The sequence below is a fragment of the Notothenia rossii genome (assembly GCF_949606895.1).
Source record: "Notothenia rossii genome assembly, chromosome: 3".
Taxonomy (NCBI): Eukaryota; Metazoa; Chordata; class Actinopteri; order Perciformes; family Nototheniidae; genus Notothenia; species Notothenia rossii.
The window spans coordinates 48,210,286-48,348,942 of NC_136901.1; the positions used below are offsets into that span (position 1 = coordinate 48,210,286).

The 138,657-nt window shown below is 40.6% G+C and overlaps 8 protein-coding genes and 1 long non-coding RNA gene across 10 annotated transcripts in view; 6 read left to right on the forward strand and 3 right to left on the reverse strand.

Moving 5' to 3' along the window:
* The window catches only part of LOC307032471 (uncharacterized protein), a 7,630-nt gene extending 6,723 nt beyond the window's left edge, over positions 1-907 (forward strand). The window contains exon 8 of the mRNA XM_079670454.1: positions 1-907. This exon is cut by the window's left edge and continues 1,130 nt beyond it. The gene's annotated coding sequence lies outside the window, so the exon portion shown is untranslated.
* Positions 908-5,213: 4,306 nt separating this feature from the next.
* Positions 5,214-14,461, reverse strand: LOC307032943 (uncharacterized protein; the record flags this gene model as incomplete). The annotated part of the gene is made up of 7 exons (XM_079671217.1): positions 5,214-5,276; positions 5,661-5,704; positions 5,836-5,903; positions 6,433-6,495; positions 11,385-11,654; positions 12,963-13,128; positions 14,372-14,461. 7 exons carry the CDS (start codon positions 14,459-14,461, stop codon positions 5,252-5,254), a joined length of 726 nt encoding a protein of 241 aa, XP_079527343.1. The 3' UTR covers positions 5,214-5,251.
* Positions 8,434-10,691, reverse strand: LOC307034524 (piggyBac transposable element-derived protein 3-like; the record flags this gene model as incomplete). The annotated part of the gene is made up of 2 exons (XM_079673350.1): positions 8,904-10,691; positions 8,434-8,750 (listed from the first exon to the last, which is right to left on the reverse strand). Exons 1-2 carry the CDS (start codon positions 9,955-9,957, stop codon positions 8,434-8,436), a joined length of 1,371 nt encoding a protein of 456 aa, XP_079529476.1. The 5' UTR covers positions 9,958-10,691.
* A 28,206-nt stretch (positions 14,462-42,667) lies between the features above and the next one.
* LOC307034221 lies at positions 42,668-44,870 on the reverse strand. The gene is made up of 3 exons (XR_013806830.1): positions 44,782-44,870; positions 44,015-44,341; positions 42,668-43,435 (listed from the first exon to the last, which is right to left on the reverse strand). It is a non-coding gene; the product is annotated as an uncharacterized lncRNA (long non-coding RNA).
* Positions 44,871-55,900: 11,030 nt separating this feature from the next.
* On the forward strand, positions 55,901-62,465 carry LOC307032473 (uncharacterized protein). The gene is made up of 2 exons (XM_079670456.1): positions 55,901-57,562; positions 57,608-62,465. The coding sequence occupies exons 1-2, from the start codon at positions 57,332-57,334 to the stop codon at positions 59,189-59,191; spliced, it is 1,815 nt and encodes a 604-aa protein (XP_079526582.1). The 5' UTR covers positions 55,901-57,331; the 3' UTR covers positions 59,192-62,465.
* Positions 62,466-89,012: 26,547 nt separating this feature from the next.
* LOC307034162 (sterile alpha motif domain-containing protein 3-like) lies at positions 89,013-92,316 on the forward strand. 2 transcript variants are annotated; one of them, XM_079672933.1, is made up of 4 exons: positions 89,013-89,348; positions 90,404-90,556; positions 90,892-90,981; positions 91,537-92,316. In XM_079672933.1, exons 1-4 carry the CDS (start codon positions 89,190-89,192, stop codon positions 91,840-91,842), a joined length of 708 nt encoding a protein of 235 aa, XP_079529059.1. In that variant the 5' UTR covers positions 89,013-89,189; the 3' UTR covers positions 91,843-92,316. The 2 variants fall into 2 exon arrangements, with proteins under 2 accessions (XP_079529059.1, XP_079529058.1); XM_079672932.1 differs by having other exon boundaries at positions 89,020-90,206.
* Positions 92,317-97,747: 5,431 nt separating this feature from the next.
* Positions 97,748-102,052, forward strand: LOC307032469 (uncharacterized protein). Its single transcript, XM_079670449.1, has 3 exons — positions 97,748-98,447; positions 99,398-100,650; positions 100,920-102,052. The coding sequence occupies exons 1-3, from the start codon at positions 98,103-98,105 to the stop codon at positions 101,320-101,322; spliced, it is 2,001 nt and encodes a 666-aa protein (XP_079526575.1). The 5' UTR covers positions 97,748-98,102; the 3' UTR covers positions 101,323-102,052.
* Positions 102,053-111,051: 8,999 nt separating this feature from the next.
* Positions 111,052-113,789, forward strand: LOC307032944 (sterile alpha motif domain-containing protein 3-like; the record flags this gene model as incomplete). Its single annotated transcript, XM_079671218.1, has 4 exons — positions 111,052-112,237; positions 112,435-112,587; positions 112,923-113,012; positions 113,568-113,789. Exons 1-4 carry the CDS (start codon positions 111,221-111,223, stop codon positions 113,787-113,789), a joined length of 1,482 nt encoding a protein of 493 aa, XP_079527344.1. The 5' UTR covers positions 111,052-111,220.
* A 2,591-nt stretch (positions 113,790-116,380) lies between these two features.
* Positions 116,381-118,290, forward strand: LOC307031466 (uncharacterized protein). Its single transcript, XM_079668594.1, has 2 exons — positions 116,381-116,947; positions 117,217-118,290. The coding sequence occupies exons 1-2, from the start codon at positions 116,601-116,603 to the stop codon at positions 117,617-117,619; spliced, it is 750 nt and encodes a 249-aa protein (XP_079524720.1). The 5' UTR covers positions 116,381-116,600; the 3' UTR covers positions 117,620-118,290.
* Positions 118,291-138,657: the final 20,367 nt, after the last annotated feature.

The following is a 138,657-nucleotide window of genomic DNA, read 5'->3' on the forward strand; positions in this document are numbered from 1 at the left end:
GACGGCAGGAGTGTAATTTCCCGTGTTCAGTGAACGCAACAGAGGCAACACACCAGACCAATCAGAGAGTTGCATGGAAATACATGTGTGCTTGTGTCATTCAAGCTCGGCTCTGTGTGTTTGTGGCGATAGCGCATTTAGTGTGAAAGAGAGGGAGTGAGGGAGAGAGAGGGACCGGTGCTAGCGGGGACCGTGATGTTAGCATCTGGTTAGCTAGCTGCACTAACGGACATAAGGAGCTGTTTCCACAACAAGCTGGAGGAGAGTCCTCTCCTGTCAGACTGAGGAGCTCAGGTGAGCTAAAGGACTCTTGAGTGTTTTGAACAGTTTTGTCACAAATTATTCAAAAGATTATTTCCGCGGCACACCTTCATATGATCATTATAGTTATACAAACAATAAGAGAATAAACGAAAAACAGGTATGAAATAACCTACTATATGGCAGTAAAACAAGAATACAGTTTAATGTGATTTGTAAAATATCCATAAAGAAAAAGAAAATCTGTTTACAGTTCTGTTTCATATGGGTGCTGAGAGATGTATCCATAGATCTCTTCATGTTGCTCTCAAAGTGCACCAGATTGATGCTTTCAACTTCAATATTTAAAAAAAAATCTTCCCGGGGGAGCATCGCCCCGGACCCCCCTTGAGGAGGTGAGGTCCGCCCCCCAATAGCACTTTACCCCTTCCTATATGCCGTGAGCGATTATGGAGCCTTCATTGTAAGAGTAATTCAGATGCAATTAGCCTATATAAAAGGCCTCAAATTGGAAGCATTGTCTTGGCTGTCTTTTCCACTCAATTCTGCAATAGGTAGATCTCGCCTTTCACCTAGGCCGAGGTCGGTGATCTTGGGCTTAAAAAGGTTAGTGACCACTGCTCTAGAGTCAAGACATACATCCTTATGGTGGCCTTTTACTTGTATTGTGGTGAAAGTAAACCATTGCCAGAGAGCACCATTTTATTGTTTTAAAAACAATGTTATTGATGTGGTTGGTTGATGAATAAATATAAATTAAGCATACGTCTGTGGTACTTTTTGTTGTTTACATCACATCATGACCGAAAGAACGAGATCGCGGGTACAAGCGGCCGAGACGGGTTTTCTCCGCAGGGTGGCTGGTGTCTCCCTTAGGGATAAGGTGAGAAGTTCGGTCATCCGGGAGGGACTCCTTCGCGTAGAAAGGAGCCAGTTGAGGTGGTTCGGGCACCTAGTTAGGATGCCACCTGGGCGCCTCCCTAGGGAGGTGTTCCAGACACGTCCAGCTGGGAAGAGACCAAGGGGTAGACCTAGAACCAGATGGAGGGATTATATATCTTCGCTGGCCTGGGAGCGCCTTGGGATCCCCCAGTCAGAGCTGGTTGATGTGGCCAGGGAAAAGAACGTTTGGGGCTCTCTGCTGGAACTGCTACCTCCGCGACCCGACCACGGATAAGCGGGAGAAGATGGATGGATGGACATCACACTGCATTATAATGCGTTTGGAAATAAATTCATTTCGAAGTAACAATATGGGTTAGCACTTGAATATTTTTGTAAAGAGATGATCCTCATCCGGAACACTGGTTGTTGGTTTAAGATAAGATAGAACTTTATTGATCCCAATTTGGGAAATCTTTGCGTTGCAGCAGCATTAAAACACATGGCATTATACAATACAAATAAAAAGACAAGAAATAAAGAAGAAAATAGACATACAAATGAGCAATAATAAGATATGCAAGGTATTATATTTACATAACTATGTGACAGATGGAATATTAAATATTACACTGAATATGTCAAATGTACAGTGAAGAGAGAAACTATAGAGCAGAGAGTTCTCTTCCAGCCAGAGGTGATTTGTTGTACAGCAACACGTTCTCACTCCCAACCCGTCACATGTTGACGGATGGTCAGGGCCCCTCCCCGTCACCGACTTGCATAGAGCTCCCTGAACGTTGGTAATAGACACGTTGGGATCGCGGCGAAATGCTCTCCGCAGATCCATTCTCACGGCGTTTATCAACCTTTTTCTTACTCAATATCAAGCCACACTTATTGTTTTTACTTCTTTATTTTAATTGAATAATGTAGGACTTTTGTTGCCGTCAGTTATGGGGAGAGTAGGGGCTCAGAATACAGAAATCTGTATTGTTTCATAGTTTTTTCCATCTAATTTTCTATTCTTTTCTAAACCACACACTGTTATTTACTCAACAACACATAAGTATCCTTGTGTGTATGTATTTGTTTGATTAATAAACACAAGTTGGAGTCTGTCAGGACCGAGGGTCGGAGCAGGTCATTTACTTTAGAGAATTTTACACCCGGAAGTAAGTATTCTCTCCGCTTCGCTTGACAAACCTATCCATGGAGAAACCCTGTGATAGTCCTCAAGCTTTGATTGGATGTTTGAGTGTGCGCCGAGCGTCGAACAGAACTTTGAAATGGGATGGAACCACGGCAGACTGTCCAAAACTTGATTTGAACGGGTCCGCCCCCTCCCCCACCCCGTCCCCAGAACTACAAATGTAGTAACTTTGTAGTAACTACACACTATTGTGTGTTTCGCAACATGTTCTATGGCACGTCTCTGCTGGGAATTGTAGTTTTAAAAGACGTTTTCATATTTCCCATAATAAGAAGTTGCCAGTATTAAACTGTGTACATCCCTGGAGGTTTAGGGGATAGGAAAGACTCACATTTAAAACATATAATTAATAAATGGGGGAAAATTGCTTGTGCCCATTATGGGCAGCATTAATAAAAAATAAAATAATATATATAAATATAATATATATAATATAATATAAATAATATATATATATATATATATATATATATATAATATAATATAAATAATAAAGCTCTTCTGACCTTAGAGTCAGAAGAGCTTTATTTAACAGCTCGTCTTATGTCTGTGACCCCTCCTGTTGTAAATTGATAAGCCTGAAACATGCACTTGTCAAGGTTCAGAGGCAAATTTTGCAAATATGGCAGTAGCCATCGATCATCTTAAGATAAGATATACTTTATTGATCCCAAGTTGGAAACATTTGTGTTACATCAGCATGTGTAACAGGTGTTTATTTGTAAATCATTTAGTATAATCACACAAATTCTGTGTTTTATATTTAATAATTCTGTGTTCTTTATTTATTGAATGTTCAATACCTGACAAGGTCGGAGATGAACAACTTGGGTCGCAGGTTCCTCAACAGTGCATTACAAGACATCTATCAATATGTGTGTATACCTCCACCATTAAACTGTCACATTCTGCACATGTCTTATACTATCTACATACATCTTATAAGAGTATAATACATATGTATAATATCAGTTAAAATAAGTGCTTAAACATACAGTAGTTAACATTGCAGGAAAGCAATATATTAGTACTTTGTCAGGCTTAATATTTATACCCCCAAAGCTTCTTTCTTATTCAAAATAAGACCTTAAATTAAAGTATTCTTTAATGTTTAAATAAAGCCTTATTAGTTTGTCTGTCTGTGTCTCCTATTAATATCTAATAATAAAAATAATAAATGTCAATAACGTGCTTTAACCACTAGGTGTCCCTTTCTATCAGCTGTGCACCGTTATGGTGTAAATATACCAATATACCGATTGGATCAAATATAAAAGTCAGCTGAATTAGTATTGATACTGCAAGGAGTTGACCGTCCGTCAACATGTGACCGGTTGGGAGTGAGAACGTGTTGTGTACAGAGTTATTGCAGTGGGCAGGAATGTTTTCCTGTATCGGTTTCTGTGACAGCGGAGCTGCAGCAATCTGTTGGAGAAGGAGCTCCTGTCTGTCCGGGTGTGTGTGTGGGGGGGGGTGTTATCTGTCTGTCCAGCTGCAGGTGGAGAGGACGGGTGGGGTTACCCATGATGGAACCAGAATACGTTTTTTTTGGCTTACACGCCTTTCATCATAGTGGAAAATGTTGTCATATGCAATATGTTTGGATAGTTTCACCATTGAAATGCGTTTGATAACACTAGGTGCTCTAGTGCCAAAGTTGTAGCCCTTAAAAAATATCAACTATTCATTTGTATGGCATCCAGAGCTTCCACATTTTAGGGAATATGTTTTTTGATTTAAAATATCATCAATGTCATAAGCAATGGTTACATTAAAACCCTCCTATTGTATTCGTTTCCCCCCCTTAATTTGGTGTTCGCGGTCAAATTTGACCGGTCCTGTTTTAACTGCTATTACATTAACACAAAAACCATGAATCATCATCAAATTTCATTCATTTCATCAACATTGTATGTTGAGTTGGCACCTCAGCTCAAAACATACAAAAACACAGAAGAATAGAAAGTTACCCCATTGAAATGATATGAGAGCAGTGCTACAAATTACAATTCCCATTAGATACGCGCCCAACAATCGTTACGAAGTACACAGAGCTGACATATTTGTGGTTCTTCCAGCGTGTGTGCGTGGACTCGTTCGACTTGTCTTGCGTTGATGGCCGTATAGGCTCCATTCCCTTTCCGAAATCCGTCAATCGGGCGCGATCCGAAACCAAACCCTGTGTTTAAAAAAATATAAAATACACATTTGCACTTTTGCCTCCTTAGCAACGGCAGTATCGTTTGGGTGGCGATCTGAGTTCGGGTACCGTATCTCTGACGTGACAAAGGGTCGCCGTGACAACGTGGTGATGAGATGTGGATAACTTTCCAGATAAAGACCATCCTGATACTCGAGTTGTGGTTTTCAATAAGTGAAAAAGAAAATTCAAAGTAATTACTACCATTTTAATATCTCAAGCATTTGTCCCCAAAAGCTTTCAAATGTAGTAGCAAAACCAGTGATCCAGATCAGGATCATTTTAATTAGGCCTATAACTAAATGATATAATAATAATACATTTTATTTTTAGAGCGCTTTTCTGAAACCCAAAGACGCTTTATATGCAAGCCTACCTCCAAAGCATTATACTTCGGAAGTTAAACAAATTAGATAAGGCAGTGGATGGCAAAGTACCAGATTTCACACATGAATATGCTTAAAATAGGTTATGGTGTTCCTATTACTGACAATGAAATCATGTAGTATTTCAACTGTAATTTCCTAAAAAGTCAAATGCATTTTGGTCGAGGTTTTCATCTTATTTCTAATAGAAACATATTAAATATGACTCAAATGGAGCATATAAACAAGAGAACAAACGTGCAAAAACAAAACTGGTGTTCAAATAACAGATTTTATTTTTATGCATTATCCCGGAGAATTCTTCGGCTGCTAGGAATGAGCCCACTCCTTGCCACTGAAAACAGAATGGAATAATGTTAGTTACAGTTACTGGTTTCGTCTTTCCGAAAAGCATAAACCATGTGTGAAACAAACATCTTATAACTCAATTTATATAAGTAAATGTTTAATTTACCATTTAGAAAAAGTGAACATAGAAATGAAAACAAATGTTCTGACAAACAATAAAAACAAACAAAAACACATACATTAACAACAATGAAGTTAAACAATAATTTGTTCCTACACTACTTCAGCTGCTTCAGAATAACAGCAGTGAAAAATATAAGAAGACTGGTGGTAGATTTGGATGTTTTGCATTTGTTAAATATCATGTGTTTGTTCTCCAACATGGGACTACATCAGATGACATGAAGCCAAGTAACTGGAAGATATATACCATACTGGACAGGGCTCCCACTCCACCAACATTTCTGCTTTTCCCTATCAAGAGAAGAAAACAAATCTCTAATTTCGGAAAGACCAAACGCATATTAGCTATTTAGCAAACAATTGTGTTGGAAGTTTGTAAATCATAAAGCACACCCTATGCATTACTTTTATTCCCGTCTAACCTTTCTCATTCTTTCTTTTATTACACTCCTGATGGGGAAAGTTTCTAGGCGAGTGTGGTAGGAGCAATCTGTGAACATCAAAGCAGGTTCCACATACAGTATTAGTCATATTAGAAATAAAATAAATACAACTATGAACACTTAAGTAGCAACCAGACTTGCACGATGAAAAGTGACCACACTGTTATCACTGGTCAAAAGTTACTGTAAACATCATTGAAATGGAACCAAGCTGCTCTCAGTCCTAACATGGGATGCTTGTTTGAATGGCCATACCACTGCTGAGCCTGAGATGACCAAAGAAAATACTGCACTGCTGCTTCCTTTACTGCCTAGCATTTTCATCACCACCTTATCAACTATGACTGTATGTATGTTAGTCTAATTAGACAATTAAAGCCCTTTGGATGTTTGGTAAATGTATCACTTATAGTTATTAGTCACAATATAGCATTGTTAACTCACTGAAGAAGCATCAATCACTGCGTTTACATGCACTTTGCTAAAGTACATGTCGATAGATTTGTTAGAATACCAATCAATTCGACTCATGCAAATGTTTATAATCAGTCAAAATACTTAAAACTGTTAATATACCTGACTTTTTCTTTTTGCGTCTAGGACCAAGTACTGTGTCCCTCACGGACCCTGTCCTGACAGCTGTGGGTTGAAGAAGAAATATTACTATATACATACAGTACACCAAGTTAAGCTTAAACTCAAGTTTCAAAATACATCCCACAAATGCAGCATCACATGATGCAATAGGTGTTAGGTACAGATATTTTTTTGTTATTGCGATTTAATTGAGGTTGATCTATGAAGTCTAGGTGTTTTGTTGTCTTGCCTATATAATTGACTCCATACTTTATGTGTAAGGAATAGTTTGATAAATAACATGTAAATATTAACATGTTGTGCTGTAACGTTAAATGAATTTAACTTTGATTCAAAAACCTAAGTTTAAGTTTATGTATGTTCATTATGGGACAGTGTCGTATCTAAATGCAGTTCTTGAGTATAAAGTATAAGAACCTGGACCAATTTCTGGCTCAATAAAAATTAGTGGGAGCATAACACAGGTTGAATAGAGCACATAGAACACATGTCTAAAAAAAAAATCTAAATTCCACCACCAGATGACAGAGATCTGAAAAGTGACATCAGTGTCACTGCAGTCTTATTTGATTGTTAAATTAAATTATTAAATGTACAGTGTTTTCTGACATTTCTGACATTCCTGAGCACATTCCATTAACTCTGAAGCTTCCAAAGATGTTACCATAGGCATATTATGTATGGTTGGAAAGCTGAGAAGGAATGGAATCCATTTCAGATGACTTAGTCATGGTCAAACCATCTCAGAAAGAGCACAGAGAGAGAAAGGAGTATTTGCATTTTCCGATTGCCCCCAAAAGGGCCCGCATGCCATTATTGGCCCCAAAAGTGCCCCCACCAAACATCTCTACACCTAGGCATGCCATATGTTTTTTAACATCTACATTTCCCAAGGAACAATTATATCAAGTCCATTCCCCAAGGTCCATAAGACCTTCCCAGAAGGAGTTATCATCAAATAAAGGTCAAGTGTTGTCGCCAGAGCACCACACCTGCAGCAAGGGACTGATCATTAGTGCTCACCTGACTCACCTGTGTTGATAACGCAATTGCACTCTATTCAAAGACCATGTCCATGTCCCACACTGTCCTCAAGAGACAATACAATATGTATTATATCTATTATATGTAATATGCCATGTATTACTAGTGTAGAACAAGTGCCATTCATTCATTTTTCACACCAGGTGTCTGACATTTCAAACTGGACCAGGTGAGAGGTGGATCTTTGTCTGTTAAGTCAATGTCAATCTTTATTTGTCTAAAATTAATCAGACTAAGAATGTAGCTGACTTTTTATTTTTATCAACATCCAATGCCACTTGAATAATAAAAAAAACAATGTCCGGCTAGAAATTATTTCAGATCAACAGCAGGAAAAGTACAATCTGAACAATAGAAAACATGTTGCCTGGTAGATTTGGAACCATTTGGAACACGTGAAACAGAGTGTCAATAATCACCAGGAATATTTTTAATTCCACAACACCTAAATCTCAACAACTTCCCGTTCCTCTTCTCCTCCCAGTCATCCTACACTATCCTTTCCAAGCCTACTGCTGGCTGTTTAGAAATGGTAGCCTTTGAAGCAGTTTCTCTCTTCTGTGAAGCAGAGACGCACGTCGCATTTCTCACACAGGGTGGTGGTTGCATTTGTTTTGCAGACTGTGCAGCGGCCACGCTTGGTAGATTTCACGGGCCAGTGTCCAAAGTGGTCCTTACGGACATCATCAGGAACTCCAACACGGACTCTCTTTCTCGTGGGAGGTGCTGAAGGAGATGGAGTGTTCATGTCAAGTGATGGGCGCCCCCTTCTTGCCTGGATGAGGATGAGGCAAGTTGCCACCTCTGCCTGGAATCTTCTTAGATTCAGTGCTCTCTCACCGATCAGCTTGCAGTCGTTCTTGTAGATCAGCCACGCGTTGACCAGGGCTACCATGATGGTGTGCCAGAAGAGGTAGATGTACCATCTCCGTGATCTCATATGGTATTTGTACCGGAGAAGGCATCTATCCATGAGATCCACCCCCCCATGAAGGTGTTGTACTCTTTCACGACATTGGGCCGGATGACGTCAAGGAATGCCTTCTGGGGTTTGCTCCAGCGCCTAGCTTTGTCGTGTGGTTCCACTGCTGTTTGAGAGGAGATCAAGGTGACAGGTCTGTTGTCATGCCACTTTACTATGGCCATGGACCCCTCTTTCTCCACCCGGCAATCGAAAGATCCTCTGCCTCTCTTGGCAAGACTCTTGTCATCCTCAAGCTGACATCCAGCCAGGCGATTGCTGCGGACTGTTCCTGTAATACATAAAGAATAAGACAAGATGAGTCAAAACTAGAAACAAAGGAGAATGAGACCATAGGTATGTTGTTATTACCTGTGTGTGTGTGTGTGTGTGTGTTTGTGTGTGTGTGCGTGTATGTATGTGTGTGTGTGTGTGTGTGTGTTACCTGTGTAGAAGATCTGCCGCTGACGAAGCTCTCGCACCAGTGCGGCTGAAGAGAAGAGGTTGTCGGCGAACACTTTGTAGTTCTGGCCTGATGGAAGAGTTTCACACAACTTGACGACCACATCTCCTCCCATTCCAAGTGTGGTTCTTTTCCCAGTGCCACCTTCATAGACCTGGAAATCACATAGGTTTCCGTCGGATGAGCAACGGGCCCAGATCTTGAATCCCCAGGGGTGGGGTTTGCCCTTCACATATTGCCTGATGGGGCAGCGCGTTCCTCTGAACGAGACCATCTGTTCATCGATGGAGTTGTGCTCCATCGGGGTGATCTGGAGACATTGTTTGCGGAACATGTCAAGCCATGGACGGATCTTCCAGCACTTATCCCCTTTTTGCCTGTTGGATGGAGCCTCGTTGTCGGTGAAGTGGAGAGATGTGAGGAGGGTCTGGAAACGGTCGCGTGACATGTTGTCAGCGACCATGCCAATCCTTGTGTCGTTTTCCCAGTAGACACGGTTCCCTGGAAGCTGGCAAAGTCCCATGCGCAGGTACATGCCGATTAGGATTTCCAGCTCCTTTACTGTGGTCTGCACGTTCTTGTGGGTGGCAGAGGTTTGAACGCTGTAGAGGTTGGTTTGCTCCATCATTGCCACAAGCATCTCATCTGTAATGAACCTCCTGAAGTACTGCAGGGGAGTGGGGAGCTCATCTGGAGGTTGGACCCTCTCTCCTTTGAAGGTGTGGTCTGGTGTTTCAAAAGCTTTTTTTCGCCATAAGAATCTTTCTTGGCCAGTAGAACGGTGGGATGCTGCAGTCGGAGGTTCTTCATTAGGAGGTTCTTCTCCCTCTGGTTGAGGTGGTTCCTCTTCCCCTATGTCGCTTTCCGACTCATATGGCTCCTCCTGATAATCAGGATCTAAGACAGGATCATCAAATTCATCCTCATCTTCATCCTCACCACCTAATCCCTCCACCTCACTTTCGTTTCCATCCAGGATTATTTCCAGGATCTTCTGGATGTCCTTGTCTCCATCCCACCTATTTTTCCTGTTCATCTAGAGAAGAAAATATGGAAAATAATCATGACTTTCAGCTGATGTTATCATGTAACGTTGGTAGCACTTTACCCTACAGCACGGTAATTATCATTTCCAGCTGTGAGGTAAAGTGCCACATGACGTTAGTCCTAAACCTGCCATGTTGTAGGTAGCTAGCTAGATAGTAGTATAAGTAACTAGTTATTACTAGTTATAGCTAGCTATATATATATAATATAATAACAATATATTACTGAGTATAATTGAATTAAGTAAACTGATCAGATAATGACAAGTTTTCTAATTGTGACATATAGGTCACAACACTTATTTTTTTTACCAGTTTAGTCTAAATGCCTGCAGTGACGTCTATGTCACACACATATTTACTTGCTCTTTTACCACAGAATAAAAAATAAAAAGTCTAAACAATGATTTATATTCGACAAACAACATGTTATCCAATATTTCAACCATAGGATTTGATGGATCTTACCTTTTATCCTCAGGATGGGCAGAGGGGCAAATTAGCTGGCAGACTGAAGTTAGCTTGTGGAGAAAACAGTCAGGAAAGGTGGCTGCTAATTGAACATGAGGTCATCCCAATGGTCACATGACCTTTCAGAAATGTGACTTGGGTGTCGCTTCAGGACTATATGAGTTGAAATTAAGGGTATACTTGAAGTGACACCCCTGCTACACCCTAAAATTGTGTGTGACATGCGCGTCACCTCAGGTTCTTATGGGTTAAATATGCTGCATGACGTTATTGCATGAGTTGCTTCGAAGTTTACCCCTATGGTCAGGGATTGCTTTAGGTAGACCACAATATTAATGATATCAACCTCTCGTACAATATATGGACATGAGCCAAATCATTTTGATGTAATCGACCTACTGCCCAACGCTACAATGTAAGACCCTTTCTGTGTGTAAACCAAATCACATAGGAGTTTTATTTTGTGATTTATCAAATGTAAAGTAAGCCTGCTGTTGCTTTGCATTTTTGTGTGAAAAAGGTATAACCATATAGTAACCACATGTCTGTTCAGGAATGAAAGACTGTATTTTTCTAAACGTTTAATATTTATTTATATCCGAGTACCTAAGGATATACACATACCCAAGTATCCCATTTTCCTTTCATATTTATGAAGTTGTAGGTGAAATTTTTATTTAGATTAAGCTATTGTTGTTATGATTATTTACCTATTGGAACAATCATTATTCCCAAAAATGCAAGAAGTGCAATTAGGTGTTTTGAGATATTGTCGAAGTTACCTACAATAATCTTTTAGGAAAATATCGGAAAACACTCTTGACTTTTATAAATATAAAAACTGCAAATCTCAGAGAACAAATGTCACTGTGTGTGCTATGTGCTCTGCATGTGTGACCATTAAAGAGGGTTTCATCCCTCCGATTCTATCTATCTATTTTATTACCTGGCCCCTCCGTGGTGGTAGCCTGTCTCACATCATCCCGCTGGGGCTGCTCCTCCTGCCCCACCTCTATGATGGTGCACTGCTTCACGGGGGGGGTCTTCAGCACCTCCACCTGCACGGTGCTTGTCTCTGGCACCTGGCTCTCTGTGGTCCCTGCCTCCTGCCAGTTGTTTTCTGGTTCAGATGGGTCACAGGATGTGAGGTTCAGCGTGACTGTCTCTTCCTCAGGATCTTCCGCAACCCCCTGGCCAGTGGAGTCCTGTGTCCAACCTGTGCAAGTTAAACAAATGTTGGTCTTGACTTGCTTAAGACAAAGAGGTTAACTCATATATCTAGAAAAAAGAAATACAGCGTGCTTAAGGTATGTTTCCAGAAAGGGTCAAAAATATACTCGTCATGTCATAGGACTTTGTGCAGTCAAAGTTAATAGCAGAGAAATAGTGGTATTTATCCAGTCAACCATTTATAGTTTTGTTTTTGCGATATTATTCTTCCGATTTGTGTCTACATTCCATGTGATGTGACATGTCAATTTGTCGGTAGACAACATATAGACGTGTGGATGTATGTTCCCTTACATTATTTACATCCACACATTTTGTTCAGAATTTATGAGACTAACGCAAACGTGTTTTGCAAAAGTGCAATCAAATAAGTAGCAAGTCGCTTTGGATAAAAACATAAATGTAATGTAAAGGGACCTCTGGATGCACTGGATAACTGCTTTTGTTTACAACCCGAGAAACATGACCTTAATACAGAACTGCCAAACTGAATATGTGGTCAACTGGGATCGTCTTCATGTATTGTGCTCTTACCATTAACCTCAAAATATTGTTCCCTTTTGGGCGTTGATAAAGGAAACCGTTTAGGAACGGTTTGCTAAAAGTAAATTGCTTAAGGGATGGCTCAAGCCTAAACATACATTTCAGTCATCAAACCTAACTACCTTGACATTAACAACTTTACAACTTTCAATTTGTATACAATGAATGCGCAAGTGGTAGCACAATACCCCAAAATGTGTTTTCAAATTCACGGAAACTTGCCTAATTATTTCCTGATAAATAACAGTTACATTTCCACAAGTCCCCTCTGCAGAGTAAGCCATGTCTCATTAGGCTACATACTCAGTGTTTAAAAATGTATTTATTGTATGTAGTTTGCTAAAATAATAAACAGTCAAACGTTGTCCATATCCCTAAATATTTTGCAATTACTTTCAACTTTTGTAATACTTTGCAGCTAAAAATAGTGACAGTTAACAGGTTGAAAGGATGTGTGTTAGATTTCTCACAAAAATATAGTTTGCCAAACCCAAATAAATGGCTCGAATGACTGCTTTCTGGCTGTATCAAAGGATAAATACTGGATCAAGTTGTTGTCCCACGAGATTTGGATGGATTGAAAACAGTCGCTGTAAGTTGTTGTTAACTTAACTGACTTTATTAAATGAGTTGATCCAAACTCATTCCATATAACTGTGTTGGTTATAAGGAAATGTTAAGCTCTCCATTGATACAAACATTTTGTGTACACAATACTGTGAACTGTGAAGATATAGTGCAAGCATCTCACCTTCACAAAGGTACTCATAAAAAGTGCCTATCTTGTCAAGATAATCCTGGGCATAGGCGGCCAGCGTGCAGCGAGGGGTTAGGATTTCACATTTGACGTCCTTCTTCCTGGTCTCCTTGCCAAGAAGCAGCACTGGTTTAAAGCCAATGGCATGGAGTTTCTCAAGCTGTAATGACAAAATAATATATTTACTGTTTAAAGAAATGGAAAGGAAACATCAACAACAACTATATAACTACAACTATAACGTTACTGATGACAGCATCTAGTTGTATGCCATTCATAAACCTAGATGCTGAGTTAAGCTTTAGCAGAATCATGTATTTACCAGGAAGGGTTACACAGTAGAAGCAGAAAATATTTTATAGACAAACACAAAATACAAATAAATCAGTATCCTGAGTCCCAGTTCAAACCCTGATAATCTTAAAGTTAAAGTACAATAAGATACAAATGTGTGACCACTCAACAATTAACAGTTAACACTTACAATGACTATTGCATAATTAAAAATGTAACAAAATCCAAGCATAGCTTGAAACTGTTGAAATTGAAATTGCGTGCTACGATGTAAAACGTTCCCGTATGTTGTGGCTGCAGTCGTAAGAGTAATATAGAGAAGTAACATACAATTATGTAGTCTTATTAAAGGTGGGGTAGGTAAGTTTGAAAAACCGGCTCGAGATACACTTTTTGTTATATTTCATGGAATGCTCTTAACTTCCCGTTAGCAATGAATATCTTAAGTGCTTTGACAAAAAATCCATAAAAAAATGTCATCTGTGGAAGCCGTAATACTGTAAAAAGCACGACCAATCATCTGAGCCTGCCCGGCTAAAGTAACTGGATGGCCTACCTACCTGTCAGCCTTCCATCTGTGCACAAACTTATCTCGTCTCCTCATTGGTCATGAGCGCGTTCGTGTGTGTTGGTGGAGGGGCTCTATAAGGAAGTGGCAGATTTTCTCCGGTTGTGTATTTTCAAATTCTAGCGATCTCGAGCCGGTTTCTCAAACTTACATACCCTAACTTTAAGGTCTAAAAGTGTGTACATAAGCAAGAATGGAACACAACATGGAAGTGAAGGAAGTGCTCTGTTTATTTAAATGTGTAGTTAAATTAAAATAGTGTCCCTTGGCTGTGAAAGTTAAGATAAGAGTAGTTTTAAAATTGAAAGAAAAGAGAATATTAAATAATATCTTTGCAATAATATCTATATTTGAAGTTGATATCAAAGTGTATATTGGTTAATAAGATACAAACATCATTAAGAAATAAATGTATATAAAAACAACATTCAACTTGATCCTGGCCCAATATATTGGCAAACAGTCAGGGTCCGTCTGTGTCAGTTCTTTGGTGTCAGCTTGGTGTGTCCGGGCCTTAACATACAGTAAAAAGTGTACATACCAAGACGATGGCTTCATCCTTGATGGAAGCAATGTTGTGGTTCTTCTTCCGCCCTGAAACCCAACCCCCTCGCTTCTCATCAAACCTCATGAGCTTCTTCTCAAGGCGCGGCTTTTTTGGCTGCTCCTTAAGGCAATGTCCACAGATCTTCTGTGCACAAAATAAAATGTTCTGACAGAAGGGACATGTCTTTTTTGTAGACCCACCTGGCATGATTAACACGGGATTACAAACAAACAGACATACAGACTGACAAACACAGGAAAGTAGAGAAGTACACAGCATAGATAGAAGGGTGAATAAAGAAATAGATGATAGATATAAGAGAGCTAGATAGGGAGATAGGGAGATAGGTTGAGTTTGGCTCTTAAAAGTGCCGTTGGTTTTATGATGGTGTAGATCAGTGTATGGGTTTGTGGTGTGGGTACAGGAGCTGCAGGAGAGAACAGAAAAAGTGAATTATGTAGTGAAACTAGCTTTCTAAATGCACATTGTGACGGTTTAACTACTTTAGACAGACTTAGTTCATTTACGTGTTTCCTGTTTCATACGCGTAACAAGCACATGGACGTAGACTATGACCCTCCTCCCCAAACATATATTGAAATGTCGGCCAGCGTTAGTAGCCTACTGTCATGTGTAAAACAAAAGCGATTAAGATAACGTATAACTCACACTTTAACACCGACGTATGTAGCCGTAATTAAGACAAATATTTTTCACACACCACTTATGAGCTGATATAAATGTAGCTAAACTAGTTTAAGCTTATGTTGAACGTGAGCTAGCTAGCTAGCCGCCCGCAATAATAATTTCACATTAATGTTGCTTTGCCGATTATGGCGAAAGCATTTCTCGGACTTAGAACAGTTCAGTATGTATGATGAACCATGCGAGTAAAGGCTTAAAAAAAAGCCCCAATTATTCAATCTAAGCAAAACATGTATCAGACTTTAGTGACCCAACTTACTTTGTCAGAGGATGGATCGCAATGCCGGTGGCTGCGTCTTTGGCCAATAGGTGGTGCTCTGAATGATGTAATTTCCTATACCGATTATACAATAAAATATTAATACATTTCCTATATTTTGACACGATAGCTCTTTAATAACCTAAGTAGCCTACGGACAAAAACAAAAAAGTATATATTGCCTTATAAAATGCAGAAAAGTTTAAACATCTAACATGATAATAATAAATAAAAAATAATGATATCTTAAACCAAAATAAATAAAATGGAAAATTAACCGACAACAACAATTTAACATAAATAAAACAAGGATTAAAACAAGGATAAGTTTGACTCAATGTTGTGTAAAGTATGGTTAAAAAAAATATTTTTTTATTTTTTGAAAATAATACAGCTTCCAGCTTCCCGAGACACGAAGAGGAGACACGAACAATTCTTCCACTTGAAATGCGTTTAAACTGTGTCAGAGAGATGTTTAATCGGTTCATTTTAATTGGGGATTATGGGTAGTGTAGTGTCTTCGGCCATCCTAAACTCGATGATGCTCGAAATGTCCCTTATAGGCCTACGTCTGTTTCCGGTTATTTTTATTTTGAAATTCAGTTCCTGAAGGATGGCAAAAAAGCCCGAGATTATAGAATTAAACAAATGAATAAAAACAACGATAATTGTGTGTTATTGTTGACTAAATAACAGTGTGTTATTTTGAAAAGAATAACAAATTAGAAGGAAAAATGAGCCCCATTTATTTTCCTCACAGACAGCAACAAAAGTCCGAAATGATACGATTTTAAATAAAAGCAATAATCGTGGCTTGATATTGAGTAAGAACATGTTTTTATGAACCACACAGCTTCCGGTCTTCCTATAACAAGTAATGCCGTGAGACTACCAACAGAAATACATTGCTTTTAAAATTGTGCTGTGCAATACGAAAAAAAAGGGGAAAGACTACCAATAGAAATACATTGCTTTTAAAATCGTGCTGTGCAACACAAAAAAAAGGGGGAAATCGTGTTGGTGAACACGAATCAATAGATTAAAAATCGTGTTGGTGAACACGAAATGCCGTGAGACTGGGTTGGACCACCAGACTCTGAGACAGTTTCATCCGACAGGCCATAAGACTGTTAAACACCTGAACTAAGAAAATCCATAACATTCATCTGTGTGCAACTTACAAATTACGTATCACTTGTATACTCTTATGGCACTATTTTATTGTATTTAGTTGCTCTATTTTATCTGTTTTATTGTGTTGCTCTGTTGGAGGAGCCTGTGACCTAAGATTTGTATCGACATAACTACCCTGTAGCTATGTACTCATGACAATAAAAGCCTTGAATCTTGAATAGACCTTAAAGGCTTTTATTTCCGATTAATACAATGACAACTAATATAACTGTGTAACATAAGTATTTTTTTCTTCACACTCTTTTAAATTCCATGGACAATGACAAGTATGCTACTGTAATATTGAGCTACAACTTGATGAACTAACATTACTAAATGTTGGATGAATGTTACATTTACATATTTTTAACTATCACGCTATTATGTTTTGCTTGCTATGCTGTTGATTAGTCCCCAATCTTTTTAAGGTGGGGAATGTGAAATAATTTCCTTTGCAAGCCGACAGCTAGTCAGGCATACATATTGATGAACTTAATCTTGCTAGAAGAGGTTAATCAAAGTCTATGTTATGTATGGGTCAATATCTAAAGCATTACAGAGCAGGTGAGGACACATGGCTGACACACTTCTGTATTGTAAGTTAAGAAGATAATTAATGTATTACTTCCAGCTCCGTCTAGTTTTGTCTTTCAGTAGAAAGACAACACTTTATTTATGATATATGATATATCGCTTTGAGCACCAGGAAAAGCGCTTTATAAATGTAATGTATTATTATTATTATCTTTAATGAATATAAAGTAAAATATCTGCTTTGTTTTGTAGGGCCAAAACAGTTTATCATGAGACTTTCAACAAAGACATCATCCTTCTTCCGTGACCATCCAGCACTGCCGTCATAAAGCATCGGACAAAGCAACAGTTGCATGAACAAGGACATATATTGAATGGATTTGAATTCCAGAAATCCTGGGACCACAGGACTGTCACTGATCAAATTAGGGATGCCTTTGGAGAAAAACTCTCAGCTGATGTGAGGTAAGCCCTTTAATGTAATCATCCAGTCCCAGTCCAAACTGTGGTATAGTGATTCTATTCAAATGAAAAAAGGACCTAACCTATTAACACTAGAACCGCCAACGGGTACATTTTACCTGCAGCTGTTTTTTTATTGCATGTAACTTTTTTTCAATAAAATATTAACGTCTCCCAGTCCGTGACTTTTCCTGAAAGTGTGTTATGTAACACCCTGTGTTGTTAAAAATTGTCAATATGAAGTCAGATTAAAAAAATCGCCCAAAAAACGGCTATTTATACCTATTTCCGCCAGCGGGTAATATTTACCTCATAGAAATGCAGCGCTCCTTGCGCTATTGATTTCACGCGTAAACATAAACATGACGTGTTGCTATAGCAACGCCTTTTGTCTACTGCTGTAGATAGAGAGAGAGATTGAGAGATATATAGATTGAGAGAGAGATAGATAGATATATTGATAGAGAGATAGAGAGATAGATAGATATATAGATTCATAGATAGATAGATAGATAGATAGATAGATAGATAGATAGATAGATAGATAGATAGATAGATAGATAGAGAGAGCCGGTTATATTTCCAAAATGGACAAAAGAAAGAGACTCATGAACGTACAGGAGGCACTAGCGTTGCTAAACCGTCTGAGCGAAGCAGAGTCTGATGGTGGGGAAGTATCAGGACTGAGTGATGTGTCCTGGGTTTGTTCTGCCTCTGATGGGTCATCTGACAGCGATCCTGAGCCTCCGCGGAACGTGACGCCGTCCCATCCTGATCCCCCGCTTGTAGATGGGCCTACTGTACAAGCCCATGCAGAAGGTATGATGATTCTTGTTTTTTATTTCCTACTTTTCTACAAATCGTAGGCTATAAGATATCAAGGCATATAGATAATGCCTTTTCTTTTTACAAATTATCTTTGCATTGCCTTTCGAGGATGTAATATTATCAAATAAACTTTTATGAAATATACTTTAGTCTAAAGTAGTGTTTTCCTCTCTCCTATTTAGTGTGTGCCACTGAGCCGTCACCAGCCCAAGAGATCGGGAAAGATGGCACAGTGTGGACGGTCATGGAGCCTTGCGGAGGCGCAGGGAGACGGCAGGTACAGAACATCCTCACGGAGTCTGCTGGCCCCAAACCACACGCACGTCACAACATTACTGACAAACTCACAGCATTTATGCCAGCTGGAAAATATGCCAGCAGGCCAGCAACACAACGGCTAGGAGAGAACGTGGTGCTGAGGCTGGTGGAGCCCTTTGTCGGTAAGGGAAGAAATATAACCACAGACAATTTCTTTACCTCCCTCCCTCTCGCCAAAGCGCTTCTCGCCAAAAATACCAGCCTAGTGGGAACCATCAAGCGCAACAAGCGGGAGCTCCCACCCTCTGCGCAAGGGAGATCTGAGCTGTTCAGCACCAAGGTGCTGAAGAGCGACAAAATGGTGCTCTCAGTCTACCAGTGCAAGCCGAGGAGAAACGTGAAAATACTCAGCACGCAACACCAGCATGTGGCCATCTCCACAGAAAGAAAGAAAAAGCCAGAGACTGTGGAATACTACAACCACTCAAAAGTAGGGGTTGACGTGCTCGATCAAATGGCTCGCCAATATTCGGTGAAAGGTAGGCTATTATTGTTATTGTTATTATTATTATTATTATTATTATTATTATTATTATTATTATTATTATTATTATTTTAGGCCTATAGAAAACACTGCATTGGTCAATCGTTTTTACTAAATCCTATGTTTCTCTCAGGTGGCACGCGTAGATGGCCCGTTGCTGTCTTTTATAATTTGCTGGATCTCGCTGCCATCAATGCCTGGGTGCTGTACAGGAGCTGCATGAGCCAGGAGAACATACCGAGAAGGCACTTCATGCTCCAGCTGGCACACGAGCTGCGCGCTGAGTGGATGGCATCAAAAGCGCCACCACTTGCGGACCTGCCCTTCAGCGGTGCTGCTGCAGAACAAAGACCGCAGGAGAATGACCTGCATGGTGAAGGTGTACTCATACTGCATGCAGAATAAAACGTTCTGCAAATGTGTCAAGTGTGGGGATGCTGTGTGTGGCAAATGCACAGCCAAGGTGCTCAGTGTTTGCAACAATTGTGTTTGAGTGTTTGTGAAGCGTTGTGATCAATGTGTTCGTTCTTATTGTTCTTCTTCTCTGATGTTTTTTGTTATTTGTATACGTTCTGTGTTATCTGCTGTTCAATTATATAACAAATACATTATTATATTAATTTATATTATTGTCATGTTGTTGTTTTTTTATGAGTAGAAGGCTATCAGACGATATGAAGCATTTTTACCTTTACGAAACACAAGCATAACATCAAGCGTTTATTAGCGAGAGTGGGTAATATTTCTACCATAGAATATGCAGCGATCCTCGTACTGTTGATTTCGCGCGTAAACATAAACATGACGTGTTGCAATAGCAACGCCTTTTGTCTACTGATGTTCCTATAGATAGATAGATAGATAGATAGATGGATAGATATATATATATATAGATAGATATATATATATATAGATAGAGAGATATACAGATAGATAGTTATAGATAGATAGAGAGAGAGAGATAGAGATATATACCTAAACAAAACACAAGTCTAACACCAAGCATTTAAATCAGCACTGTAGCGATATTTTATACTTCATGCTATCTGTACAAACTATATAATATGAAAAGCTGAAAGTCCACAGATTATATTGGTATACATTTCATTCCTATGCAATCAAAGCTCACTGTTCTGTATGGTACATTGTACCTTGGAAATCAATAGCGGGTAAACTTTACCCGTTGGCGGTTTTAGGTATACAGCGACCTCTGGCGGTTCTAGTGTTAATAAAGCAAACTTGTTTTTAAGCTACTAGCATGGAGGACAAGGATGTTTTTTACTCGGATGAGGAAAAGTTGGACGTTATAAAAATGTGTGCTGTGTGTATTTTCAAAGGAAAAACACCCCCTGTTGTAATGCCTCCGTAAAGTTGCTCACAGCTCGTCTTCTTCACCCCTTTACAAGCGTCAACGCAAAAAGTAGCATCTTCTGGTTGGGTATTCTAAAGACCCAATGATAAATGGAATTAAAGGTATACTTTATCCCTACATTTATAATTTTGTTATCAATTACATACCCCTTTTGATGAATTAAATTAACCTGTTTAGCCCTGAACCTGTTTTTCAGGTCTCAGGCTCGAAAATGACATTCCCAGAACAAATGACCATATCTTCCCTTCTAAAAGGGTTACATTAATAATATTTGTTCTCAAAGCAATGATAAACCTGTGAGTTGAATGTAGAAGAGTCAGAATCAATATAGATGTTTTTATTTTAAAGTAAATTCAGATTGAACATAGTGAAAAACTGTAAATTATAGTGTCCTTCCAAAAAAAAAACATTACTTATCGTGAAAACCACCTTGAATGATGGGATAGTAGACTAAAAGCTTTAGAAATCCAAACTATTAGTATTTCTACTGTGATTTCTGTGCTAAGTGCAGCTAAAAATAATGTTAGCTGTTTTAATCTTAAAAACGATGTGGTCTGATATCAATTCATATCAATTTAGTTTAAATAAAGAAACTAATAAAATCTGTTCCTAGACTACCCAAAACAGCTATAAGCTTTAAAGATGCCAACAAAGTAAAATTGCAAATTAAGTAAAACAACAGAACCAATATAATAGTCACAAAACAAAGAATGAATTAAATAAAACTACGCAATTAACGCATGTGTTTTTTCTGTCATTGGCCGCCCCGTAGTTTCAGAGCGCAAAGCATTGTTGTTGTTAGTTTGATGGCGGGGGATTCTATGAGCAGAGATATTCAAATTATGGATTCAAGAAAAGGTATTTTAAACGGCAAGTTCAGCTTCAAATACCTACCAGATGGTTATGTCTACCAGACCAAAGTCATTTGTAATTACTGTCGATGTGAATTGAGTTACCATAGGAGTACATCGAGTTTAAAATACCATCTACTAGCCAAACACACAGCCGTCTACGAGCAGCAAGCTGTCTACAGCGATCTTTAAATGGGTGGCAACAGCTTGAAGGCCAATTAACAGTGTGGAGGACGTGGGGCTGCGTGATATAATTTGGGTCGCATCCAACGACTGCACATGAATTGCCTTCCAGAGCCACAACTGTGTCGAAAATAGTCAACTTGTATGAAGTCAAAAAAGCGAAAGTCGAGGAGGATTTAAGAAAGACTCACCGGAGACTATTGGACTTCGCTCAGTAATAACAGTTACCTCGGGGTCACAGCGCATTATTTTGACCCACAGTTGGAACTTCAGTCTCATGCTTTGACAGTTATGAAACTGCGCCGAGCACTTTATGCAGGTAGCCAGACAGTGGGACATTGTACCAAAAGTCAGCACACTCAGCACGGATAGTGCGTGCAACATGATTGCAGTGTCCAGGCAGCTCCCGTTCGAGCATATGCCTTGCGCTGCACATAGCCTCCAACGATCCATCACAGTGTCTCTCCAGGACAGTCCGTTTAACGCCGCATTGGCAAAATGCAGAAAGGTAGTGGGTCATTTTAAGCATAGCCCGCCAAACGCAGCAGAGCTCGAACAAAAGCAAATTGCAAGTGGTCAAAAGAAAGAGTCACTCACACAGGACGTGACAACCAGATGGAACAGTACACTGGAGATGATCAGACGCATTCTGATAAAATCAACAACCTCTGAGAGATGTGCTGGCCCTACAAACAACCAATGTTACCATGCCAACAATAGCTGAGCTGGCTAAACTGCATGTTGTGTCTCGGCAGATTTGTTAATATTATTTCTCTGTTTAGTTTAAGTCTGTGTCTGCTACCCTTTTTGTTGTCTGTCATTTCCTGTTTTACTTTGCCATTTCCTTTCTCATTTTCAGGTAGTTCGACTCCTACCTTGTCACTATGCTCATGGACCTGATTACCTGCCCCGCCCTTATTGTTTGCAACTGTAGAGTCCCTTGTTTGTGTATATATTCTGTGTGTTCCCTGCAGGCACGTGCACACATAGACATCAAAGTGGGCTTGAGCCCCTGCCCTTTTTCTTCCTCCAGAGAAAGTGCCCTTTTTATGGGGTGCTTTTCTTTCAATAAATGAATATATATATATATATATATAGGCTACTGCTGTTTGCGCACAGTTTCCCTTTCCAAACATATATTGATTGAATACAAAATAAATATATCAGGTCTGGAGATTAGACTGTGGAGTTCCGATGCTCTCTACCCTCCCTCCACGTCTGGCGCACAGCGGTGCGGACAGTCATCTTCAGTCACTCACTTCAGACAGACAGGTAGCAGCACCTCCCACCTTTCAGTCCGATGTTATGCTGGCTTCTCTTTGCTTGTTTGACGGTGAGTGGTGATGAACAAATGACTAAGCTGCCAGTACCTTGAGTTTACAGCTAATTAGCCAAAACACAAAAAGAAATATAGTTAGGCTAACTAAGGTAGGCTACTAGCTAATGGATAAGTTTTATCATGGTCATACAGGCTAATGTACTGTACTTAAGAGGAGACACTACAGGTGAATGCAGTAAAATGTATATCTAATAATGTCATCACAATCGTCACATTGATATGCAAATTAGGCGTTAACTAGGCCTAATTAAAATGTGCAAATGTGCATGCAGTTACCAAGGCATTGCAGGTGAAAAGGATCAACAGAAAAAAAAAACATAGCACCTCACAACTTCCCCAGATAATAATAATAATAATGGGTTTAATTGATAAAGCACATATTTGAATTCAAATCCTGAAGTGCTACAAGCAGTGAGCATGAACAGTATACAAACATTACACAACACGGTAGAATTAATAAAAAGCGATAAAAAACAAAAACAATAAAAAAAATAAAAAATGGTGGTAATAATTAAAAGGTCTAGGGAAAGGCTCTATTGAACAGATGGGTTTTGAGGCCTTTTTTAAAAGCCTCCACGGTGTGGTGCTCTCATGTGGTCGGGGAGAGCGTTCCACAGACTGGGAGCAGCCGAGCAGAAGGCCCGGTCTCCCATAGTACGGAGCTTGTTTCTGGGGGGTCTGAGGAGGTTGGAGTTGCTGGAGCGGGTGGTCCACAAGGAGGTATGGGGGGTGAGGAGTTCCTTGAGGTAGGGAGGGGCAGTTCCATGGACACTGGTGGGTGAGGACGGAGACCTTGAATTAGATCCTCAGCTCCACAGGGAGCCAGTGTAGTGCTTTAATGATGGGGGTGATGTGATCATATTTGCGCACCCTCATCAGGATCCTAGCAGCGCTGTTCTGACCTCAAAGGTCAGATTGGCGTCCATTTTCACACCCAGGTTGGTGACTATTGAGGAGAGGGTAATGTCCTGGCCGGTGATGGTGGTGATGGTGGATGACCGAACCTGATGTGGGGTGCCAACTATAATGGCTTCGGTCTTGGAGCTGTTGAGTTTCAGGAAGTTTTGCTTCATCCACGCCTGTGTCTCCTCCAGGCAGGCAGTGAGTGTGGGTGAAGGCAGGGCTGCAGAGGAGGTAGGGTTGATCCTGAGGTACAGTTGGGTGTCATCAGCGTAACAATGGAATGATACTCCATGTCGGCTGATGATAGAGCCAAGGGGGAGCATGTAGAGTGTGAAAAGGTTGGGGCCGAGAACTGATCCTTGAGGGACACGATGGTGACGTCGTGGGAGATAGTTACTAACCAAAAATACTAAATAAGTCCATTGTCTCTGTGTTAGCTGATTATCTGATAACCTACAATACGCTATGGAGGGTTATATCCACAGTATAAACATTAGAAAAGAGGGAGGCACAACATCTATAGAGGCACTTGCATACAGGTCACAGTGCAAGAGTGAAAAACCACATGAGCTGTTTGTCAAATTCGACGAGCACATTATTGTGGACCAGGCTTGTTCGTGTACTGCTGGGTATGTTCTGCTTTTGTAATATCGAGTTGTCATTGCTATTGAAATCGTACATGTAGTTATTTTTTAGGGCTAACGTTAATGACAGCTTTAGCTAGCTTGGATGATGTTGATCATCCTATCAAGCTAGCTAATGTTTGCAAGTGTAGCTGTACAATAAAGGAGTCGAGTGAAACATGAAATAAACATGCCACCAAGCTAATCTGTTAAAATAATTTACAGTATGCCAGGTTACTGTTCACATACTGTGGGCTTGATGCACACACTGGACATTTGGCGTGCAAAAACAGAACAGATCTCCTCCACAAGCCAACTTCAACAATGGCACAAAGCCAGAGGGAAAAAAATAACTGGCCAAGCTATTTTCAATGTGGTGGTAGCCAAGGCCAAAGTCAACCGTAAGTGGAAGCCTATAACATCCAACTATACCCACAACAAGTAAGTTATTCCATTCTGTGTACTGCATATTACCATACTTACCATATTTACCATCAGTCATGCTCTTGCTAATAATGCTATTTCTGTGTCTAGGCAAACACTAGGAACAAATACACACAAGCTCATGAAAGAGATGACAGATGCGCCTATAAGCTACCTTGCAGCAGAAGACACACCTGAGGTAGAAGTTTGCGGCAGGACATATGCTGTGGGATTGTATATAAATACAATGTACAGGTGGTTAAACTGGGTACAAATATACAAATTAATAATGTAGTGTTAATCAGATGTATGTGTACAGAGTTGTATTATATAAATAGAGACAGTATGACAACTACAGCATAACTAGTAAGAGGGTAATAGTATAAATATATAAATATAGGCATTTGAATCTAACAATATGAGAGAAATCAACAGTGTAAACAAGTGTGAGGGTCTGTATGCCCTATTGGTTATATTGATGATGCAAATTAGAAAGTTTGACATTAGTTGAATACAGAATAGAAGTACTTTATTACATTTTGGTAGTAAACAAATTAAATACAGAATAGAAATACTATAATAAAAAAAAACTGGATTACACTTACAGCATATTAATGACTGTCATATTAAACATGTCCCACTAAACACAAATGTCACCAAGCCAAACATTTGATAACATCTATCTGTAGCTTTGTTCAATAGATGCAATGTTGTACTTTACTTGAGTATTTCCATTTTTAGAGAACTTACTTGCACTACATTTCAAAGGAAATATTGTACTTTTTAACCCATTACATTTATCTGAACCCTGCAGTTACTAGTCACTTTGATGTACATACATTCTGAAATATACAGTAAAATGTACAGGAAGATATACAAGGATTTATAGAGTCCGGTGCCCTCACTGTTTGAGAATGTGTGGCTGGAAGTTTGAGAGCACGCTCACCACATACCAGATCTGACTTATATTCCCCAACCTAGTATTGGGAGTTCGGTCTGACACCATTTTGAATTTCTTTATTTTAGCGATGGCCCTTTCAACATGCTTTGCGATGCGCTTAGTTGTGAGCACATCTCCAGATGGCATTTGCCTCTTAGACCTCGCAAAGGGTGGCAGGTTTAACTGCAGTCCGACAGACTTGATATCGTCCTCTATCAAAAAGCCCTTATCGGCCATTAGGCCATCACCTCTTTGCAGATAGCCAATTTCTATATGTTTTCTCCAGTAGTGGGATGAGTAGTCTCTCTGACTATCTCCTTGTCAAACATAGAGCCTGTGAGAAGTGCAGAAGAGAAGATCACAGCACCACGGGGGTCACAGGCAACTAACGATGTCAGAGTGTTTGTGCTTTTGTAACTCGAATAGCTCTGACTTTGCAACACCAGTGAGGTAGGCCGTTCCATTTTTAGTTCAGTGCAATCCAATATTGCAAATGTTGATGGATAATCCGTTTTGTAGGTGTCTGGCATATTTTCCATAATGACATCTCTGTGAGGCCAAATTGGTATTGCACCCAATACGTCGAACATATAATGAAACCAGGAGTTGAAAAGATTATTTGCACTTTGCACGGTTATGCTGAATCTAAAGGCAAGGTTTTTCAACTCTTCATTGTTGCGTAGTTTCATTAAAACAAATAACAGCTGGCTACGCAGGGGCATCTCAACCACTTGCCAATCATTCCGCTGGTATTTTAAGAGGACATTTATTTGAGTGGCACATGGATCATTTGGAATGCCAAATATTGTGCACAGGTGGTTGAATCGTTCATATGTGAACCCAGTACTATATGCAAACATTTGGGGGATGGCACTGTTTTGGAGGAGTTCAGGTGTGAGAGTTCCTTTTCTAAGTGTGCCAATGTCTGCTTTCAGCCTTTCTACCTCTGTTTCCTTTAAAGCCAGCATCTCTTTCAGGTTACCATTTTCTAATTCTAATTTCTTCTCTTTTTCTGTGGACTGCTCCTCTTCTGGTCCCCCTTCCAGTTGACCTTGTTCAGAAAGGAGGGGTGGCTCCACAGTCTCTGGAAAGACACATATTTACATGTTAATGATAGCATTTTGATCCCATCTTTTCTTTTTTACAGCTTCCCCTATTAAACAAGGGAGCCTCTTCTGCTGATGCTGAAGTGCCGCCTGTTTGTCAACCAGATGACTTCCCCAGCTTTCCTCTACCATCCCAACCGACAAGTTTATGCACAGTCCTGGATGAAAATGGCACGCGTAGTTACAACAGAGTGACCATTTCCCTACCCGAATCTATAGCCCTAGAATGTGACACCAGACAACAAAACACAAACAACCTGTGGTTTAATGCAAGATCTGATCGCTTAACATCAAGCACCTTTAAAAGAATCTGCTCCAGGAGAGCAGACCATGACACACTTGCTGTAAGCCTCAAGTATAAAGGATCAGTACAAACCAAGGCCATGAAAAGGGGTACAGAACTAGAGCCCATAGCAGCAACACAATATACAAAGCAAACAGGAAACCAAGTGTATCCATGTGGTTTTGTTGTGAATCCGCAGGCACCACACCTCGGTACATCACCTGACCGTAAGGTCTTAGAAATAGGAGAGAGTGAAAGTCCAAGCTATGGGCTTTTAGAAATTAAGTGTCCATCCAAGGAAAGCTTCACTGAGTGTGCTTACCTCTTAAAGCAGGCACATGGCAGCTACAAGCTAAAAGAGTGTCACGATTATCACTACCAGATAACAGGGCAGCTCGGGCTCACTTGTATGTCATGGTGTGATTTCTATGTTCACTGTGCAGAAGACTACTACCTACAAAGAATATACTTTAATGTAGCAAAATGGGAGCAGATGAAGAGCAAGCTTGATGCTTTTTACTTTGATTTTTACAATCCAGCGTAAAATGTAAATGACACTATGTAATAACCCATCATCTACACTCACTGCACACACATCCACATGTACACACTCACTTTAAACAAACACTCACCTTATCACTCACTTTAGACACTTTATATGTATCTATTATTAAAGAGATTTGCACTACATTCATACTGTTAACTGTGTTCGTTATTCTCCCGTCCAGGAGAGAAGCTTTAAAATAGGAGACTAAATGGAGTCTCTGTGAAAGTTCAATTGGGTACTTTAATTAAAAAAGGCGCGGTAGTGTTACAGACAGAATATTGTTCAGTCAGACAAACAGCTGTGATCCGCTCCTCGATAGGGAAGCCAAGAGAGTGGATCTCTCCTCCGGTGGTTTATATATGGTGTGCTGGCTCCTCCCCGCCAGCCGGCTCGCCTCGTCTCGAATGTCCGTTATTGCATTTAAACAGAGGATAGGTTCTTTTCACATTCAATATATGCTTAACACACCGTTTCTCCTCATATTCTCTTTCATCACTTTTCATTTAACACATTCTAAACGCTGTAATCAATACTCTAAACAATACTTCTCGGCTCGTTTGGTTTCCGGTCATTCCGGATGTTGTCACATGCTACTCTCGTCTGTAAACAATGTATTCAAATAAACTGTACCTTCATTTAATATTCAGCATGGTAGTATCTCGACATCTATAGTTGTAGTGTTAAATCAGTAGGCTTCGGTTTGCACCACTCCATATCATTTCGCTACTAAATTCACCTCTTCAGGAAATCGTATATTAGCCACATGCTAAATGCTAACCGGAGATGAAGGATTTTCAGAATAAAAGCTTAACTGCTTGTGCACAAGAATTTCTGGTTTTTCAGTATAAAAGAGCATTAAAACTGACGGCATGTTTAAACTACATTTCCCCATTAAAACATTGATTTTAATTTCTAACAGTCCCTCCTTACACACCTAAAAGGTGTGTATAATACTGAAATCAATGAGTTCTTCATCTGAACTTTTCATATTACATATCTCATATTAACAAACATACAATCAAATGGAATGGTTTTACAGCCGGCTTTACAAAAATACAAAATAAATTCTTGTCTGTGTTCAAACATAAAAGTTTTCCCTTGTGCATAACTTCTAGTGTTTACATTCAATATCATTCTTCAAAATAGCAGCAATGGCTTGGTATCAGAACATTTCTTCCTCCCTCCTTTCACAGAAACCGTTCTCATACCACGCTCAGTGTTAAGGCACTTGTTTTTACAAAGTGAAAAGAAATAAACCATTCTAGAATAGCAATAAAATAGACCATCATGGTATAGTATAAAATAAATTGAAAATAAAAATATACTATCTTGGAATAGTATAAAATAAATTGAAATAAAAATATACTATCTTGGAATAGTATAAAATAAATTGAAATAAAAATATACTATCTTGGAATAGTATAAAATAAATTGAAATAAAAATACACTATCTTGGAATAGTATAATATAAATTGAAATAAAAATACACTATCTTGGAATAGTATAATATAAATTGAAATAAAAATACACTATCTTGGAATAGTATAATATAAATTGAAATAAAAATATACTATCTTGGAATAGTATAAAATAAATTGAAATGGATTGGTTCCATGGTTCCATTTTGCTCACTTCTTCTTATGATATCATTTAAAGAATCTCATCGGCTGGACATTCATCGAACAATCTCATCTCTGAACATCCATATAATTTAACATCATTCAAACTAACTCGTCATTTTCATCAACATCTGTATATGGGGGTGGATTGTCCTGTTCTACTAACATTGGAAACTGTCCCCCCATTTGATATTGACCCCTAGCATATTCCTGGTTGAGGGCCCCATTAATCAGTCGGTTTACACAAGCGCGGATGCAGGTTGAGAAACAACAACTACCCAGTGCCAATGTCCCGATCACACCTGAGACAGAGATCAGTCCATTTAGTAAAAAACCCTTGTACTTCCCCAGCCAGCCATCCAAGAAATCCTCGAGGGGGTTCTTCTCTATCCCACTGTTGTCTGCTAACTCCATGCTCAGAGTAGTGAGTCCTTTCAGAGCCTTGGTTACCGATCCATCAGGTGAGGTATTGTTTGGGATGAAAGTACAACATAATGTTCCAAACATTTTGCATACTCCCCCTTTTTCTGCCAACAACATATCTAGGGCCACTCTGTTCTGCAAAGACATCTGGCTGGTCTTGTCCAGTTGTTCACTTAGTCCCTTCATCGCATCCTTGGAGTCATTTATGAACCTCTGCTGATTGTAGTAGATATAGTTAATCCAGTCCACGTTCTTATTTATGGTGGGCCAAAGAAAGATGGATTCCAACCCTGCTAAGATCTGGTTTCTAGCTTTAAACTCATCTGGGACTCCCCTGGGCACCCCTATGTTGTCAATGTACACAGTGGAATCAAAACTCCCTCTTCCGACTGACCTTTTGGCTCTAGTTGCTTTGGGTTGGACCGCCATGTTTATCAGTTGCTCGGCCGTCATTGGTACTGCATAAAAAGGCATCACTAGCTGTACCAGAGCACAGGTCCCTGTCCAATCTCGTGGTAAAACTGAGAACAGGGTTTTAGTACCACAATACCACCACACATCTGTTCTGGGATACTGCCTGATGGGCATGGCTATACCTGGGAGAAAATCCTGCTGGCTTAAAATCGTTGTAGAATTGCACCACTTAAGAGTACCTACTTCTATACCTTTTAGGTAGTCCCTTGTGATGCAATCATAAAGTCCCTCGTAAGATGTGAAATCAGGTGGAATGTCATTCATTTTTACCACTGGATATTTTTGTGCAATGTCGACACAATCTGCTGGGGATTTTTTTCCATAGAGTTTGTACATACAGAGCTGTTCTCTTGGGTTATTGTGGGCGTTAAATGGAAATGGCACTGTTCCCAAACTTGGTCGGGCAGCCGCACAAGCCAGACAGTCCGCCATCTTGCTCTGCTTAACAGAATAAACAACCCAGTCTAACCAGGAATTTGTGTCCTCGTATCCTGTTTCTACTGCTATGACTTTCTGTATAGAGGTGGTACTCAGATAGGTGACCAATGGATTGTTCACAGATTTAGCAGGGAGTATTTCTGGTTCTCGTTTAAAAGGGGATTCAGTATATATTGGGGCGAGATCAGGAATTATATCAGCTGGTGGGTCAATTATTTTCACTAAAATTGATCCCATTGGGTCATTTCCTGGAACTTCTATCCCCATCAATAAATGGAATGCAGTGACGTCTCCCTTTTTCTTGAAATGGGGAGTGAGTGCGCTTTTAAAAGCAATTATTATTGTATTGTGTTTGTTCATGCCTCCACTATGGCGACCTTTGGAAAAAGATAGCTGAGACCTAAACGTCAACCCAGGGGGATTGTTATTTCCTTCTGCCCTAGCACTCCAATATACCTTCTCTGAACTGGGACACCATGAATTATCATCTGGCCGTCCCCAAGCATGAATGCACCCATAAACGTCATGGCCTGTTTTGTCTTGCAGCTCTCCACATACAACCACATCACACACATCAAGACTGACCGTAACCGCTTCACCTCTGGGGATGAGTATTTCTAACCCTTCCTCCTGTCTCTCCGCTGTTCTTTTGGCTCTGGGGATAAATGGAAGTCTCTCAAACACAGTTGAAGGTTCATTAGTGACAGTGGCATTTTCTACGAGTGCACGAATGGATTCGGGTTCTTCATGATGCTGTATCCCCTTCCCAACCAGGAAAATGCCAATTGTGATGAACAGAGCTAACAATGATATTACGATTCTTATCCCTTTGGTGCCCCTTAATTGTTCTGACTTCTTGAATGGCACTTCATCAATTTTACCCATGGTTATATCAGTTCCAAATAATGAAAGCAAAAATAAATATATAGAAAATAATAAAACAAAAATATTGGACTCTTTTTTGAATAGTAAAATAAATAGGTCTCAGATCTAAAACAAGAATGGTTATTCCGTTTTAGTATTCAATCTACAAAACCTAAAGACAATTCGTCTTTTGAGCTGTTTCTATCTTAATATCTCTTGATTTGTTATTTGTTTTGTTCCAGCTCTGCCAAATCAGTACTAACTTCCGAGAGCTTTCTGGAAGGTGCCGGTGCAGGGCGACAATGTGTCAGGTGGTGCCAATTTGCTCCTTTTTTACCTTTTATCCGGAGAGCGTGTGAAGTTCTTTCAACTACTTCCCACGGACCCGTCCACCTGGGTTCAGCCCACTTTCTTTTGTGAACTTTCAACCTCACCCAGTCCCCCGGCCGTACAGGAGTCTCTTCTGGTGTCTCGTCTGGTGTTTCTGCAGTTCTCTGAACCTGTGTAGACAAGACTTGGATAATATTACTCAGAGCCCTGACATATTCATCCACTTCTATTTGTCTGATGTCTAAAACTGGGCCAGTCCCTCCTTCTCTAGGAGGCCCAGGCATTGGCCGACCAGTTAACAACTCATGGGGTGAACGATGTGTTTTAGCACCCTCAGAAGATCTCATTGACATGAGTGCCAGAGGCAAAGCATCTACCCATTTCATGTTTGTGCCAAAAATGACTTTTGCTATTTTCCCCTTTAATGTTCTATTTGCTCTTTCTACTATACCCTGAGATTGTGGGTGGTATGCTGACCCAAACTTATGAATTATACCGAAATATAACTCAACTTCCTCCAAATGTTTGCTTGTAAAATGTGAACCATTGTCTGATCTTATTATCCTTGGCACTCCATAACGGGGTACGAGTTCTGTTTTGAGCCATTTTATGACTGTCTTTGCGTCTTCTTTTTTGCAGGGAATGGCTTCAATCCATCTCGTATAACGATCTATCATTACTAACATATATCTAAACCCTCTGACCACATTGTCTGCTCCCATGTCTGTATAATCAATACAAATGTCTTTGAATGGGGCTTCTGGGACTGGATATCTTCCCATTGGGCACTTATATGGCTTTTTTACATTGAATGCATTGCACGTGTCAGTCATTAACGAAGTTTTCAACCATGTCCTTCATGTAGGGATGCCACCACTGTTGTTCAATGTCTTTTGTTGTTCTTGCTTTGCCTACATGAGTGGGACCATGTGATTGTTCTATTAGCAGGTGGCATAACTTTGCAGGTGCGACTAAACGGCCGTCGTGGGCTCTCCACAGGCCATCTACTTCCTTTGCTCCCTTCTGACTCCATTGATTCTGTTCATGCACTCCAGCATATTTTTGCATGTCTTTGATGTGTTCAGTGGTTAACTCCTCTTGACTATTAGCCTTTGTACACATCATTTGCTTGCTGTACCCTCCTGCCTTCTTTGCTGCTTTGTCTGCTGCATCATTTCCTCTGGATATTGCATTGTTCAATATTTGATGTCCTTTGCATTTCATTACTGCCACTTTTGCGGGCAACAGCAAAGATGTCAGCAGTAGTTTTAGAGCTTCGGCATGTTTTACTGGTGTCTTAGCAGATGTTAGGAACCCTCTTCTGATCCACTGTGGTCCGTCTATATGCACTGCTCCATAGGCATATGCTGAATCTGTATAGATGTTGACTCGTCGTCCCTCTGCATGCTCCAAGGCTTTGGTGAGTGCCACTACTTCTGCCAGTTGGGCCGAAGCAGGTTGGGGGATGATTTCTGCTTCTATGGTTTGTACATTTTCTCCCTCCTGCCGGACTACTGCATAGGAGGCCACATTCCCGTCATCTCCCTTGTAACAGCAGCCGTCACTGTAGAGAGTGAAGTCTGGTTGGTCCAGAGAATCTGTTTCTAAATCTGATCTTATCTTGAGATCCTTTTGGGAGACGAACTGACAGTCATGGGGTGTGTGCTCTTCCGTGCTCAGTCCTGTAGACATGTTTGTTAAACCACTTTGGTATGTTATGTGTGGTTTCAACAGACTGGTCTGAATCTTGATTTTCCTGATTGGGGAAAATGTGAATGCCTGTGAATTTATGAATGCTACTACTCCATGGGCTGTGTTTACTTTCAATGGGTGGCACATTACCACATGTGCAGTTTTCTCAATGACTTTTGCTAGTGCAGCTAGGTGTCTTGCACATCCTGTCTGGCCCAGTTCTATATTGTCTAGCTTTGAGCTATGGTACATCAGTACCTGTCTCACTCCCCCTTTTTTCTGAAACAGGACTCCATTGACTACTCCACCTGATTCAGAAACATCAAGGCAACAATCATCGTCATAATCCGGAGTGGAAAGGTGTGCCGCTTGACTCAGGGCTTGCTTCGTCTTCGTGAAAGCTTCTTCGGCCAACAATGTCCACTCGAGAGTGGCTTTTAGATTTCTGTTTCCTGCTTCTGCAATTATGTGTCTCAGTGGTTGTGTCAAATCCACATGGTCAGGTATGTACGTCCTACTGTAACCTGTCAGGCCCAGGAACGCAAGCATTTGTTGCACTGTTTTGGGCTTTGGTTGGGAGAGGATGGAAGTCCGTTGTGCTGGTGTCAGAGTTAGACTGTTTGAGGAAATCATCCTTCCCAGGAATGTAACTGTTCTCCTTGCGATCTGTGTTTTTTCTCTCTTCACCTTATAGCCCACATTGGCCAGTAGGATTAGCAATTGTTGTGTCACAGTCAGACATGTTGCTGCATCTGGCCCGGCTAGCAGCAAATCATCAACATATTGTATCAAAATTACTCCCTCCGGTAGGTGCAATGCACTGAGGTCTTGTTTCAAAGCACTGTTAAATAGTCCTGGGCTATCCTTGTAACCCTGTGGCATCCGATTATAGGTATATCGCTGTCCTTGGTACGTAAAAGCAAATATATCCTGGACTTTTGGATCTAATGGTAAGCAAAAGAATGCATTAGCTAGATCTATCACTGTGAAATATTTGTGACCTGGGTTAAGATTTTGTAATGCTACATGTGGATCGGGAACAGGAATATTAGCAGTTTTAGTCACATTGTTGACTTCTCTCAGATCATGGACCATTCTCCATCCCTTGTTTCCAGCTTTTGGTACCGGCAAGATGGGAGTATTCCAATTCGAGCCGGTGTGCCTGATTACTCCAGCCTGCAACAATCCTTGAATGGTGTTTCCTATCCCATCTATTTGTTCTTGCTTCAACTTGTATTGCGGCCGCCAACATGGTTTGTAATCTTCCACCAGCTCCACTGAGACTTCATGATTCACTAATCCAACATCGTAGTCTCCGGTGGTCCAAAGATGTGTAGGCACCTGAATTAGCATTTCTTCTGTGTCCGGATGGTTTGTGTGTTCTCGGCCATGATCTCTGTCCAATTCTTGCTTCTCCAATAGTCCTCGTTCCTGGCTGTTGTTCCCAATCCTCCACATTGTCTGGTCTATCGATTGCCACAGAAAAGGTGATTCTGTCGCCATCCATTCAGTGTTCAATGCAGTCTTTATCATTGGACCCAATGATCTGGACTCAGCTCCTATGGTCATGGCGAGTGTGACATGAGGAACAGCTTCTTCAGATAGATTGTACCATTGTTTTTGTTCTGGTGTGAGTTTTACCGCTGCTGCTACACCCTGCGGTCCTACGTAGATGTCTGCCACAGTCAAATCTTCCATCCTTCCCTCTTTATCTTCCATCCATGCATCTTGATATTCTTCATCTGGTCGCCTAAGATAATTGTACGTACAATGTAGAGGATCTTGCGGGGGCCCATAGGGTCCTAGTGTATTTATCCATGGTTTCCAGGCCATGTATGTTCTTTGGACATGTGGAGTATCGATTTCAGTGGTGATCAGGCGGCTCCAGTACACAGTGGTTGTGTCATTTTCTTCGCCGTTTTCTGGATTTGCTGCCATCATCATGATTCTCTGTTGTCCGTCGTATGTCTGGTGGAGTGGTATCTGGCCTGGAAACTGGATTATCAGCCCATCTGGTGTGCATAGTATTCTCGCTCCTGATTTTACGAGCAGGTCTCTCCCCATCAGATTTATGGGACAGTTTGGGGCATAGAGGAAAGGATGTTGCAGGAGCTGCTTCCCAATTTTTGTGACCAATGGTAATGTATATCTCTGTACATCAATTTTTCCCGAGTATCCAACTGTTTTGAGGGTATGATTTGAGAGTGGTGGTGGTTTTCCCTTCAATCTTGTCAAACAGGAAGCTGTGGCTCCTGTGTCCACCATCATTTCCACCTTCTCCCCCTCAATCTCACAGGTGACCATTGGTTCATCTTGGGCTGGAATTACATCACCTGTGATTGGATCCTCTGGGCCTCCTCATACATATGGACCACTCCAAGCTGTCAGAGGCATCTGGTTCATGTTTGGCACCCCTCCTCCTCCTGGTTGTCCCTGAACTCCTCTGCCTCCACTAGGCCCTCCCCTCTGTTGATACTGTGAAGGCATGTACATGGGTGCTTGTGGCTGTAGTTGGACAGGGGTATACACAGGCGGTTGCTGTGCTTGGGGATGATACTGTTGTGTCTGGGGCTGTTGAAATTGCGTAGGGTTGTATTGTAAAGATGGTGGTGGGTATTGTGTTTGTTGATTTGGACAATCTCTAGCCCAATGGCCCGGCTGACCGCATAAGTAGCATCCCTCAAACCGGAAAACTCTTCCTCTGCCTCTTCCTTGGAAACCTCCTCTACCTCTTTGTTGGTTCTGCATCTGATTTTCTGGCACTATCTGAGTTTGAACTGTTTGAGGCGTCTGCACTTCTTTCTCTGTTAGTATGACTTTTGCTGTTACAGCTGGCATCTGCCTTGTCAATTTCTTGTTTGTATTAGCTTCGTTATCTTTCTCAGCTACCTGCATCTTCAATAGTCTTTTCGCCAGTTTCTTTGTGTCTTCATCGTCTTCCACCATTGTTTCCTGGTATTTCATGTCGTGGTGTATGAGATTTAATCTCCATTCTTCTGGGAGTTTAGCTTCCAATCCCACGACATCTCCCAGGCTTGCCTGCACTGATTTGGGAAGGGCTTTTATGACTGCGTTCTTCCACAACATTATGACAGCTGGCGATGTGTCATGTCGTTCTCCAGTGCAGTCCTCCCACACTCCTTCACATTTCTTCAGGAAGGCATGCATGTCTTCCCCAGGCTCTTTTCTCAGGCTGTTGAGGGCATGTAAACTGCGTGTTGTTGGGTAAATGTGACGAATGGCAGCCCAATACCTCGACCGGATTTTGTTGAATGAAATATCATCTGGAGAGTTGGTGCATTTAGCCTTGGAATCCACTGTTCTTGCCTCTAGTCTTCCCTCTATCCTTCCAAGCAATGCCCTCATGTCTCCCAAGCACAGGTGGTCTTGGACTGTGTATTTCTCCAGATCATTCACCCACTTCTGTCCTCCTTGGGTGAGTGGAGGTAGTTTGGCCACTAAAGATTCCATGTCCCTGTGAGTCCATGGTTGGTAATCAAATCCTCTTCCAGCCGCTATCAATGGCATGGAGGTATGTACTCCTGTCCTGGTTCTTTGAGAGGTCTTGTTTTTTTTTGTTTTTGGGCATGTCCCAGAGTAATGTTGCTCATTTTCGTCACTACTAGTATTCTCAGGAGGAGATGCAAAACCGCGTTGTTGCTGTGACTGTTCATGATATGGGGAGTGTACACTGGTCTCCGACTGTGCACCGTCGTCATCTTCCTGTCCTTTGGAATAGTCAGGAGAGTAGTTTGTTCGGCGTGTTGTTTGTGATTTTCCCCATGTTTCTGTTATTTGTAGTTTTCTTTCTTCCTTTTCTTTGTCCTGTCCATGTTTTTCTACCATCATCTCCCGGAATTTCTCCTCTTCTTGTTGCTTTTGTTTGTCCTGTTGCACTCTGGACTTTTCCTGATCATCCATCCCTGTGTTTTTTGGTGGTAGCAGAGAGAAAATCGGCATGTCCGAACCTGCCATAGATGATGCCTCAGCACTGGGAGGTTTCTTGTTGGGCTGGAATGACATAGGTGTTCGTAATGTGTTTTGCGGAAGTTGATGCTGTCTAGTCATGTCCTTCAATTCTTGCATTTCGTGTTTGAAAATCTCCCGCAGCTGGTCAGATTTACTCTGAAGCATTCTTACTTCATAGTCCAATTCTTTAACACTTCTTTCTGTGGGGACATCGTCGAACTTCAATATTCCTCCTGAAACATTAAAAGTTGGGGCTTGTACTGAGGCTTGAGAGAACAGTTCTGATTCCGTTATGTAAGGAGGAGGTTTCTGAGGCAGGTCTGGATAGAGCTTTGGAGTTTGGATTATTGGAACATCTTCTATTTTTTCCGCTGTGCGTTCCTGTTCTAGCGGATTTGGTTTTTTAACGACGTGCATGTTTGCCGTCACTGTTACAGAACACTTTAAATGGAGCATCAGACTTGTAACATGTACTTTTCTTATCTCCGCTTTGTTCATAGCAATCTTTGCAGGTCCATACCAGGAGGGTTGTCCGGCTTTGATCCATGCTTGTTGCTCTCGCAGGTATTCTCCATTCTCATGGTCAATTACAGATTGTCTATGGGCTTTCGTTGGTTCAGGCTGATTATCTGCTGGAAGCAGTCCTCTCGTTTGCCACTGTTCCAACAGTTTCTTATATTGGGTCCATGTCTTCCATCTAAGATTTGGAACTGTTGTAGCATCTGATCTGATTTTTACCCTTTCCTTAATATCTGCAGTTGTGCATGGTCCTGCGTCTGGTCTCAACTTAGTGTCTTTAAGTGACATGTTCTCTTCTTATTCGAATGAAATTATGAAGTTTATCAAGGATTGAAGCACGAATCCTCCGACTAGCACCTTTGTTCCTGATTTTAATATCCTATGTCATCCGATCTTAACTTTAAATCAGGTTTTTTATTTTTTTTTTAATTTTTTTTTTTTTTTTTTTTAAATATTATTAAAGTAAATTAAAATATAAAAATTGTGCAAATTCTAAATTGTTTAAAAAATAAAAAAATTTGCAAATTTTAAATTGTTAAAAAAAAAAATTGTACAGTGTACAGTATAGTTTTGACTTTGAAATATGAATTTGGTTCAAATTCACAATGTTATGGTGTTTCTGCTATTTGGGTAATAATTCTGTACTACCACCAGAGTGCGCTATTTTAAATTCCAGCTTAATCCACTAGGGAATAGCTGTTTCAAAACTGACTCGTTTTTAACAAGGAGAAACTTAGTTTCCTCAAAAATATCTTTAAAATAGGAATTCACACTATGGTTAAACAACACAACACATAACCGCCAAAACACATTTGCAAAGAAGAATATTCACAATGTTATGGTGTTTCCGCTATTTGGGTAATAATTCTGTACTACCACCAGAGTGCGCTATTTTAAATTCCAGCTTAATCCACTAGGGAATAGCTGTTTCAAAACTGACTCGTTTTTAACAAGGAGAAACTTAGTTTCCTCAAAAATATCTTTAAAATAGGAATTTACACTAAGGTTAAACAACACAACACATAACCGCCAAAACACATTTGCAAAGAAGAATATTTCAAAAACCGCCAAAACACATTTGCCAGCAGCAATATTTCAAAAACCGCCAAAACACATTTGCCAGCAGGAATATTTCAAAAACCGCCAAAACACATTTGCCAGCAGCAATACTTCAAATCTTTGGAAATACAACAATCCTTCCCTCTAATATCCAAAAATTGATTCAGCCTTCTAGTTTCAACTGTGACAAGAAGTATTATTCGTTCTTCACAAGATGGAGGTCAGGAAAATGCCTCATTGGAGTGAAACCAGCTGCATAAGAACAAAGAAAGGAGTGCTTTGAATTAGCATTTCACGAAATGGCGATTGCCCTGTCTTTGTTTTTCCACATGTGGGGTGTAAACAAGATGGCACCCGATTATTTCGCACTCTGACCTGTAGACAAAGAGATTTGTCCATGCGGCTCTCAGGTGGGAGTTTAAACAATGGCTAGGTGATCTTTAAACGAACAGTAACAAAGTAAACCACTGGTGTGGTATCATAAACCCTGAAATACAAGCCAAAACAACACTTAGTTTAAAATAACAACATTTCTATCTAGTTTACTATGAAAAAATGGGCTTTATCTTATTGATATCATCACTTAAAGTTAGGAACCCTTACGCACTAGCTATAAACCTGTTCACGTAATATTTGACTTTATAGTCGACTATGGGCTTTATCTTATTGATATCATCACTTAAAGTTAGGAACCCTTACGCACTAGCTATAAACCTGTTCACGTAATATTTGACTTTATAGTCGACTATGGTTAACTGTTGCTATTTGGACACGCCAAACTGGGACTAATATGGAGACCTATCAGCCACTGATAATAGACCGTCGTCTTATTACTGCACTGCTGCTGTAACTCCGATTACCGTAACCCACCCGCAATATCTTTTTTTAAACAGAACAGTTTTAACCACTGATAAAGGCCTAGACCTTAACCAAGCCTTTCTTGAAAAGGACTTTCTTCACTGACTTCGGTCTTAGCCCTTAACTGATTCACTATGCCCCGCTGGTTTTCACTTTCTCGGCCCTTAACCGATTCGCTATGTCTCTAGATCTTAACAAAAAGTCGTCAAATGGGCTATATACCCTTACGTCATAGGCTAACTAACTATTAATCGTAACAAGAGACACCCATGTGAAAGCAGCAAGGCACCTATCCGAAGTACAATGTCCACACACTATATATTTAAAATTCAACACCCACACGTGGTTAATAGCATGCAGGGTTAATGGAACAAAAGAAAATGTGAACTCACCCTGCCTGTGACAAAACAACGCCTCGTGGTTTTAGAGTGATTATTTTATCAATTTGGGTTGTTTTAACATTAAAATGCACAGCTATTTTCAGGATCAGCCGGCTGCCATCAAACACACAAATCTAACTTTGCCTAGTTTAACTAGTGAAGAATCTTTGTCATAACAGGCATCTTCTTACCGATTGATTTGAGCTCTTGTGTGTCGAATGGCTGCAAGCGTCTCCAGGAAAAAGCCGGTTGGTTTTCTCTCCTCGGTCAGCGAGATCACGTCAGGGAAGTCACCAGATTGTTAACTGTGTTCGTTATTCTCCCGTCCAGGAGAGAAGCTTTAAAATAGGAGACTAAATGGAGTCTCTGTGAAAGTTCAATTGGGTACTTTAATTAAAAAAGGCGCGGTAGTGTTACAGACAGAATATTGTTCAGTCAGACAAACAGCTGTGATCCGCTCCTCGATAGGGAAGCCAAGAGAGTGGATCTCTCCTCCGGTGGTTTATATATGGTGTGCTGGCTCCTCCCCGCCAGCCGGCTCGCCTCGTCTCCAATGTCCGTTATTGCATTTAAACAGAGGATAGGTTCTTTTCACATTCAATATATGCTTAACACACCGTTTCTCCTCATATTCTCTTTCATCACTTTTCATTTAACACATTCTAAACGCTGTAATCAATACTCTAAACAATACTTCTCGGCTCGTTTGGTTTCCGGTCATTCCGGATGTTGTCACATGCTACTCTCGTCTGTAAACAATGTATTCAAATAAACTGTACCTTCATTTAATATTCAGCATGGTAGTATCTCGACATCTATAGTTGTAGTGTTAAATCAGTAGGCTTCGGTTTGCACCACTCCATATCATTTCGCTACTAAATTCACCTCTTCAGGAAATCGTATATTAGCCACATGCTAAATGCTAACCGGAGATGAAGGATTTTCAGAATAAAAGCTTAACTGCTTGTGCACAAGAATTTCTGGTTTTTCAGTATAAAAGAGCATTAAAACTGACGGCATGTTTAAACTACATTTCCCCATTAAAACATTGATTTTAATTTCTAACAATACCTATTTGCACCTTAACTATACAGTACAGTTCTCGGCTACTTGTTTTGTTACAATGACTTGCTTTATCATTTTGTTTGGAATTTAGTTGGTATGTATGTGACAAATAAACCTCTTGAATCTCATTCACTCTGTATTGTATGTATGTATATAACAACAATGCATTAACAAAATGCTACAAAGATTAAAGCAAAATATAAATGAATGATTGCCTGTTGGCTTTCTTGTTTGTACTTTTACCACAGGTAGACTAATAACGGAGCTCAGCTGTTCAGACATTATTATGCATCAAGTGATATACATGGTCAAAACGACCTAGAAGCACACAGCTTACAGCTGTAGTCGTGTGACTTTAGCTAACGTTAGTTAGTGAAATTAATTAATTAAATTAGTTAGTTAATTTGTGAATGTAATCTTTGCTAGCTAGCTAGCTACGTTAGCACGTATTTACCTTGGAGCAAACGTATTTGTGTTTGTTGATATTCAACATATTCAGCTGGGCATGGGGCCTGCCGCATTTCTTTATCCACTGGCGGCATCTCTCCTCTCGGGTTTTGGGTTTAGGAAACGGGTAAAATAACACCCCCCCCTCTAAGCTTATGGGATATCTGCTATCCGATTTGCAAAGACCATAAGCACAACGCTTCACCATTTTCGCAATGAACTTGAACGCTAAGCTTGTCGGACTTCCACAGGGAGCCGTGCACTTGATCGAATATGATTGGACAACGGGCATTTAGGGGCGTGGCTTTGCGAAAGGTCAATTGCTGAAAAGGCTGAATAGTTTAATAGTTGAATGGTTTCTGTAGCTGAAAGTAAGCTGAAGTTATGGAGAGCCAAAGTATTGGCTGAAATAATAATAATAAGGGGAATAAAGATTTGAAGTACTTTAGTGGAATGCTGTAAACAGCATTCACACTAATAATCAGAAGAGGAAGAATAAAGAATTGAAGTACTATAGTGGAATGCTGTAAACAGCATTCACACTAATTACATTGAAAGGTTAGCGGTTAGCATACATCGTTGCAACTATGAATTCACAGCAATATTTTCTCCATTTAACAATGTATCCCTCAAACATACTCTTCATTAACAATGTTGAAACAACAGAGCATAGAAACACTTACAGGCATATGTTTTCTTAGACAATAATGCAGAGTAAAAACGTGCGTCTGAATACAAGAGACGAGTTCTGCATAACTACGACAACACTGAGAGTACAATACATAACTCAAAGCATTGTAATTACCATTTGTACCCACTAGGTGTCCTTTTGACAACAAAAACATATTTATTTTTGTTCTGTTGTCTGATACAAGCCATGATTAAGCTACAGTTTACAATGATTTTAACAAATACTGCACATACATCCGTTAAATTAAACAAAGCAGGCACAGAAACACATTGATATACTGTCACTCAGAGGTCCAAGGAGTATCCGGCCCTTTTCTTAAGTAAAAATATTCGTATCACACTGTAGGAATACCCTATTAAAAGTGAAAGTCTGGTAATGAAAATGTTACTTAAGTCAAAGTATAATTGTAGTAACCCTTTAGAACGTAATAGCTCAAGGATTTCTAACAATATTTACATTTTTTTGTAAATTAAAAAACAGAACCTTATACTTGATAAACTCTATATAAGATAGTGAAGCACAAAGTACAATATTTCCCTTTGACTTGTAGTGGAGTATAAAGTGCAACGAAAAGAACATTCTCAAGTACCTCAACCTTACACCACTGCTTCTGCAAACATGTGGACTTTCAAGAGAAATCTGGAGGAAATTAAGTTTAAGAAAGATGTTTGCAAACGACAGAAGCGTATTTCAACTTTGATGAGTTACTTAAGTTCATTGCATGGATGATGTCCGTGAGCAGAAGGCAGGCGTTCACCCTCATCAAGCACCGCCGATCCCTCGATGGAGATGGACACGTTGAGAGGTGTTACGTCTTCTTTTGCTGCACTTCATGGGGGACATGGATCTTCACGACATTCAGCATAGTCCTTTTTCCACGATATCTTTGCCTCCATTCTGTCAAAACATGTAAATCAGTGTTAACATACAATACTGTAAACATTTCTGTGAATTTACTAAAAACTGATTGGGTTGAGTTAGGTATTTAATTTAGTGTTTAAGTCGCCATGTTCTTTTTAAGCAGAGGGGATGGGGTAAGCTTCAAAGGCTTTATTATCATATGCAGTAGCTACAGTGTGGATATGGGAATTTATATTAATTCTTATTTGTTACGGTCAAAGTATGACCACAAGTAAGGAAGCTCAGTTCATTAAACGTTTGCCTTGTTCCCAACAGGAAGTAAACCTGATTAAATCATTGGGTTCTACAAGCTCAAACTATCAATTCTCCTAAAAAACACATTTTGAATCAGAATATTAAACATTGAAATTGAGTAAGTTTGAAAATATATATAAATACTATACAGTCAAATTAGATTCCAATGTACTTTATCTAAATGTTAACTTAAAAACTGGAGACTGAAGAGGTTTTTCACATACTGGCAAGATGTAGCCTACTTACCTTTAGAGAATAGAGATATTCATGTACGAACAGAACAGCAGGCACATTTTAACACGAATCAAGCAGAACATTTACCTGGTTCTCTTTAATCAGCAAATATGCACTCTTCCAGAAGCTCCATCAGGCGGGAGGACGGCTTCCGTCTAACTTCAACGTGGTGCTGTTTAACAGACATGTTGATTATTGTAGCGAACACACATTACTGTAAGTACAGAACGATACTGGAGACAAAGAGTATGCCTTAACTTCAATGTAACGCGCTACAGAAGCAGGCACCAACAGTTCAACTTCCCAGTAGTCTTCGTGGATCACCCCTCTGGCCGCATCACAGACTGGCCCACAGAGCAGAGTCAATGGCAGTGAATGTGACATTCCCTTCTTTTAGGAATATGGTGCCGCTATCTGTCTCAGTGTACACAGGAAATAAAAGCACACATGTGCATCACACACAGTTGGATGCATGTGAGTGAACTGACTTGACTTCCACAGTAAAAGGAAAACTCAGTTTGGCGACACACTGCTAACTACCGAGCAGCATTTGAAAATGTAGCGCGAACACCATCAACAAAAAAAATCTTCTTAACTACTGGTGCGGTGCCCCACTGCCACATGTTTTATTCAAAACGGTGAATTTCGCCAACTGTTAACTAATTTGAAGCAATTATAAACATTACATGTTGTGTGTGTCTCGTCCATGACAGCAGGCTAAATTAGCAAACACGCTAACTAGCTAAATTGCTAAGCTGAAATACTGACGTTAGCTAACATTTGTTTGATATCCATATTAATCGGACAAGCTAACGGGGATGTACAGAGTTAATAAAGTACAAAAATATACTTACATGATTCAAAATCCACGAGTATTCATATTAGACGAGGGTCCATGCTTTCATGCTTTCATCTCTTCTACTGGAACCGTCTGCTTTTTTTCAAATATCTGTACCGTGCGCAAATTCCTCTGACGTCATCGGGGGCATTGCCCAATTTTACTCAGATTGCCCAGGTACATTTTAATAGCTTTTCACAGGTTGTAGGTCAACACATTACTTTAGTTAACATTTACTTGGTGCTATGATTTAAATGTACGTATCAAAATGAAGATAGAAAATTACTCCATAAATTCAAGTAACACATTAAATACAGATGTAGCACTTCATTTCAGACAGTTTGAAATGCGAGGGCCGTGATTGGTACGTGATCTGCCCTCGCTCAAGGGAAAACCTCCAGCTTGACTTGAGACCGCCCGCGTGATAGATAAATGTAATTATAATGAAGCCAGCTGCAATGGATCATTGATCCACCAGGGGGTGCAGTGGGGTTCCACACTGGAGCTCATGTGAAATAAAGTCAGATACAGTACGCTGGATGTACAGCGGAACTTTGTTAAGATCCATATGTCACGGATATCATACTCTGTGCTAAATAAGAGACATGTAATCATTTACAAAACATCACCATGTTGTTATTTAACAAAATAATGTTGTTTAGTCGAAAAAAACGAACGGGAGGAAATGCAGCCCGGCTCTCGATTTTTAATCCTAATTTAATCATCATCTTCACCACGATCATTTATGTTTATGTTCGCCAAATTGACATGAAATCAATGACACATATGAATATACTGTATTCAACTTCATTAAAACGTTATTAACGTTCCTAAACTCAGTAATTCACTAAAAATATTTATATTTTAATGGAGCCTACTCGGCAGATCTGCATGACGGGTGTTATTTTTCCCATAAGGAGCAAGTCGCTGCAAATTATCCCGCTTATTACATGGCCACATTCTCAACAAAGTAACGACATGACTCCCAATATTAATTGAAATGCTTTTATGTATTTAGAAAATGTTTTTATTGATTTAAAAAATAGTTGTATGTATTGATTTAAATTGACATGCATCCGCTAAGAAAAATAGTCCGTTGTTACCATTTTTTAAACAGTCTGAATGAAACGGCAGCTCTCAGCTGTGTATTTACACAACTAATGGCCCATCAACCACAGCTCTCTCTCCCCACCCCCTCCCCCCTGATCTTTCTTCTACAGCAGCTAAGTTAACTGTAGGTTACTCTGAGTGACAAGTTTACAGTTAGTGACAACACCATAAAAGCTGGTGGGTTGAAAGCGATACATGAGGTAAAAAGAACTAGAATAATTGTGATTTATTTATTGTGGCTTTTATGTTTTTAGGTATAAAATGTTATATAATTCAGGCTTATAATGCACCCTTCTCTAAAAGCCTTCAACAATGACAATATTCATAGTAATTTAATAAATCCTTCCAACACACATTGTAAAAAATAGCCTACTGTAAGTTAAGAAATCATTCCAATATGTACATCTTCTGATGTAACAACAATAACATTATAAATAGTAACATAGCTGAACATGGTATTGCACATTTAGCTTTGAGTGTTACTGACCTGAGATGTTTTTATTACATGAATTAAGGTGACTGAGGCTTTTTAACATAGACAGAGCACAACTGAAACATAACATCTGAAACGATGTAACAACATAATACACTTTTTGGGGATGCAGCTTGGGATGTGAGGAGTAAGTGACACAGCTTAGAACGAGCGTGTCACCTATTGTCCTGCCAGTGTTGGCAGGACAGGAGAGTGTGTGCACCAGTCTGCCTTGATCTATGAATTTATGTCCGTGACACTCACTGCTGCCCACAGCTGTTTTATAGAAGGAAAACCTCCTTCACTTCATGAAAGGGTTTTAAACACACACACACACACACACACACACACACACACACACACACACACACACACACACACACACACACACACACACACACACAAAATCACTGACAAATATGAATATACTGTATTCAACTTCATTAAACATGCCTAAACTCAGTAATTCACTAAAAATATTTATATTTTAACGGAGCCTCGTCGGCAGATCAGGATCCCAACGCGTAGCGGAGGGATCTTGATCTGTATGACGGGTGTTATTTTCCCCATAAGGAACAAGTCGCTGCAAATTATCCTGCTTAATACATGGCCACATTCTCAACAAAGTAACGACATGACTCCCAATATTAATTGAAATTATTTTATGGATTTAGAAAATGTTTTTATTGATTTAAAAAATAGTTGTATGTATTGATTTAAATTGACAAGCATCCGCTAAGAAAAATTGTCCGTTGTTACCGTTTTTTAAACAGTCTGAATGAAACGGCAGCTCTCAGCTGTGTATTTACACAACTAATGGCCCATCAACCACAGCTCTCTCCTCCCCTCCCCCCCTGATCTTTCTTCTACAGCAGCTAAATTAACTGTAGGTTACTCTGAGTGACAAGCTTACAATAGAAACAACACTGTCATTGCAAGTGACCCTCAGTTAGTTGACTTTTATGTTCAACTGCTAAATTTGTTACTGATAAAAAAGGGCTTCTATTGTACCAAATTATCTTAACACGAGATTAGGTTTTTGTATAGGCCAACAAAAAACCGTCAAATCCCGCTATTAGAATGGAATTTTAAAAAACATAGGGTGCTACATAACACACTTTTAGGAAAAGTCACGGACTGGGCGACTTTAATATTTTATTGAAAAAAGGTTACAATGCACACACACAACACACATCACACAAATTAACCGGATTGGCGGTTCTAGTGTTAAATAAACTCACTAATTAATGAAACCAGTTCAATACGCATTATTCTTATTCTTATCATTCTTTATGAGCGCAGAAATAGTCTTAAAATCAGATCTTTTTTTTAAATGAAATCTGACGGCAGGCAGTTAGCTCTGATCACCTATGATAAATGCGCCACACCTAATCGCTGGCCATTCAGCCACAGAGCTCCCTCTATACAAATCAAACTGTAGATGGTGTGAAAGCACCTATTGTTTTAAATAATGGTCGGAATGTGACCTGTGAGCCTTCTGAATTACCGTGGGACAGCACATTCTAAACTAAAATGTTCGATCAATAAAGTAACACCTTATCTTATCTTAATAATATCTTCATATTAATAATAATAATAAATCATACAGTATGTGTCCGAAAGGGAGCAGGAGGAAGCAAACACAAAAATATACAAAAAATATACTGCATATCAAAGCAAACGATTGTAAAGGTAAAAGTATGAGCATAACAAATAAAGAAGTGTAATGTAAACATTTACATTATTATTATAATTATTTAATATATAAAGACTATATATTATTGAATTATAAGATTAGATATACTTTAGTTGATCTAAAATATTGATGAGTTCAAATGCTCTTCAAAACACAACTGAAAGTCCATGAAACTTGTCTTTCTGTATTTGTGAATGAAGCGCCATCTCCTGGTTAAAACCTGAAATTGAAAATCTGGCAACCCCCTCTTGGAAAATAGTGGGAGGGCTTAACATTCCTCAATACTGGTTTTAGGCAGGTCGTAGGCAGGAAGCTGTAAACTGGAGTCTGAAATGAGGTGCTACATCTGTAACAGGAGAGATTTTGAGTAAAAGAAAATTATTAGTAATTTCTTGTATAATTTAAACACATAATCATAGTATTATTTACGAGAGCACGATTTTATCAGTGTAGGGGGGGGGGGGGGGTCTACTAGGGGCAGTGCTGGTTGTAAAGTATGACCGCTGCAGGAAGGAAGGACCTGCGGTATCTCTCCGTGAGACAGCGGGGGTGCAGCAGCCTGTCGCTGAAGGAGCTGCACAGTGAGGACAGGGTGTCCTGGAGGGGGTGGGACATATTGTCCAGCAGGGAGGACAGCTTGGCTGTCATTCTCCTGTCTCCCACCACAGAAAGCACTGGTGTGATGGATTTAAAGGGTCATTGTCCATGTCGGAATATGCTTAATGTTACACTTTGCAACTTGAAAGTGGGAGATCACTTACATTTCAAAAGGTGTAAGAGTCCTCCTTACATTATGTAGAAATCATTGAAACAGAGGACTGCTTGGAGCACTCATTCTGTGATATTGCTTTTTAAAATGGCAGGTGGGTGAGAGAGGCTAAAACATCAGCTCTAAGGAAAAGGCTCTGCTTTGAGGACTTTCAGAATGTGAATCTTTCTGCCATTGAAAATAATTGGGAAGATTTAGATGAATATTTTACCATATAGATTTTGAGGTTTACAAGTGAAGGTCTCACTAGCAGCGAGCTAGCTATGCATCCAGTTTAACACTTTCAAAGGAACTCCGCGGCACAAATGTCCGCTTTGACAAAGTGTAATGAATTGGTGAAACTGTAAACACAATACAGACATGGCACACTGTTATTGACAACCCGACTGTTTGTCTGACAGCAATACTCACAGACGGTGCGTTAGCCGCCAGGAAGCACAAAGCACAGTTTATTGTAGAGCCAAGGTCCATAAATAGCACAGCTAAACCTGGCCGTTAACAACTCTCATAAGACAAACAAGCACAGTCCTGAATATGCGGTAATGCTCATTACTGCTACAAGTTGGTGTAACACACAGCTAAACTATAAAACATGACACATATATACATGTTAGCCGTATTAGCTTGCCTAACCACCTACATCAGCATTGTCCATGTGATCTGAGGGTTTGGTTAGCTAAAACTAGTTGGATAGCATTTGCGTAGCAATTATCTATTTTCAACTTCTGTTAAATCTGTTCTTTGTTCTCGCATCCAGGAGAGAAGCTTTAAAATGAGACTAAATGGAGTCTCTGAAAAGATTCAAATGAGATACTTTAATTTAAAAAAGCGCGGTAGTGTTACAGACAGAATATTGTTCCGGCAGAAAACAGCTGTGATCTGGCTCTCCTGAGCAAGAAGAGAAGGGCGAATCCCCCGTCCGGTGCCGTTATATATCCTCTGCTGGCTCCTCCCCGCCAGCCGGCTCGCCTCGCCTCTAATGTCCGTTGTTGCATTTAAACAGAGGATTGGTACTTTTCACCTTCAACATATGCTTAACACGCCTTTTCTCCTCATATTCTCTTTCATCACTTTTCATGTAACACATTCTAAACGCTGTAATCAATACTCTAAAACATACAGAAAATACTTCACGGCTGGTTTGGGTTCCGGTCATTCCGGATGTTGTCAAATGCTACTCTCGTCTGTAAACAATAGTGTATTCAAATAAACTGTACTTTCATTTAATATTCAGCACAGTAGTATCTCAACGTCTATAGTTGTAGTGTTAAATCAGTAGGTTTCGGTTTTCACCACACCACGTCATTTCGCTACTCAATTCACCTCTTTAGGAAATCGTATATTAGCCACATGCTAAATGCTAACCGTAGATGAAGGATTTTCAGAATAAAAGCTTAACTGCTTGTGCACAAGAATTTCAGTTTTTTCAGTATAAAAGAGCATTTCACTTGACAGTATGTTTAAACTATATTATACCATCAAAACAGTGATTTTAAATTTCTAACAGTCCCTCCTTACACACCTAAAAGGTGTGTATCTAATACTGAAATCAATGAGTTCTTCATCTGAACTTTGCATAGCACATAACTCATGTTACAAACATACAATCAAAATGGAATGGTTCTATAGCCTTAACTTTACAAAAATACATAATAAATCCTTGTCTGGTCTCAAAGATAAAAGTTTTTCCTTGTGCATAACTTCTAGTGTTTACATTCAATATCATTCTTCAAAATAGCAGCAATGGCTTGGTATCAGAACATTTCTTCCTCCCTCCTTTCACAGAAACCGTTCTCATACCACGCTCAATGTTAAGGCACTTGTTTTTACAAAGTGAAAAGAAACAAACCATTTTAGAATAGCAATGATTTATACAACATGAAATCTACAATATTAGAATGGTAAAAAAGAATAAAGTCAAATAAAATGGACTATCTTAGAATGGTGTAAAATTAATTGGAAAAATAAAAATCACACTATCTTGTTATAGTGTAAAGTAGATTGAAATAAAAAATAAAAATAGACTAGCTTGGCATTTTATTTTGCTCACTGGTTCACATGATTTCATCATTTAAAGAATCACCTCGACTGGACATTCATTGAACAATCTCATCTCTGAACATCCATATCCATATCCTTTAACATCATTCATACTGTTGCTAGTGCAGCTAGGTGTCTTGCACATGCTGTCTGGCCTAGTTCTATATTGTCTAACTTTAAGCTATGGTACATGAGTACCTGTCTCACTCCCCCTTTTTTCTGAAACAGGACTCCATTGACTATTCCACCTGATTCAGAAACATCAAGGCAAAAAGGTGCAAAGGTGTGTCGCTTGACTCAGGGCTTGCTTCGTCTTCGTGAAAGCTTCTTCGGCCAACGTTGTCCACTCGAGAGTAGCTTAAGATTTCTGTTTCCTGCTTCTGCAATTATGTGTCTCAGTGGTTGTGTCAAGTCCACATAGTCAGGTATGTACGTCCTGCTGTAACCTGTCAGGCCCAGGAAAGCGAGCATTTGTTGCACTGTTTTGGGCTTTGGTTGGGAGAGGATGGAAGACCGTTGTGCTGGTGTCAGAGTTAGACTGTTCGAGGAAATCATCCTTCCCAGGAATGTAACCGTTCTCCTTGCGATATGCGTTTTTTCTTTCTTCACTTTATAGCCCACATTGGCCAGTAGGATTAGCAATTGTTGTGTCACAGCCAGACATGTTACTGCATCTGGCCCGGCTAGAAGTAAATCATCAACATACTGTATCAGAGTCACTCCCTCCGGAAGTTGCAATGCACTGAGGTCTTGTTTCAATGCACTGTTAAATAATCCTGGGCTATCCTTCTAACCCTGTGGCATCAGATTGTAAGTATATCGCTGTCTTTGGTAGGTAAAAGCAAATATATCCTGGACTTTTGGATCTAATGGTAAGCAAAAGAATGCATTAGCTAGATCTATCACTGTGAAATATTTGTGACCTGGATTAAGATTTTGTAATGCTACATGTGGATCGGGAACAGGAATATTAGCAGTTTTAGTGACATTGTTGACTTCTCTCAGATCATGGACCATTCTCCATCCCTTGTTTCCAGCTTTTGGTACCGGCAAGATGGGAGTATTCCAATTTGAACTGGTGTGTCTGATTACTCCAGCTTGCAATAATCCTTGAATGGTGTTTCCTATTCCATCTCTTTGTTCTTGTTTCAATTTGTATTGCGGGCGCCAACATGGTTTGTAATTTTCCATCAGCTCCACTGAGACTTCATGATTTACTAATCCAACATCATAGTCTCCAGTGGTCCAAAGATGTGTAGGCACCTGCATCATCATTTCTTCTGTGTCCGGATGGTTTGTGTGTTCTCGGCCATGATCTCTGTCCAATTCTTGCTTCTCCAATAGCCCTTGTTCCTCGCTATTGTTTCCAATCCTCCACATCGTCTGGTCTGTTGATTGCCACAGAATAGGTGATTCCGTCACCAACCATTCTGTGTTCAATGCAGTCTTTATCATTGGACTCAATGATCTGGACTCAGCTCCTATGGTCATGGCGAGTGTGACATGAGGAACAGCTTCTTCAGATAAATTGTACCATTGTTTTTGTTCTGGTGTGAATTTTACCGCTGCTGCTACACCCTGCGGTCCGACGTAGATTTCTGCTACAGTCAAATCTTCCATCCTTCCCTCTTTATCTTCCATCCATGCATCTTGATATTCTTCATCCGGTCGCCTTAGATAATTGTACGTACAATGTAGAGGATCCTGCGGGGGTCCATAGGGTCCCAGTGTATTTATCAATGGCTTCCAGGCCATGTACGTTCTTTGGACATGAGGAGTATCGATTTCCGTGGTGATTAGGCGGCTCCAGTACACAGTGGTTGTGTCATTTTCTTCGTCGTTTTCTGGATTTGCTGCCATCATCATGATTCTCTGTTGTCCATCGTATGTCTGGTGGAGTGGTATCTGGCCTGGAAATTGGATTATCAGCCCATCTGGTGTGCATATAATTCTCGCTCCTGATTTTACGAGCAGGTCTCTTCCCATCATATTTCTGGGACAGTTTGGGGCATAGAGGAAATGATGTTGCAGGAGTTGCTTCCCAATTTTTGTGACCAATGGTAATGAATATCTCTGTACATCAATTTTTCCCGAGTATCCAACTGTTTTGAGGGTGTGATTTGAGAGTGGTGGTGGTTTTCCCTTTAATTTTGTCAAACAGGAAGCTGTAGCTCCTGTGTCCACCATCATTTCCACCTTCTCCCCCTCAATCTCACAGGTGACCATTGGTTCATCTTGGGCTGGAATTGCGTCACCTGTGATTGGATCCTCTGGGCCTCCTCATACGTATGGACCACTCCAAGCTGTCAGAGGCATTTGGTTCATGTTTGGCACCCCTCCTCCTCCTGGTTGTCCCTAGAATCCTCTGCCTCCACTGAGTCCTCCCCTCTGTTGGTACTGTGTAGGCATGTAAATGGATGCTTGTGGCTCTGGTTCGACAGGAGTATACACAAGCGGTAGCGGTTGCTGTACTTGGGGATAATACTGCTGTGTCTGGGGCTGAAATTCTGTAGGATTGTATGGTATCTGTTGATGCGGACAGTTTCTGGCCCAATGATCCACCTGACCGCATGTGTAACATCCCACTTTTTGGAAACCTCTTCCTCTGCCCTTTCCTCTGAAACTTCCTCCACCTCTTTGTTGGTACTGCGTCTGATTTTCTGGCGCCACCTGAGCTTGAACTGTTAGCGGTGTCTGCATTACCGTCTCCGTTTCTATGGTCTTATCTGCTTTAGCTGTCATTTGCCTTGCCGCTTTCCTGTTTTTATTAGCTTCGGCATCTTTCTCAGCTATTTGTATCTTCACGAGTCTCCTTGTTTGGATTTTATCATCTTCATCAAGTCCCTTTTTTGCCGCCTGGTGTCTGGTATCGTGGTGAATGAGATGTTGTCTCCATTGTTCAGGTTCGGGTTTATTGTCCAATCCCACCACTTCTTCCAAACGTGCCTGTACTTCTAGGGGAAGGGCTTTAATGACAGAGTTCTTCCACACCATTTCAATAGCTGGAGAAAGATCATGTCTTTCACCCGTGCAAGCCTCCCACACTTCTTCACATTTCTTCAAGAATGCATGGATGTCTTCCCCAGGCTCCTTCTTCAAGCTGCTGAGAGCATGAAAACTGCGTGTTGTCGGGTAGATGTGACGAATAGCAGCCCAATATTTTGACCTGATGTAGTTGAATGGGGTGTGTTAGAAATTAAAATCAATGTTTTGATGGTATAATGTAGCTTAAACATACCGTCAGTTTAAACGCTCTTTTATACTGAAAAACCAGAAATTCTTGTGCACAAGCAGTTAAGCTTTTATTCTGAAAATCCTTCATCTACGGTTAGCATTTAGCATGTGGCTAATATACGATTTCCTTAAGAGGTGAATTGAGAAGCGAAATGACTTGGTGTGGTGAAAACCGAAACCTACTGATTTAACACTACAACGATAGATGTTGAGGTACTACCATGCTGAATATTAAATGAAAGTACAGTTTATTTGAATACATTATTGTTTACAGACGAGAGTAGCATGTGACAACATCCGGAATGACCGAAAACCAAACGAGCCGAGAAGTATTGTTTAGAGTATTGATTACAGCGTTTAGAATGTGTTAAATGAAAAGTGAAGAAAGAGAATATGAGGAGAAACGGCGTGTTAAGCATATATTGAATGTGAAAAGAACCTATCCTCTGTTTAAATGCAATAACGGACATTGGAGACGAGGTGAGCCGGCTGGCGGGGAGGAGCCAGCAGAGGATATATATAGCAGCGCCGGAGGAGAGATCCGCTGTCTTCTTCTTGCTCAGGAGAACCAGAGCACAGCTGTTTTCTGCCGGAACAATATTCTGTCTGTAACACTACCGCGCCTTTTTTAATTAAAGTATCCCATTTGAATCTTTTCAGAGACTCCATTTAGTCTCATTTTAAAGCTTCTCTCCTGGACGCGAGAATAAAGAACACATTTAACAATTGGCGAGCTAGCCAGGATCTCGCAAAACCGGGAGAGACTACAGCAGGCTGCTTGCTGGACCCGCTGGCATCCGTTCAGCACACAGAGAGCTCAAATCAACTAGGTAAGGAGAAACCTGTTATATCGAATTCTTCAATAGTTAATGTAGGACAATGTTAGTTCTGTGTGTTTGACGGCGGCCAGCGGATCCTGAAAATAGCTGTGCAATTTAAGTTAAAACAAGCCTAAATTGATAAATATTGGTAGCCTACCACGTGGCGTTGCTTTGTTACAGGCAGGGTGAGTTCAATTTCTTTTTTTCTATTTAACCCTGCATGCTATTCGTTTGTCTGTTAGTAGGCTACATGTCGGCTAGAGGCCAATCACTATATGTGTCTTTTGTGGCGTTTTACGTTTTACGTGAATGGTTTTAGGCCATTAAGCAGTCGGGACTGCTTGAGGCAAAGACACAGCCAAAGTTTGAAGCTAAGGTTATTGGAGTGAGTGTTTTGTGTAACAACAGCGTGAGGCTGTTTTAAAAAAGTCCTATTTCAAGGAAAAGGCCTGAGTAGTTTGAAGCTCTCAGTGGTTACACCATTCTGTTTTTCAAGACATTGCGTTGTGGATTACGGCAGGAAGTGCGACATTCGTGCGTTAGATAGACGATATTCTTCTAATTGTGTTTGCTTAGCGTCCTATTTGTCCCATAAATAGCGTGTTTAAACAGAAGAGATGACCATACTGGCTCTTAAAGTCAAAACATTTACGTACATGGGTAGAGGGCTATGACGTAAGGGTATGAGGCCCATTTATCATTGTAAACTAAATGGAAATGTTATTTTAAACTACAGTGTTGTGTGTTGAATTTACTAGACAAAATATCACCTCACCAATTTCAACTCCAGGTGTTTTCTCAAATCCCTTTGTTCTTCAGGTCAAAGGTTGGAAAAACAGTTGCCATTTTGTCTTGACCTCATGTTCACGGTGAGCCACACGGCAGTCACCATTTCATGAAATGCTAATTGAAGTACTCTGTTTGCTTTAACACACTGAGGCTAGGCATTCCATCTTCTAAAGAACATCATACTTCTTGTTAGGTTTAGAACTATTGGAAGTACTTCTGCTGGTAAATGTGTATTGGCGGTTTTGTGAATATTCTTCTTTGCAAATGTGTTTTGGCGGTTATGTGTTGTGTTGTTTAACCATAGTGTAAATTCCTATTTTAAAGATATTTTTGAGGAAACTAAGTTTCTCCTTTGTTAAAAACGAGTCAGTTTTGAAACAGCTATTCCCTAGTGGATTAAGCTGGAATTTAAAATAGCGCACTCTGGTGGTAGTACAGAATTATTACCCAAATAGCGGAAACACCATAACATTGTGAATATTCTTCTTTGCAAATGTGTTTTGGCGGTTATGTGTTGTGTTGTTTAACCATAGTGTAAATTCCTATTTTAAAGATATTTTTGAGGAAACTAAGTTTCTCCTTTGTTAAAAACGAGTCAGTTTTGAAACAGCTATTCCCTAGTGGATTAAGCTGGAATTTAAAATAGCGCACTCTGGTGGTAGTACAGAATTATTACCCAAATAGCGGAAACACCATAACATTGTGATTTTGAACCAAATTCATATTTCAAAGTCAAAACCATACACGGTACAACTTTATTTTAACATTTCATATTTTAATTTTGCATATTTTTTATATATTAATTAACTTTATTAATATTTTACCTTAAACTTAAAAAAAAAAAAAAAAAAATCTATAAAAATAATAAAACTTTGAGCAAAAAAAAATAAATAAATAAATAAATAAATAAAATTAAAGTTCGGACGAACAGCAACGAAGGTGCTAGTCAGAAGATTAGTGCTTCATCTTTGATAGGTTAATAAATAATTAGAGAACATGTCACCAAAACAAACTAAGTTGAGACTAGATGTAGAGCCAGGCTCAACAGCAGATATCAAAGGAAGGATACAAATCAGATCAGATGCCATAACAGCTCCAAAATTTAGAAAAAAAACATGGAACCACATGGAGAAACTGTTGGAACAATGGCAAACAAGAGGACTGTATCCAGCTGATGATCAACCAGCACCAACGAAAGCCCATAGAAAAGCAGTAATTGACCATGAAAATGGAGAATACCTGCGAGAACAACAAGCATGGATCAAAGCCGGACAACCCTCTTGGTATGGACCTGCAAAGATTGCTATGAACAAAGCCGAAATAAGGAAAGCACGAGTTACAAGTCTGATGCTCCATTTAAAGTATTCTGCTAGTGGGATGGCAAACATGTGCGTCGCCAAAGAAGCAAACTCGCAAGCAGAAGAAGAAAAAGAAAAAAAAATGGAAGAACCAGTAATCCAAACTCCAAAGCTCTATCCTAACTTGGTTGAAGAACCTCCTCCCTACATTTCAGATAATAAAACTCTCCTTCAACCCTCAATACAAGCCCCAACGTTTGGTATTTCGGGAGGAGTATTGGAATTGGAAGGAGTCCCCACAGAAAGAAGTCTCCAATAATTGGAATACGGAGTAAGAATGCTCACGATTCAATCAAATCAGCTGCTGGAGGAACACAAACGATTAGCCGAAATGCAAGCATTAACAACTATGCCTAGAGATAGACAACTCCAGCAAGACATACTACAAACACCTATGTCATTCCAGTCAATCAACAGATCAACAAGTGCAGATCCAGGAAAAATGGCCGCTTATGAGAGAGCGGCAGAGCCTATCTTCTCTCTTCAACCACAAACAGCAGAAGAAGAGGCACATAATGACAGATATGCTGAAGAAAGAAGAAAGGCAGAAGAGGCACATAATGACATTATTGAAGAAATGCGGAAGTCAGATAAAGCCAGTCATGACCTTAGTGCAGAAAAACAAAGGGAGGAAGATAAATACCAACAACGTCTGGCACAAAGACAACGAGAAGATGTGACATTCCGGGAAATGATGGAAGACAGACAAAAGAACCAAAATGATGAACGGAGAACTCGGGGATGGGAAGACTCTCAAAGAACACGCCGAACAAATTACTCTCCTGATGAACAAAATTACAGAGGACAAGGACATGGAGAAGACAACGACAGTGCACATTCTCAAACCAGCAGACACTCGGGATACCCGGAACACACACGAAAGGGTTTCACCACACCCTCATGGAAAAACAGAGGTGATGGAATCAACCAACAAACTGTGACAGGGCCCATAGCTGAAAGACACAGGAGTACCGCACATAGCGCCATGCCATTGATAGCAGCTGGAAATGGAGGATTTCAATACCAACCATGGAATCACAGGGACATGGAAGCATTAGTGGGAAAACTACCTCCACTTATAAAAGGAGGTCAGAAGTGGGTGAATGAACTGGAGAGATTCACAGCCCAAGACCACCTATGCTTAGGAGACATAAGGGCCCTTCTTGGACGGATTGAAGGACGACTTGAAGCAAGAACAATAGACTCCGAGGCTAATTGCACAACTGACCTAGATGACACCCCATTCAACTACATCAGGTCAGATTATTGGGCTGCTATTCGTCACATCTACCCGACAACACGCAGTTTTCATGCTCTCAGCAGCTTGAAGAAGGAGCCTGGGGAAGACATGCATGCATTCCTGAAGAAATGTGAAGAAGTGTGGGAGGCTTGCACGGGTGAAAGACATGATCTTTCTCCAGCTATTGAAATGGTGTGGAAGAACTCTGTCATTAAAGCCCTTCCCCTAGAAGTAAAGACACGTTTGGAAGAAGTGGTTGGATTGGACAATAAACCCGCTGAACAATGGAGACAACATCTCATTCACCACGATACCAGACACCAGGCGGCTCTAAAGGGACTTAAAGAAGACGATCAAATCCAAGCAAGGAGACTCGTGAAGATACAAATAGCTGAGAAAGATGCCGAAGCTAATAAAAACAGGAAAGTGGCAAGGCAAATGACAACTAAAGCAGATAAGACCATAGAAACAGAGACAGTAATGCAGACACCACTAACAGTTCAAGCTCAGGTGGCGCCAGAAAATCAGACGCAGTACCAACAAAGAGGTGGAGGAAGTTTCAGAGGAAAGGGCAGAGGAAGAGGTTTCCAAAAAGCGGGATGTTACACATGCGGTCAGGTGGATCATTGGGCCAGAAACTGTCCGCATCAACAGATGCCATACAATCCTACACAATTCCAGCCCCAGACACAGCAGTATTATCCCCAGGTACAGCAACCGTTTCCGCTTGTGTATACTCCTGTCCAACCACAGCCACAAGCACCCATTCACATGCCTACACAGTACCAACAGAGGGGAGGACTCAGTGGAGGCAGAGGATTCCAGGGACAACCAGGAGGAGGGGTGCCAAACATGAACCAAATGCCTCTGACAGCTTGGAGTGGTCCATACATATGAGGAGGCCCAGAGGATCCAATCACAGGTGACGCAATTCCAGCCCAAGATGAACCAATGGTCACCTGTGAGATTGAGGGGGAGAAGGTGGAAATGATGGTGGACACAGGAGCTACAGCTTCCTGTTTGACAAAATTAAGGGGACAACCACCACCACTCTCAAATCACACCCTCAAAACAGTTGGATACTCGGGAAAAATTGATGTACAGAGATATACATTACCATTGGTCACAAAAATTGGGAAGCAACTCCTACAACATCCTTTCCTCTATGCCCCAAACTGTCCCATAAATCTGATGGGAAGAGACCTGCTAGTAAAATCAGGAGCGAGAATTCTATGCACACCAGATGGGCTGATAATCCAATTTCCAGGCCAGATACCACTCCACCAGACATATGATGGACAACAGAGAATCATGATGATGGCAGCAAATCCAGAAAACGACGAAGAAAATGACACAACCACTGTGTACTGGAGCCGCCTAATCACCACGGAAATCGATACTCCTCATGTCCAAAGAACGTACATGGCCTGGAAGCCATGGATAAATACACTGGGACCCTATGGGCCCCCGCAGGATCCTCTACATTGTACGTACAATTATATAAGGCGACCGGATGAAGAATATCAAGATGCATGGATGGAAGATAAAGAGGGAAGGATGGAAGATTTGACTGTAGCAGACATCTACGTCGGACCACAGGGTGTAGCAGCCGCGGTAAAATTCACACCAGAACAAAAACAATGGTACAATTTATCTGAAGAAGCTGTTCCTCATGTCACACTCGCCATGACCATAGGAGCTGAGTCCAGATCATTGGGTCCAATGATAAAGACTGCATTGAACACAGAATGGTTGGCGACGGAATCACCTATTCTGTGGCAATCAACAGACCAGACGATGTGGAGGATTGGAAACAATAGCCAGGAACAAGGGCTGTTGGAGAAGCAAGAATTGGACAGAGATCATGGCCGAGAACACACAAACCATCCGGACACAGAAGAAATGCTGATGCAGGTGCCTACACATCTTTGGACCACTGGAGACTATGATGTTGGATTAGTAAATCATGAAGTCTCAGTGGAGCTGATGGAAAATTACAAACCATGTTGGCGCCCGCAATACAAATTGAAACAAGAACAAATAGATGGGATAGGAAACACCATTCAAGGATTGTTGCAAGCTGGAGTAATCAGACACACCAGTTCAAATTGGAATACTCCCATCTTGCCGGTACCAAAAGCTGGAAACAAGGGATGGAGAATGGTCCATGATCTGAGAGAAGTCAACAATGTCACTAAAACTGCTAATATTCCTGTTCCCGATCCTCATGTAGCATTACATAATCTTAATCCAGGTCACAAATATTTCACAGTGATAGATCTAGCTAATGCATTCTTTTGCTTACCATTAGATCCAAAAGTCCAGGATATATTTGCTTTTACCTACCAAAGACAGCGATACACCTACAATCGGATGCCTCAGGGTTACAAGGATAGCCCAGGATTATTTAACAGTGCATTGAAACAAGACCTCAGTGCATTGCAACTTCCGGAGGGAGTGACTCTGATACAGTATGTTGATGATTTACTTCTAGCCGGGCCAGATGCAGCAACATGTCTGTCTGTGACACAACAATTGCTAATCCTACTAGCCAATGTGGGCTATAAAGTGAAGAAAGAAAAAACGCAGATCGCCAGGAGAACGGTTACATTCCTGGGAAGGATGATTTCCTCGAACAGTCTAACTCTGACACCAGCACAACGGTCTTCCATCCTCTCCCAACCAAAGCCCAAAACAGTGCAACAAATGCTCGCTTTCCTGGGCCTGACAGGTTACAGCAGGACGTACATACCTGACTATGTGGACTTGACACAACCACTGAGACACATAATTGCAGAAGCAGGAAACAGAAATCTTAAAGCTACTCTTGAGTGGACAACGTTGGCCGAAGAAGCTTTCACGATGACGAAGCAAGCTCTGAGTCAAGCGGCACACCTTTCCACTCCGGATTATGATGATGATTTTTGCCTTGATGTTTCTGAATCAGGTGGAATAGTCAATGGAGTCCTGTTTCAGAAAAAAGGGGGAGTGAGACAGGTACTTATGTACCATAGCTCAAAGTTAGACAATATAGAACTAGGCCAGACAGGATGTGCAAGACACCTAGCTGCACTAGCAAAAGTCATTGAGAAAACTGCACATGTGGTAATGTGCCACCCATTGAAAGTCAACACAGCCCATGGAGTAGTAGCATTCATAAATTCACAGGCATTCACATTTTCCCCAATCAGGAAAATCAAGATTCAGACCAGTCTGTTGAAACCCCATATAACATACCAAAGTGGTTTAACAAACATGTCTACAGGACTGAGCACGGAAGAGCACACACCCCATGATTGTCAGTTAGTCTCCCAAAAGGATCTTAAGATAAGATCAGATTTAGAAACAGATCCACTGGACCAACCAGACTTCACTTTCTACAGTGACGGCTGTTGTTACAAAGGAGATGACGGGAATGTGGCCTCCTATGCAGTAGTCCGGCAAGAGGGAGAAAATATACAAACAATAGAAGTAGAAATCATCTCCCAACCTGCTTCGGCCCAACTAGCAGAAGTAGTGGCACTCACCAAAGCCTTGGAGCATGCAGAGGGACAACGAGTCAACATCTATACAGATTCAGCATATGCCTATGGAGCAGTGCATATAGACGGACCACAGTGGATCAGAAGAGGGTTCCTAACATCTGCTAAGACACCAGTAAAACATGCCAAAGCGCTAAAACTCCTGCTGACATCTTTACTGTTGACAGCACAAGTGGCAGTAATGAAATGCAAAGGACATCAAACATTAAACAATGCAATATCCAGAGGAAATGATGCAGCAGACAAGGCAGCAAAGAAAGCAGGAGGGTACAGCAAGCAAATGATATGTACAAAGGCCAATACTCAAGAAGAGTTAACCACCGAACACATCAAAGACATGCAGAAATATGCTGGAGTGTATGAACAGAATCAATGGAGTCAGAAGGGAGCAAACGAAGTAGATGGCCTGTGGAGAGCCCACGACGGCCGTTTAGTCGCACCTGCAAAGTTATGCCACCTGCTAATAGAACAATCACATGGTCCCACTCATGTAGGAAAAACAAGAACAACAAAAGACATTGAACAACAGTGGTGGCATCCTTACATGAAGGACATGGTTGAAAACTTCGTAAACGACTGTGACACGTGTAATGCATTCAATGTAAAAAAGCCATACAAGTGCCCAATGGGAAGATATCCAGTCCCAGAAGCCCCATTCAAAGACATTTGTATTGATTATACAGACATGGGAGCAGACAATGTAGTCAGAGGGTTTAGATATATGTTAGTAATGATTGATCGTTACACGAAATGGATTGAAGCAATTCCCTGCAAGAAAGAAGATGCAAAGACAGTCATTAAATGGCTCAAAACAGAACTCGTACCCCGTTATGGGGTGCCAAGGATTATAAGATCAGACAATGGTTCAAATTTTACAAGCAAACACTTGGAGGAAGTAGAGTTATATTTTGGTATAATTCACAAGTTTGGGTCAGCATATCACCCACAATCTCAGGGAATAGTAGAAAGAGCTAATAGAACATTAAAAGGGAAAATAGCTAAAGTTATTTTTGGCACAAACATGAAATGGGTAGATGCTTTGCCTCTGGCACTCATGTCAATGAGATCTTCAGAGGGTGCTAAAACACATCTTTCACCCCATGAGTTGTTAACTGGTCGGCCAATGCCTGGGCCTCCTAGAGAAGGAGGGACAGGCCCAGTTTTAGACATCAGACAAATAGAAGTCGATGAATATGTCGGGGCTCTGAGTAATATTATCCAAGTCTTGTCTACACAGGTTCAGAGAACTGCAGAGACACCAGACGAGACGCCAGAAGAGACTCCTGTATGGCCGGGTGACTGGGTGAGGTTGAAAGTTCACAAAAGAAAGTGGGCTGAACCCAGGTGGACGGGTCCGTGGGAAGTAGTTGAAAGAACTTCACACGCTCTCCGGATAAAAGGTAAAAAAGGAGCAAATTGGCACCACCTGACACATTGTCGCCCTGCACCGGCACCTTCCAGAAAGCTCTCGGAAGTTAGGACTGATTTGGCCGAGCTGGAACAAAACGAATAACAAATCAAGACATATTAAGATAGAAACAGCTCAAAAGACGAATTGTCTTTAGGTTTTGTAGATTGAATACTAAAACGGAATCACCATTCTTGTTTTAGATCTGAGACCTAGCTATTCAAAAAAGAGTACAATATTTTTGTTTTATTTTCTATATATTTGATTTTTGCTCTCATTATTTTAAAAACTCTGTAACTGATATAACCATGGGTAAAATTGATGAAGTGCCGTTCAAGAAGTCAGAACAATTAAGGGGCACCAAAGGGATAAGAATCGTAATATCATTGTTAGCTCTGTTCATCACAATTGGCACTTTCCTGGTTGGGAAGGGGATACAGCATCATGAAGAACCCGAATCCATTCGTCCACTCGTAGAAAATGCCAATATCACTAACGAAACTTCAGCTGTGTTTGAGAGACTTTCATTTATCCCCAGAGCCAAAAGATCAGCGGAGAAACAGAAGGAAGGGTTAGAAATACTCATCCCCAGAGGTGAAGCGGTTACGGTCAGTCTTGATGTGTGTGATGTGGTTGTATGTGGAGAACTGCGAGAAAAAACAGGCCATGACGTTTATGGGTGCATTCATGCTTGGGGACGGACAGATGATAATACATGGTGTCCCGTTTCAGAGAAGGTATATTGGAGTGCAAGGGCAGAAGGAAATAACAATCCCCCTGGTTTGGCGTTTAGGTCTCAGCTATCTTTTTCCAAAGGTCGCCATAGTGGAGATATGAGCAAACACAATCCAATAATAATTGCTTTTAAAAGCACACTCACTCCCCATTTCAAGAAAAAGGGAGACGTCACTGCATTCCATTTACTGATGGGGATAGAAGTTCCTGGAAAAGACCCAATGGGATCAATTTTAGTGAAAATAATCGATCCACCAGCTGATGTAATCCCTGATTTCGTCCCAAAATATACTGAATCCCTTTTCAAACCAGAACCAGAAATTCCCCTTTTTAAAGCTGTGAACAATCCACTGGTCACCTATCTGACTACGACTTCTATACAGAAAGTCATAGCAGTAGAAACAGGATATGAGGACACAAATTCCTGGTTAGACTGGGTTGTTTACTCCGTAAAGCAGAGCAAGATGGCGGACTGTCTGGCCTGTGCGGCTGCCCGACCAAGTTTGGGAACAGTGCCATTTCCATTTAATGCCAACAATAACCCAAGAGGACAACTCTGTATGTACAAACTCTATGAACAAGGATCCCCAGCAGATTGTCTAGACATTGCACAAAAGTATCCAGTGGTAAAAATGAATGACATTCCACCTGACTTCACGCCGTACGAGGGACTTTATGATTGCATCACAAGGGAATACCTAAAAGGTATAGAAGTAGGAACTCTGAAGTGGTGCAATTCTACAGTGATTTTAATGAAACAGGATTTTCTCCCAGGTATAGCTATGCCCATCAGGCAGTATCCCAGAACAGATGTGTGGTGGTATTGTGGCACTAAAACCTTGTATTCAGTTTTAACACAGGATTGGACGGGGACCTGTGCTCTGGTACAGCTAGTGATGCCTTTTTATGCAGTACCAATGACGGCCGAGCAGCTGATAAACATGGCAGTCCAACCCAAGGCGACTAGAGCCAAAAGGTCAGTCTTTAGAGGGAGTTTTGATTCCACTGTGTACATGGACAGCATAGGGGTGCCCAGGGGAGTCCCAGATGAGTTTAAAGCTAGAAACCAGATCCTAGCAGGGTTCGAATCCATTTTTCTTTGGCCCACCGTAAATAAGAACGTGGACTAGATTAACTATATCTACTACAATCAGCAGAGGTTCATAAATCACTCCAGGGACGCGATGAAGGGACTAAGTGAGCAACTGGATAAGACCAGCCAGATGTCTTTGCAGAACAGAGTGGCCCTAGATATGTTACTGGCAGAAAAAGGGGGTGTATGCAAAATGTTTGGAACATTATGCTGTACTTTCATCCCAAACAATACCTCACCTGATGGATCAGTAACCAAGGCTCTGAAGGGACTCACGACTTTGAGCATGGAGTTAGCAGACAACAGTGGGATAGACAAGAACCCCCTTGGGGGTTTCTTAGATGGTTGGCTGGGGAAGTACAAGGATTTCTTACTGAACCGACTGATCTCTGTGTCAAGTGTGATCGTGATATTGGCACTGTGTAGTTGTTGTTTCTCAACCTGCATCCGCGCTTGCGCAAACCGACTGATTAATGGGGCCCTCAACCAGGAATATGCTAGGGGTCAATATCACATGGGGGGACAGTTTCCAATGCTAGCAGAACAGGACGATCCACCCCCGTATACAGATGTTGATGAAAATGATGAGTTAGTATGAATAATGTTAAAGGATATGGATGTTCAGAGATGAGATTGTTCAATGAATGTCCAGTCGAGGTGATTCTTTACATGATGAAATCATGTGAACCAGTGAGCAAAATAAAATGCCAAGCTAGGCTATTTTTATTTTTTATTTTCAATTTACTTTTCACTATTCCAAGATGGTGAATTTTTATTATTCCAATTAATTTTACACTATTCTAAGATAGTCCATTTTATTTGACTTTATTATTTTATACTATTCTAATATGGTAGATTTCATGTTGTATAAATCATTGCTATTCTAAAATGGTTTGTTTCTTTTCACTTTGTAAAAACAAGTGCCTTAACACTGAGCGTGGTATGAGAACGGTTTCTGTGAAAGGAGGGAGGAAGAAATGTTCTGATACCAAGCCATTGCTGCTATTTTGAAGAATGATATTGAATGTAAACACTAGAAGTTATGTACAAGGGAAAACTTTTATGTTTGAACACAGACAAGAATTTATTTTGTATGTTTGTAAAGCCGGCTGTGAAACCATTCCATTTGATTGTATGTTTGTTAATATGAGATATGTAATATGCAAAGTTCAGATGAAGAACTCATTGATTTCAGTATTATACACACCTTTTAGGTGTGTAAGGAGGGACTGTTAGAAATTAAAATCAATGTTTTGATGGTATAATGTAGCTTAAACATACCGTCAGTTTAAACGCTCTTTTATTCTGAAAAACCAGAAATTCTTGTGCACAAGCAGTTAAGCTTTTATTCTGAAAATCCTTCATCTACGGTTAGCATTTAGCATGTGGCTAATATACGATTTCCTAAAGAGGTGAATTGAGAAGCGAAATGACTTGGTGTGGTGAAAACCGAAACCTACTGATTTAACACTACAACGATAGATGTCGAGGTACTACCATGCTGAATATTAAATGAAAGTACAGTTTATTTGAATACATTATTGTTTACAGACGAGAGTAGCATGTGACAACATCCGGAATGACCGAAAACCAAACGAGCCGAGAAGTATTGTTTAGAGTATTGATTACAGCGTTTAGAATGTGTTAAATGAAAAGTGAAGAAAGAGAATATGAGGAGAAACGGCGTATTAAGCATATATTGAATGTGAAAAGAACCTATCCTCTGTTTAAATGCAATAACGGACATTGGAGACGAGGTGAGCCGGCTGGCGGGGAGGAGCCAGCAGAGGATATATATAGCAGCGCCGGAGGAGAGATCCGCTGTCTTCTTCTTGCTCAGGAGAACCAGAGCACAGCTGTTTTCTGCCGGAACAATATTCTGTCTGTAACACTACCGCGCCTTTTTTAATTAAAGTATCCCATTTGAATCTTTTCAGAGACTCCATTTAGTCTCATTTTAAAGCTTCTCTCCTGGACGCGAGAATAAAGAACACATTTAACAGGTGTCATCTAGGTCATTTGTGCAATTGGCCTCGGAGTCTATTGTTCTTGCTTCAAGTCGTCCTTCAATCCGTCCAAGAAGGGCCCTCACGTCTCCCAAGCATAGGTGGTCTTGGGCTGTGAATCTCTTCAGATCATTCACCCACTTCTGAACTCCTTTTATGAGTGGAGGTAGTTTTCCCACTAATGCTTCCATGTCCCTGTGATTCCATGATTGGTATTGAACTCCTCCATTTCCAGCTGCTATCAATGGCATGGCGCTATGTGCGGTACTCCTGAGTCTTTCAGCTATGGGCCCTGTCACAGTTTGTTGGTTGATTTCGTCACCTCTGTTTTTCCCTGAGGGTGTGGTGAAACCCTGTTGTTGCTGTGTATGTTCCGGGTATCCCGAGTGTCTGTTGGTTTGAGAATGTGCACTGTCGTTGTCTTCTCCATGTCCTTATCCTCTGTAATTTTGTTGATCAGGAGAGTAATTTGTTCAGCGTGTTCTTTGAGAGTCTTCCCATCCCAGAGTTCTTTGTTCTTGTTGTTCTCTATTTTGGTTCTGGTGTCTGTCTTCCATCATTTCCCGGAATGTCACATCTTCTCGTTGTCTTTGTGCCAGACGTTGTTGGTATTTATCTTCCTCCCTTTGTCTTTCTGCAATAATGTCATTACTGGCTTTATCTGACTTCCGCATTTCTTCAATAATGTCATTATGTGCCTCTTCTACTTTTCGTCTTTCTTCAGTATATCTGTCATTATGTGCCTCTTCTGCCTTTCATCTTTCTTCAGCATCTCTGTCATTATGTGCCTCTTCTGCCTTTCATCTTTCTTCAGCATATCTGTCATTATGTGCCTCTTCTCGTCTGTGTTGTTGTGCGTCTTCCTCTGCTGTTTGTGGTTGAAGAGAGAAGATAGGCTCTGCCGCTCTCTCATAAGCGGCCATTTTTCCTGGATCTGCACCTGTTGATCTGTTGATTGACTGGAATGACATAGGTGTTTGTAGCATGTCTCGCTGAAGTTGTCTATCTGTAGGCATAGTTCTTAATGCGTGCATTTCGGCTAATCGTTTGTGTTCCTCCAGCAGCTGGTTGGATTGAGTCGTGAGCATTCTTACTCCGTATTCCAATTCTTGGAGACGTCTTGCTGTGGGGACTCCCTCCAATTCCAATACTCCTCCCAAAATACCGAATGTTGGGGCTTGTATTGAGGGTTGAAGGAGAGTTTTATTTTCTGACATGTAGGGAGGAGGTTTTTCAATCCAGTTAGGATAGAGCTTTGGAGTTTGGATTACTGGAGCGTCTTCCATTTTTTTTCCCGCGTCTTCTTCTGCTTGCGAATTTGCTTCTTTGGCGACGCACATGTTTGCCATCCCACTAGCAGAATACTTTAAATGGAGCATCAGACTTGTAACTCGTGCTTTCCTTATTTCCGCTTTGTTCATAGCAATCTTTGCAGGTCCATACCAAGAGGGTTGTCCGGCTTTGATCCATGCTTGTTGTTCTCGCAGGTATTCTCCATTTTCATGGTCAGTTACTGCTTTTCTATGGGCTTTCGTTGGTGCTGGTTGATCATCAGCTGGATACAGTCCTCTCGTTTGCCATTGTTCCAACAGTTTCTCCATGTGGTTCCATGTCTTTTGTCTAAGATTTGGAGCTGTTATGGCATCTGATCTGATTTTTATCCTTCCTTTGATATCTGCTGTTGAGCCTGGCTCTGCATCTAGTCTCAACTTAGCTTGTTTTGGTGACATGTTCTCTAATTATTTATTAACCTATCAAAGATGAAGCTGACTAGCTCCTTCGTTGCTGTTCGTCCGAACTTTAAATCTTTTTTTTTTCTTTTTTTTAATTGCTCAAGGTTTTATGATTTCTTTTTAGGTAAAATATTAATACAGTTAATATATAAAAAAATGCAAAATTAAAATATGAAATGTTAAAATAAAGTTGTACCGTGTATGGTTTTGACTTTGAAATATGAATCTGGTTCAAATCCAAATCTCCTGTGTACAGTGCATACCGAAATGTATGAAATTAAGCTAATGTCACTACTTGTGTTAGCTTCAATAAATTTGTGTTTGAAAATGTATTATGTAAAGTTTCTTCTCTTATAATTAGAAACCACTTGCAATTCTATCTTGGCGATCAAGCATGTGTGTATTTATAACACTTACAATTATACTTCACAATGTTATGGTGTTTCTTCTATTTGTGTAATAATTATGTACGACCACCAGAGTGCGCTATTTTAATTTCCAGCTTAATCCACTAGGGAATAGCTGTTGCAAAACTGACTTGTTTTTAACAAGGAGAAACTTATTTTCCTTAAAAATATATTTAAAATAGAAAGAACATTACACTATGGTTAAACAATACAGCACATAACCGCCAACACACATTTGCAAAACAAGAATATTCACAAAACCAGCCAATACACTTTTATCAGCAGAAGTACTTCCAATAGTTCTAACTCTAACAAGAAGTATGGTTCTTTACTAGATGGGATGCCTAGCCTCAGTGTGTTAAAGCAAACAGAGTACTTCAATTAGCATTTCATGAAATGGCGACTGCCGTGTGGTTCACTGTGAAGATGAGGTCAAAACAAGATGGCAACTGGTTTTCCAACCTTTGACCTGAAAAACAAAGGGATTTGAGAAAACACCTTCAACACACAACACTGTAATTTAAAATAACATTTTACAATGATAAATGGGCCCTATACCCTTATGTCATAGCCCTCTACCCATGTACGTAAATGTTTTGACTTTAAGAGCCAGTATGGTCATCTCTTCTGTTTAAACACGCTATTTATGGGACAAAATGGGACGCTATCCAAACACAATCAGAAGAATATCGTCTATCTAACGCACGAATGTCGCACTTCTCGTCGTAATCCACAACGCAATGTCTTTTTGAAAACAGAAATAAAGTAACCACTGAAAGCTTCAAACTCCTCAGGCCTTTTCCTTGAACAATGACTTTTTTAAAACAGCCTCACACTGTTGTTAACACAAAACACTCACTCCAATAACCTTAGCTTCAAACTTTGGCTGTGTCTTTGCCTCAAGCAGTCCCGACTGCTTAATGGCCTAAAACCATTCACGTTAACTTAAAACGCAACAAAAGACACCTATTTAAGTGATTGGCCTCTGGCCGACATGTAATAACAGACAAACGAATAGCATACAGGGTTGAATAGAACAAAATAAATTGAACTCACCCTGCCTGTAACAAAGCAACGCCACGTGGTAAGATACCAATGATTATCAATTTAGGCTTGTTTTAACTTAAATTGCACAGCTATTTTCAGGATCCGCTGGCCGCCGTCAAACACACAGAATTAAGATTGTCCGACATAAACTATTGAAGAATTCGATATAACAGGTTTCTCCTTACCTAGTTGATTTGAGCTCTCTGTGTGTTGAACGGATGCCAGCGGCTCCAGCGAGCAGCCTGCTGTAGTCTCTCCCGGTTTTGCGAGGACCCCGTTGGGCTCCAATTGTTAAATATGTTCTTTGTTCTCGCGTCAAGGAGAGAAGCTTTAAAATGAGACTAAATGGAGTCTCTGAAAAGATTCAAATGGGATACTTTAATTAAAAAAAAGGCGCGGTAGTGTTACAGACAGAATATTGTTCCGGCAGAAAACAGCTGTGATCTGGCTCTCCTGAGCAAGAAGAGAAGGGCGAATCCCCCGTCCGGTGCCGTTATATATCCTCTGCTGGCTCCTCCCCGCCAGCCGGCTCGCCTCGCCTCTAATGTCCGTTGTTGCATTTAAACAGAGGATTGGTACTTTTCACCTTCAACATATGCTTAACATGCCTTTTCTCCTCATATTCTCTTTCATCACTTTTCATGTAACACATTCTAAACGCTGTAATCAATACTCTAAAACATACAGAAAATACTTCACGGCTGGTTTGGTTTCCGGTAATTCCGGATGTTGTCACATGCTACTCTCGTCTGTAAACAATAGTGTATTCAAATAAACTGTACTTTCATTTAATATTCAGCATGGTAGTATCTCGACATCTATAGTTGTAGTGTTAAATCAGTAGGTTTCGGTTTTCACCACACCACATCATTTCGCTACTCAATTCACCTCTTTAGGAAAACGTATATTAGCCACATGCTAAATGCTAACCGTAGATGAAGGATTTTCAGAATAAAAGCTTAACTGCTTGTGCACAAGAATTTCTGGTTTTTCAGTATAAAAGAGCATTTAACTTGACAGTATGTTTAAACTACATTATACCATCAAAACAGTGATTTTAAATTTCTAACACTTCTGAGATTAAGAAGCACGAAATTGTCAGGCACTCTGTGGTGTCCCTGGTAATGATCATTTCTCTTTTATTTTTCAACATTTATCTTAACAGTGAAAAATATGTACCAGTTATTTTCATCTGTGGATTAGGAAAGTAACTAAATCTGGCAACAAAGTAACCAAGTGGAAGTCTGTAGCGGCCAAAATCATATAGAAATAAAAACATATAATTAACTTAAAATAATACAGCCGCTGAGGCACTAGTTAGCAGATCTTACGCAGGGCAATGATCCAGGTCCAGACAAGATTCTCCGTTGTGCATTTATTATGATCCTATATCATTGACAATGAACAGGTTTCCTATGGTTGGTTCCTTTAAGCCTTTCCTATGGCTTTCCTTTCTTGCGGTTGGAAAACCCTGTGGCTTGAAACACCCTGGTAAAAAAGCGTTTGCCTAATAGTGCTCTGCCTCCCACCACCCACCTGTCTCCAATATACAATTACACCAGCTGCTCTAATCGCCCAGTGCCCAAACATGCCTTCAAAATAAGAGCATAGAAACAACTTTAACTCATGACGCCAACTAAGAATACATTTACAATAAACACTATAAAAAGGCAAGAGACTACATTTTAAACTATTAAATAATATAAAGAGATATATAGCTCCAACAGCAGTGTCATCGTGCCTCAAGACAATTCTCCCCCAGTGAGCATACCCAGCAGCAGAATTTCATTTGAGCAAAAAAATACAAAATACACACACAACAGTGAATGTTGGGTAGCCGGAGGTGGCAGGTCACTCTCCTTGGGCTCCAGGCAAAACCTTTTTCCCTGGATACAAACATCCATTATCACCTGTGTGTTCCTTGTGGCAAATGGCAGGTAAAGAGAACACAAGAGAAGGCAGTAACACACCCAGAGAATTGCATTGGCCTGCACATACAGTAAGAGGTATAAGCTTGAAATTTAAATCAGAAGCACACAGAAGCCGAACAACTCACCCAATACAAGCAGAGCATCTGCTTAAAAGCCACATCCATCTGTACAGAAGGTGTTAACTGCCTTGAGTGCTTTACCTTGAAAAGCTATCTAACTAATGCGCACCAAGGGAGCATTTCAGGCCATGCTTCACTTTGATGAAACTTTTTTATCTTTTCAAATACTTATTTCAGTATGACTCCATGGACAATAATCCTCAAACATTAGCTGCCTCTGAGGTGTGTATTCAGGATAGCTATTGAGGCGTTTGGATTTAATTGGAAAATAAATTTCTTGTGGATCGTTTTGTTTAACCTCCTATAAAAGAGGCAAGAAAATGGCGACTTTATGCTGTGTTGTTTTCTTGCATGGCTTAACTTTTATTTCCTTTATGTCTCACAGACCATAAACGTGTAACCTTGACAGTGTTACTGCCTCGGTCCAACAAGGAGGATACTGTGGCGAAGGGGGAAATAAAGAGTGTGCCAATCAGAGGCTGTAAGGCAGTGACCACCAACTGGCGGCCCACGAGCCACATCCGGCCCGCCAGATATTCTCATCCGGCCCGCACGACGGGGGTGACTGTGGCGTTGGCGGAGTGGTTACTGCGTTCGCCTCCCACCGTTTTTTACAACGTCTCGTGAGTAAGGTGCAGTACCGGAGTCCAACAGAGAGGCAGCAGCTGCGGGTCAGTAGACTGCGTACTGCAAAACCTTCCCTGCCTTGAAGAAGAATTGATCCTTCGTTGTGATTGTGAAGAGTCTGGTTAATGTGCTCCGCACCACAGCAGTAACCCTGCTGCGTCCAACAGAGAGGCAGGAGCTGCGGACCGGGACAGTAGCCTTGAAGCAGGGTTGGGTTATAACGGAATACATGTAACAGCGTTACATAATCAGAATACAAAAATCAAGTAGGCTAACTGTATTCAGCTGGCGTTACATTTGAAAAACGAGTAATCTGATTACAGTTACTTTCGTAAACCTGAAGTGAATACATTTTGGAATACTTATTGGAATTATTGGTGGAAAAGTTTCCTCACAAAATGTAATATTCATTACCGGCAGAACTGTGTGCACACTGCAAAGTGCTGCAGCATGTCTGTGAGTGAGAGAGAGAGATATGCAGCGTGTCTGTGAGGCCCTGTCCCCGCACGCAGATGAGCGAGAGAGAGATCTCTTTTAAAATATATTGAAAGTAAGAAACGGAGATGGTTAGATAAAATGTGCAAGATAACATTTATGGAGCATTTCTTTATTGTTGAAATGATGACATTTCATAACGGGATCAAATCAAAGTGAATGGCCTGCTGCTGCTGAATGCATGGGGCAAGTGACTGGAAAAAGTTTTAAAAGTTATTACATCGTTTCAGATAATAAATAGTAATGATACATTCATTTTATTTAGGGGCGCCTTTCAAAGCACCCAAGGACACCTTACAATTCATAACATATTCCAAGGAAAGGTTTTAAGACAGTACAAAGAATGCAGTCCGGGTGATGTTTTTTATGTGGGGTGCAGATGAGAGGGAGCTGTCCAGAATGACACCGATATGTTGTGTTGGAGTTCTTGATAAGCCATTAAAACAGTAAAATAAGTGTCTCCTGTTCACCAAAACATACCAAACTGTTATGGAAAAAGAAAGTATTCTAAAAGTAATCTGAATACGTTACATTTTGAAGACACGTAACTGTAACTGTATATTGATTACTTTCAGAGCATGTATTCAGTATCCAGTAACTGATTATGTTTACAAAGTAACCCTCCCAACCCTGCCTAGAAGTGATCCTTCGTTAGCGTGAAGAGTCTGCTAAGCTTTATGCGGTCCGCAGTACTTGAGCGTGCTGCAGTAGCACCCCCCCCCCCCCCCCCCCAAAACTCTGGGCTATATAAAAATCGCTGGCCCGCGATAGTGTCTATTGGATACATTTTGGCCCTTGGACAAATGTAGTTGGTGATCCCTGCTTTAAGGCTTGATCAAACCACGCCTTCAACTTGTCGAAGTATCATTGGGCAAGATACCTAACCCCAAATTGCTCCATCTCTACAATAATGAAGTCTATGTGCGAAGCTTTGGATATGAGCGTCAGAACCAATTTTTTTTTAGCATTTTAAAACTACAGATTCCCTCGCCTCAATGTCAACCATTTTTTGTATTTATGGTTGGATGCTTTTTATAAGGTCTGTGGTTACTACAAGCTTAAGATATGCTCACATTTGTTCTACAACATAAAACACATCATGAAATACCCCACTGGTGTGTGTCCGAAGTTCACGTGTCATAAAAACAACGGTTGCTAACAAGTGACTAAATAAGATTTCTAAATGTCATCACACCAAACATGTGTCCGCTATTAGCTTAGCCGTGGTGATGTGAAGTCATGCAACGTGATGTAGTTTGTTTATAGCCTTACATAAGCATTCACCATTCTCGAAGATGTGTTAAATATGCGGGGACTATCCTTCTGTACAAAACGTGTTAGTAGCATAAAAGTGTGCTTGCAGTGCTTACTTCCAGGTCGGCTTACAACAATACATCATCAATGCACCACTCTTTGCAAAACCTAAACAGCAACCCTGGCCCCATCAACTCAGTTATCCAAACTATTTTGGAATTCAAAGTTGATAAAAAACCCAAATAGTCCTAAACAATTCCCATTGAACAGAGAGCATTTGTACAACAGTCTTATCCGAAGAACTGACACCATTTCATCTAAAGGCAGATTACTAAAAAACGAACACATTCTGCTATGAAGCAAAGATTATCGTGGAAAGCCAATCAGAATCACTGTGGGGTGGATCATGCCTTCGCTGTCATTCTGCATCAAAAGTGTGCTTCCGTTTGTCGCAGTTAGAGTGTGGACTTTCTGAGCAATCGGCTTCCGAATTTTTTCCAATTGCATGTTTTGATTATTGGGGTTCCGAAAAAATTGGTCTTCATAAAAATGCCATAGTACCAATATCATATATACAACATCAGGAGGATACGTCCCCAGCTGACACAGACATCAGCGCAGGTTCTGGTCTCGTCATCTCACGCCTAGACTACTGCAACTCCCTCCTGGCTGGTCTACCTGCATGTGCCATCCGACCTCTGCAGCTCATCCAGAATGCAGTGGCTCGTCTGGTCTTCAACCTTCCAAAATTCTCCCACACCACGCCGCTCCTCCGCTCCCTTCACTGGCTTCCAGTAACTGCTAGAATCCACTTCAAGACACCGGTACTTGCATACCATGCTGCGAATGGATCTGGCCCTTCCTACATCCAGGACATGGTTAAACCGTACACCCCAGCACGTGCACTCCGCTCTGCATCAGCCAAACAGCTCGCTGCACCCGCACTGCGAGGGGGACCCAAGTTCCTGTCAGCAAAAACACGTGGGTTTGCTATCCTGGCTCCAAAATGATGGAATGAGCTCCCCATTGAAATCAGGACAGCAGAAAGCTTACACATCTTCCGGCGACGACTGAAAACTCATCTCTTTAGACTCCACTTCGAGCGATTGAATTACTAACAAAGCACTTATATACTAATAAAGGGCTGGCTTTTCTAAAAGCCAGTTGAGTAGCACTTGAAATGTTTGGCTCTATGAAACCTGATGTACTTATATGATTCTGTTTTCTTCAAGGTTGTATCTTCCTGGTCGAATGCACTTATTGTAAGTCGCTTTGGATAAAAGCGTCAGCTAAATGCAATGTAATGTAATGTAATATTTGATCTTCAATCACAAAAATCTTGATTCAAACTTTAGAAAAAGTCCATTCACAAGGAAATATTCCTGTTTTGTTCACTTTTTTCCTGATGACGTAAATCGTAAATAAAGGTGCGTATTTTCTGGCAGGGGGCGAACGTCTGTATGAACCTGGTCAGTCCCTTCCTGTGACTCTTCCTAATGATTGAGTATTATTGTAAAGCGATTAGTTAATGACTTATTGCAGCGTTTCTCAAAGTGTGGGGCGAGATCACAGAGATGTGATAGGTGGGTCGCGAATGGACGCGATGAACGGGAGATTATTATATATATTTTTTTTAAACATTTTTTGGACCTTAGGCCGGAATCGAACCTGGTTTCTCGCGGGCGATAGTGGACTGTTACAGCCGGAGACTTGCAACGGGTATTTGCAGCGGCGCTGTGAAAGTCCACGACCCACCTATGCCAGGGCCAGCGGCCAACCGAAGGCAGCAGCCCACAAACGGCAGCGGCCCACCGGGAAAAGTTCAGAGTCTCCCGATGGCCAATCCGAGGCTGCTCACACACACACACAACTGAAACCAAACTAATTTACAGACATATGTAAAAATCTCTCATACACACATGTGAAACGCTCTCTCTCGCGCGCGCACACACACACACACACCCTTTAATATAGCCTAGTAGTAAGGGAAATATATGAAAATCTGCAAACTAAATCCTTACCAATCAATTTCTTCACTAATGTGTTTGTAAAGGTGTGTAGTAAGATGTATTAAAAAGTTGAAGTTCAAATCCTGTATGTTTTTTCGTAACAACTGCTCAAAGTTGAGGTACCGAATACCGATTTTCAAAAAATCTAAAACATTTCTGTTTGGCCTTGGGTAACTTGTGAAGGGTCAAACTAGGGGTTTTTCATGATTCTGAGTTGATTGCAATCATGTATTTTTCACTAAAATCATTCCTTGGTTGAAAAAAGGCCACGCCCACTCTTATATTTAAATTCAAAAGTAGCTTTATTTGTAGTTACAAGTAGTTACAAGTGCTGATCACTTCAGGAGTCAATCTCTGAGTCTTCTCCAGACTCACCACCATCATGACCACAATTATTGCATGAAATTCCTTTACAGACTCCACATGCTGAGATGCACTTAACGCCATTCCTCTTGCAGCTGCACCGCCGGTTGCTGCAATCTCCATTACAGTTGCAGCTTGTGAACTGCAGTAGCTCCTCAGGAACCATGGGGTCTAGTGTTGGGACTAGCTCATAGCCATGTACACCTAATGTCCATCCATAGTCACTGGGGTTCAGAGACATACTCTGCAGAAGGATCCAGTCCTGGGTTTGTAGGTAGGCACGGAGAGAATGCTGTGCAGCTGCACCCTCTGTTGGAGGTAGAGTTTCTGGTTTGATCAGCCCTGCCCCTGCCTTCCGTGAGAACATTTTGTGTCGAATTTCACCCAAAGCAGTACCTGGTGCATGGTAAATGTACTGGAAGATGGTAGTACCAGCCTGTATCACTGCATCCTTAGTAGCTTGTGTGTCAAAGAAGATGTCCATGTGTTCATCAATGTACACTGCACAGAACCTGCAAAAAAAATGCACTTTGAGATTTGTTTCAAATATAAAGTGAAATAGAAAAAGATTATTATTATTATTACCTGTCAAATAAGGTTGTTTTCCCATGACCAGTTATAGCAGAAACCATATCACAACCAGTGAAGGCGTGACACAAGAGCAGGTAGCATCTCTCTTTTTCAGAGAGAGCTTTGCGGATCCTTCTGACATCATAAGAGCCCTTTGATGTTGTGAAGAAGAGTGGATGGTTGGTGCTTGGAATATGGTGTACTAGCATCACCAGCACATCTGCATCTTCTGCCCGCACCTGAAAATAGAACAAGATATGTAAAGCGTGTTGCACTATACAAAACCAGATAAAACTATTCAAGTTTGAATACTCAAGAGTGAATACTTTTGTTTCCAAAATAGGCTACCTACACAAATGCTACTAACCTCAACAGAGTCATCTGTAGCAGTGGCCAATGCCTCTCTCACAATCGAAGTGTCAGCATCATTGTCACACTGCTGCACTGTGATGTTATGTTTTCTGAATGTTGAAGAGAGGAGGTGGATTAGCTCACTCTTGTTATTGGTGTTGTCCAGGAACTTTGCTCTTGGTGTCCAGTGTATCATATCCGGTCAAATCACAGCATGACTTCTTAGTGCGCCGGATGTGGTCATGATCTTTTGGTGATCGGCTGTAGCCATCAAAGACCACAATGGTCTTCTGAGAGCGGCGGCCAAGACACTGTACATAGCTTAAGTAACTGTTGGCAATCTCCTGCCAAGTCTGACCTTGTTTCCACTTTACCATGTAGAGAAGCCATCCACCATCAACTACAAGAGTGGAGCAGGATTGGTTATTGAGGTCAAGCGGATCAGTTAACTCCTTCAGGCTAGTCTTGGAAAAGCCTGCCTTGTTCGCCTTGTTCATTTTCTGATCTTTATTGCTGAAGAGGGACAATGGGAAGGGAGTCAGCTCATACGCCAAGCTTGTCTCAACTGTCATATCCCGTTGGGCAAAAATTATCAGTCGGTTGAACAACTTGAGTGAGTCAAGGTGTATCTTCTTCTCGTTGATCTTGGGAATCTTTCTGAGTGATGACAGGGCTTGTACCTTTAACTTCACTTCCATGGTCGATGTCACTGACTGTCCATCCAGCTTGATCTGCATCTCTCTCCCTATTTCTGCTGCTCTCTCAGCATTGACTGGGTCATCTCCTGTGCTCCTGAATCCTGTTGAGAAAGACACAAGCAACTCCTTGTCTCGATCGGGGTCGAATGGGTTGTTCTCCTCAAACCATTGGAGGGCAAGGTCAATTGCATCAGCATCTCTCTTCATCTGTGTTTTGCCAAGGTCTCTGTGGAGCGGAGCATGTTTCTTGACACTTTCCTCCATGCGCTGGTTGACATTGGAGAAGAAATTAAGGGTGAGCACCCAGCACTTGTGACCAGAATCACTGTGTCTCATCCTCCCTCTGCTCAGTCCACCTTCTGACTTGGCTGACTTCATCAATGTCTGCTCGATACAGATATCACACCAGGTGCCGGACCAATCATGGCTGGAGTAACGGACGACATGGTTTCCATGGGCAGTGAAACTTTCAAATGTCTCCTTGTAAGCCGCAAAGATGTCCAGCATCCTGCTAACAATGCAGCACAGGTGGCCGTTGTGATCTGCAAGCCGTTCAGTTCTGATGAAGACCTTGATCACATCTACCATGTAGTGGTACTGCACCCAGAGAGCAGGCGTCCTTCCTCCTTCAGCAAGTATTTTGAAGGTTTCTTCAAACCGCTGTTCAAACAGTGCCACTACTGGATCTGTGTGTCTGGCTCCCATCTTCCCATCAGCTACCTTCTCCATGAAAGTCCTAATTTCACCGAGTTCCTCCTCGGTGAAGGCATGTTTCATGATGTGCTGATAGATGGCTGCATCGATGAGGAGGTGAGCACGGATTGCCTTGTCAAAACATCCTCCATCCAGGATGTGGTTGGCTGTCATCACTGTAAAACCCAATGTTGCTCTTTAGTTATCATGACTCATTTTTACTTGTCAATACAACACAGATTTGTGCAAAAAGTCATTTTAACTTAAAATAATTAATTGATAACGTCTCAACCACATGGAAGTTGACTCAATTAAGACCCTTTGTTATGTTAACAAGATAAATCAAGTTGAGTCTAGTTGAGTTGACAAATGCACAAAAGTTATAGACTTGTGCGTCATCACGCTGTACGCTGTGTAGCACGTTTTGCGTCCTTCCCTGCTAAGTAGGGTGGCCATTTCCATAACACCAAAAAGGAGGACACTTTGGGATTATCTTTTAGTTTTTATCCTGGCTTCACTGAATCCTTCACACTCAAAACACAATAAGACTCTAGTGTACTAACCACAAGTTGAATGTCTATTTACGATACTTTTGCCCTTTCCTGGCTGCTTCCAAGAGTTTTTTGTTTGTAAGGAGTCTCTGGTACATGTCTGTGCACTCAAATGTGAAGTTGACACAAATTTGCAGCTCTGCCTTGACACTGTCCACATCCAGACGATTTCTCTCATTTCTCCATGCTGAGGTCATCATTGAGAACACACGTTCTGTATGTGCATTGCTACATGGGATGGAGAAGATGTAGGCGCTGATCTTCCTCAGATTCACAAGTGGGACTTCTGCTTTGGAAAACAGTTTCAGATACCGCTCCTCACTGTGGCATCCTTCCATTTCTGAAGAGCTGAGAATAGCTTCCACCATGCCATATTCCTCATAGAGTCCATCCATGTCAATGTCTTTCAGGCTGCAGGCTTGGACTGCATCACTGTATTCTCCATAGGACACAGCAGTTGTGAGGCCAAGCTTTGACACTTTACTATGAAAGCTGTTCTCAGAGAAGTCATACCTTTCACTCACGTATTTCTTGGCTCTTTCATAGAAAACAAGAAAATCAGCCTCACATTTCTTAGCCAGATCAGGGGTTAGCTGCTTGAGTTTGTTGTTCACAGCAAAGCCAAAAAATGTGTCCTTTAACCTTCTCTCAAGTTTCCCTTTCAGTTCAGTCATTACCTTAAACACAGAGGTTATGCTGAATGATTTGGCCTCAAGTGCTTCAATGCAGTCTGAAAACACTTTCAGAATGTGACTGAGGAAGAGAAAATACATCTCAGATACTTCGTTGCCATCCTCTCCAAAGCATTTCCACAAAATCTTGGAGCATTCCTCCTCACCTAGACTCTGAAAGTAGCTGGTCAGGGGTCTCCAACACTTCAGGATTCTGTCAATAGATGGCAGCAGAGACAACCATCGCGTGACAACGTGCCGCAGCAGATTGCATTCCTCCACTTCCACAAACTCGCAGAATTCCTTCAACTGCGCCGTTCTGCTAGCTGAGATCCTAAAATGGCTATACACCTTAAGCACAACATTTTCAATGTCAATATCCAAATTGCTTGCTGCATATCTTGTTGCATTGTGCAGAATATGGGCTAAACAGTTTGCAGCGAGCACGTCTTTTTGAGCCTGTTTCAGTTTCTGATAAACACTGTTGTGTTTTCCATAGTTAACGCTGGCGTTGTCTGCTGCATATGCTGACATTTTTTTCACATCTAGTCCAGACATCTCCAGTTTAGATAGCAGCTGATTTGTTATAGCTTCCGACTTTTCGTTGCTATCACTGTAAAAATCCAACAGTGCATGTTGCACGCCCTCCTCAAAGTGAAAATATCTCAGTACAATGGGGAAACACTTGATCGTACCTTTGTTTGATGCATCACTTGCCACTGAATAATGCAGTTCATTTTCTTTTATGTAATCCACATGCGTCTGGACAGAGTAGGGTGCTAGGATATTTTCGCACAAAGCTTTGGCTTTTGTTTTTCCACAGGTCATCCCTTTTGCTATTGATGAGTCGTTGTAGATTGTGCGATCAACTTTTATTCCACAGTCTACACTCCTGTATGACTGGTGATGCTTGACGGCATGATAAACTTTACAAAGTTCTGCTGCGGAGATTTTGTCATCTTGAGGCGATGAAGCTTCACGGAAAAACGATAAAAGTGAAGAGGCACCTGCGCTTTGATCGTTGCTTTTGTGCTTATCTGTGTTAGCATGTCTGTCGACAGCACCTTTTCTTTTGCTACTTACATCCACATCGCAACGACACAACGTGCAAAAAGCATGGAAGTCGTCCTTTCGGCTTTTTGTGAGGAATCCATGCTCTTTCGACCATTCAGGATTAAATGAAGTCTTTCGTTTCGGCATTTCTGCGGTTTAACCTACCGCTAACTAGGCGGAGTTGGCTCATGAGCTAGTCTGCTAGCGCTAACGTCACTCTGTGCCACAGTGCCATGCCGTGAACGTGACGTCAAGAAGCACATGGCTAATTGTTTACGTTTATTAACCAATGAAATACAAGATATTTATTTGACATCACATTCAGCCAATAATTTGTAAGACCACAAGTCTTACAGGGATATATACTTACACATAACTTATTTTTTGTATTTCTTTGTATAATTTTTTTTTTTTTTTTTATACCCTAAAAGTATAAAATGGGGATCACCTCAAAAGGAGGACAAATGAGCGTCCGGCTCAAGGCTGCGCCGGCAGACGGACACAGACATTGAAAACCGGACTGTCCGACCTAAAACCGGACGGATGGCCACCCTACTGCTAAGCGCGTGCATTGTTCGGTGGATGGAACAACGCCAGAGACTGAATATACATCGTATTTTAACAAGGTGAGTGTAAATGTTATATTGATAGCTTACAAGTAATATTTAAGACATGTTTTACGTTTTTTAATTGGTTACATTATCGTCCGTGTTGCCCGTTTATTGAAAACGGAACAGCAAAACTTTTGGTGAAATTCACAGTGGGAATAGCTAACAGCTTAGCAGCCCGAGTTAGCTAGCTGCTAGCAAACAGCGCAGCCATTCCCTCCTGTTTGACTTGTTGATTAGTTTGTTTCCCAGACTTTTTAATTTAAATTACCCCCTGCCCAGTTTGGTGTGCGTATTGAGAATGTCTTTTTTATTTCATTAAAAAATTGTGTTCTTCAAACTTTTAATTGCTATAGTTAAAATGAGTTGCACGTGCACTAAATAGGCTATGAGTAAACCATGGTGGAGAATTTTTGGGACAACAGTTAATAGGATGCGTTTAATTTTTACTTATTATACACATATATATATACACATATATTTGTGTGTGTAGTTTTTTTCACATGCTGTTGCAATTGGTTGCAACAACTAGTAACGTTAGAAAAACTACAACACCACACCGGATCTAGCTAGACTGGAAACAAGACAATAGGCACGCCGTTTGGCAGCCGGCCAATAGTCGTAGGCTAACGTTACGGTTCGAGTGAGTGGCGAGCGCGATACGACGAAATGGATGATAAAAAGATTCAGAGAAATGGCCCGCCTTGCACGCAAGTACTTAGCAGCACCGGCAACATCACTACCTTCTGAGAGGTTGTTTTCAGTGTCTGGGCATGTTGTGCAAAAGAAGCGAGCTTCACTGTTGTCTGAAAATGTCAACAGGCTTGTCTGTTTGAGTAGCTGGCTGAAAGCAAAGAAGTTGTAGGCTTAAGCCTACAACTTATTTGCTTTCAGCTTTCAGTTTTATTGGTTACCTAACTGTTACTGTTCATTGTTTCTGAAATACGTTTTCTGACTGCTATGTTCACAGCAAACTTTAGAAAAAGGAAATATTAAGCCATGGTTTAACTTTATAATTGTATTTTGTACTGCCCTGTTTGCATGTTGCTTCTAATAAAAGAAACATGTGCATAAAGCAAGCCAATCCACTTTTCCATGTTCATAAGAGCATTAAAATGAAAATAAATAATGGGACAAAAATAAATCAAGGGACATTTAGAATAGATAAAATTGTGTGATTAATTGCGATTAATTGTGAGTTAACTATGACATTCATGCGATTAATCGCGATTAAATATTTTAATCGTTTGACAGCACTAATATATAGGCCTATAGCTTTGAGGAAAATATAACATGCTTATTAAACTACCATGTAATATCTCTGTCCTAATTCTTTCTTACTTTTCTTTTTCCAGGTGTACATGATCAAGATCCAAAGGTGAATGCTGTGGATTTGTAAGTTTTGTACCTATTACTCAGGAAATCGCAAAAGAATAATTGAACATTATAGAGCCATTCATGGACATCATGGAAGAAATTGCCCTTTGCCCTGTATCTACAGTGACTGTCCGCTAGTTTTCCGATCACAGGAATCCCTTAATAAGCATTTAAGAGAACATGGACTTTCACATCATGGACCTGTTGGAGGGTTAAACCTTAAAATTAACTGTCAATTGTGTGACTTCAATTATCCAGTGACTATAAAACAGTACTTTGGTCATCTTGGGAAACATCTTAGAAACAAAGAGACAGTTACCTGCCCTTTTAATCACTGTTCTCACGAAACAAGAAATTACACTACCTTTACTTCGCATAAAAGTCGTTTTCACAACAATGCCACACTGCAAGACTTGAAATCTGAGCTTATTACTCAAACACATTTAGGCGTGGAACTTGTGGCTGATCAAGTGGTTTCAGATGTCAGTGATGCAGAATGTTCTGAGGATGAGATTGTAAATGAGCAGGAGGATACCTCTGATAAAGTTCAAGCAAGACTTGCGTCTTTACTTCTGCGATTGGAAACTGTTTTACATGTCTCAAAGACTGCAGTTCAGCAAATAGTTACAGAATCTAGGGATATTGGTGTTTTATTGAGTGAGGTAAACAAAAATACTCTTGATAAAGCATTAAGGCAGAATGGATGTACCATTGATGAAAACACTATAAATTTAGTAAAGGATACCTTGTGCCAGGCAAATCATTTTAGCTGTCTTTCAGAGGGTGGGTCTTTGTCAACTGACAAAAGGAGGTCATCTTTTTTCAAAGAAAACTTCAGTTTAATCAACCCAGTTGAATATGTTTTAGATTTTTCATCAAAAAAAACATTTGTTTATGTGCCAATCTTGCGTGTTCTTCAAGCGTTATTGAATAGGGGTGATGTAATTGACAGAGTTTTGGAAGAAAACCGAAAATCACCATCTGGCCAGTATAAGTCTTTTTTTGATGCATCGTACTGTAAAGAAAATCCACTTGTTAATGGTGAAGATCTAAGTATTTCTTTGGGCTTGTATATTGATGACTTTGAGATCTGTAACCCTTTAGGCACCTCAAGAAAGAAACATAAGCTGTGTGCAATCTATTGGATAATTGGCAATTTGCCTGTAAGAGACAGATCATCATTGTCTACTATATATCTGGCTGCCCTATGCAAAAGTCAAGATATTAAAACATTTGGTTATGGTCCAATTGTTCAACCACTGCTGAGAGACCTACAGTTGCTTGAAAAGGAAGGAATTTACATTGACAGGTTAGGAACCAGTGTCAGAGGCACAGTGCTATACATTTCATCAGATAATTTGGGGGCACATTCATTTGCTGGCTTTCAGGAGTCCTTTAATGTGGACAAGTTTTGCAGATTTTGCCTTGCAAGTCGAAAAGATATTCAAACTTGTTCTGTAAGAAGTGGGTCATTTGTATTGAGAACGATAGAGTCACATAACCTGAACCTGTCTGAGCTTAAAGAAAACACAAATTTGAAAAGTGTAAATGGTGTAAAACGTGAATGTGTTCTAAATGAACTACAATACTTTCATTGTATAACAGGGTTTCCACCTGACTTTTTGCACGACCTATTTGAAGGCATTGTACCCTTTGAGCTGTGTTTGTGTTTGAAAAAATTCATTGACAGGAAATATTTCACATTAGATAATTTAAATACTGCCATACAGTACTTCCCTTATAAGTACTCTGACAAAACCAATTGTCCTCAAAAAAATTCTGTACATTTTCATTTGTCTGGAACCATAGGAGGAAATGGCCACGAGAATTGGACTCTGTTAAGGTTGTTGCCATTAATTATTGGTGATGATGTCCCTGAAAATGATGATGCATGGTCTCTGATTCTGGAACTGAAAGACATTGTTGAAATCTTGGCATCGTCCGCTTTTACAGATGAAAGCATCTGTTACCTAGAAGCAAAGATCTTTGAACATAGGAAACTTTTAACAGATGTATTTCCTGATGTGAAACTCAAACCCAAACATCATTTTCTTGAGCATTATCCCCATCTGATTCGTTGCTTTGGACCTGTGGTTGACTTCTGGACATTTCGCTTCGAAGCAAAACACAGTTTTTTCAAGAAAGCTGTTTGTGATATTAATAACTTCAAGAACATTGTGTTGTCTCTGGCCAACAGACACCAGCTTATGTTGGCATACCATTTTGACATGCCTTGCCTGTTCAAGCCAGCAGTAGAAGTAGAGAGGATAACACACAATTCCCTTGAAAATGTGCCCCTCCCAGTCAAACTAGCTATTCAGCACAAATTCAGTCATCTGACCACTATATCACTTGCCACAACAGCCTTAATACATGGAACAAAATATGTAAAGGGGATGTTTGTATCATTTGGAAGCACAAGTGGACTCCCTGATTTCTGCCAAGTCCTGTACATTGTGATAGTGGACAACAAGGCATTCGTTGTTCTTCAACCTTTCTCTGGTTGTTACCTGGACCACTATAGATGTTATGAAGTTTGCAGTGCTGAGGATTCCCAACTGGTTGTGGTCGACCCTGCAGAGCTGAACCACTACGTCCCCCTGACAGCCTACGTGGTGCAAGGCAGACTCCTGATTTCTCCCAAGGCATTCCTGCTACACTGAGGTAATCCTTTTGCTTATTTTCAGGATAATTTAAGTAATAATAATTGTCTTATAGGCCTTAGTTTCATTAACAACTCTACCTTATGTTCTATACTTTTATATAGTTCATTATTTTACTACCATTGTTTTTAAATAATACAAAATAACCTTCTTTACATCTTAACAGGGTTTAAACAAAATCTTAAATTGATAGTCTACGGCAGGGGTGTCCAAACTACGGCCCGCGGGCCAACTGCGGCCCGCCAACCATTTTTAATTGGCCCGTTTCAAAGTCTAAAAGTATAATGGACTATGGCCCACACATAATATTTGCGTTTAACTGTATTGTACTTCTTAGTTTCAACACTAGATGGAGCTACTGTCTTTAACAAGGCAGCGTCCCTACAAAGCAAGCAATCAAAGAAAAAATTTGCTCAGGGTCACCAGAAATGGCGGAACCAAAAAGACGCAAGATCGCAAGTGAGTGCAGAAAATTTCAGACTCGGTGGAAAAATGAATATTTTTTCATAGAAACCAAGGGGAAGTGTGTGTGTTTGATTTGCAATGAAACGGTTGCCGTTATGAAAGAGTACAATGTACGACGACATTACGAGACGAAACATCAGACCTTCACGTCCTACACTGGCGCCGAGCGGGAAGAGAAGGTGAAGCAAATGACAGCTAGCCTGCTAACCCAGCAACAGTTTTTTTTCCGTGCAAACAAAGCTCAAGAAAATGCTACAATAGCCAGTTATGAAGTAGCTCAACTCATTGCCCTACATGGGAAATCTTTCTCAGACGGTGACTTCATCAAACAGTGCCTCACTAAAGTCGTGGGAATAATGTGCCCGGAGAAAATGCAGGATTTTAACAACGTTAGCATGTCTAGAAATACGGTTGTGCGGCGAATTGAAGACTTGTCGGCTAACTTAAAGCAGCAAGTGTCAGATAAAGCTTGTGCTTGTGATTTTTACTCGATTGCATGTGATGAGAGTACAGATGCCACGGACACTGCACAGCTGTTAATCTTTTTGCGGGGAGTTGATGATAATTTTTGCATTACGGAGGAACTGCTTGATCTTCGGAGTCTAAAGGGGACAACAACTGGTAAGGACATTTTTGAAGCTGTGTCAGATGCAATTGACTCGATTGGACTTAAATGGGACAAGCTGTGTGGACTAACAACGGATGGGGCTCCAGCAATGACAGGCGAGCGCAAAGGAATGGCATCTATGGTATGCGCCAAGGTGCGAGAGAGCGGAGGGGAGGCTGTCAAAATGCACTGCATCATCCACCAAGAAGCCCTCTGTGCCAAGTCAGTCCAGCTTGGCGATGTGATGAACACAGTTGTGAAAACTGTCAATATAATTCGGGCACGAGGGCTCTACCACAGAGAATTTCAAGCGTTCCTCTCTGATGTCGATGCTGAATACGGGGACCTACTCTACCATTCTGATGTGCGCTGGCTTAGCCGTGGCTCTGTGCTGCAGCGGTTTTATTCCCTGAGATCAAATATCGACACGTTTTTGAAAGAAAAGGGCAGACCTCTGCATGAGCTCAGTGACCCTTTATGGTTGGCAGACCTGGCTTTTTTAGTTGATCTCACTGATCATCTCAACACCCTGAACAAGAGACTACAAGGCAAAGAGCAGCTGGTATCACAGCTGTATGCGCACATGAAAGCATTCCGTGCGAAGCTCCGTCTCTTCGAGTCACAACTGCGCAACTTCAATGTAGCGCACTTCCCCACGCTGACCGAAATCAAATGCGCGTTTCCAGATGCCCTCTCTGCTAAAATGGGAGAATATGTGTCTGTGATCACATCTCTCATTACAGAGTTCAGTCGGCGCTTTCAAGATTTTTCTGTCATTGAGAAGAAAATCACACTGTTTGCGGCTCCGTTTTCAATGGATGCAGAAGAAGTGGAAGAGAGTCTGCAATTAGAACTGATTGAAATGCAGTGTGATGATTCTCTGAAGAATCAACATCAGCTTCTCTCCCTACCTGACTTCTACCGGAGCTTGGAAAAGGCCAAGTTTCCTCTGATGAGACGCCACGCAAAACGAATGATGAGTCTGTTTGGCTCAACATACATCTGTGAGCAGACATTTTCTCTGTTAACGCTGAACAAAAGCAGATTGAGAACCAGAATGACCGACAGCCATCTCTGTGACGTCCTTCGCATCTCAACCACCAAACTTACTCCTGACCTGCCAGCTATCCTTCAGACCAAAGCGCAGCATCACTGCTCCCACTGAGTGCAACATTCTTCCCATTACTGGTGAGTTAAAAATATACACACAGTTTTCATGTGTTAATAAGCCCAAATACTTAATAAATTCAGTCAATTAAAGTTGAATTTTTTAACAAACATTAGTTGATGTGTTAACAAGCCCAATTATTTATTTATTTGTAAAAAACAAAATTAAAATCTACTAATGGAGAGCTGTGATGGAGGCTTTTTTTCTTCAAACATGTTCAATTATCAAACGTAATTTATCTGCATTTGATTGATTTTACCAATATTAGTGCATTAGAAGTGAGGCAGTATACTTCACGTCTAGTGAGTGGCCCAGTCCTTCGTATATTTTTCTGTATGTGGCCCTCAGGAAAAAAAGTTTGGACACCCCTGGTCTACGGCAAGGCCACAACGCCTTGCATTGCACTCTCCTACAGCAAAACCCCATACTTAGTTGACTGAAGCCCCGTCCTTTTCCCATCTACACTAAATCTCTTCACCGAAAATAGCAGATCTACAAGCTCACAACATGTCAGACATAGTGAGCTTGTAGATCTGTAATTTACACAGAATGTTCCCAATATTGGGATATAGGCCTCATGTGGTTAAATTACTTACTAGGTCGGGGTTCTACTATGACATGTGATCATTACTTTGCCTTGTTTATAAGAAAATGTATATTTGTTTTGTTCTTTTTAGATTCACCATGTTGCTGCGTGTCATCCTAACCGAAGAGGACATTCGGAGGGTCACCATTGAGAACATGCCCGACACGGTTGATGACCTGCACTTGATCCTCAAAAACAAGCTTGGATTGGAAGGAGTTTTGAGGGTACAATTTCAAGATCCAATGTTCAATAACGAGCTTTGCAACTTGAGTAACATGTCAGATCTCCCTAAAGATAAAGTGACTTTAAAAGTGTACAGTCATCCTCTTGAAGAACTCCAAGTTCATACAGAAGAACTTTATTATCATACAGACTCAACGTTGGACACTGCAAGCTTAACCACAACCCCTGAGTCGAGCTACAGTCGAGTCCAGTCCACCTGCAGTCGTCACCTGCCTCAGTCATTTCAGATCCCTACTTTTGCGTTTGATACAGAGCTAAGGTTAAGGGAAGGAAATGAAGCCTTCCAGAAGGATGGAACCCTTCTTGATATCTCCAAATGCATGAAATCAGACATTTTGGAAAAAATAGCAGAAGCGGTTTATGCCTATAGCCCATACCCACAACATGAGGAATATGCTTTGGTGGCGCAAGCGCTCATCAAAAAACATCCATATCTGAGGGAACCAGGGTCAGCCGCTGGATGGCACTGTTGGACGTTTAGTTTAAAGTTTAAAATGGGTAACTTCAGACAAAAGCTCCGAGAGGCTGGATGCCCAGAGCTCAAGATCAACTCACTCAACTCACGGTCATCCAGCACATCTGGGAAAAGAACTCTTAAGAGGGCTAGAAAATCAGAAGTCAACTTCTTGCCAGACATCCCGGAAGGAAAAACAAAACACTCCCTTGACGAAGAAAGGACAGCAATGCTCACAGAAATGAAGAAGAGGAAGGTTGATTGGAAGCAAATTCAAGCGATGATGACCAGCACCTTCTCTTTGCGGAGAAAGGAAATCTTAGAGGATGAGCCACCTGTGGCTGACATCAAAGATAAATGGCCAGCACTGTTCTCTGAACGTCAGGTAAAGTACTTCTCTATTTCAAATGTGATTGAGGAAGATCAGATTGGAGGCTGATTAAGAATAGAAAGATATGTTGTACACAATGGCTAATGTCTGCTGTCATGAAGATTATACAGTTATATACATACAGTATATCAGTGATATTGAATTTACAGCCAATCGCTCGGCTTGTTCTTTGCTTCTTTTATGCCTACTAGATTGAAGCAGAGTTTGCTCGCCTCACCACTGTTGACCTGAAAGGCTGCCTCTTCGCTGGTCTTGACAAGTATCTGCAGAGGTTCATTGATATCTACAAAGCCAAGCCTGGTGTGGTGGAGCTGAAGAAGCTGTTGACAACACTGGATAGTGATGTAAGTATGCTTACGTGATATTTTACACTGTTTTTCTGTTAAAAAAAGTTCTTATAGTAAATGTTACTATAGCGTTGGTTCAGTAACAGGCTTCTCTCAGTCCCTGTCTCTCCAGCTCTTTATAAACAGCAAATTTACTTTCACACGGGTCAATGGTGTCATCCAATTAGGAGAAAGAACCGCTTTATCAGCTTCAATTTGATAGTTTTCCAATTTTGTCTGCAGCTCTCACTCACACTCACACACACTTATCATTTATTTACTGTTAAATACTCTATTCTGATGTTATCTGACTGAAGCTGTTCCATTGGTTGTGTATTGTCTATTATTTTTAGTGTTCCAACCAATGGAAAAGGACCGTTGTGTTGATGGGGATCCCCCACTACCTCAAAGAGGTTTCGTCCAACTTTTACAAGAAAGTTCAGGTATATTTTATTTTATATTTATATTTTCCGTCAGTGCAGATCAGGCCCCCATTCTTACCCTTACTTGTACGTATCCTGTATTTTAGGACCTAAACAGTGGGTTGGGACCAATCATGAGTAAAAGGCCCTTTCTTTGTTTCCAATTTTCCTCAAAATATTTACTTCATTTTTGAGCGCTAACCGCTCCAACATGTGGCTTTGTGTGTATGTCCGTACCAGCATGGCTTCGATGGCAGTGTCCAAGCTTAGGAGTATAAATGAACTCATCGAAAGCACCGCTCATTTCACACTGGGTGGGATTTTTTTTTTTTTTTTTTTTAATAAAGCCCTTAAAAAATTAGGTTTTTAAGTACTCAACAGCTCATACTCTTTTTTTTTTTTTTTTTTGTGAAGTGTTGTGAGATTGTAGGTCAGCTATTTTCATTAGTTTGGGCCCGAGTGTGTCTTAAGATACAAAGTTTAGGAACCACTGGTGTGTTTCATGCTTAATGCTGTTGTGGCCACAACAACAGAATCAATAAAGGTTTATTTTATCACGTTTTCCACTTTGTTTAGGCCACAGATGCTGAGGAGGACATGACAAGAGGAATGATGCTGGGCATCCTCATAGTGGCAGACGGGGATGATACTGTCAGTTTCGCAGTGGTCATCGAGGAAGAAATCATCTTTCCATCAGTCAGTGATTTTCCAACAGCTGTGTCACTGCTGATGGGTCTGCTCTACGCACTCAACATCGACTATCCCAAAGGCATAAGGTACACATTTGAAGTCATTCAGAAGGTGCTCATGGACATTGGTGGAGGCCATTGCACTGCTTTGGTTCATGGCTTGAGAAACAAACTCTTGAGGAAGACCATGTAAGCTTAAAGCGGAGTTTAAGCATTGACCCTGAACTTGATGGACATTGGAGGAGTCATGGACTGAGAAATGGACTCCCATTTAAGTTTGATTGTTGGAGAACTGCACACAGCAATATTGTGTATTGTTACATGGCTTGAGATACAGACTCTTGAGGAAGCCCGTGTAAGCTTAAGGCAGAGTGTAAATATTGATACTCAAGTAGAAAATGCAAGTTCAACTGAACAAACAAAATGTGAACTTGGTATGAGAAATGGACTCTATATTTTGTTATTTTGGTTAGACATCCTGTAGATTGTGTACTGCATTTGACAATTTAATGACTTGTGCAGGTTTACATGCCACTTTGGAAGGGCACACACTGTGGATTTGTTGGGATATTTACACTGTGGATTTTGGGTATAGCGACACAGTGTATTTGGAACACAGTAACACACAGTGTATTTGGGACACATAACACATGGTGTGGATTTATTTGGGGGACACAGTAACACACACGGTGTGTATTTATTTGGGGGGGACAGTAACACACACAGTGTGTATTTATTTGGGGGACAGTAACACACACAGTGTGGATTTGTTGCACTGAGGTTTTATCCACACTGTGTGAAACTTCAGTGTTTACTTAATCTTATTTGCGATGCATTATTTAGAATTGCACATGTTTTGATGCATTTTTTTTATTCTTCAGTTAATTGCTCTATTTGTAACTGGCTGCACATTGTTGAATGCCAACACGTTTGTTTAAGATGTCATCAAAATGAAAACTTAAATGTCGACTTAAATTTCTATAACTTGCAATGCAAAATATATTTGAGTATTGATGATTGCCTAAATAGGATGCATTAAATAATAGATAACACATCAAGTATTATGGTAGTATGATTAACTGCCCACAGTGAGATGGTAAGAAAGAACAAGGCAAGGCTATTAAAAAAAGCTTTCTGGTACAAATGTTCCATTTTGATGACATCATGTGTTGGTACTGTCTTAAAGGAGTAGTTCACCCAAAAAAGGGACTTATTTTCTATCAGTTACACACCCCATGAAGCCTTGAATTCATGGAGATTTATTTTTACTTTTGTTGGATTGGATCGTTGGATGGTTGGATTGTTGGATGATTGTCTTCTGATGCATTATTCTTGTTCCCAAAATTGTTTTTATTGAGACTCATCTGTTTTTATTAAAGATGCTTGAGTTGGATCTCAGTGTTTTTGGTTCATAAAGTTGTATCTTCAATAAAACAAGAAACATATTGGGCAGTATTTGTTGTTAAATTGTATTAGATGTCTGGGGTGAAAACTGCATTACATTTAAGCAGATAAACTCATTAGCATTGCAGTTAAATCAACCAAAAACTAAAATAGTATTGACTTAAGGTTAAGTTATATCAACTAAAGGTATCAAGTTATATCAACTGAAGTTATCAAGTTATATCAACTAAAGGTATCAAGTTATATCAACTGAAGTTATCAAGTTATATCAACTAAAGCTATCAATTAGTGAAGTTATATCAACTTAAGTTATCAAGTTATATCAACTAAAGGTATCAAGTGCTGAAGTTAAATTAACTAAAGTTATCAAGTTATATCAACTAAAGCTATCAAGTTAGACAAACTAAAGTTGGAGTTGAGTCCAATAGCAATATTTATTTGAGTTAACTCAATTGTCTTTGTTGTCTTGACGTAAAATTATTTCGCAGCATGGATACGCAAATATTTAAGTTGAAACAACAAGTTGGGTCTTACAGTGTACTCCCTGGATAGATCAGCTGGATCAGCTCCAGTAGTCCAGAATCCTCCATGATGTTTCCAATGGATCCAAGGTTGGACTTCAGCAGGTGAAATCCACCCAACCTCGGAATGATAGGTAGACTTGTCTGTTTTATGATGTCCACAGCCTTCAGCCATATCGGAAGATCGAATGTCACTATAGTGACTCTGTCTGCAGAGAGCCTTGTGCACTCTTTGAGAGTGGTGAAGATGGTGTTGAGGTCATTAGGGTCACCTTCAATGATTGGGAGGAAGTTGATCTGTGTGCGCTGCTTGACATAATCTGCATGGATACTCTTCATCCAGCCATTCCAGTTGGAGTGTGGGAACTCAGGATCCTGGGCTTTGATCACCCACCCTGCTGCCCAGAGTGTATCGCCCGGAGTGAGGAGTAGCTGGTCTTGTGTCACAGAAGAGGCAAGCTCGGTAATGGGAAGAAATGTGATGGTGTTTATCCCTGTCCTTTTTCTGTTGGTGAATGGAAGAATCTTCACTTCAGCTCCTCTGAGGATCTTAGCTTTGTCAAGTGCCTTCAACTTCACTCTGTGGACAGCTGCTGTCGTCTGGGGATCTGGCAAAGATGGTGCCGGAGAAGTAACTTTGATCCAACCCACTGAATGGAAAGGAGTGTTTCCCTGAATAGAGACAATGTTTAAATCTATATTGTCTCCGACAAACTGAGTGAATACATTGGTTGTTTCCCCAACCTCCATGGCCTCCATGACCACCTGATTGTCATGGCTAGTTTCACTTCCACTGGCTGTCATAAATGATAGATCCTCAAGTGCAGAGTCAACCGCAACCTCATCATCGATATGCTCATAAGTTTCTTCCACAATCGCATAAAGAGTATCAGAAGTATCTTGGATGCCATCTCCATTCCTGCCATTAAGGAAGCAGTATTTGAAGTTTTGTGTCTCGGAATATGACTCTGTGTATCGAAGCTGGTGTAACTTGTTCAGCATCCACTTTGACCCAAATCTATGATCAAGTTGTATGGCAAGCCCCATCTGGTATGGCAAAACTCCTGATCGAGGCCGAGAGGCCTTTATGAAGTTCTGCCCCCAAATGGCTACTCTTTCGTCGGTCTTCACTATTGGCCTCAGGAACATCTGAAGACTCTCAGGAACAAGAGCCAGCTGACTCTGGATGTTAGTCATACTGTGTGCTGTGGGGTATGACTTTGGGTCTAGATCGAACATGGCGATCTCGTTGCATACAAACTTTAGTGCAGTCTTTATGATCTGAGTCTTCCCATCTCCATGCTCAAGATTAGCATAATGCTCTCGCAGAATTTTGTCTGTGTCATCTTTGAGGCAGAGCACATCTGCTCTTCTCTCTTGTGATGTGAAATACAAGGTGTCATGGAATTTATCTTGGAGTTTCTTCTTTAGCCAATATTTTGAATAAGAGAGGCTCTTATCTGGTGACGGATCAAACTGCTGTAGCTTTTTGTGGACTTGGTCAAGAGTCATCACCCCATGCTCGAGTTCTGAGTTTAACCAATCACAGAATTCAACAAAAACAGCCTCTCGTTCCTCATCAATTTTCTTTTGTCCTCTCTTCCTTTGTCCTCTATCTTCAGTCTTGGAGTAATGGCCACCTGTCTCAAAAAGAGTTTTGCAGCACAAATGGTACAGGGTTTCTTCTGCCACAAGGTCATTGATCCCTTCCAGACGTCCAACAACTTCAGTGCCCCAGTCATCCCCGCGACTCTGTGCTGTCTTCTGCAAGCTTGCCTTCAGTCTATCTGCAGTCAAATTATTTGGCACTCTGTATCTCTTTCTAGCTTCCTCTGGACGAGTTTTGTAGATCTGTGCAGGTTGGTTGCAAAGAATGCATACATTCTTGTACAGAAGCTGAACGGACCGTGAACTTGTAGAACTGCATGCAGAAGCTGCACTGAAGTCAGAGCAAGTGCGTCTTCTCTTCTTCTTAGCTGCCTCTTTCTCTGCCTTTATTGTTTGGCCTGAGTTCTTGGTGACTTCAAGAAACCTGTTGTATAAATAATCTTTACACTTTTTGTGGTACCTGAGTCTTCCTATGTTCTGAGCCTCCTTCAAACGCTCCAAAATCTTAGCATTTTCAACTACTTGTGCTTGTTCCAAAAAAGTAGGGTAGCCTTTGGGAGTTGGCTGTATCAGCCTCTGAGCTGGTGACTCCGGGCTTTCACAGATGAAACAATTTCGCAAAGGTGGAGTCGAGTCTTAATCCATACTTCTAGACTAATATGTCCTACAAAGTAGAATAAACATTGTATTATTCAGTCATAATATCATTATTTTGTGACATTAAAGACAATCTCATGTACAGTAGATGATTAACATTGTAATAGATATTATTGCAAAGGAAAATAGAATATCTGCTTCACAGTAACGTTAAACACAAAAGATCCTTTTGAGCGGGAAAGGTGGGCGTGGCCATTTTTCCAAAAAGGAATGATTTTAGTGAAAAATAAATGATTGCAATCAACTCAGAATCATGAAAAACCCCTAGTTTGACCCCTCACAAGTTACCCAAGGCCAAACTGAACATTTTAGATTTTTCAAAAATCGGTATTCGGTACCTCAACTTTGAGCAGTTGTTACGAAAAAACATACAGGATTTGAACTTCAACTTTTTAATACATCTTACTACACACCTTTACAAAGACATTAGTGAATAAATTGATTGGTAAGGATTTAGTTTGCAGATCGGTCAAATATCTGATAAAATGCCCTTACTATAGTTGTAAAAAATAAAATAAGAAATCATTCCAGTGTGCACTATAGGACAGTAAAAAAAAAACAGTTCAAAAGGGGAGTGATGAGTAAAATATGCATAAATATAAAGAAAGAATGCTAACTAGGAAACTTATGTTTCCTAGATAAACCAGCAATTCAGAAGCATGTAAAGATTTTCATTTAAATCTAGTTTTCATAAGATAATGCTAAAGCCTCCTCTTTTTTTATTATAAACCCACTGTTTGAGAGATATGATTGATTGTTGTACTCTGCTTGAAAATATCGGTACCACAGCTGAGTTTAATAACAGGATCCACCCTTCCCCCTCTGTCTGTACATGGTGTACCCTGACATGTATGGGGTGATTAATCATAAGCAGGCACTCCCTCGGCCACAGTCTCTGCAGAGAGACCTGACACCTATTAGCATTTAATTACTGAACCCCCATTAACATCTGTTACCCTCACAGCGTCCAATATTTGTTAAGATGCGACCGTCATGTTTAATCTTTGCTCATACATAACCATCATCATAAAGCTGTCGCACGTATAACATGTACCGTGACCTTGAGTCAAAGTCAACTCTCTGACAGTGCATCACTTAAATGTCAGAAACGGAGTGGCTTCAAAGGATAACGCAAAATGGCCAGAATTAAACCATTGATCATAGCCAGAAACATAAAAAAGTGATTTAATTAACATTTAGATTAATCGCAAATTAATCGCACATTTGTTGTCTGTTCTAAATGTACCTTTGAGGAATATTTTTCAAGTTTTTAATACTCTTATCAACATATGAGTGGACAAATATGCTTTATGCATGTGTGTGTGTGTGTGTGTGTGTGTGTGTGTGTGTGTGTGTGTGTGTGTGTGTGTGTGTGTGTGTGTGTGTGTGTGTGTGTGTGTGTGTGTGTGTGTGTGTGTGTGATGGATCGTTGGAGCTATGTGCAACTCAAGGCATATGCTCGAACAGGAGCTGCCTGGACGCTGCAATCATGTTGCGCGCACTATCCGTGCTGAGTGTGCTGACTTTTCGTACAATGTCCAGTGCTTGAATTGGGCCGGTACTCACCGGTAGGCAGTACCGGCACTTCTGATTTTTACCCATGTGGTACCGGCACTTCTTACTGAGTACCGGCAAGGTGCCGGTACTCAGTAAAATGCCGGTACTCAGCCGCCGGCAATATACGTATATATTGTAAACGCAACGCAGCGCAAATGTGGGTCTGATTCTGCCTCACAGAGGGTGACTGGCTGTCTACATGACGTGGCCTGCCGACATTGCCACTTTCATACAGATCATACTAATGCCCTCGATTGGTCTCTGCGTGTCATTCAAGCTCGGGAGGGTGTGTGTTGGTGTATGTGTGGCTCGAGCGAGCGACAAAGTGCGCGCACCGGTTACGTGTATTTAGGGTTGCCAACTGTCCCGTAAAATACGGGATTGTCCCGTTTTTGGAAACGTAAGTACCTGTCCCGTAATGAACTGATACGGGACGCACCTTGTCCCGTATTTTGGGGTGGTGGAAGAATGACCGCTCGTTATGGTGATTCTCAGTCATTCGCTCTCTTGAGGACTGCGTGCGCACCTCTCAGAGCCACACACACACAAGCAGGGGGGGCTATCTTGAGCTGTGGGAGCAGCAGCATGCACGCTCAGCTCATTGGTCAATACTCATAGTCATGCAGCAGAGGAGCCAATCACTATAACGTATCGTATCTTAGCAACCGTTTCACCTCCATGCTGCTCGTCCTGCCCAACATGGAAGATGCTGCCGACGACAAGCACAAACAAAACTACCTCCTCAGAGTCCGAAAGTGATGCAAAAAACAACTTTTCTCCTCCTCCTCCGCCGAAGAAAAAGACGAAAAGAAAGAGTTACTACAGAACTGAGTGGGAAAAAGAATACGTGTGGCTAGAAAGCGTAAGGGACGATGTGCACAAGGCAAATTGTACTGTCTGCCGCCGACAATTTTCAGTTAGTCACGGAGGACTAACTGACGTTAAACAACATGCTGCAGGTGAAAACCACATGAAAACAGAGAAGCAAAGGAGAAGCCAGGGAGCCTTGACACAGTTCCTCGTTCGTCCAGCAACTCCAGAGGCTAACTTGGTATGTCAAATAAGGATGTTAATTTTGTATATGAATTTAAATTAAACCTACATTTACAAACATTTTGTTTGGTCAATTTCATACTGCTAAATGTTCAATGTAATTAAGTACCCCAACACTGATACACTGTGATATTTTTTAAACAATATATGATCAACTTAATCATATAATGATGCAAGTAGATGTAATGACTAATATTTATTCATAATCAGAGGTGGTAGAGTAGCCAAAAGTGTACTCAAGTAAGAGTATTGTTGTTTTAAAACAATATTACTCAAGTAAAAGTAAGAAGTATTTTTCATTAAAACTACTATTCACCTCCGGAGACCCAGAAATTAATTGTGTCCACTATAGAGGACACCAAGGGAAAGGAAGGACTGAAGGATGGAGGGAGGAGTGAAGGGAGGTCAGAAGGAGCTAGGGAAAGAAGGAAGGAAGGAGGAAAGATTGAAGGAAGGAAATAAGCAAGTAAGGTAGGAAGGAAGGAGTGGAAGATGGAAAGAAGTAAGGAGGGAAAGAAGGAAAGAGGGGGAAGGATGGAAGTAAAGAAGGAATGAATGAAGTACAGATTTAAGAAAGGAAAGAAGCAAGGAGGGAGGGAAGGAATATATATATATATATATATATATATATATTGTATTCAAGAGGTGGGTAGAGCAGCCAACCGTATTCTTATTTTAGAACAATATTACTTAAGTAAAAGTAAAAAGTATTTTTCATTAAAACTACTCTTCAAAGTACAATTTATCCAAAAAGCTACTCAAGTAAATGTAACTCATTACTACCCACCTCTGTTCATAATAAAAAATAATGCATACTATATACAACCTATACACAGTCAAACAGCTAGTATATACATGTGTAATACATATCAGGTAGTATTTGATATTATATATAATATTATATTACAATGATTATATGTATAGTGATATTTTCTTTTTCTTTTACAGGTAACTGCTGCTGAGGTAGCCCATGTTTATCACACGGTCAAACATAATTTGAGCTATAACTCATCTGATTGTGCATTCAAATTGACCCTGCAAACACTAAGTGACTCCTCAATCGCAAAAAAGATGTCGTGTGGGAAGACAAAAGCTGAGGCAGTGGTCACTGATGTCCTGGCACCAAAGGCAGTTGAAGAGGTACTCAGCCATTTGAAGAGTGAAGTGAAGCCGCTCCAGTTTTCTCTACAAACTGATGCCTCAAATAGAGGCAATCGTAAGATGTTTCCCTTGGCTGTGCAGTTTTTCACTCCAGAGAAGGGCATTGTTAAAAGGCTGATCGACTTTGTTGAAAATGCAGATGAGTCTGCTGCAGGGATAGCCAGTTCAATCCAAAGTTCTCTGGACAAAATGGGTCTAACTTTGGATCATGTGTCTGCATTCAGTGCAGACAATGCAAATGTCAATTATGGCATCCATAACTCTGTCTTCACAAAATTGAAGGAGTCCAACAGCGAGATCCTCCGTGGCAACTGCCATGCACATGTGGTCCATAACACCGTGAAACATGCCTTGGATAAGCTGTCAATTGATGTGGAAAATATTGTCCTGAAGGTGTACGGTCACTTTTCCATCTCTGCCAAAAGGAGAGAGACCCTGAAGGAGTTCTGTGAGTTTCTGGATGTAAAGTTCCATGACATTCTGCGCCATGTGGTGACCAGATGGCTGTCACTCAACCCTGCAATCAGCCGCTTGTTGGAGAACTGGACTGCGCTGAAGTCATATTTCATCAGCCTCGGTGATGAATGTCCAAGGCGGCTGCGAGAGTTGCTGAGGTTGCCTGAAGATGCAGCTGGGGTTGAAGAGGAGGCTGATCTTGCAGAGGTGTATCTCCTCTTCTGCAACAATGTCCTGATGCTTTTTGAAGAGTCGGTCAAAAAACTGGAGAGGGATGCCACCACATCTGCTGACCTATATGCCATCATGGACTCTTTTCTGAGAAAACTAATCAAGAGAAGAGATGATCAGTTCTATGGCTACCTCACCAAACAAAAGCTTCGGCGTCTCATTCCATCTGAAGCTAACCTTGCCAGGGAAGAGTTTACAGCCTTCTTAAACACTGCCATCACTTATCTGCAGAAGTGGTTCACATTCTCTCAGGAAAACTGGCTCTTTTACCTGCAGCCACTCTGTCTGACATCTGGGAACATCTCATATGAAGACATGGAAAAGATCATTGAGAAGCTACACCTAGTTGCCAGGTATGTAACTCACACACTGTACCACTTTGTACTTATTCCCTTTATACTGGCATATTATGCACACCACTTTTGTCTTGTATTAATAAAAAACAAAATTATACATAAATACTTCTCATCATACAAATCATGTCTTATTTAAATGCAAACAAATGCACGGGGCTTTTATGTGTTGTTTTTAATATAACATTTTATCAAATGAATTCAACAAGTGTCTCAGTAGTTTTTAATAATGCTACTGAACTGAATTCCAGTTTCATCTCTATTCGCAGGCTCAACCTCTCCATGGATGAGCTCTTTGATGAGTGTGTTACGGCAAACAGCCTCCTCGATCACCTCACAAAGTCAAAGGATGATTGGGAGCTGAAGGGAACAGCTGAGAGGTGGGTAGCAGTTCTCAGGGGCCGGGCAGCTGACCTTCCAAACATTCTGGCTGTGGTGTCCTTTGTCCTCAGCATCCCTTCCTCTACTGGGTACGTGGAGAGGGTCTTTTCTTTGATGAAAAATAAATGGTCAGATGTGCGGAACAGATGCTCTGTTGAACTAATTAAGAGTGAGCTGATTGTCACTCTCAATTATGAAGAGTCTTGCTCAGAGTTTTACACTGCATCTCTGGTGGATAGACAACTCCTTGCTGCTGCAAAAGGCCAACAAAAATACAAGTGGAAGAAATAGGGTTGTGTGACATCGTCTCTGGTTGTTCCATAGGCAGTTTTGGGGTTTGCCAATAGTATTTTTTTTCTGCTTTAATGTGCACACACACACACACACACACACACACACACACACACACACACACACACACACACACACACACACACACACACACACACACACACACACACACACACACACACACACACACACACACACACACACAGGTGGTGTGTTTTTCTTTAGTTTACGATTTTGCACTAATCTACTTTTTTCTTTCAAAGAGGCCAAATATGTTTGCACTACATCTCAAACACACTGTTTTTTGTTCAGAAGGTGTATATTTATGTTTTTTATTCAGAAGGTGTGTTTTGCACTAATCTATTTTTTCTTTCAAAGAGGCCAAATATGTTTGCACTACATCTCAAACACACAGTTTTTTGTTCAGAAGGTTTATATTTATGTGTTTTGTTCAGAAGGTGTATATTTATGTTTTTGTTCAGAAGGTGTGTTTTGCACTGATTTATTTAGTTATTTAAAGACAACTGTTTTGCACATTTGAAAAAATAAATGATTGAACGATAATCTGTTTCTCATGTCTCATGTCTATAACCTAACTATAACCTCACACTTTGGGTGTTTGACACAAAATTTAGACTGGAATTGAGGGGTTTAACCCAAAAATGGGGGGTTTTGCCGCGCTGCCAAGATGTGTCCCTTATTTGAAACTCTGGGAGTTGGCAACCCTACGTGTATTGTTGTTAGCATCTGGTGCTAGCTAGCTGCGCTAACGGATATCAGGAGCTGTTTCAACAACAAGGTGGAGGGAGAGTCCTTTGCTGACAGACTGAGAGGGTGATAACTTCAGCTCTGGTGAGGTAAATTACTCTCTGAGTCTTTAGATAGTTAACGTAGTTTAAGTTATCTCAGTGGGTCTCAAACGGTTCGGTCACCATTTATGTAAACACATATTTCCATTTGAGGGGGTAGTGATTAGTAAAATATGCATGAATAATACAAACAAAATGTTAACTAGGTGAAAAAAGGTAAGATAAACTTGTTGAGAGCTCAAACTAGTCTTTGCTGTTGCCTCAAAGAGGAGCAGGGGGGAGAGGAGGGAGACAGGAGAGGCCGATTCAGGAGCCCAGACACACTCACAACTATAAATGAACCAAAAACAAATAAATAAACAAGTTTCAATGTTTTTTCATATTGGATATTGTATGTTATTGGTTATGGCCATGTACTTATGATTTTATGATTATTTAAATGTATACATTTTTGTTTCATATGGGTGTAGTCTCTTTATTTCCCCCTCAAAGTCCACCAGATTGATGCATTTAAGTCCAACATTTAAAAAAAAATCTTACCGGGGGAGCATGCCCCCGGACCCCCCCTATAGGATTTGAGGCCCGGCCCCACTGTTCCCAAATAGATTTGCTATTTTTTTTAAATAGTAACCCATCTCCATATGTTTCTTTTTGGGTAGTAGATTTAAACTAGAGGGCCATCACTTTGTGCAGCAAAGCTATTGACAAATAAATCCAGCAAAATGGCACAAAAAACTGGTAGTGGCCTCAGGGACGAGGAGTCATTTAACCAGCCAGTAGGAGTCAAGCTTTACTTTCTTTTATATCCATAAAGAAAAAGTAAATCTGTTGACAGTTGTTTCATTATGGATGTTGAGAGGTATCCATATATCTCTTCATTTTTCTCTCAAATTGCACCAGATTGATGCATCTAACTTCAATATTTAAAAAAAAATGTTCCCGGGGGAGCATGCCCCCGGACCACCCTAGACTAGAGGGTGTCAGGTCCACTCCCCACTTATAAAAATAGCACTTTACCACTGCACCCCCTCTAATCTCAGATGCACCCTGAGTCATTTTGTTTAAGTACAGTGAGCCTTTCTAAAATATACAGTAAAGAGACAAACCCACCAGCATTATAGGATATACTATGACTTTGTGCCAAATACTTGTTGCTGATTTAGAGTACTGGCACCTTTTGTATTCCAATTCAAGCACTGACAATGTCCCACTGTCTGGCTACCTGCATTAAGTCAAGTGCTTGGCGCAGTTGTCGGCAAAATGTCGCTCCTCTGTTTTCATTGAAACAGCACCTTATATCCGTTACCGCAGCTTGCTAGCACCAGATGCTAACAACATAAATACACGTAGGCCTAAGGTGGGCCCGTTCTCTCTCTCTCTCGCTCGCGCCATACTGTTAGAAATTAAAATCAATGTTTTGATGGTATAATGTACCTTAAACATACCGTCAGTTTAAACACTGTTTTATACTGAAAAAAACAGAAATTCTCTTGCACAACCAGTTAAGCTTTTATTCTGAAAATCCTTCATCTCCGGTTAGCATTTAGCATGTGACTAATATACGATTTCCTAAAGAGGTGAATTAATTTAGTAGCGAAATGACATGGAGTGGTGCAAACCGAAACCTACTGATTTAACACTATAACTATAGATGTCGAGATGCTACCATGCTGAATATTAAATGAAGGTACAGTTTATTTGAATACATTATTGTTTACAGACGTGGGTAGCATGTGAAAACATCCGGAACTCCACCGGAAACCAAAATGCCGTGAAGTATTTCCAGTATTTTTAAAGTATGAATTACAGCGTTTAGAATGTGTTAAATGAAAAGTGATGAAAGAGAATATGAGGAGAAGAGGCATGTGGAAGTAAGCAATGAATGTAAAATGTCGGAATCCTCCGTATAACGCAATATCGGATCGGACTCAGAATAACGAGGGAGGAGTCCCCTACGTCACTACAGCTCCCAGAGAGGAGGAGCGAACAGCCAGGAAGCGGGAAGTACGAAGACTTGTGTGTCTCTTCTTCACGGCCGCCATTGCGAGAGGGAGCTGCAGCTTTTCTCTCCTCACCTGAAAAATATTCTGCTTGTAACACTACCGCGCCTTTTTTTTATTAAAGTATCCCATTTGAACCTTCTCAGAGACTCCATTTAGTCTCATTTTTAAAGCTTCTCTCCTGGACGCGAGAATAACGAACATAGTTAACAATTGGTGACCCTGACGTGATCTCGTTCCACCGGGAGAGCAGTTGTAGTTTTCAAAGGAGCTTGAACGATGCTGGCAGACATACACTCGGGCCCATACAGAAAGGTAAAGAAGTACCTGTTTATTCAAAATCTTCTATAGATTACATAGTGAACCATAGGAGTGTGTGTCTGTCTGGTAAATTGGACTCCTGAGAAAGACTGCCTAAATTAAAGTTAAAACAAGCCTAAATTGATAAACATTGGTATTCTCGGTGGCGTTGCTTTGGGTGAGTTCATTTTCTTTTTTTCTTACATTTAACCCTGCATGCTATTCGTTTGTCTGTTATTACATGTCGGCTAGAGGCCAATCACTTCAATAGGTGTCTCTTGTTACGTTTTAAGTTAACGTGAAGGGTTTTAAGCCATTAAGCAGTTGGGACTTCTTGAAGCAAAGACACAGCCACATTTGGAAGCTGAGGTTATTGGAGTGAGTGTTTCTGTTAACAACAGTGTGAGGCTGTTTTAAAAAAGTCATTTTTCGAGGAAAAGGCCTGAGTAGTTTGAAGCTTTCAGTGGTTACATTTTTCTGTTTTCAACAAGACATTGCGTGTGGATTACGACGAGAAAAAGCAACATTCGTGTGTCAGATAGACGATATTCTTCTGATTGTGTTTGGATAGCGTCCCATTTTGTCCCATAATAGCCGGTTTAAACAGAAGAGATAACCATACTGGCTCTTAAAGTAAAAAAATGTACGTACATGGGTTGAGGGCTATGACGTAAGGGTATGAGGCCCATTTATCATTGTAAACTAAATAGAAATGTTATTTTAAAACTACAGTGTTGTGTGTTGAATTTTCTAGACTAAAGATCACCCCACCATTATTTCAACTCCGCTGTGAGAGCCACGAGGTGTGTTTTGAATATCTTTGTTCTTCAGGTTAAAGGTTGGAAAATCAGTTGCCATCTTGTCTTGCCCTCATGTTCACAATGAACCACATGGGAGTCGCCATTTCGTGAAATGCTAATTGAAAGTACTCAGTTAGTTTTATGAAAACCCAATCTGATTTTGGAATTTTGCTTGCTAGTGTGTATTGACGTTTTAAAAAAAAATATTCCTGTTTGCAAATGTGTTTTGGCGATTATGTTCTGTGTTGTTTTACCACAGTGTAATTTTCTTCCCATTTTTAAGAAGGAAAATACACTTTTTCTTGTTGAATTGAGGTCAGTTTTGCAACAGTTGTCCCTAGTGGATTGAACTGTAAATTACAACAGCGCACTCTGCTGGTAGTACAACATTATTACACAGATAGAGGAAACACCTCTTAGGAAAAATTCAATAGCATTTTGAAGTTTAATTTTAAATGTTATAAATAAACACATGCTTGATCGCCAAAATAAAATTGCAAGTGTTTTTTAATTATAACATAAGAAACTTTAAATAATACTCTTTCAAATAAGACTAGAGAATATTCAAAAAGCTAACACAAGTTATGACATTTACATAATTCCATACACTTCGGCATGGGTTTAATTTCCACTGGGGACAGGGGGGACATGTCGAAGCGCATCTTGTGAGAGAGAGATAGAAAGAGAGAGAGACAAACAGAGATTTACGGGGGTTGTTGTTAGCATTTGGTGCTAGCTCGGAGCTAACGATGATTAGTAGCTGTTTCAACAATAAGGAGAGGGAGAGCTCTTTCCTGTCAGACTTTGAGAGACTGAGAGAGAGTGAGAGAAAGAGAGAGAGACAGAGAGAGACAAAGATAAAGAGAGACAGAGATAGAGACTGAGAGAGTTACAAGGGTTGTTGTTAGCATCTTGTGCTAGCTCGGAGCTAACAGAGATTAGAAGCTGTTTCAACAATAAGGAGAGGGAGAGTCCTCTCCTGTCGGACTGAGAGAGATAACCTCAGCTCAGCGAGGTAAAGGACTCTGAGTGATTAGATTGAAACTTTAGCCTAAGTTATCTCAGTGGGTCTCAAATGGTTTGGTCATCTATGTAAACAAATATTTCCATCTATGTAATATTAGTTGTATATAAAATAAGTTATGAAATCCTTCCAATGTGGGGTTTGAAAGGGGAGTGATTAGTCAAATATGCATAAATAAAAAGAAAGAATGCAGACTAGGTAAGATAAAGATAGGAGAGAGGAGTTTATCAAATATTTGGTATTGGTTCTGAGCATATTCTAATGTTTTTTTGTTTATTGAAATAGATACAGTTCTGTTTCATATGAGTGTTGAGAGCTTTATCCATAAATCTCTTAATGTTGCCCTCAAAATGCACCAGATTGATGCATTAAACTTCCATTTTAAGAAAAAAATCTTCCCGGGGTGCATTCCCCCGGACCCCAGAGGATGTGAGGTCATCACAAATAAAACAGGTTCACATGGATAGGATACTAGATAAGTGTGCACACTCATTATATACACTACACATTTGTCTTGGATTTGTTAACACTATAGTCCCTAATATATTTATAGAAAGGCAGGAAATGGAATTAAATTGAGAACATTTTTCATTGCGGAGGACCCCGTTTTGTGTGTCCCCCACTTCTCAAACCAAAGTTACACCCTTGCACTTCGGTATGTACTGTACACAGTAGATTTTCACCAGATTTATAATTTCCAAAGTCAAAACCATACACTGTACAATTTTTATTTTTAACATTTCATATTTAAAAATTTGCATAATGTTTAGATTTTAATTTACTTTATTAATATTTTACAAAAATATTACAACAAATTATAATTCTATAACTTAAAAAAATATTTAAAAAACCAAAAAAAAAACCTTGAGCAACTAAAAAACAAACAAACCCAGATTTAAAGTTAAGTTCGGATGACATAGGATATTATTTATCAGGAACGAAGGTGCTAATCGGAAGATTAGTACTTCGATCTTTGATAACTTCATAACTTCATTCGAATAGGAAGAGAGCATGTCACCGAAAGAAACTAAGTTGAGACCAGAAGCAGAGCCAGGCTTAACTGCAGATATCAAGGAAAGGGTAAAAATCAGATCAGATGCTTTGACCTTTCCAAGTAAAAGACAGAAGAGATGGAACCAAATAGAGAAACTGTTGGAAACAAGTGGACTGATTCCAGCAGATGATCAACCTGGACCAACAAAAGCCCATAGAAGAACAGTACTCGACTATGAGCATGAAAAATGCCTACAACAGCTAACCATGGAGGGAAGCTGAAGAAAGATTTATAAGAGTTACAAGTCCGATACTCCACCTAGAATATGCCAGCATATTGGAAGACTGCATAAATGTGGTCCAAGTAGCAGACCTGGCAGTGAGGGAAGACATAGCAGAAAAAAACAAAGAGGCTCCAGTTATCCAAACTCCGAAGCTGTATCTAAGCTTGGCCGAAGTCCCTCCTCCCTCCCTGAATGTTGGTTTTATAGGAGAAGTCTTGCAGTTGAATAGAGTCTCCACGGACAAACATCTCAAAGAATTGGAGTATGAAGTAAGAATGCTAACCAGTAAATCAAAACACCTGATGGAAGAGAACATACGATTAGAAGAAATCACAGAACAAAGACGACGACAAAGAGAAACACAAAAGACAGAAATGGTAGCATTACAACTGAGACTCTTGAAGATACAAATAGCTGAGAAAGATACCGAAGCTAATAAAAAAAAGAAAGCGTCAAGGCAAATGACAGCTACATCAAAGATGGCCAAAGAACCAGAGAAGGCAGGGCAGACACCTCAAACAGTTCAACCTCGAGTAGTGCCAGAGATTCAGATGCAGAACCGACAAAAAGGAGGAAGAGGTTTCCGGTTTGAGAGATGTTACCATTGCTGCCAAATGGGACATTGGTCCAGAGAGAGTCTGCAGAACAATACACCAAATAACGGCCCTCCATGCATTTACCCCAGGGGAGGTTTCCATGATGACGACAGAAGCAGGGGGTCCCAGGGATGTCAAAGACGAACAGGTGTGCCAAACATGAACCAAATGCCACTGACAGCCTGGTAGCAACCAGAACAATGAGGAAGATCAGAGGGCCAGACCGCCAGGTGATGCATCTTCAGCACAAGGGTATTTTGAAATCCAGCTACATAGAGTCACATATGTCACCACATGAGGGAGAGGTTGAATTTTATTTAAAAGATAGTGAGTAGAATATTGCATTTACACATAAAGCATCCACAGAGTAGTAGAAGATTAAGACATAGTAGAACATTTAGCAGACTATTTTTGTAATTATGAGAAGGAAAATAAATTACGAGTGATGTTGTTCCCCCACACAGAAAACTATTGTGTCCACACAGCTAGTGAGGTCAAGAAGACGGGCTTACACCCAAAATATGCAAGGGGCGGCGATACACCTGACGTGAAGCTGTCCAGACCTGAAAACAGAAACTCGATTCTGCTGTGGTGAAGTCTGGCTACAAAGGGAGGTGTTCCAATAGGGTCGCTTGTCTCAAACCAGTGAAGAAGTCAACAAGAACCCAGCAGAACTAGAGAGTGACTGTTAGCGGGAGAACAGTAACGGAGCGACAGAAACTGGCCCAACATTTTCCAGCCAGTACATAGATAGACCCCGTCAGAAGACCGGGGCTGTGTTTAAAGCGGAACTTCATTTATTCTTAGTAGAAGTGTAGTTTTTCATCAAACAATTATGTGATTTATGGAGTCAGATTACATATTTCTCATAAACACCATTTTATAATCGGTCTGAAGTATCTTTTTTAAGACATGAGCCGCAGATTAAATAACATAACACTGATTGAGAGCTTGGATGAAGAAGTTGTAGGGTTTTTACAACAGTTTCAAGAATCCATTTTTATTTATTTATTCTTGAGTAACTGTACTGATTTATAATGAAGTGCGTAAGGCAATATCTCATTTAGAGTGAGGGGCACCAGCCCTTCATGCAGGTCACCCTCTGTGAGAATAGTTCATATTTTCCCTCCAGTTTGGAGAAATATTATTTTATCATATGTTAGTTCAGCAGTATCAACCATCCTCTGATTCTAGAATTATTGAGGCGCATTAGCGACACCAGGGGTATTGTTTTTCGCAGCAACGATGATGCATAATACCATGACAAAAGACATTATTGAAACAAGTAAACTATTTTTTGTGCTAATGGCAGATTTTTTAGTGAATATAGATGTTTATCATCAGAAAGCCATACATCATACGATATTTTTGTACACCTTATGGGTACGGAGAAGTTATATTTATTTAATGCAACGTTATGGGTTTTACATGTCCTGTTCATAATAGGGTAATCATTGCAATATTAATTGAGCATGTTATGCTCAAAGGAGGGAGTGTCATGATTATACAGATATGTTGATTCAGTGACGTTGTAGTTAATAAATAATAACATGTAGTTAACAATAGGTCTCATAACAACAAGAGGTATGCCAAAGCTTAGCCCTTCTCCAAGGAGGGAGTGGTCCAGTTTTAGATATTAGACATATAGAAGTGGATGAATATGTCAGAACTCTGAGTAATATTATGCAAGTTTTGTCTACACAGGCTAGGAAAACTACAGAGATACCAGACGAGACACCAGAAGAGACTCTTGTTCGGCCAGGTGATTGGGTGAGGGTGAAAGTTCACAAAAGACAGTGGGCTCATCCCCGGTGGACGGAAGTGTGAGAAGTTGTAACGAACTTCACACGCGCTCTGGTTTAAAGGTAAAGAAAAAGGAGCAAATTGACACCACCTCACACATTGTCACCCTTCACTGGCAACTTCCAGAAAATGATTGGAAGTTAGGAATGATTTGGCAGAGCTGGAACAAAGCCAGTGCTTGAATTGGAATAATAAAGGTGCCGGTACTCTAAATCAGTAACTGTTTCAAGTCAATTTATTTATACAGCCCAAAAACAAGTATTTGGCTCAAAATCATTATATATCCTATAATGCTGGTGGGTTTGTCTCTTTACTGTATCTTTTAGAAAGGCTCACTGTACTTAAACGAAATGACTCAGGGTGCCAAAAAAAGAAGTGCTATTTTTAGAACATTTTAGAACATTTAGAAAAAAATTTTTTAATATTGAAGTTAGATGCATCAATCTGGTGCACTTTGAGAGCAAAATGAAGAGATATATGGATACCTCTCAACATCCATATGAAACAGAACTGTAAGCAGATTAACTTTTTCTTTATGGATATAAAATAAACAAAAGCCTGACTTCTACTGGCGGCTGGTTAAATGACTCCTCGTCCCTGAGTACACTCACCATCTTTCAGCAGGAAAGGAGAGAGGGAATCAATGGAGCTGCCAGGGAGGACACAGGGGAATCCAGACGGTGGTCTATGGGATGTAGACGTAGCACTTTGTATGGAGACCTGAGAGAGAGAGAGAGAGAGAGAGAGAGAGAAACATTATATACTGTATGTGTTCATTATATCTACTATTTCAATATTATTATGTATTGTTTCATACTCACATTGTTAGAAAAGGCTCCAGAAGGCCTTGGGGACAAAAGTGACATTTCAAGTGCTACTCAACTGGCTTTTAGAAAAGCCAGCCCTTTATTAGTATATAAGTGCTTTGTTAGTAATTCAATCGCTCGAAGTGGAGTCTAAAGAGATGAGTTTTCAGTCGGCCTCAGGAAAAAAAGTTTGGACACCCCTGGTCTACGGCAAGGCCACAACGCCTTGCATTGCACTCTCCTACAGCAAAACCCCATACTTAGTTGACTGAAGCCCCGTCCTTTTCCCATCTACACTAAATCTCTTCACCGAAAATAGCAGATCTACAAGCTCACAACATGTCAGACATAGTGAGCTTGTAGATCTGTAATTTACACAGAATGTTCCCAATATTGGGATATAGGCCTCATGTGGTTAAATTACTTACTAGGTCGGGGTTCTACTATGACATGTGATCATTACTTTGCCTTGTTTATAAGAAAATGTATATTTGTTTTGTTCTTTTTAGATTCACCATGTTGCTGCGTGTCATCCTAACCGAAGAGGACATTCGGAGGGTCACCATTGAGAACATGCCCGACACGGTTGATGACCTGCACTTGATCCTCAAAAACAAGCTTGGATTGGAAGGAGTTTTGAGGGTACAATTTCAAGATCCAATGTTCAATAACGAGCTTTGCAACTTGAGTAACATGTCAGATCTCCCTAAAGATAAAGTGACTTTAAAAGTGTACAGTCATCCTCTTGAAGAACTCCAAGTTCATACAGAAGAACTTTATTATCATACAGACTCAACGTTGGACACTGCAAGCTTAACCACAACCCCTGAGTCGAGCTACAGTCGAGTCCAGTCCACCTGCAGTCGTCACCTGCCTCAGTCATTTCAGATCCCTACTTTTGCGTTTGATACAGAGCTAAGGTTAAGGGAAGGAAATGAAGCCTTCCAGAAGGATGGAACCCTTCTTGATATCTCCAAATGCATGAAATCAGACATTTTGGAAAAAATAGCAGAAGCGGTTTATGCCTATAGCCCATACCCACAACATGAGGAATATGCTTTGGTGGCGCAAGCGCTCATCAAAAAACATCCATATCTGAGGGAACCAGGGTCAGCCGCTGGATGGCACTGTTGGACGTTTAGTTTAAAGTTTAAAATGGGTAACTTCAGACAAAAGCTCCGAGAGGCTGGATGCCCAGAGCTCAAGATCAACTCACTCAACTCACGGTCATCCAGCACATCTGGGAAAAGAACTCTTAAGAGGGCTAGAAAATCAGAAGTCAACTTCTTGCCAGACATCCCGGAAGGAAAAACAAAACACTCCCTTGACGAAGAAAGGACAGCAATGCTCACAGAAATGAAGAAGAGGAAGGTTGATTGGAAGCAAATTCAAGCGATGATGACCAGCACCTTCTCTTTGCGGAGAAAGGAAATCTTAGAGGATGAGCCACCTGTGGCTGACATCAAAGATAAATGGCCAGCACTGTTCTCTGAACGTCAGGTAAAGTACTTCTCTATTTCAAATGTGATTGAGGAAGATCAGATTGGAGGCTGATTAAGAATAGAAAGATATGTTGTACACAATGGCTAATGTCTGCTGTCATGAAGATTATACAGTTATATACATACAGTATATCAGTGATATTGAATTTACAGCCAATCGCTCGGCTTGTTCTTTGCTTCTTTTATGCCTACTAGATTGAAGCAGAGTTTGCTCGCCTCACCACTGTTGACCTGAAAGGCTGCCTCTTCGCTGGTCTTGACAAGTATCTGCAGAGGTTCATTGATATCTACAAAGCCAAGCCTGGTGTGGTGGAGCTGAAGAAGCTGTTGACAACACTGGATAGTGATGTAAGTATGCTTACGTGATATTTTACACTGTTTTTCTGTTAAAAAAAGTTCTTATAGTAAATGTTACTATAGCGTTGGTTCAGTAACAGGCTTCTCTCAGTCCCTGTCTCTCCAGCTCTTTATAAACAGCAAATTTACTTTCACACGGGTCAATGGTGTCATCCAATTAGGAGAAAGAACCGCTTTATCAGCTTCAATTTGATAGTTTTCCAATTTTGTCTGCAGCTCTCACTCACACTCACACACACTTATCATTTATTTACTGTTAAATACTCTATTCTGATGTTATCTGACTGAAGCTGTTCCATTGGTTGTGTATTGTCTATTATTTTTAGTGTTCCAACCAATGGAAAAGGACCGTTGTGTTGATGGGGATCCCCCACTACCTCAAAGAGGTTTCGTCCAACTTTTACAAGAAAGTTCAGGTATATTTTATTTTATATTTATATTTTCCGTCAGTGCAGATCAGGCCCCCATTCTTACCCTTACTTGTACGTATCCTGTATTTTAGGACCTAAACAGTGGGTTGGGACCAATCATGAGTAAAAGGCCCTTTCTTTGTTTCCAATTTTCCTCAAAATATTTACTTCATTTTTGAGCGCTAACCGCTCCAACATGTGGCTTTGTGTGTATGTCCGTACCAGCATGGCTTCGATGGCAGTGTCCAAGCTTAGGAGTATAAATGAACTCATCGAAAGCACCGCTCATTTCACACTGGGTGGGATTTTTTTTTTTTTTTTTTTTAATAAAGCCCTTAAAAAATTAGGTTTTTAAGTACTCAACAGCTCATACTCTTTTTTTTTTTTTTTTTTGTGAAGTGTTGTGAGATTGTAGGTCAGCTATTTTCATTAGTTTGGGCCCGAGTGTGTCTTAAGATACAAAGTTTAGGAACCACTGGTGTGTTTCATGCTTAATGCTGTTGTGGCCACAACAACAGAATCAATAAAGGTTTATTTTATCACGTTTTCCACTTTGTTTAGGCCACAGATGCTGAGGAGGACATGACAAGAGGAATGATGCTGGGCATCCTCATAGTGGCAGACGGGGATGATACTGTCAGTTTCGCAGTGGTCATCGAGGAAGAAATCATCTTTCCATCAGTCAGTGATTTTCCAACAGCTGTGTCACTGCTGATGGGTCTGCTCTACGCACTCAACATCGACTATCCCAAAGGCATAAGGCAAGGTGCCGGTACTCAGTAAAATGCCGGTACTCAGCCGCCGGCAATATACGTATATATTGTAAACGCAACGCAGCGCAAATGTGGGTCTGATTCTGCCTCACAGAGGGTGACTGGCTGTCTACATGACGTGGCCTGCCGACATTGCCACTTTCATACAGATCATACTAATGCCCTCGATTGGTCTCTGCGTGTCATTCAAGCTCGGGAGGGTGTGTGTTGGTGTATGTGTGGCTCGAGCGAGCGACAAAGTGCGCGCACCGGTTACGTGTATTTAGGGTTGCCAACTGTCCCGTAAAATACGGGATTGTCCCGTTTTTGGAAACGTAAGTACCTGTCCCGTAATGAACTGATACGGGACGCACCTTGTCCCGTATTTTGGGGTGGTGGAAGAATGACCGCTCGTTATGGTGATTCTCAGTCATTCGCTCTCTTGAGGACTGCGTGCGCACCTCTCAGAGCCACACACACACAAGCAGGGGGGGCTATCTTGAGCTGTGGGAGCAGCAGCATGCACGCTCAGCTCATTGGTCAATACTCATAGTCATGCAGCAGAGGAGCCAATCACTATAACGTATCGTATCTTAGCAACCGTTTCACCTCCATGCTGCTCGTCCTGCCCAACATGGAAGATGCTGCCGACGACAAGCACAAACAAAACTACCTCCTCAGAGTCCGAAAGTGATGCAAAAAACAACTTTTCTCCTCCTCCTCCGCCGAAGAAAAAGACGAAAAGAAAGAGTTACTACAGAACTGAGTGGGAAAAAGAATACGTGTGGCTAGAAAGCGTAAGGGACGATGTGCACAAGGCAAATTGTACTGTCTGCCGCCGACAATTTTCAGTTAGTCACGGAGGACTAACTGACGTTAAACAACATGCTGCAGGTGAAAACCACATGAAAACAGAGAAGCAAAGGAGAAGCCAGGGAGCCTTGACACAGTTCCTCGTTCGTCCAGCAACTCCAGAGGCTAACTTGGTATGTCAAATAAGGATGTTAATTTTGTATATGAATTTAAATTAAACCTACATTTACAAACATTTTGTTTGGTCAATTTCATACTGCTAAATGTTCAATGTAATTAAGTACCCCAACACTGATACACTGTGATATTTTTTAAACAATATATGATCAACTTAATCATATAATGATGCAAGTAGATGTAATGACTAATATTTATTCATAATCAGAGGTGGTAGAGTAGCCAAAAGTGTACTCAAGTAAGAGTATTGTTGTTTTAAAACAATATTACTCAAGTAAAAGTAAGAAGTATTTTTCATTAAAACTACTATTCACCTCCGGAGACCCAGAAATTAATTGTGTCCACTATAGAGGACACCAAGGGAAAGGAAGGACTGAAGGATGGAGGGAGGAGTGAAGGGAGGTCAGAAGGAGCTAGGGAAAGAAGGAAGGAAGGAGGAAAGATTGAAGGAAGGAAATAAGCAAGTAAGGTAGGAAGGAAGGAGTGGAAGATGGAAAGAAGTAAGGAGGGAAAGAAGGAAAGAGGGGGAAGGATGGAAGTAAAGAAGGAATGAATGAAGTACAGATTTAAGAAAGGAAAGAAGCAAGGAGGGAGGGAAGGAATATATATATATATATATATATATATATATTGTATTCAAGAGGTGGGTAGAGCAGCCAACCGTATTCTTATTTTAGAACAATATTACTTAAGTAAAAGTAAAAAGTATTTTTCATTAAAACTACTCTTCAAAGTACAATTTATCCAAAAAGCTACTCAAGTAAATGTAACTCATTACTACCCACCTCTGTTCATAATAAAAAATAATGCATACTATATACAACCTATACACACTCAAACAGCTAGTATATACATGTGTAATACATATCAGGTAGTATTTGATATTATATATAATATTATATTACAATGATTATATGTATAGTGATATTTTCTTTTTCTTTTACAGGTAACTGCTGCTGAGGTAGCCCATGTTTATCACACGGTCAAACATAATTTGAGCTATAACTCATCTGATTGTGCATTCAAATTGACCCTGCAAACACTAAGTGACTCCTCAATCGCAAAAAAGATGTCGTGTGGGAAGACAAAAGCTGAGGCAGTGGTCACTGATGTCCTGGCACCAAAGGCAGTTGAAGAGGTACTCAGCCATTTGAAGAGTGAAGTGAAGCCGCTCCAGTTTTCTCTACAAACTGATGCCTCAAATAGAGGCAATCGTAAGATGTTTCCCTTGGCTGTGCAGTTTTTCACTCCAGAGAAGGGCATTGTTAAAAGGCTGATCGACTTTGTTGAAAATGCAGATGAGTCTGCTGCAGGGATAGCCAGTTCAATCCAAAGTTCTCTGGACAAAATGGGTCTAACTTTGGATCATGTGTCTGCATTCAGTGCAGACAATGCAAATGTCAATTATGGCATCCATAACTCTGTCTTCACAAAATTGAAGGAGTCCAACAGCGAGATCCTCCGTGGCAACTGCCATGCACATGTGGTCCATAACACCGTGAAACATGCCTTGGATAAGCTGTCAATTGATGTGGAAAATATTGTCCTGAAGGTGTACGGTCACTTTTCCATCTCTGCCAAAAGGAGAGAGACCCTGAAGGAGTTCTGTGAGTTTCTGGATGTAAAGTTCCATGACATTCTGCGCCATGTGGTGACCAGATGGCTGTCACTCAACCCTGCAATCAGCCGCTTGTTGGAGAACTGGACTGCGCTGAAGTCATATTTCATCAGCCTCGGTGATGAATGTCCAAGGCGGCTGCGAGAGTTGCTGAGGTTGCCTGAAGATGCAGCTGGGGTTGAAGAGGAGGCTGATCTTGCAGAGGTGTATCTCCTCTTCTGCAACAATGTCCTGATGCTTTTTGAAGAGTCGGTCAAAAAACTGGAGAGGGATGCCACCACATCTGCTGACCTATATGCCATCATGGACTCTTTTCTGAGAAAACTAATCAAGAGAAGAGATGATCAGTTCTATGGCTACCTCACCAAACAAAAGCTTCGGCGTCTCATTCCATCTGAAGCTAACCTTGCCAGGGAAGAGTTTACAGCCTTCTTAAACACTGCCATCACTTATCTGCAGAAGTGGTTCACATTCTCTCAGGAAAACTGGCTCTTTTACCTGCAGCCACTCTGTCTGACATCTGGGAACATCTCATATGAAGACATGGAAAAGATCATTGAGAAGCTACACCTAGTTGCCAGGTATGTAACTCACACACTGTACCACTTTGTACTTATTCCCTTTATACTGGCATATTATGCACACCACTTTTGTCTTGTATTAATAAAAAACAAAATTATACATAAATACTTCTCATCATACAAATCATGTCTTATTTAAATGCAAACAAATGCACGGGGCTTTTATGTGTTGTTTTTAATATAACATTTTATCAAATGAATTCAACAAGTGTCTCAGTAGTTTTTAATAATGCTACTGAACTGAATTCCAGTTTCATCTCTATTCGCAGGCTCAACCTCTCCATGGATGAGCTCTTTGATGAGTGTGTTACGGCAAACAGCCTCCTCGATCACCTCACAAAGTCAAAGGATGATTGGGAGCTGAAGGGAACAGCTGAGAGGTGGGTAGCAGTTCTCAGGGGCCGGGCAGCTGACCTTCCAAACATTCTGGCTGTGGTGTCCTTTGTCCTCAGCATCCCTTCCTCTACTGGGTACGTGGAGAGGGTCTTTTCTTTGATGAAAAATAAATGGTCAGATGTGCGGAACAGATGCTCTGTTGAACTAATTAAGAGTGAGCTGATTGTCACTCTCAATTATGAAGAGTCTTGCTCAGAGTTTTACACTGCATCTCTGGTGGATAGACAACTCCTTGCTGCTGCAAAAGGCCAACAAAAATACAAGTGGAAGAAATAGGGTTGTGTGACATCGTCTCTGGTTGTTCCATAGGCAGTTTTGGGGTTTGCCAATAGTATTTTTTTTCTGCTTTAATGTGCACACACACACACACACACACACACACACACACACACACACACACACACACACACACACACACACACACACACACACACACACACACACACACACACACACACACACACACACACACACACACACACACACACACACAGGTGGTGTGTTTTTCTTTAGTTTACGATTTTGCACTAATCTACTTTTTTCTTTCAAAGAGGCCAAATATGTTTGCACTACATCTCAAACACACTGTTTTTTGTTCAGAAGGTGTATATTTATGTTTTTTATTCAGAAGGTGTGTTTTGCACTAATCTATTTTTTCTTTCAAAGAGGCCAAATATGTTTGCACTACATCTCAAACACACAGTTTTTTGTTCAGAAGGTTTATATTTATGTGTTTTGTTCAGAAGGTGTATATTTATGTTTTTGTTCAGAAGGTGTGTTTTGCACTGATTTATTTAGTTATTTAAAGACAACTGTTTTGCACATTTGAAAAAATAAATGATTGAACGATAATCTGTTTCTCATGTCTCATGTCTATAACCTAACTATAACCTCACACTTTGGGTGTTTGACACAAAATTTAGACTGGAATTGAGGGGTTTAACCCAAAAATGGGGGCTTTTGCCGCGCTGCCAAGATGTGTCCCTTATTTGAAACTCTGGGAGTTGGCAACCCTACGTGTATTGTTGTTAGCATCTGGTGCTAGCTAGCTGCGCTAACGGATATCAGGAGCTGTTTCAACAACAAGGTGGAGGGAGAGTCCTTTGCTGACAGACTGAGAGGGTGATAACTTCAGCTCTGGTGAGGTAAATTACTCTCTGAGTCTTTAGATAGTTAACGTAGTTTAAGTTATCTCAGTGGGTCTCAAACGGTTCGGTCACCATTTATGTAAACACATATTTCCATTTGAGGGGGTAGTGATTAGTAAAATATGCATGAATAATACAAACAAAATGTTAACTAGGTGAAAAAAGGTAAGATAAACTTGTTGAGAGCTCAAACTAGTCTTTGCTGTTGCCTCAAAGAGGAGCAGGGGGGAGAGGAGGGAGACAGGAGAGGCCGATTCAGGAGCCCAGACACACTCACAACTATAAATGAACCAAAAACAAATAAATAAACAAGTTTCAATGTTTTTTCATATTGGATATTGTATGTTATTGGTTATGGCCATGTACTTATGATTTTATGATTATTTAAATGTATACATTTTTGTTTCATATGGGTGTAGTCTCTTTATTTCCCCCTCAAAGTCCACCAGATTGATGCATTTAAGTCCAACATTTAAAAAAAAATCTTACCGGGGGAGCATGCCCCCGGACCCCCCCTATAGGATTTGAGGCCCGGCCCCACTGTTCCCAAATAGATTTGCTATTTTTTTTAAATAGTAACCCATCTCCATATGTTTCTTTTTGGGTAGTAGATTTAAACTAGAGGGCCATCACTTTGTGCAGCAAAGCTATTGACAAATAAATCCAGCAAAATGGCACAAAAAACTGGTAGTGGCCTCAGGGACGAGGAGTCATTTAACCAGCCAGTAGGAGTCAAGCTTTACTTTCTTTTATATCCATAAAGAAAAAGTAAATCTGTTGACAGTTGTTTCATTATGGATGTTGAGAGGTATCCATATATCTCTTCATTTTTCTCTCAAATTGCACCAGATTGATGCATCTAACTTCAATATTTAAAAAAAAATGTTCCCGGGGGAGCATGCCCCCGGACCACCCTAGACTAGAGGGTGTCAGGTCCACTCCCCACTTATAAAAATAGCACTTTACCACTGCACCCCCTCTAATCTCAGATGCACCCTGAGTCATTTTGTTTAAGTACAGTGAGCCTTTCTAAAATATACAGTAAAGAGACAAACCCACCAGCATTATAGGATATACTATGACTTTGTGCCAAATACTTGTTGCTGATTTAGAGTACTGGCACCTTTTGTATTCCAATTCAAGCACTGACAATGTCCCACTGTCTGGCTACCTGCATTAAGTCAAGTGCTTGGCGCAGTTGTCGGCAAAATGTCGCTCCTCTGTTTTCATTGAAACAGCACCTTATATCCGTTACCGCAGCTTGCTAGCACCAGATGCTAACAACATAAATACACGTAGGCCTAAGGTGGGCCCGTTCTCTCTCTCTCTCGCTCGCGCCATACTGTTAGAAATTAAAATCAATGTTTTGATGGTATAATGTACCTTAAACATACCGTCAGTTTAAACACTGTTTTATACTGAAAAAAACAGAAATTCTCTTGCACAACCAGTTAAGCTTTTATTCTGAAAATCCTTCATCTCCGGTTAGCATTTAGCATGTGACTAATATACGATTTCCTAAAGAGGTGAATTAATTTAGTAGCGAAATGACATGGAGTGGTGCAAACCGAAACCTACTGATTTAACACTATAACTATAGATGTCGAGATGCTACCATGCTGAATATTAAATGAAGGTACAGTTTATTTGAATACATTATTGTTTACAGACGTGGGTAGCATGTGAAAACATCCGGAACTCCACCGGAAACCAAAATGCCGTGAAGTATTTCCAGTATTTTTAAAGTATGAATTACAGCGTTTAGAATGTGTTAAATGAAAAGTGATGAAAGAGAATATGAGGAGAAGAGGCATGTGGAAGTAAGCAATGAATGTAAAATGTCGGAATCCTCCGTATAACGCAATATCGGATCGGACTCAGAATAACGAGGGAGGAGTCCCCTACGTCACTACAGCTCCCAGAGAGGAGGAGCGAACAGCCAGGAAGCGGGAAGTACGAAGACTTGTGTGTCTCTTCTTCACGGCCGCCATTGCGAGAGGGAGCTGCAGCTTTTCTCTCCTCACCTGAAAAATATTCTGCTTGTAACACTACCGCGCCTTTTTTTTATTAAAGTATCCCATTTGAACCTTCTCAGAGACTCCATTTAGTCTCATTTTTAAAGCTTCTCTCCTGGACGCGAGAATAACGAACATAGTTAACAATTGGTGACCCTGACGTGATCTCGTTCCACCGGGAGAGCAGTTGTAGTTTTCAAAGGAGCTTGAACGATGCTGGCAGACATACACTCGGGCCCATACAGAAAGGTAAAGAAGTACCTGTTTATTCAAAATCTTCTATAGATTACATAGTGAACCATAGGAGTGTGTGTCTGTCTGGTAAATTGGACTCCTGAGAAAGACTGCCTAAATTAAAGTTAAAACAAGCCTAAATTGATAAACATTGGTATTCTCGGTGGCGTTGCTTTGGGTGAGTTCATTTTCTTTTTTTCTTACATTTAACCCTGCATGCTATTCGTTTGTCTGTTATTACATGTCGGCTAGAGGCCAATCACTTCAATAGGTGTCTCTTGTTACGTTTTAAGTTAACGTGAAGGGTTTTAAGCCATTAAGCAGTTGGGACTTCTTGAAGCAAAGACACAGCCACATTTGGAAGCTGAGGTTATTGGAGTGAGTGTTTCTGTTAACAACAGTGTGAGGCTGTTTTAAAAAAGTCATTTTTCGAGGAAAAGGCCTGAGTAGTTTGAAGCTTTCAGTGGTTACATTTTTCTGTTTTCAACAAGACATTGCGTGTGGATTACGACGAGAAAAAGCAACATTCGTGTGTCAGATAGACGATATTCTTCTGATTGTGTTTGGATAGCGTCCCATTTTGTCCCATAATAGCCGGTTTAAACAGAAGAGATAACCATACTGGCTCTTAAAGTAAAAAAATGTACGTACATGGGTTGAGGGCTATGACGTAAGGGTATGAGGCCCATTTATCATTGTAAACTAAATAGAAATGTTATTTTAAAACTACAGTGTTGTGTGTTGAATTTTCTAGACTAAAGATCACCCCACCATTATTTCAACTCCGCTGTGAGAGCCACGAGGTGTGTTTTGAATATCTTTGTTCTTCAGGTTAAAGGTTGGAAAATCAGTTGCCATCTTGTCTTGCCCTCATGTTCACAATGAACCACATGGGAGTCGCCATTTCGTGAAATGCTAATTGAAAGTACTCAGTTAGTTTTATGAAAACCCAATCTGATTTTGGAATTTTGCTTGCTAGTGTGTATTGACGTTTTAAAAAAAAATATTCCTGTTTGCAAATGTGTTTTGGCGATTATGTTCTGTGTTGTTTTACCACAGTGTAATTTTCTTCCCATTTTTAAGAAGGAAAATACACTTTTTCTTGTTGAATTGAGGTCAGTTTTGCAACAGTTGTCCCTAGTGGATTGAACTGTAAATTACAACAGCGCACTCTGCTGGTAGTACAACATTATTACACAGATAGAGGAAACACCTCTTAGGAAAAATTCAATAGCATTTTGAAGTTTAATTTTAAATGTTATAAATAAACACATGCTTGATCGCCAAAATAAAATTGCAAGTGTTTTTTAATTATAACATAAGAAACTTTAAATAATACTCTTTCAAATAAGACTAGAGAATATTCAAAAAGCTAACACAAGTTATGACATTTACATAATTCCATACACTTCGGCATGGGTTTAATTTCCACTGGGGACAGGGGGGACATGTCGAAGCGCATCTTGTGAGAGAGAGATAGAAAGAGAGAGAGACAAACAGAGATTTACGGGGGTTGTTGTTAGCATTTGGTGCTAGCTCGGAGCTAACGATGATTAGTAGCTGTTTCAACAATAAGGAGAGGGAGAGCTCTTTCCTGTCAGACTTTGAGAGACTGAGAGAGAGTGAGAGAAAGAGAGAGAGACAGAGAGAGACAAAGATAAAGAGAGACAGAGATAGAGACTGAGAGAGTTACAAGGGTTGTTGTTAGCATCTTGTGCTAGCTCGGAGCTAACAGAGATTAGAAGCTGTTTCAACAATAAGGAGAGGGAGAGTCCTCTCCTGTCGGACTGAGAGAGATAACCTCAGCTCAGCGAGGTAAAGGACTCTGAGTGATTAGATTGAAACTTTAGCCTAAGTTATCTCAGTGGGTCTCAAATGGTTTGGTCATCTATGTAAACAAATATTTCCATCTATGTAATATTAGTTGTATATAAAATAAGTTATGAAATCCTTCCAATGTGGGGTTTGAAAGGGGAGTGATTAGTCAAATATGCATAAATAAAAAGAAAGAATGCAGACTAGGTAAGATAAAGATAGGAGAGAGGAGTTTATCAAATATTTGGTATTGGTTCTGAGCATATTCTAATGTTTTTTTGTTTATTGAAATAGATACAGTTCTGTTTCATATGAGTGTTGAGAGCTTTATCCATAAATCTCTTAATGTTGCCCTCAAAATGCACCAGATTGATGCATTAAACTTCCATTTTAAGAAAAAAATCTTCCCGGGGTGCATTCCCCCGGACCCCAGAGGATGTGAGGTCATCACAAATAAAACAGGTTCACATGGATAGGATACTAGATAAGTGTGCACACTCATTATATACACTACACATTTGTCTTGGATTTGTTAACACTATAGTCCCTAATATATTTATAGAAAGGCAGGAAATGGAATTAAATTGAGAACATTTTTCATTGCGGAGGACCCCGTTTTGTGTGTCCCCCACTTCTCAAACCAAAGTTACACCCTTGCACTTCGGTATGTACTGTACACAGTAGATTTTCACCAGATTTATAATTTCCAAAGTCAAAACCATACACTGTACAATTTTTATTTTTAACATTTCATATTTAAAAATTTGCATAATGTTTAGATTTTAATTTACTTTATTAATATTTTACAAAAATATTACAACAAATTATAATTCTATAACTTAAAAAAATATTTAAAAAACCAAAAAAAAAACCTTGAGCAACTAAAAAACAAACAAACCCAGATTTAAAGTTAAGTTCGGATGACATAGGATATTATTTATCAGGAACGAAGGTGCTAGTCGGAAGATTAGTACTTCGATCTTTGATAACTTCATAACTTCATTCGAATAGGAAGAGAGCATGTCACCGAAAGAAACTAAGTTGAGACCAGAAGCAGAGCCAGGCTTAACTGCAGATATCAAGGAAAGGGTAAAAATCAGATCAGATGCTTTGACCTTTCCAAGTAAAAGACAGAAGAGATGGAACCAAATAGAGAAACTGTTGGAAACAAGTGGACTGATTCCAGCAGATGATCAACCTGGACCAACAAAAGCCCATAGAAGAACAGTACTCGACTATGAGCATGAAAAATGCCTACAACAGCTAACCATGGAGGGAAGCTGAAGAAAGATTTATAAGAGTTACAAGTCCGATACTCCACCTAGAATATGCCAGCATATTGGAAGACTGCATAAATGTGGTCCAAGTAGCAGACCTGGCAGTGAGGGAAGACATAGCAGAAAAAAACAAAGAGGCTCCAGTTATCCAAACTCCGAAGCTGTATCTAAGCTTGGCCGAAGTCCCTCCTCCCTCCCTGAATGTTGGTTTTATAGGAGAAGTCTTGCAGTTGAATAGAGTCTCCACGGACAAACATCTCAAAGAATTGGAGTATGAAGTAAGAATGCTAACCAGTAAATCAAAACACCTGATGGAAGAGAACATACGATTAGAAGAAATCACAGAACAAAGACGACGACAAAGAGAAACACAAAAGACAGAAATGGTAGCATTACAACTGAGACTCTTGAAGATACAAATAGCTGAGAAAGATACCGAAGCTAATAAAAAAAAGAAAGCGTCAAGGCAAATGACAGCTACATCAAAGATGGCCAAAGAACCAGAGAAGGCAGGGCAGACACCTCAAACAGTTCAACCTCGAGTAGTGCCAGAGATTCAGATGCAGAACCGACAAAAAGGAGGAAGAGGTTTCCGGTTTGAGAGATGTTACCATTGCTGCCAAATGGGACATTGGTCCAGAGAGAGTCTGCAGAACAATACACCAAATAACGGCCCTCCATGCATTTACCCCAGGGGAGGTTTCCATGATGACGACAGAAGCAGGGGGTCCCAGGGATGTCAAAGACGAACAGGTGTGCCAAACATGAACCAAATGCCACTGACAGCCTGGTAGCAACCAGAACAATGAGGAAGATCAGAGGGCCAGACCGCCAGGTGATGCATCTTCAGCACAAGGGTATTTTGAAATCCAGCTACATAGAGTCACATATGTCACCACATGAGGGAGAGGTTGAATTTTATTTAAAAGATAGTGAGTAGAATATTGCATTTACACATAAAGCATCCACAGAGTAGTAGAAGATTAAGACATAGTAGAACATTTAGCAGACTATTTTTGTAATTATGAGAAGGAAAATAAATTACGAGTGATGTTGTTCCCCCACACAGAAAACTATTGTGTCCACACAGCTAGTGAGGTCAAGAAGACGGGCTTACACCCAAAATATGCAAGGGGCGGCGATACACCTGACGTGAAGCTGTCCAGACCTGAAAACAGAAACTCGATTCTGCTGTGGTGAAGTCTGGCTACAAAGGGAGGTGTTCCAATAGGGTCGCTTGTCTCAAACCAGTGAAGAAGTCAACAAGAACCCAGCAGAACTAGAGAGTGACTGTTAGCGGGAGAACAGTAACGGAGCGACAGAAACTGGCCCAACATTTTCCAGCCAGTACATAGATAGACCCCGTCAGAAGACCGGGGCTGTGTTTAAAGCGGAACTTCATTTATTCTTAGTAGAAGTGTAGTTTTTCATCAAACAATTATGTGATTTATGGAGTCAGATTACATATTTCTCATAAACACCATTTTATAATCGGTCTGAAGTATCTTTTTTAAGACATGAGCCGCAGATTAAATAACATAACACTGATTGAGAGCTTGGATGAAGAAGTTGTAGGGTTTTTACAACAGTTTCAAGAATCCATTTTTATTTATTTATTCTTGAGTAACTGTACTGATTTATAATGAAGTGCGTAAGGCAATATCTCATTTAGAGTGAGGGGCACCAGCCCTTCATGCAGGTCACCCTCTGTGAGAATAGTTCATATTTTCCCTCCAGTTTGGAGAAATATTATTTTATCATATGTTAGTTCAGCAGTATCAACCATCCTCTGATTCTAGAATTATTGAGGCGCATTAGCGACACCAGGGGTATTGTTTTTCGCAGCAACGATGATGCATAATACCATGACAAAAGACATTATTGAAACAAGTAAACTATTTTTTGTGCTAATGGCAGATTTTTTAGTGAATATAGATGTTTATCATCAGAAAGCCATACATCATACGATATTTTTGTACACCTTATGGGTACGGAGAAGTTATATTTATTTAATGCAACGTTATGGGTTTTACATGTCCTGTTCATAATAGGGTAATCATTGCAATATTAATTGAGCATGTTATGCTCAAAGGAGGGAGTGTCATGATTATACAGATATGTTGATTCAGTGACGTTGTAGTTAATAAATAATAACATGTAGTTAACAATAGGTCTCATAACAACAAGAGGTATGCCAAAGCTTAGCCCTTCTCCAAGGAGGGAGTGGTCCAGTTTTAGATATTAGACATATAGAAGTGGATGAATATGTCAGAACTCTGAGTAATATTATGCAAGTTTTGTCTACACAGGCTAGGAAAACTACAGAGATACCAGACGAGACACCAGAAGAGACTCTTGTTCGGCCAGGTGATTGGGTGAGGGTGAAAGTTCACAAAAGACAGTGGGCTCATCCCCGGTGGACGGAAGTGTGAGAAGTTGTAACGAACTTCACACGCGCTCTGGTTTAAAGGTAAAGAAAAAGGAGCAAATTGACACCACCTCACACATTGTCACCCTTCACTGGCAACTTCCAGAAAATGATTGGAAGTTAGGAATGATTTGGCAGAGCTGGAACAAAGCCAGTGCTTGAATTGGAATAATAAAGGTGCCGGTACTCTAAATCAGTAACTGTTTCAAGTCAATTTATTTATACAGCCCAAAAACAAGTATTTGGCTCAAAATCATTGTATATCCTATAATGCTGGTGGGTTTGTCTCTTTACTGTATCTTTTAGAAAGGCTCACTGTACTTAAACGAAATGACTCAGGGTGCCAAAAAAAGAAGTGCTATTTTTAGAACATTTTAGAACATTTAGAAAAAAAAATTTTAATATTGAAGTTAGATGCATCAATCTGGTGCACTTTGAGAGCAAAATGAAGAGATATATGGATACCTCTCAACATCCATATGAAACAGAACTGTAAGCAGATTAACTTTTTCTTTATGGATATAAAATAAACAAAAGCCTGACTTCTACTGGCGGCTGGTTAAATGACTCCTCGTCCCTGAGTACACTCACCATCTTTCAGCAGGAAAGGAGAGAGGGAATCAATGGAGCTGCCAGGGAGGACACAGGGGAATCCAGACGGTGGTCTATGGGATGTAGACGTAGCACTTTGTATGGAGACCTGAGAGAGAGAGAGAGAGAGAGAGAGAGAGAAACATTATATACTGTATGTGTTCATTATATCTACTATTTCAATATTATTATGTATTGTTTCATACTCACATTGTTAGAAAAGGCTCCAGAAGGCCTTGGGGACAGCAGTATCATTTCATTTCATTTCAAACCTTTATTTAGACAGATTAGTCCCTTGAGATCATCGATCTCATTTACAAGGGAGACCTGCATCATTTAGTTCCACATGAAACATAAAAACAACATACAAACAACAGAGGATATCATATTTACATATTCAACATTTACAAATACCCAGAGTGTCAGAAAGCATTTCATTTAGACATGCCTTAAATACATTCAAAGAAATAAAAATGCTCAATTTCAATTTTGCCTGTAGACTGTTCCAAGCAAGTGGAGCTGCGCACATAAAAGCTGTCTTACCTAAGACAGTCCTTACTCTTGGCACATCTAACAAGACTATATCCTGTGATCGCAGACAATAGCTGCTTGCAACTTTCTGCTTTATCAATGAACAGATATAATACGGGAGTTTGCCCAACATAGCTTTATAGATAAAAGTGTACCAGTGACTGAGCCTCCGTACAGTGAGTGATGGTAAACCTGCCTTGGTATACAATGTACAGTGATGAGTAAGTGCTTTACAGTTAGTGACAAATCTCAGAGCACTATGATACGCAGCATCTAGTTTGCTTAGGTAGTTGGCAGGTGCATTCATATACAGCAGATCACCATAGTCCAGCACAGGTAAAAAGGTCACAGTGACTAGCCTTTTCCTGGCCTCAAGCGAGAAACAGGACTTATTCCTGAAAAAGAAACCTAGCCTAACCCTCAGTTTTTTAAGCAGGTTATTGACATGAAGTTTAAAAGAGAGACAGTCATCAAGCAAGATACCAAGGTATTTGTAACAGGCAACAACTTCAAGTTTTGTTCCTTGCGTTGATACAATATCTAAAACAGGCTCTGGTGACTTTTTAGCTTTTGAAAAGAGCATTATCTTGGTTTTATCCACATTTAAAAGAAGCTTTAGTTCAGAGAGCTGAGTCTGAATAATGTTAAAAACAGCCTGTAATTTAACAACCGCCTCCTGAATGGAGGGACCTGCACAATACATCACGGTATCGTCCGCATAAAAATGTAAAGTAGCTTCATCCACATTTTCACCTAAACTGTTGATATATATGGAGAATAAAAGTGGACCTAAAACAGAACCTTGAGGAACACCATTAGCAATGTTTAACCACTCAGAAGACAGCCCATCAAAGTGAACACATTGGGACCTTTCAGAGAGGTAGTTCACAAACCACCCCACTGCATGGCTGGATATGCCAGTACTGAGTAGCCTCTGTTTTAAGACACGATGATCAACGGTGTCAAACGCTTTGGAAAGGTCAATAAACAGAGCTGCACAACTCTGTTTATTATCTAGCATACTAGTAATATCATTTACCACTTTCATTGTTGCAGTGATGGTGCTATGTTTCTTCCTGAAGCCTGACTGATGTTTAGACAGGATATCATTTATACATAAAAACTCCTTTACTTGTTCACTCACAAGTCGTTCGAGCACCTTAGCCAAAACTGACAATTTAGAGATTGGCCTATAGTTATTTAAAATAGTTGCCTCCCCTCCTTTCAGTAGAGGCAGGACATAAGCAGACTTCCATACTTTAGGAATTGTATTTGTGCTGAGGGAGAGGTTAAAAAGAGAAGTAAGAGGTGGAGCAATAAAATCTGCAGCTATCTTTAAAAAGAAAGGTTCTACGTTGTCCGGGCCAGCCGGTTTCTTAGGATCTAACTTGGATAAAGCTTCATGGACAATACCAACAGTTAAAGGAGTAAAACTGAAAGGGTTTTCCAGACCACATTGTTCAGAGTCAAGGACTGGAGCGTTCACAGAAGCAGAAGCACAGTCAGTGACAGAATCAAACAGAGAGCCACAAGAGACAAAATGCTTATTAAAGCAATTTAGCATGGTGGCCCTGTCTGATATAATGCCAGATGCTGTGGTGAGGTACGGAGGTAGCTCATTTGGGATATCACCAGTGGAAATCGATTTTATGGCTTTCCAAAATTTACTAGGATTATTCAGGTTTTCTGTGGTAACTGACAAATAGTACTTTGACTTAGCACTTTTGACATTTGAAGTAAAGCTATTCCTTAGCTGCCTAAAGCGTAGCCATTCTACCTCTGAGCCTGATTTCCTAGCCTTTGCCCAGGCATTGTTTCTCTCATGAAGGAGACTGGACATTTCAGCAGAAAACCAGGGATTGTTTCGTCCCTTCACTCTAAATTTACGCAGAGGTGCATGTTTATCTATAATTTTTATAAAACCAAGATAAAAATAAGACCATGCAGTTTCTACATCAGCACACAGATCGATTTTTCCCCAATCAAAATCAAACAGATCATGTAAAAAACCCTGCTCCACTAAGTGTTTTTTATCTCTCTTTGTGATGATGCGTGGTTTAACTTTTTGGACCTTAGTGTCCCTAATTGTGGCTACAACACAGTGGTCACTCACATCATTAGCAAATACTCCCACAGATGAGTATTTATATGGAACATTTGTTAAAATTAGATCAATTAAGGAGGATTTATTTGGGGACTTAATATTTGGGCGAGTAGGACTGTCTATAATCTGAGTAATGTTCAAAGAGGTACACAGGTTTTTAAAATCCTCTGACACAGAAGTTAACCAATCCCAATTAAAATCACCAAGCAGCACTATTTCCTTGTAGGAAAGTTGAGATAACAGTTTTGCCAATGAAGATAAGGAGTCCTTGACAGCCGAGGGGGCCCTGTAGCAACCCACCACCATGACCTGTTGACCCTTTGTTACTTCGACATTCACAGCTAAAAATTCTAGTTGTTTACTAACAGATTTGGAAACCATTTTTGTTACACAAAACTTATTTTTGACATAAATGGCAACGCCACCACCTTTTTTAGGACGGTCAGTGCGATATACATTGTAACCATTTATGTAAATGTCAGAGGCCAAGATCGATTTGTCTAGCCACGTTTCTGATAAGACAATGACATCAGCATCAGTTGAACTCGCCCAAATACGGACAAAATCTAATTTAGGTAACAGACTGCGCACATTTAGATGAATTAAACCTAACCCCGATCTAGAACTAAAATCAGCAGGAGTAGCTATTTGACTAAAACTACCAGGTGGACCCGGATTTGGCTGTACATTTCCTGATAGTAACAACAATAAAAATACCAAGCACCTTTTCCTCTTAATCAACACACATACATGTTCAGCTGTTCTAGAGTCACCAGCAAACTTCGCAAAAGTGAGATTAGAGTTCAAAAAACAATTCTGAAGGACCATTGTGGCAGGCATGTGAGAAAGACAGACATTTGACGAAATGAATGTCCGCGACAGTGCAACTAGCAATTGTTTGTGCAACCCATCCGAACCTGTACAGGGGATGTCCACTGCGGGCGGCAGAACGGACCCGCATCCAGCAGAATTGTCAGGATGACTAGCGAACTTCTCCTTGTCCAGCACAGTCAAAAAAAGGCACAGCAGAAACACGACATTTGCCATTTTCCCAGACCAGCTCAACAGCATCCACGATGTTCCCGAAGCAAAACCACGTCAGGACAGCAGCAAGGAAATAGGCAATCAGCAGTGTGGCAACACTCCGGTTTCTCCGCGGTATCTCCAGACCAGGCCTCCCCCGCACAGTAGCACCCAACAGGTGGGAGTAGGCCTCTAACAGCAGGTGGATAGCGGCCTTCAGCCGTGGGAACCACCACCAGCAGAAGCAGAAATGGGTGGACGGCAGGCCCTCAAACCGCGGCAGATCCTCCACAGATCAATGGCGTTAAAGATGGAACATAGATGGACATAGATGGAGCCTAAGCCGGAGAGCTAGATCTATGCTAACAGATGCCAGTATCAGGGGCTGGAGCTGGACAGGCTCTTTCATCAGCACTTCTCCTTCCCTTTGCCAGCCACGATCTCACATACTTTTCTGGATTGAACTGTCCTAGCGGTGGTCCATTGCATTTGATAAAAAACAAACTGGACAGTCGGCTGACAGAGAGAGCATTCCTTTTTGCAGTAAGGATATCATTCATGCTGCTGAATGCCCGCTCACACTCACTAGTGGAGACAACGATGGTTCGGACTGCTTTTAGTAGAGGCTCCATGGCAGCAGGCGTATACGGGATGCCCTGATTTCCTTGTATTCACGAAAGCCCTGAACAGTCTCTCTTCTGTCCACTTTCAGCACTTCGCACAAACGTAGCACCTCTGCGTCCCCATACTGTATGTCTAACTCCTCTTCAGGCCAACTACCAGGATGGAGAACTTTTATGTCATGTATTAGCTGATTGTCCCGTGCCTCCCGGCCATGTAATGGGCTTTATTTTGTGCTGACATGAGAGGAGGTTGTGGAAGTCATTCTGTGTCTCAGATTCTCTACCATACTGCGGAAAAACTGACCTGCATGAATCTGTACAAGCCTGCCATTCTCACGCAGGGCAACACCCTTGAAATATTTCTCAGCTAGAGCTCTATGAACTGTAGTCCTATGTGGGCCAGGCATGGAGACCATGGATTCAAAAACTCGTATTTCTTGAGTTAGGAGCCTATCTGCTGTAGGCAGTGTCATCTCTCTTTTTTGGAGTTGCCGAGAGAGGTCGCTGAGCTCTGTGAGCGCATCATACATCAGTCCCAGATTGCTGACAAACAGTGCAGATGTGAGCACATCATCAAGGCCCTTGTACTTTGTTCTGTCTCTGGAATCCCTGCTCGTGTCGTTTGCAGCATTTGAAAAGTGATCATGAAGCACTCTGTAGTTTTCCCAGACTGCTCTGACGCTCCTTTCACTTGAAGCTACCCAGCGGATGGACAAAATACGCCCGATCACCAGGAGACGCTGTCCGACTGCTTGTGCACACTGCGCTAACTGCCTCTGATTTTTGGGGGAGGCATGAAACAATGAGTAGAGTTTATCAAAAAAGATTGGAAAATGATTGACCCCTGAGACCTCCTTTCACATCCCCAACTGCCAGCTCTAGTCGATGATTTGAGCAGTGCCACACAAACAGGCTTGGGAATTTACTACACAACTGGGTAGCAACGCCTGTTCTCTTCCCTAGCATTACTGAAGCCCCATCACATGCAAAAGAAACTAAACACTGACCTAAAAAGTCCTCGTTAAAATGTCTTCCAAGACACTCCATTAAAGCCTTTGTGATGTCATCAGCAGTTGTTCCATCCAACCCGATCAGCTCCCAAAAAAACGTTTCGGGCTCAGCATCAGCTAATGCTGAGCGTAGACACACAACAAGCACAGTTTTACCACTAATAGTGGTAGATTCATCGACCAAAACACAGAGTTTTCTTTTGTTTTCTATCATGTCTTTGGCCATTTTTTTCTTCAGCTCATCTGCTATGTGGTCGATGATTTCACCGCAGGTTTTATTAGAGTGCAAAACCCTGCCCACGTTCAGCCCGTTCAGTTTCTGCAAGTTCAAATCAATTGGCATGTCCGTGAATTGCCGGCTATGCTTTCCAATTGTATATGCCGTTCGAAAAACTCTGATAGTGGTCTCGTATTCTGATCTATGCATAGACTGCACTTGCTTTTGAATTGCTTCACGTGGAGCAGACTGAAGTATGTCAGCAGCTTTTACATGGGCTTGTGATTCTTTGTGTTCTTTGGGGTTATTTTCTCAGGCTAGCTTGTTGTTTGCACTTCTCACTACCAAAATGAGACACTGCACACTCACCCCATTCAATTGAGAGTTTCAGTCCTTGTCCAGTGTGTTTTCCCAAATATTTCACCTCTTTACATATCCGGCATCCCAGCTTTTTGTCTTTAACAATGAGCCATTCATTGGTCTTGCAAAAATAGTCCACCTGGTCCCTTGTCCAGCAGTCAGGTGCATCGCTTTGCCCGGTGTTGTTGGTGGTAGTTGAGCCAGCAGCAGCTAACGTTAGCGGGAGAGAAGGCTCTGTTGGAGCTAGTGCTACTGAACTTGGAGCAGGAGGGTCGACGAGAGAAGGCACAATTTCAGACACAGGCACAGCATTTTCTGTATTTGCAGTCGGGTCCTTGTCCGGCGACAACCGCTGTCTTTTCGCACTATTAAGCCACGCTAACATTTTTGAAATGCTAACGTCGTCGTTATGTGATGTATTTTCTGCTCTAGTCTATCGCGGCGGTGCGTCAGAGATGCGTCATGAGATGTCGCCGGCATATTTGTTGACATGCGTCATGACGTGCCGCCGGCTGCCGGCGGTAAGAAGTGCCGGTACCACAAGGGTAAAAATCAGAAGTGCCGGTACTGCGTACCGGTGAGTACCGGCCCGATTCAAGCAATGAAAACAATAAATAGAAATAAGATAAAGATAGAAACAGCTCAAAAGACGAATTTTTTGTATATGTTATTTTAGTACTCATTATTTAAATTCTATAACTGACACAACCAGGGATAAAATAGAGATGATGACAAGAACAAAGCCAAACCAATTGTGGGGTCCCCTAGGGATAACAGGCAGAATAGCATTGTCGATTGTGCTCATTACACTTGGCACCTTGTTTTTTGGATGGGGAGTACAATATCAAGTAAAATATGGAACCATTAATTCACTCATAGAGAATGCCCACATCACTAACAGAACTCCAGCTGTGTTTCAGAGACTTTCACGTATCCCCAGAGCCAAAAGATCAGCTGAGCAACAAAAGGAGGAGTTAGAAATACTCGTTCCCAAAGGTGAGGCGGTTATAATCAAGATGATTCACCCCCCTTATATGCAGTTCTTGTATCAAATGATGAGATGGGTTTAAGTGATCGGGATATGTAAGTGATGGGGATTAACAGATTAGGGGAATCTCTAAATATACTGGATCCATGTTTTAGTCTGTACCAGAAACACCCCCTGTTAAGTTTATGAACAACCGACCGGTGACCTATCTGAGCACAATTATTGAAAATGATTACAGTAGAAACAGGCTACTAACCCACAAGTACAGCTTTGTACGTACAAACTCTATGAACAAGATTTCCCAGCAGATAGTGGCAACATTGCAGATATGTCCAGTCACCAAAGTTACTTATGTTCTAAATAACAGTGAGATTTAAAATGATGGAGAAAATATGGGGACGTTCTTTTATAGTGTGTGAAATATGTGGTGCTTGAAACATGTAGGTATTTAAATGTATAGAAGAAAATGGTTTCCAGAAAGAGTTAATTGGAGTAGACATTTACAGTGGGTGAAAGCAATGTTTAGGGATATGGTAAAATTATTAGTAGGCATGAATTGTGTTTAGATGACATTTAACAACTAAGATAGATAGTAAGATTAGGAAAATAGAGTGAAAAAGGTTGGATTTATGTTACCTCAGTGTGTTAGAATTAACTATAGATAATGCGGCCCGAGATCTCTCTCTCTCTATCTCTCCGCCTGTGAGAACGCTACGACCCCAACTTCCAAGCAGACAAAAGAGCTCACCACGGAAGACTCCTCCTTCTCCATCGAACAGACAGAGAACCAGAGCTGAACCAACAATGACAATACTTTATCCAGAACCATCTCCACCTGAGGAATCCAGAACTACAGGTGACATAAAAGGCACACTCTCATCGGTCCCCCACAGGACATGAAGTTCCATGCTGAGCCACGGGATAGGGCACAAGAGCAGAGGGTGGGACATGAGAGCGGAATACGCCCTCCATGCAACAAAGTAGAGACTGTAAAGGAGGAGATGAAATGCAAAGCAGTTGGGCCACTCAAAAGAGTTACAGCGGAAGGATCCAAGAGCGGATGGACTGAGGAGAAGGTGGACGGAGAAGAGGACAGGACGGAGGAGTTGGCATGGTCCGGCAGAACTTGAGGGGGTCGTGGCTTGACAACCGGAGGGGGAGAGAAGGAAAACGGGAGTGAGTGAGTTTACACATTAACACACTTATTCACCAACGAGAAATACGTAAAGAAAGATATTTATTAACCATGAATTAATCAATTGGTGAATTTATAAAGAAAGAAAGAGGAAACTATTAAATAACCCTAAAAACACACTGAGGGTAGAACATATTATTCAATCTTTTCATCATATGAACAAATTATTCTTTAAGAGATTTTTATTCATGTGTGAACCAGGGAAGATTTAATTTGTTACAATTCAAATCTACAGTTTTTTTAGGAACCACTCTATAAGAGTAGAGAAATCTTTATTTGTATGAAAAATGTTAAAGGTAGAGCTTGTACCAAGCCACATATAGTATTCCAATCTAGAGTATTGATTTCTCCATTGTAGCATAGTTATTACCTCAGGAGCGAAGATTAAGGTGGAAATAACATTTGTTTTTTGTCCAAGATGTAGAGTTTTAAAAAGACACTGGGCAAAGAGAGATTGCACATTTTAATAAAAAAAAACTAATATAATTGGGAGTAATACATGCATACATTGGATCACTCATTGTGATGGTGCATATTTTACAACAAATATCGTTCAGGGAGAAGGGGTCGCTCGACCCACCCTGCAGATGTTTTAAATCTTACTTGCAGCTTCAGAGGGAGCGCACGGCACCAGAGTATGAGTTTTAAAAGACAAGCGCCACCAGCTCCTAAGGGTCATCCATTCACCAGAGGACCTGACATTTAGAGATGTTATTTAAAGGAGAAAAATATCTGCCTTAAGTGAAAATTCCTTAATTGAACTACAAACCATTCATGAAATTACTTCCGTTTTTTTAAATCCTTGTTAAAGGAGGGAGTAATTATCACATGCTCGGGCACCTAAGGTTCCAAACACTGTTAAAGGGGTTAGCATAGTTATTTAAGTAGACCATAATTGAAAATAAGACCATTTCAGGGACTTTATTACTGCATTAGAACAGACCACCCAAAGGTACTTAGTAGGAACTTTTAATTGATGAAATTCTACAACTGTTGTAACTGACCAAAATCTTCTCCCAGAAATGACTGTCTAGAATGCCGTACCCCAGAGTAGAACGTACCGATTGAACACGACGGCCCCTTCTAGAGAACATATTACTTTCATAACTTAAATGGTATGAAAGGAGGGAGGGTACATTTCTCATGAGGAGACAGTTACAAATGCTAGCAGAACAAGACGACCCACCCCGTATACAGATGTGGATGACAATGATGAGTTAGTTTAAATGATATGGATGTTCGGAGATGAGATTGATCAATGAATGTCCAGCCGAAGTGATTATTTAAATGATGAAATCATGTGAAGAAGTGAGCAAAATAAAATGCTAAAATGGAGTGAATCCATTTCAATTTACTTTACACTATTACAAGATAGTTTATTTTTATTTTTCAATTTACTTTTCCAATCCAAGATATTTTATTTTATTATTTATTACTTTATACTATTCTAATATGGTGGATCTCATGTTTTATAAATCATTGCTATTCTAAAATGGTTTGTTTCTTTTCACTTTGTAAAAAACAAGTGCCTTAACACTGAGCGTGGTATGGGAACGGTTTCTGTGAAAGGAGGGAGGAAGAAATGTTCTAATACCAAGCCATTGCTGCAATATTTGAAGAATGATATTGAATGTAAACAATAGAAGTTATGCACAAGGAACAACTTTTATGTTTGAGCACAGTCAAAGTATTTTTTGCATTTTTCTAAAGTTAAGGCTATTGAACCATTCCATTTTGATTGTATGTTTGTAACATGAGTTATGTACTATGCAAAGTTCAGATGAAGAACTCATTGATTTCAGTATTAGATACACACCTTTTAGGTGTGTAAGGAGGGACTGTTAGAAATTAAAATCAATGTTTTGATGGTATAATGTAGCTTAAACATACCGTCAGTTTAAACGCTGTTTTATACTGAAAAAACCAGAAATTCTCGTGCACAACCAGTTAAGCTTTTATTCTGAAAATCCTTCATCTCCGGTTAGCATTTAGCATGTGGCTAATATACGATTTCCTAAAGAGGTGAATTTATTAGCAAAATGACATGGAGTGGTGCAAACCGAAACCTACTGATTTAACACTACAACTATAGATGTCGAGATACTACCATTAAATGAAGGTACAGTTTATTTGAATACATTATTGTTTACAGACGTGGGTAGCATATGACAACATCCGGAACTCCACCGGAAACCAAAAGGCCGTGAAGTATTTCCAGTATTTTTAAAGTATGAATTACAGCGTTTAGAATGTGTTAAATGAAAAGTGATGAAAGAGAATATGAGGAGAAGAGGCATGTGGAAGTAAGCAATGAATGTAAAATGTCGGAATCCTCCGTATAACGCAATATCGGATCGGACTCAGAAGAACGAGGGGGGAGTCCCCTACGTCACTACAGCTCCCAGAGAGGAGGAGCGAACAGCCAGGAAGCGGGAAGTACAAGACTTGTGTGTCTCTTCTTCACGGCCGCCATTGCGAGAGGGAGCTGCAGCTTTTCTCTCCTCACCTGAACAATATTCTGCTTGTAACACTACCGCGCCTTTTTTTTAATTCAAGTATCCCATTTGAATCTTCTCAGAGACTCCATTTAGTCTCATTTTTAAAGCTTCTCTCCTGGACGCGAGAATAACGAACATAGTTAACATACAATACACACACCCTCCCGGTCCTCCCGATGGCCAGTCGGTGCTTGCCGGTGAGCGTGGAAGTGTGGTCTGCCGCAAGCGGACGGCAGGAGCGGGGCTGTCAGCATCAGCTTGTAGATGGTATTTTAAACTCGATGTGCTCTACGGGGCGGCCGAGGACAAAAAATACACATGCGTTAATCGCGTTACCTCTGCTAAGGTTAAACTATAGTTTCACATTGGTTACTGTGGTTGAGATTGATGTTGAAATATGACATAATATGTCATATTTCAACATCAATCAGCATATGATATGCTCTGCTGATGTGGTAATGTCACTGCTGTGACATTAATGTTTGACTCTGGCTGTGTTTGATATTACATTTGCCTTGTTTTGATTTATATATTTGGGGATCAAGAGAGGGTGGGGTTAGGGACTATGGGTTCTGAAGCTGCCCTAATTACCAGGGAGTCTCCCATTAACAGAGGGATTCTCCTCCAGGGGAAGTTTAGATACTGCTCTGGAGTTCTACCAGCCCACCAACACCTGCTACACCATACACACCGTTTTGCTATCGTGGCGGTCGGAGACCGACGCTTTAGTGCCTGAAATAAGTGATACGACGGGCAGCGTGGTGTTAGAGGCCGTGTTGTAAACTCCCCCTAAGCAGTTTACGTTGATCTTGCATGTAGATTCTGGGGGGTTTAGTCCTAAAAAGATTGGACGGCCGTTCACCGGAGCCTTTTCAGCACCGGAGTTCGGTATCGGAGACGGCCTAGGTATTAACATTGGTTTTATCTAAGTTAGATTTCTCTTCACCTGTAATTGAACAAATGGGGAAATTTGGCAACGCCCTCAAGCAATTTGGCAACACCCCCAGCCATCTGCATTAAGGTGCAGTACACTAAGACATCCCCATGCTGTTTACTTAAAAGTATGCGCTCACAGTGTTGCTCCGTGTTATTCAGTATGTCATTTGACACACTCCCCCCCCCCCCCCCCCCCCCCTCTCTCCCCCACCTCTCTCTTCCCCCCCAGTTGTGTACATATAGAAACGCCACTGGTCATCTCTACCTGTGGGTGTGTGTAATGAGTGTGTGTGTTTTGTTTCAGCTAAATTATTCATTAGC

Excerpts from the sequence above, each read along its gene's own strand:
- LOC307032473 (XM_079670456.1), top strand. The coding sequence starts at position 57,332 with ATGCTCACGATTCAATCAAATCAGCTGCTGGAGGAACACAAACGATTA. Across the intron at positions 57,563-57,607 it reads CACAAACAGCAGAAGAAGAG|GCACATAATGACATTATTGA; the intron begins GCACATAATGAC and ends AAGGCAGAAGAG.
- LOC307034162 (XM_079672932.1), top strand. The coding sequence starts at position 89,190 with ATGTATATTTGTTTTGTTCTTTTTAGATTCACCATGTTGCTGCGTGTC. Across the intron at positions 90,207-90,403 it reads CACTGTTCTCTGAACGTCAG|ATTGAAGCAGAGTTTGCTCG; the intron begins GTAAAGTACTTC and ends TATGCCTACTAG. Across the intron at positions 90,982-91,536 it reads ACTTTTACAAGAAAGTTCAG|GCCACAGATGCTGAGGAGGA; the intron begins GTATATTTTATT and ends CACTTTGTTTAG.
- LOC307032469 (XM_079670449.1), top strand. The coding sequence starts at position 98,103 with ATGCTGCCGACGACAAGCACAAACAAAACTACCTCCTCAGAGTCCGAA. Across the intron at positions 98,448-99,397 it reads CAACTCCAGAGGCTAACTTG|GTAACTGCTGCTGAGGTAGC; the intron begins GTATGTCAAATA and ends TTTCTTTTACAG. Across the intron at positions 100,651-100,919 it reads AAGCTACACCTAGTTGCCAG|GCTCAACCTCTCCATGGATG; the intron begins GTATGTAACTCA and ends CTCTATTCGCAG.
- LOC307031466 (XM_079668594.1), top strand. The coding sequence starts at position 116,601 with ATGCTTTTTGAAGAGTCGGTCAAAAAACTGGAGAGGGATGCCACCACA. Across the intron at positions 116,948-117,216 it reads AAGCTACACCTAGTTGCCAG|GCTCAACCTCTCCATGGATG; the intron begins GTATGTAACTCA and ends CTCTATTCGCAG.